General features: G+C 37.2%; 5 protein-coding genes and 4 long non-coding RNA genes across 11 annotated transcripts; 4 read left to right on the top strand and 5 right to left on the bottom strand.

The window, feature by feature from the left end:
• Nucleotides 1-3,683: 3,683 nt before the first annotated feature.
• LOC109070922 (inhibin beta B chain-like) lies at nt 3,684-17,654 on the bottom strand. The gene is made up of 2 exons (XM_042734659.1): nt 16,440-17,654; nt 3,684-7,687 (listed from the first exon to the last, which is right to left on the bottom strand). The coding sequence occupies exons 1-2, from the start codon at nt 16,822-16,824 to the stop codon at nt 6,912-6,914; spliced, it is 1,161 nt and encodes a 386-aa protein (XP_042590593.1). The 5' UTR covers nt 16,825-17,654; the 3' UTR covers nt 3,684-6,911.
• An 881-nt stretch (nt 17,655-18,535) lies between these two features.
• On the top strand, nt 18,536-24,170 carry LOC109070924 (ras-related protein Ral-B-like). 3 transcript variants are annotated; one of them, XM_042734656.1, is made up of 5 exons: nt 18,536-18,692; nt 19,345-19,493; nt 20,989-21,197; nt 23,034-23,211; nt 23,321-24,170. In XM_042734656.1, the coding sequence occupies exons 2-5, from the start codon at nt 19,380-19,382 to the stop codon at nt 23,438-23,440; spliced, it is 621 nt and encodes a 206-aa protein (XP_042590590.1). In that variant the 5' UTR covers nt 18,536-18,692; nt 19,345-19,379; the 3' UTR covers nt 23,441-24,170. The 3 variants fall into 3 exon arrangements, with proteins under 3 accessions (XP_042590590.1, XP_042590591.1, XP_042590592.1); XM_042734657.1 differs by having other exon boundaries at nt 18,547-18,687; XM_042734658.1 differs by having other exon boundaries at nt 18,555-18,692; nt 19,378-19,493.
• A 15,109-nt stretch (nt 24,171-39,279) lies between these two features.
• Nucleotides 39,280-42,676, top strand: LOC109063070 (transmembrane and immunoglobulin domain-containing protein 1-like). The gene is made up of 6 exons (XM_042734654.1): nt 39,280-39,495; nt 39,666-39,995; nt 40,089-40,334; nt 40,408-40,498; nt 41,011-41,065; nt 41,143-42,676. The coding sequence occupies exons 1-6, from the start codon at nt 39,447-39,449 to the stop codon at nt 41,323-41,325; spliced, it is 954 nt and encodes a 317-aa protein (XP_042590588.1). The 5' UTR covers nt 39,280-39,446; the 3' UTR covers nt 41,326-42,676.
• A 1,882-nt stretch (nt 42,677-44,558) lies between these two features.
• LOC122138957 (synapse differentiation-inducing gene protein 1-like) lies at nt 44,559-48,109 on the bottom strand. Its single transcript, XM_042734653.1, has 2 exons — nt 47,738-48,109; nt 44,559-44,832 (listed from the first exon to the last, which is right to left on the bottom strand). The coding sequence occupies exons 1-2, from the start codon at nt 48,062-48,064 to the stop codon at nt 44,680-44,682; spliced, it is 480 nt and encodes a 159-aa protein (XP_042590587.1). The 5' UTR covers nt 48,065-48,109; the 3' UTR covers nt 44,559-44,679.
• Nucleotides 48,110-51,065: 2,956 nt separating this feature from the next.
• LOC122138956 (synapse differentiation-inducing gene protein 1-like) lies at nt 51,066-52,499 on the bottom strand. Its single transcript, XM_042734652.1, has 2 exons — nt 52,041-52,499; nt 51,066-51,441 (listed from the first exon to the last, which is right to left on the bottom strand). Exons 1-2 carry the CDS (start codon nt 52,446-52,448, stop codon nt 51,304-51,306), a joined length of 546 nt encoding a protein of 181 aa, XP_042590586.1. The 5' UTR covers nt 52,449-52,499; the 3' UTR covers nt 51,066-51,303.
• A 14,125-nt stretch (nt 52,500-66,624) lies between these two features.
• Nucleotides 66,625-93,519, bottom strand: LOC122138954. Its single transcript, XR_006155934.1, has 3 exons — nt 92,771-93,519; nt 72,638-73,080; nt 66,625-67,042 (listed from the first exon to the last, which is right to left on the bottom strand). It is a non-coding gene; the product is annotated as an uncharacterized LOC122138954 (long non-coding RNA).
• Nucleotides 91,867-94,187, top strand: LOC122138955. The gene is made up of 3 exons (XR_006155935.1): nt 91,867-91,999; nt 92,121-92,397; nt 94,002-94,187. It is a non-coding gene; the product is annotated as an uncharacterized LOC122138955 (long non-coding RNA).
• Nucleotides 94,188-113,786: 19,599 nt separating this feature from the next.
• Nucleotides 113,787-123,156, bottom strand: LOC109057251. The gene is made up of 4 exons (XR_006155932.1): nt 122,842-123,156; nt 118,015-118,132; nt 116,805-117,343; nt 113,787-114,392 (listed from the first exon to the last, which is right to left on the bottom strand). It is a non-coding gene; the product is annotated as an uncharacterized LOC109057251 (long non-coding RNA).
• On the top strand, nt 121,057-124,203 carry LOC122138953. The gene is made up of 3 exons (XR_006155933.1): nt 121,057-122,070; nt 122,192-122,468; nt 124,069-124,203. It is a non-coding gene; the product is annotated as an uncharacterized LOC122138953 (long non-coding RNA).
• The last annotated feature ends 19,976 nt before the right edge of the window (nt 124,204-144,179 follow it).

Below are 144,179 nucleotides of genomic sequence, written 5' to 3'. Positions count from 1 at the left end.
TATGGGGCCCCGCCAGCGGTTATGACAATGAGGGGCCCTGCTTTGGCCTCTATAGGAAATCCACCTGTTCAATTTGATAGTATCCCTATACTAAAGTGACAAGACTTGAATAGAGCCAGAGTCCCTCTTCTATGGGATTAAGCGGAATGATATGCCAAGTCCATCTTTTGTGCCCCTTTATAAAACCACTGTCATTTCCAAAGAAATCTGTCTCTATTTTTTCCCCCGGGATAAAGCGACAGGCTTAGGGCCCGCCGAAGTGCACCTGATATTGAAAAGAGACACACAAAGAGTTTGTCTTTGTTCTGCAATATCTGTTAATCGTGGGTCGAGATGCTGGTCTCATCTTGATCCAGAAAGGCAGTATGTTGTTTTCGTGCGAATGTGACCACAGGCTTAAAAAAAAAAAATCTGTTTTCCCATCTGTAATTGTTCTGCCCGTTCTTCTTTTTGTGTAGCTTCCCCCCTTTGACATCATGAAAAAGGATGGTACTGATTTTTGTTCTGTGGGAAAACATGTGTTTATGGGGCGGCGTGTCAGAATCGCTTCAAGCATCTACATGTCAAGTGATAAATGATGGCGCGGGGTCTCGGGGGCCCACGAGTGACTGCTGTGTTTGTTGTAAGAGGAGCGTCAGAATGACAGGCCTGAGATGGATTTACTCTGAGATGATCTGGAGTTTATACTGGACTCACTTTGAGATCTGTGTTTGAACAAACGGCTCTTTGGATTGGCGTATCGAAGCCTTTCTGTTCAGCCAGAATGAAAATGTCACACTCAGTTTAAACCATTTTCAGTGCAATTGCAGTAGAAGGAGATTTTTCTTTTTGGTCTAAAAAGGAAAAAAAAAGTACTTTTAAAGTAGTGCAGACAACTATATTTCAAGTCATATCTGGAACTATGATGTTATTGTTAACTAAAACTAGCAAAAATCAGTTTCGGCAATTGAAATAAAGCTGAAATAAAATATAAATAATTAAAATGTAAACTTAAACTTGTCAAAAATTATAATTGTTGTATTGGAAACTAATTTAAACAATTTTAAATACTAAAATGACTAAAACTAATACTGATATTAAAATAAATGCAATATATCCAAATGCAAAATGACAAAAACACATTATAAAATTACGAAAACTTTAATTAAAATGAATAGAAAAACTAAAAATATACAAATAAAATCTAATTCATATAAGATGGATACATTTATACTGAATTAATTAAAATTGAATTTAAATAAAAATGACAAAATTACATGATAAAATTGCAAAAACTTTAACAAGTAATAATATAACTATTAAATGGAAAAACTTGCTGAAATAATTTTAAATACTAAAATGACTAAAGGTAAAACTAATATGAAAATAAATTTAAAAATATTTTTAAAAATATGACAAAAAACCTTCATAAAATTCAAATGAAACTGAAAACATAAAAATAACAGCTAATTCATAATATAAATATTAGATGAGAACTTAATCTTAAAAAAATCGCCAAAAATTTTAATAAAAAAATGAAAATAAAATATTTAAATACTAAAATGACAAATTGAAATTAAAATAAGTTCAAAATATAAAAAAAACTGACAAAAGCATATCATAAAATTACTAAAACTTTAACAAATTAAAATGAAAACTGAAAAAATATATAAATAAAAGCTAATTCATATAAATATTTAATGTAAGAACTTAAGCTTTAACGTAAAAAAAAACTGATATTAGAATTGTTGCATTGGCAACTAACTGAAGTAAGTTGATAAGCTAAAATTAAAAATTAATTAATTAATTTAAAATGAAATATTTTAAGTAATAAAAATGACAAAAGAGAGTCTTAAAATTACCAAAAGTTTAACCAAAATTCAAATGAAATCTGAAAATATTACAATAAAAACTTTTTCAAAATATTAATAAATTTTATGAAAGTTTATAAATATACTAAAATTAATTCTGGTGGGGAATTGATTAAAGTCATAATGATCTCAATGTCATTTGTGCTTATGTTCAGTTAAAAAAATGAAAGAATTAGATGTGGTGTGATGTGATTCTTATGCATCATTTTTAATGTACTGCGAATGAGATCTGAGAGCTTAAGATTGTTGGTAAAAAACTAATTTAACTCTTTTTCGAGTGCAAACTTTTCATGTGACCTGGCCTTTAGCTTATGAATAGTTATGATGCCTTTATGATTTTTGTTTTTTAGAGTATGACAGACTCTGATCATTGTATATTTTTTAATACATATAAAAAGCAACTTTCTGCCTAACATCTCATTTTGTGTTTTGCAATATAAAGTCAGTCAGACGGGTTTGTGACGAGTTGAGTAAAAGATGACAGAATCTTGATTTACAAGTGTTAACTAGTCCTTTAAAGCACTGAGACCTGCTTGAGCCGGAATCAGGCCTTTTTCAGTATTAGTGTCTCCTGGATGCCGCGGGTAAAAATATCTGCGATCAACATATTTTGATTACTGAAGTGGAACATTCCAGAAATTCTCTTCCGCAAACTCACAAGGATGAAAAATTCTGGAGGGTTTTACAGTCGCCTGATGACAAACAAGCTATATGCGGCTACAGATACACAAGACATTTATTAGCAGCAGGAGTTTATTGCAATATCAAACAGTTGTGCATCTATTGAGGTGAAGTGAATTCATTTTTTTACAGTCGTTACTCATTACTCTGACGGGTTTAAGGTGCCCGGGCTTGAGGAACTTCTATCCAGATCACTCACCATATTTGGTATGGTCTATGAGTTTGGTTTTGCTCTCACATGATCTGTTCAACACTGTTTCTCTTTTTGTGTTTGAGCTGAGAGACGATTCTGTCTGCTGGAAATAAACTCTACAAGCCTGTAAAATAAAGTTCAGCTCAGCCTTCGCATTAGCTGTGCTGTATTGCGCGGGTGCTGGAACAGGATTGTCAAACTCTGTCCACATCATTCAGTGTTATCGCGCTGGTGTTACTCTTTCAGAGCTCAGGAGACGAAATGTACTGCTTTCAGATTGTTTAAGCAGTTTAGCTGGACTTTCATCACTTCATTACTGATCAAAAGATTTCTTTATTGTTTTGGAAAGAAGACTCTTCTGCTTACCAAGGCTGCATTTATTTGATCAAAAAAATACAATAAAAATAGGGAAATATTATTTTGATTTAAAAAAAAAGAAGTTTTTTTTATTGTAATGTATGTTAAAATGTTTTTATTCCTGTGAATCAAAGCTGAATTTTCAGCACCATTACTCCAGACTTCAGTGTCACATGATCCTTCAGAAAACCTTCTAATATGTTGGCTTGGTGCTCAAGAAACATTTTGCAAAAAAAATGATAATAATAAAAAAACATAATTGCTACTTTTTAATCTCACAATATGGATAGATCAAAGATAGATAGATAGATAGATAGATAGATAGATAGATAGATAGATAGATAGATAGATAGATAGATAGATTTTTTAAATTGTTAATTATATTTTATAATAATATCAGCTATTTTAAATTGTAATAATATGTCACTTTTTACTGTATTTTTGATCAAATAAATGCAGTCTTGGTGAGCAAAACTTCTTCACAAATAAAACTCAGTATTGTGTGATGGAGAGGTTGTGTGTTTCTTTCCAAAACATGTAATTTGGCTTCTGTTGACAAACACACACAACAGACACACTAATGTGCACGTATGCCATAATTGCAGTGATGACGGATCTGGGATGTTCAGAGCTTTAAAGTGACGTGGTCAGTGTTGTTCAGTTTGGACTCGAGTAGAAAATCTGTCATGACTTGGTTGTTTGTCATGTGTTTTAATGCATTGCATTTTCTAAAGGTGTAACTTTGATTAAAATTGTGGTAAGTGTAAAGTAAGTGGATGCAAACATAGCTACCGTAGCTTGCCTTAGCAAATACAGTATCTATTTAGAAATATTAACACAACAGTTCTTGGGAATCGAACCCATGATCTTGGCACTAGTAATACTTTTGGGTTCGACACCCAGAATATATGCAAAAAAATGGACTATTACATAAAACATTTGTGAATAAGGCACTGTTTCCATCCCATGTGTTCAAGAGAACAAAATCTAATACAACAGCCCATGCATTTCCTGGGAATCAAACCCACAAACTTGGCATGAGTAACGCCATGGGTTTGATTCCCAGGGAATGCACGAACTGATAAAGTGCATACCTTGAATGCAATGGATAAAAGCGTCTGCTAAATGCATAAACATGAATGTAAAAGTAACACAAGTCAATTTTGATGCAGTATAAGAAATTTATTTTATAACAGTTACAAAGAACAAAATATTTAAAAGCATTTTTATCTTACATAAGCTGTACAGAGATGGCATGTATTTGACTTTAAACGATTCCGGAATAGACGCTACAGAAGTATTAAATAGAAAACTGAAAAAAAAAAAAAAAAAAAAAATTAAGTTGATGGAAAAATATGAAATATTCCATTTATCTACTGTACAAAACAACAACTTGAAAATGGAATCCATCTGTTGTACCCTGATACATTGTTTAGGCCTCTTGCGCATTTAAAAAGTATTTTACAAAAGAATCCGATGGCCTTGCCATCTCACAATAGCTAAAATCTTGGCCTCTTTGGTTCCATAATTCGGTATAATACATTTGAGCAGAATTCAGTTTCAGCTTCTATAAAAATAACTTTTCTTTTTTTTTCTTCAATGGCAGATTTTTTCTTTACTAATAATGCAACTTCAGTGCAAACATTGTAACAACCATCCGCTCAGAGTAGGAAGCGAAAGTTTACATTTCAAGTATTGAAAACGTTTTATAACAAGTGGGTCATCCGGTGTAGGTCACTACTATACATTGCATAGCTTGTGCGGCACTTATTTCAGAGGAATCGTGAATGAGGCGTGCCACTTGGTACCTTCGAAGGCATTTTTAAGTCTGCAAGTGCTTTATATTGTGCATTTTCAATATTTTTTTGCAAGTGCTATGCTGCACCATGATGTAACTGAAGAGTTTGGCGATTTATGAGATCACTGGATTCGCTTGTGTTTCAGAAGCGTGTCTTCGGCTTGTTGCATGAATAATCACAACCGAGACATAACAAAACACGCCTCATGATTCATGAATGGATCTCATGTCTGTCAAGAAACCCAAAGATTGTTGTAGCTCTTTGCAGACAATCGTTGAAGATGGATGCTCTTAAATGGACTGGTTGTCACTCAATAGACTCAATGTGGGAAGTGCTGGCGTTGCTTTGAGAAGATGGTCAGTGCTTTTCGGGAAGGTACACAGATATAAAAGTCTTTTGAGAAGATCACCCCTCCTCTTTCCATTTTTAAAGAGAAGAACCAAACTACACTCTTAAAAATAAAGGTTTCAAAAGGGGGCTTTCTTAGAGATGCCATAAAAGAACCATTTTTGGTTCCCCAAAAAATCTTTCAGCCAAGTTCTTAAAGGGACAGTTCACCCAAAATTGAAAATGTGCTGTTAATTTACTCCCCCTCAGGCCATCCTAGATGTAGGTGACTTTCGTTCATCAGTGGAACAGTAAAGAAGATCTTTAGCTGAAATGGTGGTCCTTGGTAATTCAGGCAATGCAGAGAATTAAAAAAAGCATATCAAGGAATGCAAAATTAATACCCGTGGCTCCTGATGATATATTGAGGTCTTGTGAAGCAAAACAATCAACTTGTGAACATTATTTACAACATTATTACTTGTAATCCAGAGCCTCAGGCAAACGGTCCAGAGAGATGTCCAGTTCACAAATGAATGATTTTTTTGAACCGGTTCATTTTAGTGAGTTAGCTAAATCAATTCACCAGTTTGAACTGAACGGTCTGAAACAGTTTGTGGCTCAAGCAGCACAAATCTACATTTACTGAATCAAAACTCTCTCTCGGATGCCTGACAGTCACTCCGACTCAAAATGAGCCAAAATAGCATTGTATCTGATCCTATGATGAATGAATCATTCAGTGCTTCAGTTCCTCCAACAGTCACTGAACTGAGGAAAGAGTTCAATTTGGACCAAAGACCGATGGGCCGCTGATATGTGCATGCATGAACCAAACACTTGAATGAAGGTGTGAAATGAATGTTTATTTCTCATTGTTTATGTAAAATGTTGAGCTGATTAAGACTAGTTTGTTCACTTTATATGCTTTAGACATGCAAAACATCCAGGTTTCACATCATTATTGGATGCTTTAATAATATAATTTCGTATACGTGACGTCATTGCATCATTATGTAAATGAACTACTGAATTGAATCAGGTCATCGAAATGAACCTATTTATGGAAAAGACTCAGATTTCCCAGTTTGCCTGAAGCTCTGGATTACATGAAATAATGTTGTAAAAAATCTTTAAAAAAAAATTCTTGCACAGACTGATTGTTTCACTTCATAAGAACTCAATATATCTTCAGATGCCACCGGTATTCATTTAATTTTGCCTGTATATGCTTTTTTAATTCTCAAATTGCTTACCGCTGACTTGAATTTTATGGATCACCAAGGACCATGGTTTCAGCTAAAAATCTTTTTCACTGCTCTACTGAAGAAAAAAGTCACCTACATCTTGGATGGCCTGAGGGTGAGTAAATTAACAGCAAATTTTCATTTTTGGCTGAACTATCTCTTTAAAAGAACCAGTGTGAAGAACATTTTAGTAATCTAAAGAACCTCTTGTCTAATGGATGACCATCGATGCCAATAAAGAAACTTTGTTTTTAAAAGTGTAAACAGAGATAAAAACAATCCCATCCCGTTGATGTGACATAATCGTACAAACCTGTAGACTGGAACTAAATTGCTCAATGATTAAAGAACATAAATATATGTACAAAGATGCATGGAAGAGTTGGGGTGTGCATGTGGATTTGTGAGCACGGATGAGTCATAAATATTAGTTTCTTACTATGATATTTTGGAAGTCTCAAGCACAGCCACACTCCTCGACGATCATGTTGGGCACATCCCGTTTCACGATGTTGTATTCGTCGTCGAAGTACAGCATGGACATAGTGCTCAGTTTGGTCGGGATGCAGCAGGAGTTCATGGATCCCGGACTCATTCCTCGCATGCGGTATTGGTTCACGACGGCCGTGTGGAAAGACGAAGCCGATCCGGGAACTCCGGCCATGTACGCCGGACAATTCCCTTCGCAATAATTCCCAAAGTACCCTGATGGGGCGATGATCCAATCGTTCCAGCCGATGAGGCGGAAATCGATGTAAAACTGTTGGCGGCAACACAAGCTGCTGCTGCCGTCGCATTCAAGGCCTCGTTTGCGGATGCGGTGTTTGTTGTCGGCCGCTCGTGCTTGGACCACAAGGAATGGACGATGGGATTCGTCGGCCGTGTTCACCAGAATAGGCATGACGCCCATCTTATCGCACACTTCACACCGCACATCCAGGTTCTGCCGGCGATTGCCTTTGGCAAAAACCATTTGCACGGCCTCCGTCAGTGGAAAAGTGTGCCATCCGCTGCGTTTGAGATCCAGGCGCTTCTCCACCAAGTTCCACTTGCTCCCGAGTCCCGGTTCCTGCGAATAAACCTTCACCGTGACCTTCCTCCTCGAGCCTTTCTCCAGAACATTAGGAAGAAGCTTGAAGTACAACCACAGGCTGGCCTGGGATACATACAGGTTCTGGTTGCCCTCGTTGGAGATCACAAAAAACAGGCTGGTTTTGGAGGTCAGCAATTCGTCTGTGGGATCAAGAAAAGAGAGAAAAGATCAGCTCAGTGCATTTCATCAGCTGTTGCTCAGCTGACTTGGGCGACATGCTCCCTGTGAACCCGATGAACCTGGTGAACTCAGCGCCTATAGGATAAAGACTTGAGACATTGACATTCAGACAGGGAAGCGAATTTCTAAAGGCTGTCATGAATGGCCCCCTTAACTGGGACCACTTCAACCTGAAGACATTAAATCGTGTTCAGTCTCATGAGATTCTCAATACTGTAAAACAGTTATTTTACTTACAGTTTTTTTTTTAAATTCTACATACTTTACAATTTAAATAATGTACCTTTTTGACAATACAGTTATTGTAATAGGGGAGAAATGTGCTTAACTGTAATAAAAATAATAAAAAATATAATAAAAAATACAATAAAAACTATGTATATATATATATCATTATTATTGTTTTTTTTATTTTGTGCAAAATATAATTTCTTATCTCTGATTTCAGGGTAAAATATGATTTTTTAAATTTTTTTTATATTTTACATTCAATTAAACTTGACTTCAGCATAAAGGCAGACCAAAAATACAAATACTGTATATATATATATATTTTTTTTTCCAAGTTAAAACTCAATGCTGTTTCTTGGAAGATTTAATGGGATTTACCCATATTATTTAAATAAACCTTAAATTAAACTTACATTTGATTTGATTTCATATGTTCACATTTTTGTTGTCTTGTAATAGGCTTATTTTTTTTGGCAGAAAATACCTATTTTTATACATCTAATTTCATTTTATAGTATTGAGATTCGCCTATTTTATTTTATTTTATTTAACCAAAATTTAATTTCTTATTTCTAATTTGACCCAGACATGTTTTTAGAAGGTTTCGTGAGATTTACAGATTTTACTGTACTGAACCTTGATTTAAACTTAAACTCTAATAAATTAAAGGCAGAATAAAAATTTTTAATAAATAAATAAATAAATACTTTGCAATTTAAATCATGAAAATAAATCACAATGCAAAGATAAAAACAAAAATTGTCCAATAAATAAGCTTCATTTTGTGTAGAATATAATAAATCCTTGTGCAAAAAATAATTTTGTATTTCTATCTTCTGATGTCAGGGTGTAATATTTGCTGATGATTATTGTATGGTTAAATGTGTGTTCTCAGGGTCTCGTGACAGCAGCGTTATTCTGGGGTCCGGTCCAGAGCTGCTGGGGGTCTGGATGGAGATGACAGGAGTCAGAGAGCTTGTGAGAGAACAACACAAACCAGCAAAGACTTCCTGTGAGCCGCAGAGACACACAATGAGCCGCGTGACGTCACAGGAACCGTGGACATACAGCCGTACAGTGAGAGTGCGATCAAGCACATCCCTTTGACATTCACAAAAGGACATATTTACATAATACTGACCACTTCTGGAGCCACCGACCACTCCAGATTCACCAAAACCCATCTCTTCTGCTTACAAGACATACATACAGACTTCTCAGGATGTTACACCTGCTTTATCATGCATCTGATCACATGACCGACTTAGCAAACAAACAAATGAGACATGTTTCGGGTTTCGCTCTCTCGGTTTGGTCGTGTGACCAAAGAGACTTCCACATAAAACTAGAAATATGATATTCATGTCTCTCTGTAATGGAATAATAAATCCGAGCCCTCAGGAGTTTGGCTGAAAAGTATCCACAAAACACACATAAAACTGAAATGTTTAAAAATAAATCAAAACATATTCTGGATATGTGTGTAATTGTGTAACATGCTGAGTGCAGCTGTGCTGAGAGAGAGAGTCACATGGGCGGCTCTAAGGCCTCTGATTGGATAATCACATTTGGTTTCAGCACAGCACTGTAACTCATTTAAATGTAAACTCTGTCCTGCTGAATTAGAGTTAATATGTTATGAAAACTTTCATTAGTTACAATAACAAATAATATGGCACTACATGATGTTTCACAGATGCTTCCCAAATAGACTTTTTTCTTCCTGGGCACAAAAAAAAAAAGTGCATTAAAGGAAAAGTTCACTGAAAAAAATATTTTGTTTTTTACATTTTATTATACGTTATATATAATGATACATTTGTGTTATGTATGTTTTAGTAGTATTTTGCTACATTGATGCTAAATTTAAGTTTAATTTAGTGCTGTCAAAAAAATTAATAGCGATTAATTGCATCCAAAATAAAAGTTTTTGTTTACATAGTATATGTGTGTATACTTTATTTTAGTCTATTTATATTTATTAGATATTAAATATATTTATATATAATATAAATTATATGGATATAAATATATACATGTAAATATTTTCAAGAGAGATACTGTATGTGTGTTTATTTATATACTGTATACATAATAAATATACACAGGACACACAGATATATTATGGAAATAAAAACATTTATTTTGGATGCGATTAATCGCGATTAATCGTTTGACAGCACTACTTTAATTTAAAGTTAAATAAAACAAAATGCTTTAAATTTAAATGTGCACACGGAAATAAATACTCTTACCTTCAATGCAAATTGATTCATTTGATTCTATTAAACATGAATTTAAATAGTAATTTAGAACAAATGTAGCATACTAATACTACTTAAACACTAAAAATACTACTGAAATATCTGTTTAATGCATATTAATATAATGGATATTCATCTATTTTATTTTATTAAATCTTAAATTCAACTTAAATTTAGCAAAAATACTACTTGTATATATATATAATATATATAATATAACAATCCCTTTAATGTGCATTAAATTTTCATTTCATGATAGGGGTGAACAATCCCTTTAATTTGCATTAAATTTTCATTTCATGAGTTAAGTGAGTTAAAGAGTTAATCTGTTAATTTTTAACAATTAATTAATGAGTTATCCGTTATCTTATGTTAAACCTTAAAAAAAAAAAACTTAAATTTAGTATAAATATAGAAAAATACTACTTGTACATAATACAAAGTACAGCATAATAATATATAATAATAGTGATATTTAATACAAAACAATACTAACAATATTACACTAAATGATGCTTCACAAATCATGTCATCACAAAAGTGACTTCTTTTTATTATTAATTTTTTATTATTATTCATTTTTGGTTAAATATCCCTTCAATGCACAATCAAATACAGGTAGTTAGAAATATCATGTAATGTTCATTATAGTTATATCTGAATGCACATGAACTAATGATCCTGTTATAAGTTGCTTTTAATGACATGTTAATGAAGGTTATTATATGTATATGTGGCACATCCAGTAAATCAATGCTGATCCATTTACCAAGAGAAATCCTTGCAAACATGTGTAATTAGAATATAATCGAGAAGAAACTCTTCAATTAGTGTCAGGGGAACAGCAGAGACTCTCCTAACTCTCGTGATGCCGGTGTGTTGCTGGAGGCTAACAGGCTGTTGCTGGGCTTTTGCTAAAGTTGGAATTTTTTTGGCATGTTGCTATGAGGTTGCTAGGGTGCACTGGTTGCTTGTTTGCTATCTTCAGTGTCTTTTATATACTGGTTCCTTTCTGTGGATTGTTTAGCATCTTGACAAGTGAAAACTGAAAAGAGTCTGATCATTTAGAAGAGCATTAACACCAGTGTTATTTTAGTAATATTTATATAATATTATAGTATATATTAATATTTTGCATTACTTACATATTTTTATTTTTGTATAGATTTCTATTTAGTTGTTATTAACTGTTACTTTGGTTTTACTAATATTTAGTACTTAAACAAAAATAACTGAAATAAATCATTTTGAATTTAAGTTTTTCATCAGATATTTTATTATATATCATATATTTTATTGTATTTTCTTTTAGACCAACTTTATTTCAAATGCCAAAACAGGTAGTTTTAATTTACTTTTAATTTCAGCTTTAATTTTAGTCACTTTAGTACTTCAATACAAACTTATTTCAGTTAGGTGCCAAAAAAAAAAAAAAAAAATAAAATAAAAAAAAAAATATATATATATATATATATATATATATAGATATATATATATATATATATATATATATATATATATATATATATATATATATATATTTCATCCAAATTTTTCCTTCTAATAGGCTATTATATATATATTAGATTTTATTTTATATCAGAATAGAAAATAGAAAAATAAAAATAATAGAAAAATAACTGCTTTTACCTTTATTTCTGTAGTACTTTCAATTTAAACCTATTTCAGAACAATATATTTTTATTTCAAGTTTTATTTATATATATATATATATATATATATTAGCTTTATTTCAGTTACCAAACAACAGTTTACTAAAATTTACTAAAATCAATTTAGTAGTTCAGTTTAAACTTATTTATTTTAGTTAGTTGCCAAGAAAACATTTCTCCATTTCAATTTTTTTATCTAATATTTTTATTATATATTATATATTATACTGTACATTTTATTATATTATGTTTTATATAATCTATATTTCACTTATCAAAAACAATTTGTTTTAATTTACTTGATTTCAGTTTTAGTTTTAGTTATTTTTAGATTTTTTTTTTTAATAATTAATACTTCAATTCAAACTTATTTTCAGTTAGTTACCAAAGTTTGTTTTTAATCTAGTATTTTATTTTAGACTATTTATTGTTATATTTTATTTTAGTATATTTTAAATGTGTATCAGCATGATTTCAGTTGCCAAAAACAATTTTCAATAGTTTTAGTTAATAATTCCAACACCGATTAGCACACATCTGCTTTACTAACCCAGTGATTTTCTTTGAGGTTTGTTTGATAATCAGCGCTAGTTACTCTGTGTTAAGTGTTTGTTCAGATCACTAGCCTGCAGTATATGAGCACTAGTGATGCCTGAACACAGGAGGGATGGAGTTTACTGTCAGCGCCACTTCCAGCTGGCCAAATCAAAGCGTAAAAGCGCAGCTAAAAACAAGCGGTGACGCATGATTACAGGCTGGACGGCTTCCCGCTTCGATTCAGGCCTTTTGCAAAGCGCGGAGCACATTCATCACTGGCTCTAATAGAGAGCGCGAGCGAATTGTCCCTCTTGGCAGCCGTCCTCACCTGAGTCTCCACACACCATTAAGATGTCACAGAAACCTAGAGGGACTCAACTGGCCTCTGCCAGCGCAGGGCAGTGCCATTCTTAAGAAAACGAGATCCTCACGAAGATCCTGGACGTCTTCCAGAGCTCCTTGTCCTGAGGTCACCCCGCATCCTAATGAGACGGCTTCATCAGATCACTGCGACTGCAAGGCTTTACCATGAAACTGCTTTCTGACTTGCTACTGTGCATAAATCCAATATCACAAATGTATGCATTTTTGAAAAAGAAGATTCTGGATTAAAAAATGAGATTTACTTTTTAAAGTTTTTGAATTTTGAATATGATATTTAAGTCTCTAAAGATTTTATTTATTTAATTTGCATTTTATTAATTTTACTACTTCTATTTATATATATTAACAGAATTATTTTATTAATATTATTTCCTTGTTTTACCTTTATTTTTTATTTTTTATTTTTTTATTTTTTATTATTTACTTTTATGTATGGATGAAGCATTAAGCTAGTGTTATAAATTGCAACCTCGCTGTTTTATCTTGCTTTTTCCTTTATCCATTTATTTTTATTTATAATATATTTTTAGAATAAAATTATATTCTGAGCTGTGAAACACTTTGAGCTGGATTTTACAATATATATGTAAAATTTGCATACTTATTATAATTTCTAATAATTCTTATAATTTCCTTGTTTTATCTTCCTTTTTCATTTACTTATGTTTTTTTTATTTTATTTTATAATAATTCAGTTTTTATATTCTGACCCATAGAGAACTTTGAGCTGCATTTTGTTGTTGTTATTATTATTATTAGTATTAGTATTAGTATTATAACTTGCTTGTTGTTTCATTTTTTCATTTATTTAATTTTCATTTTTGTTTATTTGTAATGTTTTAAAATGTTATATTGTTTAAAGATTAAGCTTTAAGTAAGCATTATGCATTATAAAATTTTTTAAATGAAAATGATAGTTATTATTATTATTATTATTATTATTATTATTATTATTATTATTATTATTATTATTATTAATACTCCTGGTCTTATTGTGAATGATTCATCAGTGCATGTTATTCTAAAGAATAGTCTTTATAATCTTTACTTTTCAGTTGTATTCATTAATCTTGTCAGTGAATGAAATCATGTTTTATAGCATTCTTTATTTTATGTTTATGTCGGTTTCATTTTTAAATATGTCACATTATGGAAGTAAAACATGTTGAAAACTCAGATTCTCTCAAGCAAAGCCCTCAAAATAGTGACTATAAAACCACCAAACTTCATTTTAGCAGCAAATCTGTGAAACAAAAATATGTTGCATCCAGTAACCTGCCACACTGTGTCTATTGTGAAAGCACTGGACAATAGCAGGCCGTATATGGACCGGTTAACCAGGAATGGCATTCGCATGGTATGTGATCCGCTGCTCATGATCAACATCTCCATCATCTCAGTAAATAGCTCCTGGATCTCATCTTGGCAGCCGCAGAGCAGCACAACACAAAGGGTCAAAGGTCCAGATCTGCGCCGGGTTTGGATAATTGCGGCCTTGTCTTAAATGGTGCTTGAAATCTTGTGGACTTCACTGAGCAGCGTTCACGACCGGACCTGCGGTGTGTTGGTAAGCTTCAATCCTGCGTGCTGTGACGTTGTTTTTGAGTGCAAGCCTGAGCTCTTTGCTTCCGAAGTTATTTTAACCTTGAACTCTTGCTGCATGCTGCTCAATTTGTTTAGCAAATACAATACATTGAAAAGCTAATGCTGAAAAAACTCAATTCTGCTCGTGAAGTCAACATGAAACGCTCTTTGCATCCCATTTTACTTGCATAATGTGACAGATTTTTGAATGTAACAGGATATTCAAGAGGGAAAAATGCAGCACGGGACGTGATTGTTTCCAGTAAGAATTGATGGTGGCAGATCTGAATGTGAGTTTGCTGTGGATCTATGTATTTAGGATTTTTGATGCTTAAGGTCGAGTTTACTCTCTAAAGCAGCTTTATGTATCCCAATCCTAAAAATATCATTATTTGATTTTATTGATGCTATCTTTATTGCATTCACTGTTATTAGATTACTGCGTAGCTATTTGACGTCAACTGGAGTGAAAAGACTTTTCAGACGTTATTGCATTTTGTTGAGACATTATGAAGACAGACGTCTTTTGTCTTTGTAAAAGATGTGCACCCTCGTGAATACACACGAAATATGATCATAAGGCACTATATGGAAGATTGTTTGTTCAGTTGTCATCCATTAACTTTAAAGGCACAGTTCGCCCAAAAATGATAGTTTGCTTGAAATGTACTTTCAAATGTAGGAGTTTGTTTCTTCATCAGATTTAGAGAAATGTAGCATTGCATCATTTGCTCTACAGTGAATGGGTGCCGTCAGAATGACAGCTGATAAAAACAGCACAATAATCCACAGTCCATCAGTTAACATCTGCAGAAGACAAAAGCTGAAACAAATCCATCATTAGATGTTTTTAACTTCAAACCGTTGCTTCTGGTCAAAATACGAGTCCATATAACACTTCCTCCAGTGAAACAGTGCATCTCTGTTGTCTCTCACATCAAAATCCAGCCACATATTTGTTTAGAGCTGTTTTGGCTTGTAAAAAGTGCAGATTTCTCACCTGATTCAGACCAGAGCAATTTTTCACTGGAGGAAGTGTTATTATGAATGATGGACTTTATGATGGAAAACGTTGATGCTGGATTTGTTTCATCTTTTGTCTTCACAAGACATTAACTTATGGACTGGAGTGCTGTGGATTACTTGTGGATTATTGTGATGTTTTTATCAGCTGTTTGGACTCTCATTCTGACGGCACCCATTCACTGCAGAGCATCCATTGGTGAGACACTGATGCAATGCTACATTTCTCCAAATCTGATGAGGTTGGCCTGAGGGTGAGGACATTTTCAGCAAATGTTTTTATTTTTTGATCAATTATTCCTTTACCAGCATTTATCTCACTTTTAGTGTTTCTCAGTCCTGCTCCTCACCAGATTCACTCATCAGGGCCTGGACTGAGAGACACTAAAAGTGAAAGGAAACCTTGTAATCTTCCATTTGGGCAATAATAGCAACTGAAAGTTGAGCTGTATCATTTTTCATGATTCACTTCTGTCAGATAATAGATCACTTGATGCATTTTGATCAGCTGAGAGCAGATTCTAGCATTTGTTGATTTGTATAAGCACCAAGTGGCTTTAGTTTGATTCTTTAACAGGTTTGTGGATGCATGAGTTTTCTGCGCGATTCCTGAACCCTGATGACTTTAAATGCTCTTTTTGATTCTTTAATAAAAGGGTTATGGGAGGCAATTATACAGAGATATTTTGATGACAGACTTTGCTCAGGCATTTCAAAATGACCATAACAATATTTCAGATGCTGTGGAACAAGATCGGTCCGCTGTTTAGGCAGGTTTTGCCGTTCATAGCGCAATGCGTTTCCATTTCCCATTATTCGCATTAACCCTTTTTTTTTTTTTTTTTTTTTTTTTTGCGATTTAAGGGTTTTTTTATTTGAAATTTGGCGTTTCCATCAATCGTTTCTGATGCGATACTTTAAAATGCGCATAGAAACAGGATAATGGAAACACAGTAGGCTACCTGTGCGTAACCGCGCAGCGCGCTCGGCCAAACGCACACCCATCTTATACACACCTGTCTCGGCGAAGCTGATGATCTCCGAAGTCTCCTCCTCCACCTCGTTCGCGGACGCGGCGTGTCCGTCCAGGTTTGGGATCTCCACTCTCCCGTCCTCGCGCACCTTCCCGGCGTGGAGCTTCTTGAGCGCGGTCACCATCGCCGCCTTCGGGATGGGGTGGGTGATGTTGGGTCTGTCCCGCATCTGTAACCGGCTCAGAATGTGTCTCTTCACCGCCTCCAACAAATCCACATCCACCAGAGTGCCTCCATCCGCCTGGCTGAGCCCGCAGGACGCGCAGCTCGGGCTGATGTTTGCGGATTCGGTGTCCGGTGCCGGTGTGCAGCGGATGGAGATGAGGATGGACACAAAACAAAGCACTTCAAATATCAAGCTTTTCATCTTCCGTGATAATCAACAGAACAGGGTGATGGAGATGATTGCGGCCAAGTTCGTATCCGCCTTCTTTTCTCCCAAAAAAGTGTGACTTTAAAGTGTTAAATCCACTCTTAAAGGAGATCCGGTTCGAGTCGAGTTAAACGCAAACGCGATAAATCCTGTAAACGTCTGTATTGTGTTCCTGCGGTTGATTCTTTGGTCACTCCGCCAATGATTTCAACACAATTCGTGATCGATATCACGGCTCGTCACACCATCAGAATTTCTCAAAGTTGATAAATGTGAGAGGTGTAAATAATAAAGCAACCAGAGCTCTTGATATCTGTCCACATACAGCCGCGAATGGCACTTTTACGCACGCGTCTGATGCGTCATGGCATGACTGGAAATCTCAGTATTACGCGTGTGAAACCCCACAGACTAAACAAAGGAGCTGTTATGATTTCTTCACTCTATTGAGTTAAAGTCATCCATGGTGAAGGGAAGCGAGTGTAAACCAGTCAAAGAAGGAGACCACAGTATTTCCAAATAATCATTCGCCTTTTAGTTCTTCAGATGAAGATCGTGTCCTCCTTTGTTGGGCATTTTGACTTCCAGTGTTCGTTCCCAATACACTTCTTCATCATAGCTCTCGGTGTGAGTGTGTGAGTGTGTGTGTGTTCGGCTCGTTTCTCGTGCGAACAGACATTGTGCCGATTTTGAGCCTCTGGAAAGTTTTTATACGGGACTGGAGAACCACGTGGGACGAACCACCAACTCCGGGATTATAAAGGCTGAGGAACCTCGGGGTCTTCAGGGGAAATGTGTCAGGATTAACGCAACATTTCAATGCATTTTCATTAAACTGTTCAGCAGGGGAGAAAAGGTGCATTTCAATATTTTACAATAGACTATTCACTGGTGATCGTTCAGATGAAATGTTATTTCTGTGAGTTAAAATTAGCCTATAAGTAAAATTACATGCAAAATAAATAAAGCCTATGAAGTGTAGGCCTATGTTAATTTTGCAGTGTGCAATGATGTATTTATTTAGACCAGATTCTTATTAAACGAGAAAAGACGCTGTTTAAATTGGCTACTAATTACAAAAGACACAGTTTTATGCATTATTTGGGTTATATCAAGGTCAAATATTCCTGTTTACAAAAACAAAGGACGAAATGTGGGTCTGGAAAAGATGAAGCATCCCCTTTGAATATAACCATTTATAGCCAGTAGGTTTTAGTCATGGAAAGCAAATGAGCAAAACTTTGAACTTGTTTGAGTGAGTGAACGTGTGAACTCGTAAACTGGTTAAGCAGGCGCCAGAGAAGCTCATCTGGCTCTCAAAAAAAATAAAAAAATAAGGCTTTATATGACTTTCTTGACATTTAAAACCACCATAGCAGTTATTTTTAAATAGAAAAAAAATATTAAAAAGGGTTTATATATTTATATATACATATTTCTTTTAGTTTTATGTCAATAAATATTCTTGTGGTTTAGAACTGATATCGACTTACTGAAGTTGAAAGTTGTGAAACAGCGCCCCCACTTGCCGAAATAATAATTCACACAAAATAGAGTGTTTACGTTTATAAAATATAAATGCAGCAAAAATAATAATAAAATAAAATTCAGAAAAATGCACAATTTACATAAAAAACATAGACACAAATAATGTAACTATTTTGCATCTAATAACTTTGATACAATTAATAAAAGTAAACACGACCCATGGCGCGATGGCGTCATATCCTTGTGATTTGAATATCCGGTGGGCGGGACTTCGCTGTACTGGAGTAGTGGATTTGATCCCGGTTGACAGAACTATGTTTTAACCGTTTGTACGTGCGAATACAGTCCAAGACTGCTCACAGATCAAACGTAAGGTGAGTTATGTATAAGAGTTCATGTTGTTTTGATCAGTTTGAAAAAGTTTAATCGGTTAGCGTAGACAACAACTTTGCAGTTTTGAGGTATTTCCTCGGGTGAAGCGCCCTTATGTCTTTGTGGAAAAACTATGTGATTGACTGTTAGGACATCCAATGAGAGCGCGAGTAGTGGAGGCCCCGCCTCATAATTTATCTGCTCAACCAATCAAGAGCAAGGAGAGGCGGGCTCTCGTGTAAAACAATGAGGAAGGGCTGGTGTCTCCGCGGGATGAAACAGTGAAAATAATCAATTTTGTCATTTATAAAGTGTTTTTTTTGTGATCTATTGTTGTTTTCTGTTTCTTACTGATCATCAATATTCGCTGACGCCGTTTCCATTACGAAGTAAAATTCAGCGACTGTAAAGTGGTGCCATTGTACTTTTACTATGTACCATAATAGTCAATGATTACAATATTTATTTACAGTAGCATGCTAATAACGTCCTATTTCAGCACTGAAAAGCATAACCGTGTATTTTAATGTATAAATTCACTTTACATTTGGATAACAGTGTCTGCTAAATGACTAAATGTAATTTTGAGGTGCATGTCACTATATGTGTGTATGTTTGTTTGAAAGCGGTTATCTTTCTTTTGCATGTTTGCAGTCTCGTTCTGCTTCTTCTTCTGGAACACTAAAGTCATGGCAGCAAATAAGAGCAAAAGCCAGAGTTCGCTGGTTCTGCACAAGGTGATCATGGTGGGCAGCGGCGGCGTGGGGAAATCTGCTCTGACGCTGCAGTTCATGTATGACGAGGTGAGCTCGAGTTCTTTTATAACACCTTCATTCACACACCTGTCGCATCCTTTTGTATTTCATGTAGAGGGTGAAAAAATCCCATCCCGTCACAATCCAACGAAAAAAACTGGGGGAAAATCCCACTCCGGTGTTGTGTTTTGTTTTGTCTGGAATCTGTCAGTTACAATTAAAAAAAAAAATACAGTACAGATCACAGCATGCCCACTTTAGTTGAATAAAATAGTACAAAATGTAGTTTTTTGTTATTTTATTGAACTTAAACAATGTAGATTGTGCATTGCACACACTTTAAATTTCATGTTTTTTTATTACACGTTATTATTATTATTTTTTTTTCCATTGGAAAGCAGACATTTCACTATAGATTTATTTTTCATACACAGAGTTTCGAAGTTTCTCGCTCGTGTTCACATGGCCGAGACGGCAGAAAGCGCATCTTGTTTGCTTTATTTATTTTACAGAAGCGCAGTGTTTCGTTGTTATTCTGAGTGCACACAAATAAACGTAGAGTCTTCACGGATTCAAAAGATTTATTACTTTTATCTGTATTTGCAAAAATTACAGAGTGACCCGAAAAAATGTCAGCCTCTACTTTCATGTAGTGTTCTTTTTATGTATTATTATCGTTTTAATTAATTTTTTGTTCAGCTTTTTAAGTCATATTTTTATTTAATTTTTAAGTTTTTGTCATTTTGTTTGTGCTCTTGACTCTTTATATCACAGTTTTATTTGTCAACTTAATTCATTTCAATTAGTTGCCATGGCAACATTTCAAATATTGTTATGTGCTATTGTTATTTTTATTTTTTTATATTGCTATTTATTTTTCATTTATTTTTATTTCAGCTTTAGTTTTAGTAACTTTAGTACTTAAACTTTTTTATATTTTTATATATAAATTTCTATTTAACTTGGGCATATTTTTATTTCAGTTTTAGTCATTTTAGTAATTCAAATAATTTTAGTTCAGTTAGATGTTTTTAAAATTCTATTTAGCTATTTATTTTTTATTTTAGTTTTTGTGATTTTGGTACTTTTAAATTTTATTTTATTTATTTTTTTATTTTAATATTTCTTTTCCGACGTCATTTATTTTTATTTTAGTTTTAGTTATTTTGAGTACTTTTAAATTTTATTTTATTTAGTTTTATATTTTAGTTTTTATTTTAATATTTCTGTTCACCCTTCATTTATTTTCATTTTTGTTTTAGTTATTTTGAGTACTTTTATTTCAGTAAACTTTATTGAAAATTCATGTTGAAGTACTAAAATGACCAAAACTTAAACTGAAATAAAATAAATCTAAATCTATCTACATTTGCAGTTAATTTTTTTAAGTTAATTTTTTTTGTGTGTAATGTTTACATTTTATTTCATTTAACCTTTATTGTTAATAAATAATATGATTTTTACTAGTATTAGTTTTAGTTAATAGCAGCACTGATCCTGTAGGAAGAATTCTCTGTTGTAACTAATGCTCTGCTGGCCTCAGTTTGTGGAGGACTACGAGCCCACGAAGGCAGACAGTTACCGGAAGAAGGTGGTGCTGGACGGAGAGGAGGTGCAGATTGATATTTTGGATACGGCGGGGCAGGAAGACTACGCCGCCATCAGGGACAACTACTTCCGCAGCGGAGAGGGTTTCCTTCTGGTGTTCTCCATCACAGAGCCCGAGTCCTTCAGCGCCTCGTCAGACTTCAGGTCAGATCTTCACCAGGAATCACAGTCACTGCACTGTGTGTTCTCAGAAAGATCTTATCATTACAGCGGCATCCTGCCCAAAACTAAACTCTGACGCTGTCAGATATGCAATGCAGAGCGGGGCTTCTCACTTTTACTTTAGCTTGAGACAAAACAAGCTTTAAAATGAGTAAAAAAGCTACAAATCAAGACTTAAACTGAGATTATATTTCTTTCTTTAATTCTTTCCATAACAGATGATATGTTATTTATGAATCAGAACGGGAAAAACCTCAAAATATGAGAGGATTTCAAAAGTGTTATTTCTAGATCTGGAAAAGTCTTAGAAATTAATCAAATTGGAAACATTTCAATTATTAATAAATAAATACTGACTGGAAAACCTCAATAAATTAGAGAATTTTAAAAGTGTGCTTTCTATGTCTGGAGAAGTCATAGAAATGAATCAAATCGTAAAAATTAAAATAAAAAAGTAATATATAAATAATGATTGGAAAACCTGAAAAAAGAATTTCAAAAGTGTGATTTCTGAACCTGGAAAAGTCATGGAAATTCATAAAATCTTAAATAACAACAAAAAAATATTGGTGATTTTTATAATGAATGATTTTCTAGTTGTGTTAAGAACTAAAGTATTAAAATATTAAGTATTAAAAACAACTCTGTAATGACATATGACTACAAAAGTAATTAATTATTTTAATATTTAAAAGTCATTTAATATTTCATATGTATTGCCACTCACTCAGTTTCTGAAAATGAAAACGTTGAAAATTAACAGCTTTGCCATTACAGAAGAATTACCAGAATTTTTTTTTTGGATATATATAAGGGAATTTTAAATGTCTGGTTTCTAGACCTGAAAAAAAAAAATGGAATTTTTTTTTAATGAAGAATTTACAGTTAACATTTTGTTTCTAGTTATGTCAAGCTCAAACATATTTTGTTGGCTAGAAATAGCTATTTGTGTGTAAAAAAAAAAAAAAAAAAAAAAAAAAAAAAAAAACTGTAATCACAAACATCTAGAAAAGTCATGTAAATTCACTGGTAATAAAAAGTATAACTATAACAATATTCTAATATACTGCCACTCGTAGTTAAAAAATAAATAAATAAATAAAGAAGTTGAAAATGAACAGCTTGGGTATATGAGGGACTTTTAAAAGTCTGATTTGTAGACCTGGAGAAGTCACGGAAATTAATAAAACCTTTAAAATTCATGGAAGCTTTTTATTGAATATACATTTTTCAAGCTCTAAAATATTTTTTTGGGGTATTTAAGTGAAAAGACTTTTCTTTTTTTTTTTTTGGAGCTTAATTATTACTAATTTTATTATTGATGCTGGTTAATATATAAATATATATGTGTGTCTGTGTGTGTGTGTGTGTGTGTGTGTGTGTGTGTGTGTATATATATTTATTTATTTATTTATTTTAAAGATTTGTTTTATTGTATAGAAATAGAAATCTTTATAAATATATTTATTGCCACTTTTGAACAATTGAATGCATTTTTTTTAAATAGTACTCACCTCAAACATTAGAATCTAAGTGTATCACAGTTTCCACAAAAATGTTTTTCAACATTGATAATAATCAGAAATGTTTCTTGAGCAGCAAATCATCATATTAGAATGATTTCTGAAGATCATGTGACACTGAAGACTGGAGTAATGATGCTGAAAATACAGCTGCGCATCACAGAAATACATTACATTTTAACAGATATTCACATAGAAAACACTTATTTTAAATTGCAATAATTAAACACAATTTTACTGTATTTTTGAGCCTTACATGTTGTAATTATTGTGTTTGTGCTGCCGGTCCACACAGGGAGCAGATCCTGAGAGTGAAAGCAGAGGATGATAAAATCCCTCTGTTATTGGTGGGGAATAAGTCTGATTTGGAGGACAGGAGGCAGGTGTCTGCGGACGAAGCCCGAACCAAAGCGGACGAGTGGTCCGTCCAGTATGTGGAAACATCAGCCAAAACCAGAGCCAACGTCGATAAGGTTTGTGCATTAAATACCCTGATCCTCTCAGAAGGCATGATCTTGCACATGAACCTCAGATGCCATGTTTACTCTGTCGGATCGGTTGAGCGTGTTTTGTTCTTCGCAGGTCTTCTTTGATCTGATGAGGGAGGTGCGGACGAAGAAGATGTCTGAGAACAAGGAGAAGAACGGGAAGAAGAGCGGCAAGAATAAGAAGAGTTTGAAAGAGAGATGCATGCTGCTTTGAGCCACACAAAACGCTTGATTCTCACGTCAAGCCTTCCTGTCCTGGACTGAGCCGTTCTTCTGATGATGAGGAGACCAGATCTTCCTCCTGCACACTTTTTCTTGCCAAATACAATCAAACCAGAACCTTAAGCCACTGTGCCGACCACAACTACAAGGCTTTTTAAAGGTTTTCCAAGTTGCCATAATATCAAATCAGTGGCGAAACTCTAATCTGTGAAGTGTGTATGCTTTATAACTTTCCAAAGTTTTTTTTTTTTTTTTACTTTCAAACACAATGAATATTCATTATGCTGCATCTCTGGGCCTCATTCGTGAAACAGGAATAGAATACATTTTTAAGTAAATTGTTGCATTGATTTAAATCTGACAATTTGCGACAAATTATTTAGAAATGAATCCTGCGTATGTTTCATGAGTTTCTTTTTCCACTATGTCACTCATATATATAAATCTTTTTATGCTCAATACTCTCTTATCCGCCTTTCCTTAAGGAATAGGCAACAGACATATGCAATATTTTGTTTGTTTTGAATGCATTATCACACAGCTGAGGAAGGTGAATGTATGCTGTGAGATTGACTGATTTCACTACGCAAGCTCACCAAATGTGTCGCTTTTATTATAAAATAGACACACAATTGAAATTATGATATTTTTGTAATCCAACCACTTTATTGATTTCTCCGCCTGGGGATTATAGACCAAATAAACCTTCTCTGAATTTGTTATGAAGTCTCCGTGATTGCATTCCTGTTGTGTTGTGTGTTTCAGTGCTAAAAAGTGTCAGCGAGAAAACGCTGGTATTCTGCATTACGCTCTTGTTTCTGTGTTTGATGACCTCCGGCGTTTTGACAAAGGATGGCAGGAGGGCCGTAAGAGTTTATGAGAGCAGTAAAATGTGTCCGGAGGTAATCAGTCACCTTGACTTTGAATGTGAGAAACCGTCTATTCAGCATTTAACACCCAGTTGTAAAGACACTTGTTATGGGCGTCACTTACGCACAAGTCTGAGGATGCTGCGACATTCAAGATGCAAGCAAGCTGGAGGATAGGCTCCAGATAAATAAATAAATCTAAATAATGATAATAATCGAGGAATTCCAGAGTGAGTCATTCTATGCAAAACTTTTGTGTTTTGAAAAATAAAAAATTTTTAAAAATAAGGGAAAATTCATGCAACTTGGTATTCTGCTTATGCAATTCCATGCATCAAGAGCTCACAGAAGCAGAAACGCTCCAACGGAAAAAGCGTTTGAAAGACGTCGATCAATTTCCTAATTTTCCAAAATCTTAAGTGGGACGTTTACCGTTACTCTGTTTATTTGCTGTCTCCCGCTGAGGTAAATCTTGCATTGAAGATTGCATATACAGTACATATCACATAAGTGCAGTCTTATGAATACTATGGGGTTTATTCAAATTGTTTGATAAATAACCGTGAATTCACACTTTAACTTGTAACTTGAAATTCATAAAAAGTCAACTACAGAATTTCATTTCTACTTTTTCATCAATGTAAATTGGTACTTGACATGTGGAGTGTTATGCTAATGTGCTATCTATCTATCTATCTATCTAGACTTACATCTAAAAATAAAGAGAACTATGAAAAAAATGTGAAAATGTTAAATGAAATTATGTTCAGAATTGAATATTTTTTTTCTTAAGATAAATTGAAGCCTATGCCTCACAAGGCAAATGTATTTCAGTTAAAATGTTACACAAAGTGCATGTAATTCAAACATTGTCTATATAAATAACATTTATTGATGAGTGAGGATCAATGTAATGTTTACATGTTTTTATACATAGTGTAAAATTATACATACATATATATATATATATATACATATATATATATATATATATATATATATATATATATATATAACAGGAGCCGTGATTCCCGGGATGATGAGGAGGAATCAGGGAAGACGTGTGAGCTGGTGTTTAGAGGCGGAGGAACCACAAGAGGATCTTCATGAAGATGATGTTTGCTTTAGATGTAATTCCCTTCCTTTTACATGAACCAGCTGCTGCTGCACTACAGGTACAAAACAACAGTGACTCAATATGTGACCCTGCAGCACAGAAGCAGTCATAAGCAGCACAGGTATATTTGTAGCAATAGACAACAATACATTGTATGAGTCAAAATTATACATTTCTCTTTTATGGCAAAAATCATTAGAAAATTATCATTAAGAAAAGATCATGTTTCATGAAGATATTTTGTCAATTTCTTACCATAAATATATCAAAACTTAATTTTTGATTAGTAATATGCATTTTCTCAATACTTTGATCTGATTGTATAACATCCATATCTATATATCTATCATCCAAACTGTAATTCCATCAATATCTATCTATCTATCTATCTATCTATCTATCATTTGTTTTTTGTTCGTTTGATCTATTAATCTATGGTTCTATCTTTAATTTAATATTTCGATCATTCTATATATTATTGTATCTATCTATGATTCTATCATTAGGTTTATCATTCTATCATTTTATATAACATCCCCTATAATATTTTATCTATCTCTCTATCAGTCTATATATTAGTCATATCTATAAGTCCATCTATGAATTGCTGTCTATATCTTTCCTGTTGTCCTGCAGTCTCAACCCTATCCCTCTTCCTTCTCTCTTGCTGTTGCTTTGGGCCTTTTCTCTTTATGACTCTCATCTCTCTGCTCTCTGTTGTAGATTATACATCAAAACAAAAAAAATAATAACACTTCAGTAAATATTCAATGCTTAAAAAAATAGTTTTTCAGAGCAAATGTCCCCTGACGCTGTCTTTCAGAATAATTTGTTGTTTGTGATTGTTCCTTAAGTGTCCAGCAGAGGGCAGGTGTGTGATGGACTGACCCACACCTGTACACAGGACAGTGCAAACTCTTCTGGAGCTTCCAGTCGATTCTCCAGCTTCTGCATTGAGGATGTGATGTCAAAGCGCATGACCAGAAGCACCAGCACCTTGTATAGAGATTCAACTCATCTCAAGTTATAGACTAGCTTATGTTTAGTTACTCTGCAGGGTACAAACTAATCAACAAGCTGTTGTATCTCAGAAGCCACAGTGCCGGCACACTCACTGCAGAGGCATTCAAACGAAGATGTCTGGAGAAAACAAACAACACAGACATCGGCCAATCAGAATCTGCATCCGCCTGCTGAAATGATGTAGTCAGTGATGTCACTCGCAGACTGTCAATGAGGCATCCTTGAGGACTGATGACCAGCGAGAGGTAATTTGAATCCTCTCTGAAGCACCTCTGGAAGCCACAGCTGAAACGACAGGAGAACATCAGCGACACGTGATAAATGAGTCTGGAACGAGCGCAGGTGTGGACATGTGTTGCTACCTGTCGCAGGTGCGCCGGCCGTTGAGCTGGAACTCCATGTTAGCTGCAGGGCAGGTGTATTTAGGCCTGAAGCTTCTTCAGATGGGCCAGGCAAACCATCAGGAACTCATGGACGACCCGAGAGGAGAAAGAGCGAAGGATAAGGTCAAATGCAAATCTGAAAAGAATCAATTTGAAAATGTATATCTAGGTCTCCCAAGAAATCTGGATGCTGAGTTTCAATGCATCTCTTTACCGTAGACAAGAGCTTCTCCTTCAGATTCGTGTTGTTGCCTGTCAGCCTCGTCATGTGCAGATTGGTGTATGCCCTGGAAAGAAATAAACTTTATATCTGTTGCTTTGTTGGTGCCTGAGCATTGTACTGTACTTCCGTCATTCCACTGTTCCCGCTGGGAAAGTAAATCGTCCCGGAATGGGGAAACGGTGAGGAGGCACTGTGACAGAAGGTCTACAGTTAGGAATCGGCTGTGAAAGGCACTTTATATGTGAATATGTACAGTCTTACTAAAAAATATGATTTTTGATATTTTTTTTACTAGAGGGTGCAGGACACTATAGTTCATTTATGTAGGTTAGGATAGCAAAATAATGTAAACTGTGACATATTATACACAAAAATTCTTCATACGGTGTTACATATTCATGTATTTGTGATTCGTTTGTTTTAAGTTTTGATCTTTGTCCTCTAGAGGGCGAGTATGTTCTGTCTTTGTTTTATTAGGGACTGATTGCCGGCACCTGTGGATCCTGTATGTTTGGCATAAGAAGTCCAAGCAGCCAAATCTGTGCGGCGGGTGAGGTGTTCGGCAGCGGCTCTGTGTGCCTTATTGTTGTGTCTTACCCCCCCCCGATTCTCCTATCGTTATGGCTATCATTTTGTTAATAAATTCCCTATTGTACGAGCTGTGTTGTCTATGTCCTCTCGTGTGTTATGGCTGCGGTCGTAACATAATTGGGGGCTCATCCTAAAGTACGTTTTTGTTTTGTTTTTCGTGTGTGGGGGAAAATTGGTGATGTATCTTGCCCGTCCTGGAAAGTGTTTGGTGTAACTGCGGTGGTCCCACGTGAGTATTTGCCCTATATTTTGTAGTCGTCGGGTAGGTTGGAACTGCCACTTTGTTATTTTGTCTTTTTTATTTTTGGTGGTTATTCGGAGTGGGGGTACGTTTCAGTTCACGTGTGACTGATCTTGTTAATGGGATCAGGGCACAGGTGGGCATGAGTTTAGCGTTTAAAGTCGCCCCGAGCCCCTAACACCACTGAAGACTAGATAAAATTGTTATAGGGTAAATGCATTACTTATTTTGGTGGGATTGCTGTTAGTTACAATTAGTTTGTTAGCCGCGCGTGTTTAGTTGCGTATGAAGGAGAGGATGAAGTGGATGCCGTCGCCCTGATCATATCCTTCCTTCTCTATATTAGTTATTTCATTAATATAGTGTGTGATTATTAATTAAGTTATTGATCAGTATTTAACCACTTGGTTTGATGCAAGAGTGGAAAGCGTAACAGTAAGCCTTTACAGGGCTGAGTCTATTTCCTTCCCAGGTCACAGGGCCATGTCAAAGAGGTCAGGACGACCTCCCATCTACATGAGACACGAGAGATTGGACAACAGACTGTGATATTAATGTACCTGCTTGATATTGAAATCCTGTTTAAGCCTATATTTCTACTCTCTAAGATGAGACTTGCATAGTGTGTTTAACAAACCATACTGATAAAATTCTAGCTAGGGCTAGGCAGCCTTGAAGTTCTGATAAGTTCTCTGCGTATGTGTGTTAGTATCTGTCTGTACAGGGAAAAGCTCAGATAGTCCCCAGGACAAACGTTCAACTGCCTATGTCCAGCGTATCAGATATACGTCTTTGGAGCGACTTGTCACCAGAATAGTCGTCAGAAGATATGCTTCAAGCTTGTGTCCATATGTGGAAACTGTCTAAGTTTATCTAGGTTTTGGAACCAATCAGAATGTTGCTGACCTATGCATTGACGCAATTAGTTCTCTGTCAAGAGTATAATTGTTGGTGATTTTGAGTTGTACGCAGACCGGCCTACGAACTCCATCGAGAGTACTGAAGCTGACTTCTGCTGATGAAACTGCAAACCATGTTCTTCAGTAAATTTTTCTTTAATTGAATGCATCTCTGACTCCTGGTCTTCATTGCGACACATCTGGTCCTTGGGTTTTAACTGTAAATTCCCCTACACGTAAGTGATCAGTTATTAGGGAGAGCTAGTAAATTGTATACGTGCATGTACGGTTTACAGTTGTTTGTTATTCGAGTGCGGATAAAAGTTCGTTGAAATGGCTTCAGTGGTGGATGTTTTTCAGGAATCTCCTTCTGAGGAACTGCTTTCATTGTATACAAAAGAGCAGTTGTTGCAGATAGCAGAGTTTTATAAAATAGAAATAACCTCTAAGGATAGGAATTTAAAGGAAACTTTGCGGAGCATACTGAAAAGTAATCTTGTTAAGTTGGGTGTTTTAGAAAGGCCCTTGGTAGAGGAAATGGCTGGTCCTTCTGTGGGAGATCATGCTTTACGTTTGAGAGAATTGGCTTTGAGAGAAAAAGAGTTGGAGTTCGAAAAAGCAAAATTAGAGTTACGAAATCGTGAATTGGATCATGAGTTTGCATTAAAACGAATTGAATTAGAAATGGCCAATAAGATGGGTGCCGCTGTCTCTGAATTTGATGTGGGACGAAATCGGAGGATGGTTCCTCCTTTTTGTGAAAGGGATGTTGAGAAATACTTTAGTCATTTTGAGAGAGTTGCTACTACTTTAAAGTGGCCTGCAGATTTTTGGTGTTTATTACTGCAATGTGTGATCACTGGTAAGGCGCAAGAAGCTTATTCTGCCTTGACTATAGACGAAGCAGCAGATTATGAAACCGTGAAATCTGCAATTTTAAAAGCCTATGAACTAGTTCCGGAGGCGTATAGACAGCGTTTCAGACATTATGTAAAACTTCCTGGTCAGACTTATGTGGAGTTTGCACATGAGAAAGAGATCTTGTTTGATCGATGGTGCGTGTCTAAAAAAGCAGAAAGCAGAGAACAGTTGCGACAGCTAATGTTGGTGGAAGATTTTAAAAATGGCTTGCCTGCTGTTCTGTCTACGTATTTAAATGAACAGAAAGCTGAGACGCTTCATAACGCTGCTATGTTAGCTGATGACTTGGTGTTGACGCATAAGGTAGCATTTAAGGAGAAGTCATGGGACCGATATCCTGTTTCTTCATCAGTCTTAAGTTCAAAAAAATCATCTGGCAATAAAACAGTTGTTCCTTCTGATGACAGGGCTTGCTTTTATTGTAAAGCTTCTGGACATTTAATTGTAAACTGTCCCGTTCTTAAAAAGAAGTCTAGCCCAAAGTCTGTGGGTTTGATTGCAGGTGATTTTCCTTTGAAATCTGTTCTTTCACCTGACTCCATGATTCAGCCCGAGAAGGCTGGATATGGGCCGTTCCTGAATAGTGGAACTGTGTCCGTGTCTAGTTCTAGTGAGTGTGTGCCCGTTAGCATCCTCCGAGATACTGGGGCTGCTTTGTCGTTCATTTTGGAGGGAGTATTACCATTGTCTGAGAAGACTGCTACCGGTACTTTTGCTCTCGTTCGAGGTTTTGAAATGGGAGTTCTAGAAGTTCCATTACACCGTGTTCACTTGAAATCTGACTTGGTGTCTGGGAACGTGGTAGTAGGTGTTCGTTCGTCTTTGCCCATTCCTGACGTAACTTTCATCCTGGGAAATGATTTAGCTGGAGGCAGTATGTGGAGTTGTATAAATGTGCCACCTGAAGTTGTAAAGTCACCTCTCGTTGCTACTACTGATGAGTGTGCTGTAAAGCACCCTGATGTGTTTTCAGCCTGTGCGGTTACACGCTCTATGGTTAAACCTGATATTCACATCTCAGACGAGGTTGAGTTAAGTGGTACATGGTTTGAAAATCCTGAGTTAACCAAGTTGTCTTCTGTTGCTCCACAGGGGGAATTAAATCTGCATCCTCGGAGTGCTGAAAAGGTTTTTGAACATCTTGGTGATTCATCTCTGTCTTCTGATAAATTAATTGCCACTCAAAGGTCAGATCCTACGCTTGCGTCATTATTTGAAGTGGTTCATACAGAGCAGACGTTTGGGAATGCACCCCAGGGTTACTTTCTCAGAGATAGGATATTGATGAGAAAGTGGGTGCCTTCTAACTCGTCTGATATCTGGAATGTTGTTGATCAAATTGTGATTCCAGTTGGTTATCGAGACATGATCTTAAGTGTGGCTCATGATGGTACGGCTGGTCATTTGGGTGTAAGAAAAACATACCATCGAGTTTTGCGTAACTTTTACTGGCCCGGTTTGAAGAAAGATGTGTCCCGCTATTGTCAAACTTGCCATACTTGTCAAATGGTTGGAAAGCCTAATCAAACTATTCCTCCTGCTCCGTTGTTTCCAGTTCCTGTGGTGGCTGAACCTTTTGAACACATAATCATTGATTGTGTTGGGCCTCTTCCTCGTTCAAAGTCTGGTTGTAAATACTTGCTGACCATAATGTGCGTGACTACACGTTTTCCTGAGGCAGTACCTTTACGTACTATAACGGCGAGAACGATATCTAAAGCTCTCGTTAAGTTCTTTACAATGTTCGGTTTACCGAAAGTAGTTCAGAGCGATCAAGGTACTAATTTTACATCTCGTATGTTTTCGCGAGTGCTCAAACGTCTCCACATTAAACATGTTTTTTCATCTGCTTATCATCCTGAGAGTCAGGGCGCATTAGAAAGGTTTCACCAGACGTTGAAATCTATGCTTCGTGCTTACTGTTTTGAGCTAGAACGTGATTGGGAGGAGGGAATTCCATTGCTACTTTTTGCTTCATGTGAGGTAGTGCAGGAATCACTCGGCTTTAGTCCCGCTGATTTAGTCTTTGGCCATACTCCGCGGGGACCATTGACAGTCCTGAAAGAAAGTTGGCTATCCGATCAAAAATGTAAATCTCTTCCGGAGTATGTTACTGATTTTCGTACCCGTCTTCATAGGGTCTGTGAATTGGCTAAACAAAATCTTGAGAAAGCACAAGGTAAAATGAAGGTATGGTATGATAAGAAAGCTAGAGAACGAAGCTTTAGACCGGGTGACAAAGTGCTGGTTTTGTTACCTGTGCGGGGAGGGTCGCTGCAAGCCCGGTATAGTGGTCCTTATGTAGTGGAAAAGAAACTGTCCGACCGTGATTGTTATTCATCTCCCAGATTGCCGTAAAACTTCTAAAGTTTTTCATGTTAATATGATTAAGAGCTATCATGAGAGGGAGTCGAGTAGTGAGAAGTCTCTGAAATGTGTTCCTCCCAGCATCAAACCAGCTGACGTGACTGCATCTGTAGGCTTGGCCGTACATGAACCGTTGTATGAAGAGGTGGGACCTTCTAGATGTGTAGTTGAGGGCCGGTTGAGAAACTCTGAAGTGTTACTAACCTTGTCCAGTCAATTATCCCATTTATCTGCGGTGCAACAAACTGACATCTTGGACTTAGTGAAGAACTTCTCTGGATTGTTTAGTGACATTCCTACTCAAACGTCTGTTATAGAGCACGATATAGATGTGGGATTTAACACTCGACCCATAAAGCAACATCCATATCGTGTTAATCCAAATAAAAGATCTCTTTTGAATAAAGAAGTTCAGTATATGCTAGAGAATCAAATTGCAGAGCCTAGTATTAGTCCCTGGAGTTCACCGTGTTTGCTGGTGGGGAAGTCTGATGGTAGTTATCGATTCTGCACTGACTACCGGCGAGTAAATGCTGTAACCAAGGCTGATTGTTATCCATTGCCGAGAGTAGATGACTGTGTAGATCGTGTAGGTTCCACTACGTACGTTTCAAAACTTGATATGTTAAAGGGATACTGGCAGGTACCTTTAACGGATCGTGCTAAGGAGATTTCAGCGTTCGTAACTCCTGATGCGTTCCTTAATTACAGGGTAATGGCTTTCGGAATGCGAAATGCTCCTAGCACATTCCAGAGACTCGTGAATACTGTTCTAGCCGGCGTATCTGGTTGTGAAGCCTATTTGGACGATTTAGTATTATACAGTTCTTCCTGGGATCAGCATTTGAACTTGCTTGGGGAGGTCTTTTCTCGTTTGGCAGATGCAAAGCTGACTGTAAATTTAAGTAAATGTGAATTCGGTAAAGCTAACCTAATTTATTTAGGTAAAGTGATCGGAGGGGGGCAGGTTCGTCCAGTTGCGGCAAAGGTTTCCGCAATTTGTGAATTTCCACCACCTGTTGATCGAAAACAACTGTGCCGTTTTTTAGGGATGGTCGGGTATTATCGAGCGTTCTGTAAAAAATTTGTAACTGTGGTTTCTCCCCTTACCGATTTGCTAAGTCCTAAGGCGTTGTTTCACTGGTCAGACTCGTGTCAGAGTGCTTTTGAGAATGTTAAATTCTTGTTGATTTCAGCACCTGTGTTGGTGGCACCGGACCACTTAAGGCCTTTCAGTCTTGCAGTGGATGCGAGTGACGTGGGTGCGGGAGCGGTTCTTCAGCAGAGGCGTCCTGATGAAGTAGAACACCCTGTCTGTTACTTTTCAAAAAAGTTTGTTGCTGTCCAAAGGAATTATTCTACTATTGAGAAGGAGGCTTTGGCTTTAGTCCTCGCCATCTGTCATTTCGAGGTCTATTTGACTTGCTCTCATCCTATTGTTGTGTATTGTGATCACAATCCGCTTCTTTTTTTGAATTCAATGCGCAACACGAATCAGCGTCTTATGCGTTGGAGTTTGACGTTACAACCATATGACCTCGATATCAAACACGTTCGAGGTAAGGATAATGTGGTGGCTGATGCCCTGTCCCGAGTGAATTAGGGGCATAAACTAGAGAGGTAATGAAAAGGTGAAGGTTCACTTTTGCGGGGGGTGAAGGTGTTACATATTCATGTATTTGTGATTCGTTTGTTTTAAGTTTTGATCTTTGTCCTCTTGAGGGCGAGTATGTTCTGTCTTTGTTTTATTAGGGACTGATTGCCGGCACCTGTGGATCCTGTATGTTTGGCATAAGAAGTCCAAGCAGCCAAATCTGTGGGGCGGGCGAGGTGTTCGGCAGCGGCTCTGTGTGCCTTATTGTTGTGTCTTACCCCCCCCGATTCTCCTATCGTTATGGCTATCATTTTGTTAATAAATTCCCTATTGTACGAGCTGTGTTGTCTATGTCCTCTCGTGTGTTATGGCTGCGGTCGTAACATACGGCAAAATTGATATAAAAAAATTGGGACCAAAAATTATTCAGACACTTTGACCAGACCATGTTTTTTCTTTAATTTCTATGCGATCTTTTAACACCACAGGCTGGACAAAATTAAGCATTGCTTGGTAATTGATTGACCTAAATTGGTATAATCATCTAATTGTGTACTTAAATTTAACAGCTGACAGCTATTCAACTGACCATTCTGTCACTGATGGAGTTTTGGTTCCTTGCCGCCAGGGCCGGACCGAGGCATAAGCGAACTAAGCGGCTGCTTGGGGCCCCTTGGCCACCAGGGGGCCCCCCAATCGTTTTTTTTTTTTTTTTTTTTTTTACAATTAAATAACTTAAGTCATATAAATGAATGAATGAATGAATGAATATGAATGGATAAATGAATAATTCAAGACAAAAAAATTCTGATTTGCTGACAACTGCTGCTGTGTCTGCTAGCGTTTGAGTCATGCGCAATTGCGCATAGACACCTCGCGTGTATTGACAATTCGCGCTGGCGCGCAAGTGCGCGTCACTGTAATAAATGATAAGCCATGTCACAAAAAAGGATGTATCCCTCTGGTGCAGAAAAGAGAAAGAAGAAAAAGACAAGAGGAGGAGAAAAAAGAGCAAGATAAAGGTATGTTTGCGTGATTATTTACAGTATGTTTTGTGCAGCAGCAGCACAAATTGTGCTCACGTCACTCGAGGTAGCAGCTAGTCATGACTCGTGATCTACTGTGGTCAAGCCAGCTGCGGTTTGAAAGTACTTTTTTTTTTTTTTTTTTTTTTGGTTTGTGCGTCTAATCGTGCGGTATGGGTGCTGGGAGCGGTCAGAATTGATGTAAAGAAGCTGTCATAACGGCGTTTCCTTTATACTTTTGCTGATATTTTCAATAGTTCACGGGTGACCCCCCCAAAAAAAAAAATCTGCATAAACTGTAATTTAACCCTAAAAAGAACTTAAAGGTACATCAGAATATTTATTTATTGCTATTTTATATCCTGACATAAATAATACAATTTCATTTTTTTTTTTCAAATGACTTGAACATTGAATTAATGTTTGTGAATACATAGTTTTTTTTGTACATTAACATTTGTATTGTACATTTATTAATATACATAATTTATCAATGTTTATATATATATATATATATATATATATATATATATATATATATATATATATATATATATATATATATATTAACATTGATAAAACATATATTGCGTTTGTGTGTTGTTTGTGTGTGTATACCTTTCGACTAATAGTGACCCTGACTATTGCTGTATTCATTTTCAAGTTCAATCTATTATACAACTTCTGTACAATTTAAAGGCAAATCACTCCAAAACTCAATGTGCATTCTCACTCTTTTCTCATAAAAAGCACTTACTTGTAAAAAAGCTTTCCTTAAAAGGTTTGCTCATTTTTCCAATTGATTACTTTTAACAGTGACCCTGAATATTACTGAATTACCATTTACTGTATAATTTTGGAGAAAATTAATGGCAAAACCACTCCAAAAAAAGTGCATTCTAGCAGTTGCACCATTACCCATTTTCAAACACTCATAAAAATCTTTGCTTTATAGGTTTGCTCAATTCTTTCAGTTGATTCCTGTTCTTGTGATCCTGATTATTACTGTATTAAGTTTCAAAATTTTTACTGTGTAAAAATTAATGGCAAATTCACTCCAAAAAACAAAGTGCATTCTAGCAGTTGGACCATTTTCACATTTGAAAATTATTTATTTCATGTTTTGTGACAGTTTGTATTCAGAAGTTTAAGAGTAAAGTATTTTAAGTATAATTTTTTTATTATTTATTTTGTATCAATACATAACCTCACTGTATTCATTTATAATGTAACATTATAGCGTGACATTTGTGTCAATAATCTTCAAGCACAGGTGACTCCGTGTGGTGGGATGGGGGGCCCCCAAATCAAATTCTGCTTAGGGCCCCCAAGAGGCTCGGGCCGGCACTGCTTGCCGCTGTCGCCTCTGGCTTGCTTAGTTGGGGACACTTCATTTAAAGCGATATCATTGACTTGATTGCAAATTATTGCACAGATACTATTTAAACTGAGCTGCATGATGACATCACTGAATTCAATGATGAACTGCCTTTAACTGTCATTTTGCATTATTGACACACTGTTTTCCTAATTAATGTTGTTCAGTTGCTCTGACGCAATCTTTTTTGTTTAAAGCGCTATATAAATAAAGATGACTTGACTTGATTACATACCTTTCTATCGAAGTTACAGTATGACATTATCAAGATGAATTTGTTCTGACACTGTGAGTTCTTCTCATATTTTATTACCATTTTCTAAACTATAGCGAATTAACTGTGATAACGTGAGAAATGTTAAAGGTGTCTACGAAGGTACAATCAACTTTTTGGGGAATTTTTAAAATTCATATTATGCAACAAAAGAACAACAAATACAAAGACAGAATAAGAACAAAAAACAATGAGAGTTACATAGCCTACATTAATCCAAAGCATGTCTTAATTTTAATTTAAATTTTATATCACACTATGAAAGTCTCGCATGCAATAGAGTTATAAGAGTTTCTTAAAGAGTTTACATGCACATCAAAATCTTTCTTGAAAACAAAAAAGGAAGGAGTTTTCTGAAAATGTGTATTTTATGAATCCAAGAAATGGGAAGAAATTAATATTAAATTTAAAGAGAGAAGGGTCTAGATTCAAGGAGTAACCAAAAACACATTTTGGGGGGATATACAGAAGTTTGGATATAAATATTTTTTAAATAAAAGTGGAAAAGTCAACCCAGAACATTTTACAGTAAGCAAAATAAATGATTGATTGTTTCTTCAGACTAAAGACAAAAGGAGCAATTTGGGGAAATGCTATTATTAAATTTAGCAAGTTTATAATTTACCGGGATAATTTTAATAGAGACTTCAGCAAGTTTAGATAAGATTTTTTGTCGAAGAAGAGGCTTGCGATGCTTTTGGGAAATGCAGCCCTGGACGATGACATCACTGAATCAAGGATGAACCGCCTTTAACTAAAATATTAACACTCTTAACTATTGTCCTCTTTTTTAGAGCTGCTTTACAGCAGAATTGATTTTTGTTTGCATTATTAATACACTATTTTCCTGTTTAAAACTGTAAAGCTGCTTAAGCGAAAAAAGGTGACTTGTTTTGTCAGGTTTCTCACTTTTAGTACATTTATTCATTTGTTCATATACTCTATTTAAAATATAATTTTACCCTGTTCTTGCCATTAAAACAGACCTTTCATTATTTTTTTTATTTCACTAGTAATAATATACAGGTCCTTCTCAAAAAATTAGCATATTGTGATAAAAGTTCATTATTTTCCATAATGTAATGATAAAAATTAAACTTTCATATATTTTAGATTCATTGCACACCAACTGAAATATTTCAGGTCTTTTATTGTTTTAATATCTCAAAAAATTAGCATATCATGAAAAGGTTCTCTAAACGAGCTATTAACCTAATCATCTGAATCAACTAATTAACTCTAAACACCTGCAAAAGATTCCTGAGGCTTTTAAAAACTCCCAGCCTGGTTCATTACTCAAAACCGCAATCATGGGTAAGACTGCCGACCTGACTGCTGTCCAGAAGGCCATCATTGACACCCTCAAGCGAGAGGGTAAGACACAGAAAGAAATTTCTGAACGAATAGGCTGTTCCCAGAGTGCTGTATCAAGGCACCTCAGTGGGAAGTCTGTGGGAAGGAAAAAGTGTGGCAAAAAATGCTGCACAACGAGAAGAGGTGACCGGACCCTGAGGAAGATTGTGGAGAAGGACCGATTCCAGACCTTGGGGGACCTGCGGAAGCAGTGGACTGAGTCTGGAGTAGAAACATCCAGAGCCACCGTGCACAGGCGTGTGCTTTTGAACCAGAAACAGCGGCAGAAGCGCCTGACCTGGGCTACAGAGAAGCAGCACTGGACTGTTGCTCAGTGGTCCAAAGTACTTTTTTTCGGATGAAAGCAAATTTTGCATGTCATTCGGAAATCAAGGTGCCAGAGTCTGGAGGAAGACTGGGGAGAAGGAAGTGCCAAAATGCCTGAAGTCCAGTGTCAAGTACCCACAGTCAGTGATGGTCTGGGGTGCCATGTCAGCTGCTGGTGTTGGTCCACTGTGTTTTATCAAGGGCAGGGTCAATGCAGCTAGCTATCAGGAGATTTTGGAGCACTTCATGCTTCCATCTGCTGAAAAGCTTTATGGAGATGAAGATTTCGTTTTTTTTCAGCACGACCTGGCACCTGCTCACAGTGCCAAAACCACTGGTAAATGGTTTACTGACCATGGTATTACTGTGCTCAATTGGCCTGCCAACTCTCCTGACCTGAACCCCATAGAGAATCTGTGGGATATTGTGAAGAGAAAGTTGAGAGACGCAAGACCCAACACTCTGGATGAGCTTAAGGCCGCTATCGAAGCATCCTGGGCCTCCATAACACCTCAGCAGTGCCACAGGCTGATTGCCTCCATGCCACGCCGCATTGAAGCAGTCATTTCTGCAAAAGGATTCCCGACCAAGTATTGAGTGCATAACTGAACATAATTATTTGAAGGTTGACTTTTTTTGTATTAAAAACACTTTTCTTTTATTGGTCGGATGAAATATGCTAATTTTTTTGAGATAGGAATTTTGGGTTTTCATGAGCTGTATGCCAAAATCATCAGTATTAAAACAATAAAAGACCTGAAATATTTCAGTTGGTGTGCAATGAATCTAAAATATATGAAAGTTTAATTTTTATCATTACATTATGGAAAATAATGAACGTTTATCACAATATGCTAATTTTTTGAGAAGGACCTGTATGTTATTTTCCGATATGTAAGTGAATCTGATTTCTGATCTGTTGTGTCTGAAGAAAAATTATTTCATGGTGTTTTGATGTATCAGTTATTCAATCGATACCTTTACGTTTGTGTTGAAAAATTGGAAGTGACCAAATCATCTCAGAATAAAATAATCAGTTTATTGCTTGAAAAAACCCATAAATTCACAGACTCTTTTGACCGATTGATGCTACTTCACTTGTCATTTGTTTCTCACTCATGTCATGCTACAAATAAAGTTTATTACTCATTTTTTTTTCATAAGAATGCGGAAATTGTTATTTTGAAATTTTATGGTTGTTGTGAAGTGTGTGGAGGAAAAGACTCATCATAACAGGAACTACAAACATCCTCATTTGTGTTCATGTGGGTTTTCCTGTCAGTTCCTCATATTAATTAGAACCAGTCTTCAGTCTTCTTGAGAGAACGTTCGCTTCCATATCAAGGAATCATTCCAGACATTTTAAAAGCAAACACCAAACCGTATTAATTCATAATACTGAGTGAATCTGCCATGAACCCCAAATATTCTCTCATTGTGTTATTTCTGCTGTTTCTGAAAGGTAAGACTCATTCAGTCAATCATTTGCTAGTCTTTATTGTGTTCTTGTAAAAATCTTCAGTGCTACAACACTGTGACCTAAACTTCATTTGGCAGAAAATTATTATCTGGAAGTTGTACATTTTCACACATTCATACACTTTTTGACTCGTGTTCTGATTTGTGTTTCAGGTTTATTTGCTCAGAATGACACTGTGGTTTTTAACCCTGGATCAGTTTGTGCTCCTGCAGGATCAACTGTGGCTCTGGGGTCCACATGTTTATTATATCCTGGATGGACATTTAAGTCATGGAAACTCAGAATAAATAATACTGAAACTCTAGCAGATCCCAGTAAGGACTCCCGGTACAGATATATAAATTTATTTGACAGGTGTTACCTACTAATTCATGGTCTAAAAGAGACAGACGCTGGCACATATTACACGAGCTTCATTAACAGAATTGGAGACACCACATTTACCTCAAACAGTCCATCAGAATTCACTGTACATGTCACAGGTAAATATTACTCTACCCCTTGATTCATTTTCACTTGGTATGAATCTTCCATTTACATCTGATATTTAGAGACAGATGTGTGTGTTTTATTAGATCTTCAGGTGTCTGTGGACTCTGATCGTGTGACTGAAGGTCAGAACGTCACACTGACCTGTAAGACCAGCTGTCCTCCAAAACAAACCTTCATCTGGTTCAAGAACGGGCTTCGTTTGGATCTCCGTTATTCCGGAGATCAGCTGCATGTTTCTGCGGTGAGCCGCGAGGATTCAGGACGATACTCGTGTGCACTGGAACGCTTTGAAACGTTCCCGTCGGCCGAGACGCTCCTCGATGTCACCTGTGAGTAAATCATGAGAAAAACACTTGATCTATGTGTCACTGTGCATATCTGATCGATTATTTCTTTCTCCAGATGTGGCGTACGATAGCGTTGGAACCATAACTCTGTTGTATCTCCTGATTCCTGTCGTTCTGCTGCTGGTTTGTCTAGCTCTGTGGATGATGTGAGTGTGTGATCTGGTTCTACTTTACATCTCACGTTTACAGGTGAAATCTGGTCACTTCGATATGTAATCCGCACTATTTGGGAACTTAGCCACGTAGATTTCACTCGGTTTAGTTGGTCACACAAATTTGCTGATGACTAACAGAAAACTGGTTTAAAAATGAATTTTGTGTCGGCGCCGATAGCATTGTGGACAGTGTGTCGACATACAGCGCTGTTGCGCTACACGTGTCCCAAGTTCGAATCCCAACTCGAGGACCTTTTCTGATCCCGCCTCCTATTTCTCCCTCACTTTGCTTCCTGTCAGTTCTGATTTGTCCTATCGAAATAAAGGCGAAAATACCAAAAATATACCTTAAAAAAAAAAAATATTGTGTGAACTGCCTGCTTTAAACATATAGCTGAACTATTGACAATAGACAATTGACTTTTTGGCCTGCGAGAGTTCACTACCTTCATAACCGCGCTTATGTCACTTTTTGTTTTCTTTTTTTTTTTTTGTTTAAACAGAATGAAAAAACAACAAAACCTGAGAAGACCTAAAAGAAAAGAAAAAAACAGAGAGGTAAACACAACCAGTTTTTAATAGAATAATGTAAAACTAGATTCAAATACAAACTTTTGATATGTCTTTTTCTTCAGAATGACACTGTGTACGAAAACGAGCAGACACTGTTGGATTGGCACGATGCATCTGAGCACACTTGTGTTTATTTCAGGCTTCACAGTAAACTGCACCGTAAAACTTTTGCAGAGGATACTGTATGTCACATGACATTGCTGCCCCCTAGTGAACATCGCAACAACAAGAGTATTCTTGTATAGTACACAAACAGAATTTGTTTCTATAGGCTACATGCTGTATATATTTAATGTTTTTTGAAAGCGTTATTCTTTCAAGTATCTGCTCTGATTCTTTTTGATCATCGGTTTTCTTTTTGACAAACTTTTTGACAAAATGTAAAATAGTTAGGCGACTCAAAGTGCCAATGCATGCAAATAAAAGCCTTATGAGTGCAGTGAAGTGTTCATCTGCAGACACACCTCTGACATCCTGTTTGCATCAGAAACACACTATAAGGTTAAAGGTCGAAAAGTCTCCTTGGTTATAAACTTTATTTCATTCCACACTCAAAAAAAAAAAAAAAAAAAAAAAAATGTTGCATTGGTTTGGTTTTCTAGGAGTGCAGTAAAATAAGATTAGATAGATGGTCATGATAACATTCATAAATGTGCTGCACATTAATTTGCATTTCTTTCCAACCATAAAATGCTCAGCTGTTTCTTTTCCTGAAATAAGCTCTGCAACTTATGGTAAAAAAAGATATGCTGTGATTTTATTCAAATGCCTTATTTTGATGTCTAATTTAAAATATTGGTATAAAGAAACATGTACTTTAATTTCACATCTGCTACTGTAGATGTAAAATGCACAGATAATCATACAGTTCAGAGATTAATCTAACCACATTAAATACAGCAAGGAATAAATAATATAATCATACATTTTTTTTTTTTTAGAGTGCCTTGAAAATAGGCTACTTGTCATTTCTTCCACAAAGTCATTGATGAGTTACAATAAGAGTAGATTTATCTGAAGCAGAATACAACATCTGTTCATTATCTTGCACTATACAAATAAATTAAGAGGATAGTGCTGGCCGTGATGAGCGATACTGTTCAGGATCAATGCCGATCTGGAGCTACTCATCGCTAACTCTCGGTGTCCATCAACGTTAGCATCTCGAGTCTGTGAAAACATGAATGTCAAGCAAATTAAAGTGACTTTGAAAAAAAAACCCTGAAGTAAACCTCGTATCCAGAAGCCTGTTTGTAGACCATAACAGGCCTGATTGTTGAAGAAATCAAAGTTGTCAGTTTTAGTATTTAGCAAATGCCGTCTTTTTCTTTCATACTAAGAATTCTGCATTTTTCATACTATGGATCATTGCAAAGTTATCCAAAATTAAAACCTTAATTATGCTGTAATTACTAATGTAAATGAGATAAGTCATGCACTTTAAAAAAACAAATCCATAAAATAACAGAAAAAGCACTGGCAGCTAATTACACATTATCCATTTCAATTTTATGGACATTTCATTTAACTCTAAAATACTTTAAAATTCTAAATACTGGTAAAACACCTGTAAAAAATAAACAATCCTTCAAATTATACAGTACATTGTGCCTTATTTTTTGCGTGTGCATTTTTTTAAGAGTGTCTACATTTAGATATAAATGGTACAAAAGCCGTCACTGGGGTGGTATACCTTTTCAAAAGCTACACATTTGTAACCTAAAGGGTTGAATATTGGTACCTTAAAAGTTGGCTAGATATGAGTAAATTTGTACATATTAAAATGGTACTGTCAAGGAGACAACTTTTGTACTTTTTTTTCTGGGAGTGTCTGATGAAATATCTGTGACATCATTTACAGGAACTGTAAGTTTCATTTGCATCTATGGGTCATTTTATGAAACATTCAGTGAAGGAAAATGTTATTTCTATACCATTTTGAACTTCACTTCTTCAAACTTTCGAGACACAGAGCCCACGACTGATCTAAAATATCCAGATAGAAATGTGTTACCCATTCTCAATGGGAAAGTGCCCAAGCAACATTGCTCAAAAAAAGTTTGCATTGTGCATTATCAGCCTAATTCCAAACTGATGTTGCATTTCAAAAAATATTGTAATTCTTTAGCACTAATCTCTAATACTCTTTAATCAAAACATAATGAGCCATTTATTATATTATTTGTTTACATTTATTGGGATAGTATGGTGGGGGCACAGACTGACCCATAGGCTTGTTCGATTGATCCTGTTCATCCTGAGGGTCAGTGAATGCAGGGTTTATTCTTCCGACTGTTGGTCCTTGATTGTACATCTCTTCTCTTGTTCTCTTGTAAGTGTACTAAATGGTCTTGAAGGTTTTTCTCTTTCGTTTCATGCTCAGCTGAGATGCTCCTCGCTGGATGCTGGTTTATCTGCAGTCTTTGTTGAACCTTGTCCTCTGATGGTCATGTTGATTCATAGCAGTTCAATGGGAGGTGGTGTGTAGCTTGTAGGAGAGGTTGTGTAGATAAGGCTTAGCTTATCTGTAATATTACTGTTTCACAACAAGTCCATAAAGCAAATATCCACCTTTAAAAAAAAAGAAGAAAACATTTCCATATCTTTTGTTGTTGATGTCAAAGATGATGTGTCCAGAATTTTGTCCCACATTTATCTGTCATTTAGTAGAAACTCATTAAATTCGACAGATGTCAGGTTGTGTGACACCCTCATCCTTAAAAACCAAGAACAAAACCAAAATCCCGCCAAAATATTCATCCACTTGAAAACCGATAACTGAATCAGTCCTAAATCGTTAACTTGTAAATCTGTTCAGCATTATTCAACATATTTTTCAGAGTTTATAGAATATTTTAAGTCGCAAAGTGAGATGGATATATTGAAATTGAACACATGGCAGGGTAGCTAAACGCTGTAGTCAGAGTTTCCTGCATGCATGCAACAGCACCACAGGTTTCCAAATAAATCTGTGGTGAAATATAGAAATGCATCAAGTTCTAATTGAGAATGAGAGCCAAAAACTTCCCTATCCAACTTGACAAATGAGGGAAAGTGTTTAGGGAAGGTTGCAAATACTGTAAATCGGCATTAAATAGTGTAAATCCTTTTTTTTACGTGCTCTTGTGAATAGCCTGTAAATCAAAACATCTACATTCCAGAAAGGGGAAATAATTGCTAAAGAACAATCAATAGAATATGATAATAATAAAAATAAATAAAAATAGCCTGTAAATAGTTTTCACATCTTTAAAAAAAACACACCCACATATATATATATAACAGTATATATATATAATAAAAACAAAACACTTTCCATTCATTCACATTAAAACCACATTATATGAATGTGTACTTTAAAAGAATGAAAGAAACAAACATTTTAAATCAGCACTTAAAATGTAGTTTCATTTCTGCCCAATGTAAAATGCACAGATTATACACAGTCTGAAAGCATTAAAAACAACATGAAATAAAAAAAGCTTAATTGTACTTTATTTCCTTAGAAGGTCTTGAAAATACTTGTCATTTCTTCCACAAAGTCATTGACGAGTTACAGTATGAGAATAGGTTCATTTGAAGTAGGATACAACATCTGTTCAATCAAATACTTCGTACACATAAAGTATTACAATAGTGGCTGCAGTGATGATTAGAATGCCGAAACAGAGAGCCACGTTGTTCAGGATCAACGCCGCTCTGGAGCTGCTCATCGCTAACTCTCGCTGTCCAGACAAGTTAGCATCTCGAGTCTGTGAAAACACAAAAGCCAAGCATATTAAAGTGAGTTTATTATGCACAAGAAAATTAAAGGTCTTTGCACACTGAGTCTGAAATTTTTGCAAGTTAAAAAATAAATAAAACCTCACGTTGTGTCAGTCACGTTTACACACTGCCTTCGAAACTGTCATCTGTCGTTACATTTTTTTTGGGATCAGGTTCGGTTTTCCGCGTTTTCGCGTCCATAGAAAGCATTTTGATATGGGAAAGGATGATGAATACGAAAAAAAGAAGAAAAAATGCATACAAAAATTTCAGACTCAGTGTGCAAGGACCTTAAAGGGGTCATATGATGTGATTTCAAGTTTTCCTTTCTCTTTGGAGTGTTACAAGCTCTTGGTGCATAAAGAAAATCTGTTAAGTTGCAAAGACTAAAGTCTCAAATCCAAAGAGATATTCTTTATAAAAGTTAAGACTTCACGCAAAGAAAGAAGGCGTAACATTTGATTCTCGCTGTGAAAGTGAAAATACTTTGTTTGTTCTTCCAAAAGAGGACACACCTAGAAATCAGTGGTTAAGTTGTATTTCAACACTGTTCCAGAACAGTCCAACCCAAATATTCAGATGTGTGCTGCGCATTTTATGGAGGACAAAGACTGTTTCCTGATCCTGGAAGAGAAGACTACAATGCCGGCTGTTCTGACTCACAGTCTGTAAGTACGTTTACACATGTAAAGGATTTGCCACTGATGATTCAAACGCCAGTTTTGAGCAGTGTAGAGCAGCGGTTCTCAATTCCAGTCCTCACATCCTCCTGCTCTGCATGTTTTGTATGTCTCTCTTATGGCTTCAGACGTTTGTTCTATTCGAACATAAGTGCCCTGCGAAGTGGACATCACCGGATATTCCACCATGAATCCAGTTCGAAGTGAACGTATATGTTCCATTCAAAGTGCATTGAAGTGTGCGAGACGTGAATTTAAATTGTATTTGTTTACAAAGGCATATGATGTCACACTTGTCTGTGTGTAAAGACGTTGCACAGCGCAAATCCATGAATTAATGTTCCGAAGTGAGGTAACGTCAACAGATTTCCCTGCTCAGGGAGTAGGGAGCAATGAACACTGTGTAGGGACCATGTCAATGAGAACACAGTTCATGCACGGAGCTCACTTCTAACGAGCTGATTTTCTGAATCAGGTGTGTTAACAAAGAGAGACTTGCAAAATATGCAGAGCTGGGGGGCGTGAGGACTGGAATTGAGAACCGCTGGTGTAGAGTAGAGCTTGTTGTTTGTCGTTTCTCAGATCACAAATGCAGACATGGTTTTATGTTTACGCAGCCCAATATGCAACACAATGCATAAAAACACAGTATAAATCATTATAATCAGTAATTATGTCCCCACTGGATGCACCAAATGGCTCGTTTGTAATGGGTTTTATTGGTTTTTGTCTAGTCTCACTGGTGTTCTGACCGGGACACGCATCACAGTATAGTGAAAGGTGTAACATTTCCGTCACACGCTTGAGGTATTCGGCCAATCACAATGCACTGAATAGCTGGCCAATCAGAGCACACATTGCTTTTCTGAACAAAGAGCTTTGTAAAAATTGTCAAGTTTCAGAAAGCGGGGCACAGAGGAGCAACAATAATGTACATTATGTGGAAAATAATGTGTTTTTTTTTTACCTTAAACCGCATAAACACATTTCATTACACCAAATACACAACATAATGTTCTTTTTAGCAATAATATTCTGTAATATCATATTATCCGATTTGTTGTATACTGTCTGTGAATGCCTGTGTGTGACTTCCGATTCGATCTATGACTGTGATGGAGTTCATGAGTTCAAACTCGCTCAAATACGATCTTTCCAACATGACTTGAATGCACCATAATTACAACAATAACAAATATTCACCAAAACACCACCATAATATAAACAGCATAAGGAGCTGTTCTGTACAGCTTAAAATAACTGTACCCAAAGCAGGCCTCACACATTAAACTTACAAATGTCCGCTCTTTGGTTAAAAATTAAGTTGGTAGATCATTGCTTTTGATGACTCCAAATGTAGGCTAAGGTACAAAGTTCTAACCTTAATTATGATTTAATTTCTGGTGTAAATCTGATAATCGAGCTGCCTGATGACATATCTATGGCATCATTAATTTACAGGAACTGTAAAGTTTGGGTTTTTAATATGACCCTCCAGCATGGCATTCAGTATAGGGCACATAGTCACCAGATTTGATTTGATGCAAATATCACAACATATTTACATGCTCATTAAAATCTTTTATGATCAATGTTAATATCTGGTCATTTTATGAAACTTCCAAGAAAAGGTTTATGATACATTTCTGTACAATTTATATATTGCAATTTACAATTATATATATATTATCTTTAAAGTCAAGTCAAGTCATCTTTATTTATATAGCGCTTGAAAAAAAAAGATTGCATCAAAGCAACTGAACAACATTAATTAGGAAAACAGTGTGTCAATAATGAAAAATAACAGTTAAAGGCAGTTCATCATTGAATTCAGTGATGTCATCATGCAGCTCAGTTTAAATAGTATCTGTGCAATAATTTGCAATCAAGTCAATGATATCGCTGTAAATGAAGCATATTAAACATAAGCTAATTTAAAGCTTAAATTTAAATTTATAGTATTTAAAGTAAAAGTATTTAAATGTAAATACTTTAAACAGTTTAACACTTTAATACTTTCTTTGTCTTTTATAATGTTTAAAATAGTATGGAAATCTATTAATGACATTTTCCTTCATTTTTGAAAAATTAAATTTTCCTTTGCATACTATTTTCTTCATAGAAGCTATGTATTTTATTATTTGCATTATTAATTCATATGATGCAAATAAATATTCTCAAAATGAAGAAAATGTCTAGAATGAATACTTACATTGCAGGAGCAGATGGTAGCGGCGATGCCCAGAGGTAGACAGCAGCACAGCAAGGTAAAGATAGAGTAGCACATGTAATCTGGCATTGGAGTGGCTTGCGGTGTGGGGGTCATGAACACAGTGGGCTGAACTGTGACCCCAGTTTGACCAACATATGCTGCTTGGGGATACATAGCCATCCCTGGATATGACTGCTGGGCATACGGGCCCTGAGGGACTCCTGGAGCTCTGTACGGTTGGTTTGGATATCCAGAAGAGATGGGATTGACTCTTGGAATCTCGTATTCTGCGCTGGGATAGTATGGTGGTGGCACAGACTGACCCATCCTTGACTTCTCCTGATGCTCCTCGCTGGACGCTGGTTTATCTGCAGTCTTGATTGAACCTTGTCCTCTGATGGTGATGTGTAGATTAATAGCAGTTCAGTGGGAGGTGGTTCGATGCTTGTAGGAGAGATTCAGTGTATGATAATACTTCAGCTTATCTGTAATATTATTCTAACACGGTGTTTTTGTTTTCCGAAGTTTGCGAATACTGTAAATGGACATAAAATTAGTTTGTGAATAGCAGTGGTGGACGAAGTACACAAATCAAGTACTTGAGTAAAAGTACAGATACGTATAATAAAATATTATTCAGTAAAAGTAAAAGTATTCCTTTTTCAATTTTACTCAAGTGAACGTACAAAAGTACTCAATTTTTTTTTATGTACTTAAGTAAAAAAGTACCGAAAGATAGATTTTGCAATTTTATATAGGCTACTTAAGTCAATTTTATATTAGCACATATTTTTTTTATAATCCTACTGCTCAAAATACCTGGGATTTTCCCAAGATGACCACTATATGGAGTCAAGATACAGTGGTGTGAAAAAGTGTTGCCCCCTTCCTGATTTCTTATTTTTTTGCATGTTTGTCACACTTTAATGTTTCAGATCATCAAACAAATTTAAATATTAGTCAAAGATAACACAAGTAAACACAACATGCAGTTTTTAAATGAAGGTTTTTTTTATTAAGGGAAAATAAAATCCAAAACTACATGTCCCTGTGTGAAGAAGTGTTTGTTAAAACTGTGGTTTATTACACCTGAGTTCAGTTTCTCTAGCCACACCCAGGCCTGATTACTGCCACACCTGTTCACAATCAAGAAATCTCTTAAACAGGACCTGCCTGACAAAGTGAAGTAGACCAAAAGATCCTCAAAAGCTAGACATCATGCCGAGATCCAAAGAAATTCAGAAACACATGAGAAAGAAAGTAATTGAGCTCTATCAGTCTGGAAAAGGTTATAAAGCCATTTCTAAAGCTTTGGGACTCCAGCGAACCACAGTCAGAGCCATTATTCACAAATGACAAAAACATTGAACAGTGGAGAACCTTCCCAGGAGTGGCCGGCTGACCAAAATTACCCCAAGAGCACAGCGACCACTCATCCAAGAGGTCACAAAAGACCACACAACAACATCCAAAGACCTGCAGGCCTCTCTTGCCTCAGTTTAGGTCAGTGTTCATGACTCCAGCATAAGAAAGAGACTGGGCAAAAATGGTCTGCATGGCAGAGTTCCAAAACGAAAACCGCTGCTGAGCAAAAAGAACATGAAGGCTTGTCTCAGTTTTGCCAGAAAACATCTTGATGATCCCCAACACTTTTGGGGAAATACTCTGTGGACTGACGAGACAAAAGTTGAACTTTTTGGAAGGTGTGTGTCCCATTACGTCTGGCGTAAAAGTAACACCGCATTTCAGAAAAAGAACATCACATGAACAGTAAAATATGGTGGTGGTAGTGTGATGGTCTGGGGCTGTTTTGCTGCTTCCGGACCTGGAAGACTTGCTGTGATAAATGGAACCATGAATTCTGCTGTTTACCAAAAACTCCTGAAGGACAATGTCCGGCCATCTGTTCGTGACCTCAAGCTGAAGCGAACTTGGGTTCTGCAGCAGGACAATAATCCAAAACACACCAGCAAGTCCACCTCTGAATGGCTGAAGAAAAACAAAATCAAGACTTTGTAGTGGCCTAGTCAAAGTCCTGACCTGAATCATACTGAGATGCTGTGGCATCACCTTAAAAAGGCAGTTCATGCTCGAAAACCCTCCAATGTGGCTGAATTACACCAATTCTGCATAGATAAGTGGACCAAAATTCCTCCACAGCGCTGGAACGGACTCATTGCAAGTTATCGCAAACGCTTGATTGCAGTTGTTGCTGCTAAGGGTGGCCCAACCAGTTATTAGGTTTAGGGGGCAAACACTTCTTCACACAGGGCCATGTAGTTTTGGATTTTCTTCCCCTTAATAATAAAAACCTTCATTTAAAAACTGCATGTTGTGTTCACTTGCGTTATCTTTTACTAATATTTAAATTTGTTTGATATAGAGACACTGTTTGATGTGTCTGCATCGTCTGCATTCAAGCATTTCAGTGGGCTTAAATGGATCACTCTTTACAGCAGATTTAGTTCTCAAACATCTGACAGTTTTGACCTAAATATGATTTTCAGTTACAATTATTAATTCTAAATTTCGACATTAATAACTTACTTTTAGCAGCATCAGTCGCGCGCACGCTCACAAGATCTCCCGGTTCTTACTTGTGAATTCAGTTCACTAGAGACTCGCACTAAACAGTTCATTTGAATCAGTGAGTTGTCGACTCTAGAACAGCTGCAATCGGATCGTTCTAATTCGTAAACGAATCATTTGGTGCAATTTGCGAACCGATTTAAAAGGTTCATTGAAAAGACTGCTTCTGCGTGTCGGAGCATGTGATGTATTATAAGGAGTAACAAGTAAATGTTTTATGAAATGTAGTGAAGTAAAAAGTATGATCTTATGCTTTGGAATGTAGTGAAGTAAAAGTAAAAGTTACTCAAAATAAAACTACTCCAGTAAAGTACAGATACTTGAAAAATGTACTTAAGTACAGTAACGAAGTAAAGCTACTCTGTTACTGACCACCACTGGTGAATAGCCTGTAAATCAAAACATCTACATTCCAGAAAGGGGAAATAATTGCAAAAGAACAACTAGTAAAAGATAATGATAATAAAAACGAACCAAAAATTATTTTAAAAAGCCTGTAAATAGTTTGTTCATTAAATAACCCAGTTCCACATGTGATTAATTAACTTTTTTCCCACAACTTGTAATACTCTAAATCAATATTCAAACACAAATATCTAAATTAGTATGTGTTTTTTAAAATAATAATGTGTGTAGTGTATGTAGATCTCTCTCTCTCTCTCTCTCTCTCTCTCTCTCTCTCTCTCTCTCTCTATATATATATTAGAACCAGAACACTCTTTTCCTTTTAATTTTAAATGCTTTATTTGAAAGAAACATTTTAAATCAGCCTATTAACTAAAAGTTTTGATTTCTGCCCAGATAATCATACAGCTTACAGATCAATCTGACAGCATTAAACACAACATGACATAAAACATATCCATATTAGATCATTCCCTCAGAGGGTCTGGAAAATATTTGTCATTTCTTCCATAAAATCAATGTCTTGAGTTACAGTATCAGTAGATGCATCTGAAGCAGAATACAACGTCTGTTCAAACTGTAAATATGAGGATAAGTGACACTGCAGTGATTGTGAGGCCGATACCGAGAGCCATGTTGTTCAGGATAAACGCTTTTCTGGAGTTGCTCATCGCTAACTCTCGCTCTCCAGACAAGTTAGCATCTCGAGTCTATGAAAACACAAAAGCCCAGCATGAGTGATTTTGAAAAACCTTGGAAAAAACGTATACCCAGGGGGTTCAGAAGCAGTTTACAGATTACCATCCATTAATTATAGCCCATGATAAGATACGGTGTTGATAAAATCAAACAGCATCTCAGCAGTCAGTTTTTATATTTAGCTCCCAAGGTTTTCTTTACATACTAAAAGTCCTGCACTTTCCATATAATGTCATATTATAGATTGTACTTGATGCCTTCAAATGTAAATCCAAAGTTCAGAGTTATCCAGTATTATAACCCTAATTATGCTGTAATCTCTAGATAGGATAATTGAGTTGTATAATGAGTTATGATGTTTTACAAGAACTGTGTGTCTGTGTGTGTGTGTGTGTATTAGTCAGAAAAGAAACTTACTAAATATATATAATTGCATCTAGGTTTTTAGACCAAAGGCATGCAACAGCAGACAGTGCGCAGAACTGTTTATTATTGTTCATTAAGCAGATTAATTAAAACATGATGAGCCATTTGAATTGCTTGATTTATGAGATTGTTTGAATGAGATATACACACGAAGCAGAAAAATCCTACAAGAATAAATACTTACATAGCACGAGTAGACAATAGCAGCAATGCCCAGAGGTAAACAGCAGCACAGCATGGTAAAGATGGAGTAGCCCAAGTAATCCGGAGCAGCCATTAGCACTGGAGCCATGAACACAGCCGGCTGAACTGTGACACCAGTTTGACCATCATACGCTGCTTGGGGATACACAGCCCTTCCTGGATATGACTGCTGGACATACGGGCCCTGAGGGCCTACTGGAGCTCCGTACGGTTGGTTTGGATATCCAGAAGAGATGGGATTGACTCTTGGGATCTGGTATCCTGCGCTGGGATAGTATGGTGGTTGCACAGACTGACCCATCCTTGACTTCTCCAGATGATCCTGTTCATCCTGAGGGTCAGTGAATGCAGGGTTTATTCTTCCGACTGTTGGTCCTTGATTGTACATTTTCTTGTTCTCCTGAAAGTGTACTAAATGATCTTAATGGTTCTTCTCTTTCGTTTCGTCCTGGACGCTGGTTTATCTGCAGTCAGTCTTGTGCTTTTATGAACTTCATCCTTTTATGGTGATCATGTGTAGATTTATATGAATCTGACGGGAAGTGGTTTTGAAGCATGCAATTTTGTTTATGGTTTATGAAGGTGAGGGTGTCATGCAACCTAGATTTACTTAATACACACACACACACACACACACACATATATATATATATATATATATATATACTGTAAAAAAAGTTGTGATTTTAACAGTAAAAGACTGTACAAATGCTACAGTGAAAACCTGTCAATTAGTTAACAGTAAGTTTCCATACTATATACGCTATATATGATATACAGTGTTTGTGTGAATGAGACTGTGCACCTTAAATATTGCCCTCCTCAGCTCGTAGAAAAGCTGCTTGTGATGAGCTTTAGTTCATCATGTGACTTTCTCATCACCACCTATTTTTGGTGGTTATCAGTGCATTAAAATGATTCAAAACAGATAGTAATACTTCAATATGTTGGTTAATTAATATTACATCAGTTAATGAAATACAGTATTTCATTGTGAAAGTCTGTAAAACCTAAAATGTTGCTACCATATTTTTTATGGTGAAGTTCAGGCAACCACAGCTGCCGATATTTTACTGTAAATGTCCCAGATTTTTTTTTTTTTTTTTTTTTTTTTAACTGTAGTAAAACATGCAGAGGAACAGAAAACATTTCACATTTTTATTTTTGATGTCAGAGTCAGAGTCAAGTCAATCACTACAGTATTTTACCTGTCATTTAAAGGTGACCAACTATATCCCTTTTCAGAAGATGTAAAATATGTATCTGATGTCCCCAGAGTGTATTTGTGAAGTTCTAGCTCAAAATACCCCACAGTTAATTTTTCATATCTTGTTAAAATTGCCACTTTTAGGGTATGAGCCAAAACACGCTGTTTTTATGTGTGTCCCTTTAAATGCAAATGAGCTGGTGCTCCCAGCCCCCTTTCAGAAGAGTGCAGAGCTTCAAGAGCTCATGCTCAATCAATTCACTGCTGGCCTTTGCAAATAAACATTCCAAGTACAAGCCTGTTACCTTTACAAAAAATTTACTCGGTTTCAAAGTCAGTCATCTGATTGTAATGTGTATAATAAATGTGCAGATATGAATTACACAGATGGAAAGCATGGCGCAAAAAAATAATCACATAGCTGGTCTTATGGTGCCATTGTATGCTATCATAAATTTTATATGTCTCACTTGTGATTATGAGCTCGACAAATTCAAGCGGTCGACTTCACATTGCATTCATATGCAATTAACTTCCACATTCCTATTTACGATCATTCTGGTAGCACGTGAAGGCAGCATCAGTGAAAACAGGCTTAGATTTAGCAACATTAGCCTTACAGAGTGCCAAGAAGACAACAACGTGGGATACTTACTTTGTCTTGAGCTGATGTTCGCACACGAAGCTTTGGTATTGATTGCTAGGGTACTTTACCGATTTTTTTCTGGGATATTTCCTTTGAAAATGAAATTTAATCACAGTGTCCTCAGCAGCTCAGATGGAGGGAGTCTATGAAGACTCCTATGTTTGTTGGTGCATCCCAAAACACAACACTTGTAATACCTTTTTGGTGCTGACATTGTATATCTCCAGCAGCTAACGTTACAGCATTTATAAACATATAAACTTCCCTTGCCCACTTGTTAAAATGGAACACACAAGTTGAAGTGCTTAGGGAAGTTAGCTAGTGTGTGTCTAATAGCAAAGTGGAATGTAGTAATGCAGTTCGGCTGTCCACACCAGACGCGATGCGACAACGCAACACAACAGAATCAATCAAATGTCAGAGCCAATCAGAAACGTGTGTGGGCGGGCTCTCACAACGAAATGGATAAGTTTGTAATCTAATTCATAAATATTAAATCTTTTTTACATTATTAAATGTACATACTGAGTGACTGATACCATCTTCACATTGAGTTCACAGTTTTACCGCACATCTTTGCTTTAATTTATTTTCAAGATCTGAGGTAAACTATCTATTGTTGCTTTCAGTATTGCTGTAAGGTCACGCAAAATGATATTCAAACTCACATTAGACACGTTTAACTGAGATTATCACTGTCTGTCATATAGTATGTTGTTGTTCCAGCCGCAGAAATAGAAACCATTTCTAAAAAATTTTGCGCGCCGCTGTCACAGCTAGTTAGGACAAAAACTCCAGTTAAGATGGAAAAGATACCTTTTATTGCTTGTCGTGGCGTGGTGTTGCGTGCGTCCCAATGTGACTACTTATACTACTCCCTTAAAGTATGTACTCTTTTGGTAAGGAAAACTACACACTTTTGAGTGTGTAGTAGAAGAGTAGGCAAGCTTCAGGACATACTTTGACATCACACATTTGATGCATTTAAAAGTTAATGGCCAAATGGATGTTTATAAAAGTTAATTGTTGATTATTAGTAGTAGGCCTACCTCAAACGCCTTTATCTAAACCTCTCTAATATTGTGTTCAAGTCACGTCCGATAGATCATATTTATGAGTTGAATGCTCATGAACGCCACCACAAAGTCGTTATTACAAGAGAGAAACTTAAAATTTTCTTTATGCCCAGTTGGGGGTGTCAGTAAAAAATGTGTGGGATGCAATATGGATGCAACCAATGACTATAGATATGCAGTGTCTGTATAAACAGTAGCCTAAATTTGTTTAAATGAATAAAATTATTATTTTTTGCAATGTACAATGAAACTAAATAAGTTACAAATACAAAATGTTATATTATTGTATAATTACCAAAAAATTATATATAGTGATTCAGTTTACACACCTTCACAGATTTAATAAAAACAGAAAAACATTATGATGCACATTCTTTATTCATCATTTTGTAGATGTAGAGTTAAACAAATTATTGCATTTTATGTAGAAATGTGAAATCGCCATCTTGTTCCAACCAAAGTGACTTGAACACACCTGACGTTGTAATTACAACTAACAAACCCGAAACAACTAACCTACAACTAGGAAACCATGTTTTAACACTTTTATTCGTGGTTGTAGTTGTGACCCTAATCTTTCACCAAAACGCAATGGATTGTGGGCAGTATTAACCATTATAGTGTGCACGGAGTGAGCTACCTAAAATAATAGACCACCTGGGGAGTTTTGGCAAACTCTTTTCAACATACTGTGCTTTGGGACACACTTATTCCACAACCACCTTATTTAGAAGGCAGGACTTATTCCGCCATGCCCTGCCCTTTCTCCCATTCATATTCAAGTACACTCTTAAAAATAAAGGGGCTTAAATAGTTCTTCATCTCCCAGGTGGGCCTGTCCCGGCATGTTGTTGTCACGACAGATGCCTCCAACACGGGCTGGGGCGTGACGTGTAATGGGCAGGCAGCTTCAGGGTTCTGGACAGGACCTTGACTGCTTTGGCACATCAACTGTCTGGAGTTGCTGGCAGTGCATCTAGCTTTACGGCTGTTTTGGACGCTGTTGCTAGACAAGCACGTGTTGGTCCGCACGGACAACACTGCGGCTGTTTCGTAGGGCGGTCTACGATTACTTCGCATGTCTCAACTGACTTTCCCGTAAGGCGAAGTCAGTCGCCGTGCGCAGCTCCTGCATCAACCTCGGGTCGGTACCACCCTCGTGCATTGCTTTTAGCGCCTTGGCTTGATGTACCTGCAGGATAGCCATGGCATGCAGGGCAGAGGCAGCTTGGCCCGCAGCACTGTAAGCCTTGGCAGCAGCTTACAGGCCTTGGACAGGAGACACGGATGATTCCTCCAAGTGGCGACGTTTTGCGGGCACAGGTGCACCACAATAGATGCATGAGTCATCCACGAGCGCTGCCTCAGCGTGTTGGGTGCCCAGACACTGCAGACAGTGCTCGTGACCATCAACCGAGGACAGGAAACGACCATATCCAGAAGGACACGGATGAAATGGCATCTTGAAAAAGACGCGAATCGTCCGTGATTTGCTCTTTTAGAAACTGCTCTTTTAGCCGAAGCGCCCAGGGGACTCACCGCTGCCGGGATACCGCTGTACTGTGCTGTCACGCCGACCAGGAACAACTCTCCAGAAACACAAAGATGAATGGCTTTGTAGTGACTATATCTCATCAACTACTCGGCTCGAAAGCAAAAATCTGAATGAGTGGATGCACCTGTCGCCTATTTATACCCGTAGGCATGGGGAGTGGCTCAGATATGTAAAATCCACCAGCCAATTTTCAATTGCATTTTCTCTTAAACTCAGAGATGATTGGCCTCCCAAGTGATAGCCTATGTGTGGTTCAACATAACTCTTAGTGACCGACAGATAGGGAACTGTACTTTTACTTAAGTTATTGATTTGTGTACTTCGTCCACCACTGGCATGTAGTATGCAATACACGATGTGTATCTTTTGCAAATGTAAATATATGAAAATGTAGTCAAATGTAGACTAATTTAGTAAGTGACAGTGTATGCTTTGTTCTGTTAAAGGGAGAAGAAAAAAATGAATAAAAATACCCAAGTACTTGACACATTCATGTCAGATTCTTGTCAGATATACAGTTGTGCTCATAAATTTACATGCCCCTTGCAGAATATGCAAAATGTTAATAATAAGAGGGATCATGAAAAATGCATGTTATTAGATAGGTATAAGATATTTCACATAACAGATGTTTATATATTCTCCACAAGACAAAATAATAACTGAATTTATAAAAATGACACCATTTAAAAGTTTACATACCACTGAATCTTAATACTGTGTGTCGTTTCATGTATGATCCACAACTGTTTTGTGATGGTTTTGTTTCTGTTCATGAGTCCCTTGTTGGTCCTGAGGAAAAAAACTCCAGCTCCAGCAGGCTGTGTTATTAGTATAGTGTTTTTTTGTTTGTTTTTTTTCATCAAGGCAACAAGTTAGCACAATTTTAATTACATAAACTAAACAAATGACTTTTTACAGTGTATTAAGACCTTTGCATTGATATGTGCATATTACATTTAACAAGATCATAATGAGCAGCTCAAACCATTATCTACTTGCAATCACAACCAGAAAACATACCTTGTAGATAACCAGAAAAGTGCATGCATTTAAAGCAACAGAACTTTTGATTTTAGGTTATATGTGTTTATACATATAAAACTTTATAACCAGAACAATTCTTTTTTTCTTTTAATTTTAACAGTTTATTTAAATTTATTTAAAGAAATATAAAATAGCAATTCAGTATCAAAGCTATTTTATTAATTATAGTCATGGGGCAGTGTTGACAACAAGTTTCTGCGCTGCTGAATGTTTCTGTGTGTGCACAACACAAGTTGGTCGCCCCCAACATTCAAGACATGGTTAATGCCTTATCACCACTGTAAATATGATGATAATGATCACTGCAGTGATCGTGAGGCCAATACCGAGAGCCACATTGTTCAGGATAAACACCACTCTGGACCTGCTCATCGCTAACTCTCGCTGTCCAGCCAAGTTAGCATCTCGAGTCTGTGAAAACACAAATGTCAAGCTTATTAAAGTGAGTTTTAAAAGCCCAAGGAGAAAAACTCATATCCAGAAGCTACAAGAAGTTTAATAGATTTCAGTCCATGTAATCATAGGAAATTTTAATATTTAGTAAATTAATTTTAATAAATGTAAATAAATGTAATAAAATCTTTTATCATTAAATTTAACTTCTATACAGTAGATCATTTTATGAAACATGTTATTTTCAATACATTTGATGTGATTTTAAAATGTTACATTGTGTTAGATTGTCTCATTTATTTATATATAGAAGAAAAAAAACTTACTAAATATATAAAATTGCATCAGGGTTTCAGACCAAATGTATGTATCTCAATAAATATTGTAATTCTCACATTCACAGGGGACAGTGTGCAGGGCAGTTTATTCTTCATTAAAACATGATTTAGGAAATTGTGGGAGATATGAAATATACATATGAAGCAGATAAAGTCCTACTAGAATGAATACTTACGTAGCACGAGAAGATGACAGCAGCGATGCCCAGAGGTAAACAGCAGCACAGCATGGTAAAGATGGAGTAGCCAAAGTAATCCGGAGCAGCCATTACAATCGGAGTCACAACCACAGTGGGCTGAACTGTGACCCCAGTTTGACCAACATATGCTACTTGGGGATACACAGGTATTCCTGGATGGACATACTGGCCCTGAGGGCCTCCTGGAGCTCCGTACGGTTGGTTTGGATATCCAGAAGAGATGGGATTGACTCTTGGGATCTGGTATCCTGCGCTGGGATAGTATGGTGGTGGCACAGACTGATCCATCCTTGACTTCTCCAGATGATCCTGTTCATCCTGATGGTCAGTGAATGCAGGGTTTATTCTTCCAACTGTTGGTCCTTGATTGTTCATTTCTTCTCTTGTTCTCCTGTAAGTGTACTAAACGATATTGATGGTTTTTCTCTTTCGTTTCGTGCCCAACTGAGATGCTCCTTACTGGACACTGGTTTATCTGCAGTCAGTCTTGTGCTTTTATGAACTTTGTCTTTTGTTGGTGATACATAGGAATCTGACAGGAAGTTGTTTTGTAATTGTATCTGTGGCTTTTGAAGATAAGGGTGTCACACAAACTGCCTGTGCTGACATTTGCATGAGCTTCTACCAAATGACAGATACGGACAGGTTCCATGTAAATCACTTAATATAGCAAAACATGCAAGGGAGGAGAAAACATTTCCTGTATCTTTCGTTGGTGATGTCAGAGATCATGTCCAATCAATCGCTATACAGTATTTTACCTCTCATTTAATAGAAGCTCATGCAGATATGAGCTTGAAAACGTTGTGTGACACCCTCATTTTAAAAACCATAAACAAAAATACAGAAGGTCACAGGAAATATGCCACAGATGTCATTCACCTGGTTCAGCATTTTAACTGGATTAATTCACCGTGAGGCCAGTTGCATAAACTTAGCCACCATCTTAAGACTGTGTCTATACTTTTACCGTTAATAAGACCAATCTACCATTTCATAACTGAATAAAAAAAAATTATGACCATTCTTGAAGAAAAAAATTAGATGACTATTAGATGATTAACTTTTTAAGACTAGTCTAAACAGTTTATGCAGCTGGCCACAGGAGTCAGGTGAGACTTTTATTCTGGTCAGCAACAGCAACACACCAACTCTTATGCGCAGTTCATTCATTGTTTATCTGTTAATTATTAAAATATTAAATTATGTAAAATAAAAACTAAATAATAAATGTTAGCCTATAAAATGTTAAATATTATAAAATATAACAAAAATATAAATAAAAGCATTGAATGTGTTTGTGCGTAAAAAAAAAAAAAGTTTATATTCAGTTTTACTGTACTGTATTAATGATGGCGTGTTGCCTTTTACCTCTTAGCAATGAAATAAGGAATGCAAAAAAGTTAGTAATTTTTCTTGAACAATCCTATATTAGCAGCCTCCAATTCCTCTCTTTACTAGCAGATGTGTGAGATAATAATTCTCAGTTAAAGTGAGAATAGATTAAGATCTAATGATGAAAGGAGATCAAATTAGTCTCTCACCTCTCACCTCTTTAAGTATACTTCTTTGTATACTTCAGTTTCTGTGTGAATGTTATTTAGGCATACCTTTTTTCTGTGGAAAACACGAGGGCTGCCAAGCTTCAGTCCATTTCCTGTCCCTAACCTTTACAGAAATATTACACTTGAAAAACACTTTAGGGTTACAATTTCTTTATATTTTATTTGGCCATTTGTCATTTGAACAATTACACCTTCTTGAGCCATCACTTGATAACTCACAAATATCAGCTTATTAAAATAACCAGGTTTCCCTGTTTACATGCACATCAGTAACCTGACAACGCAAGTAAGCTATGTTTATATGACTTTATTAATAAATCAGGTTAATTCCCTTTAGTGACGTCAAAATATAATCATTTGCGTATCTGACTGCGAGTATTCCTTGTTTGTCAGTTGTGATGTTAAATAAAGCTTGCAACATGTCAGCGTTTAACTTACAGCTCATATTATCCTCTCATGCAGTTATAAATGCAGCGTTTTGACTGAACCACTTCTACTTCTGCTGTACGAGATGAGAACACTTTTATCATTTTCTGAGTCATGAAAGAGTCTGCTTTTGTGATATATTTCCTTCTTTCTTTACCTCAAAACATTTGCTCTGTGTAGATGTGCTTAAATCTGCACTAATGATACGTTTCCTGTCACGTATCACACATGCGCTCTTCAATAAGCTGACAGAAAGCGGGTTATTGCATTCCCTTTCGAACATTCACTTCATATTGTGTATGTGGTAAACTCATGTTTACTCTGTTACTAATGCCTGATGTGTTCACGTTTGTGCAGCTTTATTTAGCTTCACAAACCAATGGCGCTTTAGCCTGCCAGAAAGGGCGGAGCGGACGTGTATATAAGTTGGCTCGCAGCGCCATTTCATCAGAATCTTCTGCTTTAGCGACGAGGATCATCTCTTCGCTGACTCTGCAAGAAGCCGAAGAAAGAAGACGAAAAGAAGCTAAATCCCTCGCCACGGTCGAAGAGCCCTTGCAGAGGAAGAGTCTCCCCTGCGGCCATCAGGCGTTTTCTAAAAGAGCAAATTAGAGCAAATTTCCAGTGTGCATTATTGCAAATGAGTGCGGCACAGCGAGTGTTAGTGGCTTGGTTTCCTTTGCCGCTTCTGAGGAAGAGATGCTGTTGATGACTCGATGTCCTTGACGACTCCAGATGCTGAAGGATGGTGCACTTCTGGAGCCCGAAGCCCTCCCTTTGCCTGCGGTTCAAGAATAACTGACCAAGATGTGGTGCACCCCCTGTTCAGCCTGAGTTAGCTCCTCCTCCTCAGCAGCTCTCACCACTGTTGATGGCGCTGGAGAAAAAGGCTATAGCAACCACCCCCATCACCCCCAACCCCCGGAGGAGGCAGTCAATGCTCACTTTGTGTCCCCCGTCCTCCCTGAGATTAAAGGCCCATGCAGCGCATCCCTCGAAGCCCTGCAGGACCACTTTGGTTATGGCCAACAGGGCGTACCCTTACCAAAAAGTAGTATACTTCAATTTTATTTTATTAAGTATACTTAAGTAAAGTTCAAGTATATTTTTAAGTATACTTTTCTTTAAGTGAACTTTACATCATACTTTAAGTATACTACTATGTCCCTATTTAGGTTTTAATTTGTATATATTTTGTTGGATATGGATATCTGAACATACAAAACATACAAAGAAAGCACATGGTATCTGCTTTTAAAAACATTTTATTCTAGCTTCATGCATTCTTTTTTAAACATACAAAAATATTATTTTTTCATACAAAAATAAAGAAATAACATTTTGAACAAAAAGCTGAAAAAAGACTATAAATTGGATTCAGAATGATAATCAAAACGTAGATGGAGTCGATCAACACCCCAAAGCTTGACTGTAATTATTACCTCTTCATCGGTTGACATTTTATTCCATAACGTCACAGTTTTGATGCCGTTTCATGTCAGATGATTGTGTTAGATTACATGTGTTAGTATCTGGTTGTTTCTTTTTCTTCTTCACTTGTGTTTTCTTGGAAATTCTGTACAGAAGATGTGTACTAGCGCCCTCTACCGTATAACAATGAAAAACGGATTCTAGGAGCACAAGTATAGTTCAAATATATTTAGACTTTTTGTAAGTATAAGCCAAGTACACTTAAATGTCATTTTAAGTATATTTCTGAGGAGTACATAAATCCTATTTCTGAGAAGTACATTAAAAGTAAACTAAAAGCATACTTTCCTATTTTTTAGTTTAAAAGAAGTGTACTAATAGCACACTTGAATAAACTTATTTTTCGTAAGGGTATGCAGCAGCTGGTCAGGCTGGATCGGCGCTGCATATTATGGCAGTCCTACAAGTGTTTCAGGCCAAAGTTCTCCATTATATGGACAAGTCTGGCCAACATCAGGATGCTTTCAAAGAGCTGATTTGGCTCTGCGCGCTACGAAAGCCACAACTCAGGCTATCGGCAAGACCATGGCCAGCCTGGTGGTGTTGTAGTGTGACAGACTGGAAATATAAAAGTACTGAGTAATAATGGGCACCTCAAAATAATTTTTTCCCCTCTTTTTCTCCAGATTTATTCTTTAAGAGACTCTTTAAAGTGTCTTCTGTAAAATGCCTGTAGATGGCGCATTACACTAGAGTGATGATGATTTTACGTTCTGACCAAAGGGCAAAGCCATTTAAAAAAGCGCCAGATTGCTGCAGACTCTAATCTGTGTCTATCTCATCATTTCCTACAGGTATGTAAAATGGGTTTTATAGACCAATATCTATCAATATTTAAATTTAAGAGGTTCATAAATGTTCAGCAATGATGTTTGTACGGTAAAAGTCATTGTTGAGTTTATAGATTAGTTTATTTGTGATTCAGTCAAAGCAGTTTCTAGTTGAGTAAACTGCGTTTACAATTCCTGATACTGTTAAAAATGTGAAGTGCAAGTAAGAAATGTGAAACAATCTTACTATATTCCTTGTGTAACCTTGATAGATTTCCCAGATGGAGCTGGACAATGTGCAATATTGAGTGTAGTCACTCCATTTCGGTTATGTGGAAAAGTTGAAACATAAAATGGTGGTTTTCTCTAAAATGTACTCTCGGAAGGGTTAAAAACATCATGTCTACCTGCATCACCTGCAATGAGACTGCTGATTCTCACTAATTGTTTATTCCATCAAAGTGATTGTGTTGTTGCATTGTAGTGATTCTTATTTCTCTTTGTATAGAATTTCACTATATCTAAAATAGAAAAAGTGGAACATTAAAGACAAATTAAAGTGAGTGAACACATAAAGTGATGGTAAGACACAAGACACGTGTTTAGTTGTATACATATGCCAACTTAATCTAAAAAAATTCAAATACATTTAAAAAAATTGTCCAGAAAGCATGACCTGTAAAGGAATATTGTTATAAAGGAATATTGTTAATAAGGAACATTGATAAATGTTATGATTTCAAAAGTGTTATGCTTGCCTCTTATTTGAAAGAAGAGAAAATATATCAGTTCCCCACCCCCTTTTGGTGAACTTTCATTCTCAAAATTAGATCCACTTGCATCCTGATTCAAGGCCTGGACAGCACGTGTCAAGCTAGGTGCTAAAAACAGTTCAACGAGGCTACTCACTTCAGTTTGCTCGCAGGGGTATTATTCACACTTTGGTTCAGGACAACAAACACGAAGTGCAAACACTGCTTGCAAATGGTGCTATAGAAGCAAACAGCGAGTCAGGCTTTTACAGCCGCTACTTCCTCGATTCCAAAAAAGATGGCAGGCTGAGACCAATTCTGCATCTCAGACATCTGAATCGCTCGCTTAATCGCCAACCATTCAAGATGTTAACTATCAAACAGATCCTTGTGCACATTTTCCCTGGACCACTGGTTTTTAACAGTGGACCTGAAAGATGTTTACTTTCACGGCCCCTCAAGGTTTTTTAGAGACTGCTCGGCCTCATGGCAGCCGCCTCCTCTGCGATTCTCTTGGGTCTGCTTCACGGGTCTTCAAGTCAGAGTCCCATCCCACGCTTGGCGCCTGGGCCACTTGATTTTATATGAAGCTTTTAGTTGAAGTCACTGGTATGATCTACTTGGTTGTTAGGTAATTGTAAAAAAAATATAAAAAAAAAAAAAAAAAAAATTATAAATATATATATATATATATATATATATATATATATATATATATTATATATATATATATATATATATATATATAATAGAATACAAATGGATTAAACTACTTAACATCTGGTTTAATACCTTGCAGCAGCCATTTTGTAAAATGCATTTTTCATGAAAATTGTCACTGGTGTTACTGTCACTGGTGTCACCTTCCTTATGGGTAACAATGACATGTGGTCTTTAAATAACTGCACAAAAAAGATTTATTTATTTTTTTTAATTAACGGGTTTTTTTTACGCAATTCGGTGATGACGTCACATTGGGGAGAAGTGGAGGAAGGGTAGCCTCAGCCTAGTATGATGCGTGTTCCAGGCAACCCGTAACCCGTGTTTTTCCAACCTTAAACCCATGAAAGTGCACTGGAACGGCAGTCAAACCCGTGACTTCCCACCCGTGAACTCGTACTAGATCGATGTACTCCGAGTTCCGACGTCACACAGGACGCGAAACCTCAATGACAGCCCCTACAGATAATACTCCCTACGGACGCAGTGTTTATGCAAGTGGTACACGTTGAAAAAACGATTTTAGGACAATGTAACGTTGCAAGAGGTGGCAAGAGCCAACATGTATGATGGCCCGCAGCCCTATAATTTTGAACCAGCCAGACGTGAGAGAGCAAATGAGGAATTGCCAAGAACTGATGGCCGTCAAAGCCAATTAAATGCATGGTCCGAGGAGAATGAGTGGAGAGTTGGTGAAGTGTCCTAGTGAGTTGCTATCATTTAGCAATGCAGCAATGAGCACTGGAGATAGTCTACGAGCAGCAGTGCACAATAACGACACACACATATATATATATATATATATACCTATATATATATATATACATATATATATATATATATTACTGTCATTGGATAGCACCGAGTGAAAAATAAACGTTTTCTTTATATCTAGTGGCCGTGATCATGAAGTTAGTTCAGATAAGTACCAGTAACCTTTGTCATAGTGTCGTACTGGTAAACTTTGTCTTTGTCATCTAGAAATAGGAGGCATCATGCTAGCTATATGGGCGTTTCTAAGCGTTTATCTCTTCCTCCGGTGAAAATGTTGTTGCGAAACGTAGCCGCGTGTCTGTCGCTATGTTTGGCTGGTGCTTGTGTGGAAACTCCGTTGGAAAGCTGGTGCTGTAGGGAAGTGAGTGCGTTTGGTCGCTGTTGGTCGATCTATCTATCGATCTATCTGTCTGTCTATCTATCTATCTATATATTTATCTATTTATCTATATTCTGCGCTATCTGAATACTCTCGTCTACTACTCATCACTCTCAATGCTCTCAAGGCGCGCTTTGGTAAATTCTCTCCCCAATGTGACGTAATGCAATGCATTGTGGGGGAAAGGAGAATCGTTGCAAACCGCTGTAAGATAGTACCTACTTTTTCGTATTTTATTCCATTTTGTGATACCCAACTACATAAAATACAATGGATAACAGTTTAAATGTTCATTACCAACAAGCAAATTGCACAAATTCGTTGAAAAATTAACCATGCAACACGGCCTTTAAGCTGTCATTTATATGTACTGTATTCATAAAGTCAAAAAGTAATCTAATAAAAGTCAAAGTTTAAATGTTAGAAAAATAACTACATTTTAAGACATCTTGCCATACCAAAAGTGGACATTTCTGTAGATTGACCTTTCTATGACAGTCAACAAAATGAACCGACGTGAAAGAAAAATGTTACTATCAGCTGTAAAACACAATACAAGTAAAAGTTGCTATGCAAATGCGTTATTATATTTACACTTTAAAATGATTTCTTTAGGATGATATTACATGGATAGTCTAGATATATAACTCTGTGCATCATTTCTTTCGTTTATGTTCACATCACTTTTGTATGAAGACATCTACATTGGCAAAATTCAGTTACACCAATTTTAAAACATAAATATTGCAAAATAACTGTTTAACTACATACTGGTAGCCAGCCATTTTTCTCTGGTTCTGCATAAGGTGCAGCGGTCAAGCCGCAGCTCTCAGAAAATGTGTTACCAGTCGTATTAAATAATGGCAATATATATAGACTTTTAAGGTAACCAGTTAAACTAGCAAGCTGTTTTTATTGTTAACATTTTATTAAATTTGTATATTTAAATGTTAGTGAAAAGAATACAAATAAACAACTTTTAGATGTCAATTCTTATATGTGATGGACGTTGGTTACGATCATTTTTTTTATCTACTTTTGAAGGAATCTTGAGTAAAACAACTTCATATTTAATGAAGCATATGCAAAATACTTGAACCAGAAGCGGTGAGACCTATTTAACAGAATGCAGAAGTCCGTTGCACATAACCCCTATTTAATTCCCCCAAACGGAGATCCTAGAACAATAAGTTCCTAGTTCCTGCAGTTCTAACACGCCAAAAAGTGAGATTATATATATATATTTATTAATTAACATTTTAAATCAGCTTTAAGTTAAAAGCAGTAAAGCATTTAATTTCTGCTAATCAAACAGATCAGTCTGCCAGCATTAAAAAAAAAAGAAATAAAACATAAGCATACATTAGATCATTCCCTTCAGAGGGTCTGGAAAATACATGTTATTTCTTCCAAAAATCATTGATTTGAGTTGACAGTATCATTGACAGTATGAGTAGATGCATTTGAAGCAGAATAAAACATCTGTTCAACGATGTTGTTCAATGACCTAATTTAATGGAAAGGATAATGACCACTGTTATGATTGCGAGGCCGATACCGAGAGCCACATTGTTCAGGATAAATGCCACTCTGGAGTGGCCCATCGCTAACTCTCGCTGTCCAGTCAAGTTAGCATCTCGAGTCTGTGAAAACAAATGTCAAGCTTATCAAAGTGATTTTGAAAAAAACCCTGAAAAAAAAAATAAAAAATGCTCCTATCCAGAAGCTGGTTTAATAGATTTCATTCCATGCAATTGTAGCCCATTATAAAATGAAATGTTAAAGAAATCAAACAGCTGCCAATTTTAATATCATATTATATTGAGTTAAATGTAATAAAAGTAAATTAAATTTAACAAAATCTTTTATCATCCAATTTGGCTTATATACGGTAGGTCATTTTTATGAAACATCCAGTTAAGAAAATATTATTTTCAATACATTTTGTATGATGTAAGTGCTAAATTGTGCTAAAGTGTCTTAAGTCTCTTAATGCATGTTTTTTTTCCTTCTGGAGCATAAGTAAACGTTTGAACCTTCTGTAATAGTTGCATATGAGTCCCTTAGCTGTCCTCAGTGTGAAAAGATGGATATCAAAGTCATTCAGTCATTGTTGGAAAGGGTTCAATTACACAAAAATGCTGTAAAACCACAGAATTTGTGACCTGATGGATTTTTCTGAAGAACAGCAGGCAGTTTAACTGTTCAGGACCAACAAGGGACTCATGAACAACTATCACTAAACAAACAAAAAAGAGAGAAAAAAAAAAAAAAAAAAAAAAAAAAAAAACTGTCGATCATTCAGGTAACAACAAAGTATTAAGAATCAAGTGTATGTACACTTTTGAACGGGGTCATTTTTATAAATTCAACTATTATTTTCTGTAGTGGAATATATGTAAACATCTTTTATGTAAAATGTCTCATTTTTCTCAGTAAATATATTTCTAAAGGTGCTGTCGACATGAAATTTTCACCAGATGTCAGTAACAACCCCAGTAATCCAAACAAAGAAAACGAATTAAATATAAGTTAAATAGAAATTAAGTAATGTGTAATAAAATGGAATGACACAAGGAATAAATATTGAACTACTGAAATTTAATACGTCATACAAAAACCTTTGTTGGAAATGACAGATTCAAGACGCCTCCTGTATGGAGAAACTAGTCACATGCATTGGTCAGGTGTGATTTTGGCCCATTCTTCCACAGTCTTCAAATCTCGAAGGTTCTGTGGGCCTCTTCTATGAACGCTGATACTTAGTTCTTATTAGGGGCCAAGCACCGAAGGTGCTTAGGCACCTATTGTATCCGTTAGCGTGATTTTTTCTTCCGCCGCAAGTCTATGGCAGCCCATAGAACCGCTTGCGGGAAAGTTGTGAAATTTGGCATCATGATAGAGCACAGTGTCAACATTAACAATAGCAAATTTGGAGTCTCTAACTCAAACTCATTAGCGCCACCACTTGTCCAAAATTTCACTAATGTTTATGCTAATAACTTTTGAACCGTAAGGCACAGAAGGACAATTATTCTTTCCCCTGAATCCTTGGCTCATGCCGAACCTAAAAAACCAAAAAATTCTAAAATCGCAATTTTTAATTTTTCCAAAAACCTAAATTTTCCAAAAAACATACTATACCGAACTCGTACTAGACAGTCCGATTTTCACGAAATTTGCCTCAGGTCATTTTCAGATGATGCTGGCAAAAAGTTATGGAATTCAAGTTGATTCATCCAATCGTTCTCGAATACCACGCGAACAAATTCTACGAAAAGCACGCAAAAATGCTTGTGAGGCTATAACTCTGCAAAGGTTTGGCGTATTGAGACCAAACTTGGTGTGTGTTATAACAGGCATGTCCTGAGACTACCTGCAGTGTTTCGACACAGCACCACCTAGTGGTCAGGAGATATGAAAAATGCATATTTTTGCTTATAACTTCTGAATGGTTTGGCGAAAAAATCACAAAACTGGTCTCTTTAGATTCGGTGGGTCACGTCGAGTCAAATGATATCCAATTTTCCCATGTCAGCCATTTTAGGCGGCGGCCATTTTGAATTATGTTCTAAAATGCTGTATTTTTTGAACGCATTATCAAAAAACCAAAAAAATAATTACAAAAATGTTCGACTCCATGCCCTGATGTGACTCAAAAAGTTTGGGGGCAGCGCCACCTTGTGGTCAAAAGTTATGATGAAATTTAGAAAAATGCTAATAACTTTTGCTTACATTAGCCTATTGTAATCGGACTGATGTTGTTAGATTCCTTGGATCATGTCGAGAACACCGATACCAATTTTACCAATATTGGCTAAACATCCTGTCCGCCATTTTGATTCATGTTGTCAACCTACTTTTTCAAACTCCTCCTAGACCGTTGGTCCGATTTTTACCAAATTTGCCTCGGATCATCTTCAGACAAAGCTGGCAAAAAGTTATGGATTTCGTGTTGCTACACACAACGATTTTCGTTTAGCACATGAACGAATTTGCTGGAAAGATGCCATACTGTGTCTGAGAGCTGTATCTCTGTAAAGGTTTGACATATTTACACCAAACTTTGTATGTTCCATTGTCACCTAACACTGACCACGGCACATCAATTTGGTAACAGCGCCACCTTTTGGCAAAGAGTAATAAATCATTCATTAACCTTTAATTATAAAATTTCCAAAAATGCTAATAACTTTTGATTGCATTAGGCTATTGTAATGAAACTGGTATCAAAATCTTCCTTGGGTCGTGCCGACAACAGAAATATCAATTTTTTATAGGAAATCTGAACTCCCTGTCCGCCATTTTGATTTATGTTAAAATCCTACTTTTTCTAACTCCTCCTCAACTGTTGGTCCGATATTCACCAAAATCGAGTCAGATAATCTTCAGACTGTGCTGACAAAAAGTTATTCATTTCGTGTCGATTGACAAAACCGTTTTCATACAGCACCGTTACAGATTTTAGGCACAGTGTTGGTTAAATTTTCACCAAAATCGAGCCAGATTATCTTCAGACTGTGCTGACTAAAAGTGATGGATTTTGTATTGATAGACAAATCCGTTTTCGCATACCACAGCAACGAATTTGAGGCATGATGCCAAAATGGCACTTGTAGCTGTATCTCTGCAGTGCTTTGGCATATTGACACTAAACTTTGTGTGTGTCATTGTCAACTCAAACAGAACACACCACATCGATTTGATAACAGCATCACCTATTGGTCACACTTGATAAGCCAATAAATCACTCTACTAGAGGTTGTATTTATGATTTTTCCACCATTACAATTACAATCATCCTAAAATTGCTTTTATTGCTCATTATTGCATTTGGTCTGATGCTCCATGCCATGCTTAGCTCCTCAACTTGCTTCTGGAGTGCTTGGCCCCGTAATTGCTGCTTGCAGCTATATTTTTCTATTGGATTCAAGTCAGGTGATTGGCTGGCCATTCTAGCATTTTTCTTTTTTTTTCTGAAGCCAATTGAGAGTTTTCTTGGCTGTGTTTGGGACAGGATTGCTTTCTAATTAGGTGCCTAAGCACCTATTGTATCCGTTAGCGTGATTTTTTTCTTCCGCTGCAAGTCTATGGCAGCCCATAGAACCGCTTGAGGGAAAGTTGTGACATTTGGCACACTGATAGAGGACAGTGTCAACATTAACCATAGCAAATTTGGAGTCTCTAACTCCAACTCTCTAGCGCCATCACTTGTCCAAAATTTCAATATCTTTATGCTAATAACTTTTGAACCGTAAAGCACAGAAGGAAAATTCTTTTTTCCTCTGAATCCTTGGCTCATGCCGAGTCGAATGAACCCCAAAAATCGCAAGGTTTAGTTTTTTCGCTATTTTCAATTGTTCGAAAAACCTACTTTTTCGAACTCGTCCTAAACGTTTACTCCGATTTTCACGAAAATTGGCTCAGATCATCTTCAGATGATGCCGGCAAAAAGTTATGGATTTCATGTTGCTACATGCAACGGTTTTCGTTTAGCACATGAACGAATTTGCTGGAAAGATCCCAAACTGCATCTGAGAGCTGTATCTCTGTAAAGGTTTGACATATTTACACCAAACTTTGTATGTGCCATTGTCACCTCACACTGACCATGGCACATCAATTTGGTAACAGCACCACCTATTGGTCAAGAGTAATAAACAATTCATTAACCTTTAATTATAAAATTTCCAAAAATGCTAATAACTTTTGATTGCATTAGGCTATTGTAATGAAACTGGTCTCAAAATATTCCTTGGGTCGTGCCGACAACAGACATATCAATTGTTTAGTAGGAAATCTGAACTCCCTGTCCGTCATTTTGATTTATGTTAAAATCCTACTTTTTCTAACTCCTCCTCAACTGTTGGTCCGATTTTCACCAAAATCGAATCAGATCATCTTAAGACTGTGCTGATAAAAAGTTATGCATTTCGTGTCAATTGACAAAACCGTTTTCATACAGCACCGTTACAAATTTTAGGCACGGTGCCAAAATGGTTCTGAGGCTATATCTCTGCAAAGCTTTGACATATTTGCACCAAACTTTGTATGTGTCATTGTCACCTCACACTGACCATGCCACATCAATTTGGTAACAGCGCCACCTATTGGTCAAGAGTAATAAACCATTCATTAACCATTAATAATTACATTTATAAAAATGATAATAACTTGTGATTGCATTAGCCTATTGCAATGAAGCTGGTCTCAAAATATTCCGTGGCTTGTGCCGACAACATAGATACCAAATATGCCAGAGTAAGCTGAACTTCCTTTCCGCCATTTTGATTTATGTTGAAAACCTACTTTTTCGAACTCCTCATCAACGGTTAGTTCAATTTTCACCAAAATCAAGCCAGATGATCTTCAGACTGTGCTGACAAAATGTTATGGATTTTGTATCGATAGACAAAACCGTTTTCGCATACCACAGCAACGAATGTGAGGCATGATGCCAAAATGGCACTTGTAGCTCTATCTCTGCAATGCTTTGGTATATTGACACCAAACTTTGTGTGTGTCATTGTCAACTCCCACAGAACACACCACATCGATTTGATAACAACGCCACCTATTGGTCACACTTGATAAGCCAATAAATCACGCTACTAGAGGTTGTATTTATTTTTTTTCCACCATTACAATTACAATTATCCTAAAATTGCTTTTATTGCTCACTGTTGCATTTGGTCTGATGCTCCATGCCATGCTTAGCTCCTCAACTTGCCGCTGGAGTGCTTGGCCCCGTAATTGCTGCTTGCAGCTATATTTAGTGATAGATTTCTGCTTGTGTCTTGGCTTTCCATGCCTTTTTCCACCTCCCTTTCTTCATGTGTTCAGTACTTTTTCCCTAGGGCCATTCCATTTTTATTACACACGACAATTTCAGAAATTATTTGTTTTGTTTTCTTTGCATATACTGATATTTGGTGAAAATTTAGTCAACAGCAACTTTAGAAATATATTTACTGAAAAAAATGGTGATGTGCTTAATACTTATTTTATCCACTTTATATATGTATATATATATATATATATATATATATATATATATATATATATATATATATATATATAGTCAGAAAAGAAACGTAATAAACATATAAAATTGCATCAGGGTTTTAGATCAAATGCATGTTGCCAATTCAATAAATTGAATTGCTTGATTTATGGGATTGTTTGAATGAGATACACAGATATGAAGCAGAAAAAGTCCTACTAGAATGAAGACTTACGTTGCATGAGTAGATGATAGCAACGATGCCCAGAGGTAAACAGCAGCACAGCATGGTAAAGATGGAGTAGCCCAAGTAATCTGGCACCGCAGCAACTGGCCTTTGACTCATGACCACAACAGGCTGAACCAATGGTGCAGCGGGCTGAACAACTGTTACAGTGGGCTGAATCAATGGTACAGCGGGCTGAACATACGTTACAGCGGGCTGAACCACCGATACAGCAGGCTGAACGGAGACCCCAGTCACTGCTACTGCTGGTGTTGGTATTTGTATGTTCATTTCTTCTTGTTCTACTGTAAGTGCTTTAAATGATCTTGATGGTTTTTCTTTTTCGTTTTGTGCTCAGCTGAGATGCTCCTCGTTGGACACTGGTTCCTCTGCAGTGAGTCTTGTGCTTGTATGAATTTTGTCTTCTGATGGTGATGTATAGATGCAGGAATCTATTGGGAAGTGGTTTTGTCATTTTGTTTATGTTTTTTAAGGATAAGGATGTCAGAGACATTTAACATTGTTTTGACATTTGCATGAGCTTCTACTAGGGTTGCAAAGGAGTGGAAAATTTCTTTCCATGGGAACTTCATCTAGGGAATTTTTTATTTTGAAAATGAATTTTATTAAAGGGGTCATATGATGCTGCTAAAAAGAACATTATTTTATGTGTTTGGTGTAATAACGTGTTTATGCTCAAAAAACACATTATTTTCCACATACTGTACATTATTGTTTCTCCTCTATGCCCCGCCTTCTGAAACACGCCAATTTTTACAAACCTCATCCCTCTGAAAAGCGAGGTGTGCTGTGATTGGCCAGTTATCCAGCGCATTGTTATTGGCGAGCCTGTCCTCCAACAAAAAACGACCATATAGGTCGTTTGTGCAAGCACCTTATTACGACCTATATTTACGTTTTAAAGTTAAGCAGCCTCTAGCGGGCGTAAAAATAATGACAGTATTGCGTTGCGTCTGTCATCATGAAATGACGTATAACGTCATTACCAATCAAAACACATGTTTATTTAAATGCAATGTGTGGACTTTTTACACCGATCTCACAGTAATTCGTACATATTTTACTAGGTGGCTTATTCGTTCGAATGACCACACCTAACCCCACCCCCTAAACCTAACCCTCACAGAAATCATGCTAAATTATGATTTATTGAGCATATACATTTTACGTGCACGTCCGTTCTCTGGGATCGAACCCATGATAGCATGATTGCATATCAAGGTATAACACAATAATCTACCAACTGAGCTACACGAAACGTAAACCACAGTGCAAATAAAAGAGTACAAAACATTAATATGAAAACGTCCTTTTGCCGATAGGGGCGCAATTGTAGTATACGCTCTGATGGGTCATATTTCAGGGATTTGGACAAACGACCTATACGAGCGTATTAGTTGGAGGACAGGTTGTTATTGGCCAAATGCCTCAAGCGTGAGATGGAAATGTTATGCCTCTTACCATATTGTGATGCCCTGTCCAGCCGGAGTGACGAGACAAAAACATAAAACCCATTATAAACATGATTCTAGTCATGTCCTCTTTTGGAAGGCAAAAACAAAGTAGTTTCACTTTCACAATGAAACAGTGTCACATACCAAGGCCATGAATAAGCAGAGGCTGGAGGCCTAGAGCGAGCCGCGGCCAGTTTGAGTGAGCAGAGGCCGGCCTGAGTGAGCAGAGGTGGGCGGCTTGAGGCAGATTCTACGAAGGAGCGTACCTTGGTCATGCAGCAACCACATGTGAAGACCCGGTGCTGGACGCCGCTTCGTCCACGGTGAAAGCCGATTTGGCGATCCACAGTGCAAAGTTGATGTATTTCCTCAGCGACCAGCATGAATCAGCTTCAGGCATGACAAAGCAGATATTGTCCTCTTTTGGAAGGCCAAACAATGTAGTTTCGCTTTCACATGGCGACGGCGGCAACAACAATACTACAACGAGAATAAAAGGTACGCCTTCTTTCTTTGTGTAAACATCTGGGTGGCATTATGCAAATCTTCCCACATACCGACGTAGACATGTGGGGGCATGTTAGAGCGAGCCGTTTCAGGGGGCGTGGACGAGTCTTAACTTTTAAAAAGAATCTCTTTGGATTTGAGACTTTAGTCTTTGCAACTTCACAGATCTTCTTTATTCACCAAGAGCTTGTAACACTCCAAAGAGAAAGGAAGATTTGAAATCGCATCATATGACCCCTTTAAAGGGAAAACCCCTTGAGATGTTTTGTATTGTAAAACAATACAAAACACAACACATAAGTAATATACACAAAAAAAAAATTAAATAAAAAATCACTTAGACAAACAACAGACAGCTCACTCCCCTAATCATCCACCCACAGTCTACAACTATATTAAACAAACAAAAGCATATACATACAAGAAAACATAAATTTTCATACAAGCATGAAAATCCAAATATGCAAGCACCCTAAAAAATAAATACATTGATAAATAAATAATAAATATAAGTAATTTATCAAAATATAATAGAAAAATAATAGAAATAATAATAAAGTTGATATAACCTAAAGGGGATTCTAAACCTAAAGCAAGTTATTTTCAAGTGAGATAATTAATTTATCTTGAAGAGACAAAATGATGATCTAAGAAAAGAAGGGAGATTGTTCCAATCAAAAGGATCTTTATATTGAAATGACCTACGGCCAACTTCAGTGAGGATTCTACACTGTAAACCCGAACAGTAGTACTAACTTATAAAGATTAACAACACTGCAATTAAAGCGATAGTTCATCCAAAAATGAAAATTGCACAGTATTTATATCGTGTTTTTTTTTTTTTTTTTTTTTTTTTACCTCTGATTCATGCAATGTCCGAACTGTTTGAACTCTTGTGAACGTGCTACACAGCAGCCAGAATCATCTTCTTCTTGTGGCTTAATGGAAGATTGCAGACTTATTAGTGCATTACCGCCACCTATCCTTCAAGTGAACCATTGACACTCCTAAATGAGATTGTAGATAGAGTGTTAATGATCCATTTGAGAGATAGGTGACGGTAATGCACTTATAAGTCTGCGATCCAGCATAAAGCAAGAAGAAGAAGGTGATGTCCCATGCGTTTGCTGTTGTGAAGCGCGTTCACAAGTGTTCTAACAGTTCGGACAAAAAAAAAAAAAACAACTGTATAAATACTGTTCAGTTTCTTGCACAGACCGATCGTTTTGTGCCTTTACACATCAATGTATCGTCACAAGCCGCAGGGTTTAATTTGGATTTGTCTGTGCATGTTTTTTTTCTCTCATAGATTCTGTAACTATTTGCCATGCATTATAGACTGAGAGACTGCAACGACTGGAGCTGAAATTCATAATTTGTGTTCTACTGAAGAAACAAAGTCACCTACATCTTGGATGCCCTGGGGGTAAGCAGATAAACATCGGGGGCAGTCGTGGCCTAACGGTTAGAATGTTGGACTTGCAATCCAAGGGTTGCAAGTTTGAGTCTCGGGCTGGCAGGAATTGTAGGTGGGGGGAGTGAATGTACAGTGCTATCTCCACCGTCAATACCACGAGTGAGATGCCCTTGAGCAAGGCACCGAACCACCAACTGCTCCCCGGGCACCGCAGCATAAATGGCTGCCCGCTACTCCGGGTGTGTGTGTGCGCACTTTCGATGGGTTAAATGCAGAGCATAAATTCTGAGTATGGGTCACCATACTTGGCTGTATGTCACATCACTTACACACTTTTAAAATTTTCATTTTTGGGTGAACTATCCCTTTAAAGTATGTTAAATCGTTGATGCAACTTATAAAAATTACATTTTCTGAACGAGGAATTTGGTTTTATTTTTGTGTGGCTCAAAAGTTTTGAGTAAACTCTTCTATTTAAATTATTATTTTTAAGTTTACTGAGTGACGTAACGTCACGTCGTTGCTCTAACGGACGTTCAGAAGAATTCATTCAACATGGCGGATAATCACAAGCAACCGGAGCAAACTTAATGGAACAACTTGTAAGTGCATTAAAACAACTGTGAAAACGTCTTATTTGCTTTTTGAGTGTTGTAAGAATATCATGATAAAGGAATGTTTTCATTTTTGGGAAACCCTGTTTTTACACAGCGCTGCATTGTGCTAGACGGCAGTAAAGTTAGTTTGACGTTTGACATACATGAGACATTTTTTTTTTTTTTTTTGCCAATTAAAACTCTTTGCGGCTGTTATGTTTTGAGCCCAAACTAACACAGGTAGACATAAATATATGCCCTTTGCATTGCACAAGGCTTAAGCCCAATTTATACTTCTGCGTCGAACCTCTGCCGTAGCTACACTGTAGGTTGTGCGTAGCACGCGTAGCCTACGCCGTAGGCTGACGTGCACCTCTCCAAAAATCTAACAGCGCGTCAATTCTACGTGGACAACAAGCGCAGTGATTGGTCTGCTACAATCCCTCCCTCCGTATGTGCTTGAGTTTTGTGTGTTTATGTGCACGTTAATATATTTTAATGTTACACCTTCTTATATAAAATAAAACAAAGCAAAGAACAAGTGTCTTTTAATTTATTATACTACAGAGCATTATACATCAATAGTTGTCCGCAACAAAAAATTTGATCTGCCGTGGTACAAGTCCTTGTGGAGATGGAAAAAATGCCATATCTTCTCCTGTTCCATTGTTGTCTCCTTTTGTAGTTTTAAATAATGATTTAATAATTTGATATTTATTTTCTGCCGTCACAGCTATAATGATTCTCCGACGAGCTGCTTCTTCGGCTTTTGTCGTGGTACTGCAGGTTACACCAGCAACATGCCCGTGGACACTGCAGACTAGCGGTTTGCACATGTACTGCACGTCGACGTGGACAACAACGCAGAAGTATAGATAAAAACTGACGCATAGCCTACGGCGTAGGTCCGACGCAGAAGTATAAATCAGCCTAAATTTCTAGGGGTAAAAAGTAAAAAATTAACCATTTAAATTAATTAAACAATTTAATTACGTTACATTATAATATAAAACCAATATTAAAATGTTCGGAAAAACATTCCTGTTATTTCACAAAGCTCCGTTTTTGGAATTACCATTTTATGTGTTTTATAATAATTTTACAACTTTTAATATATGCAGAAAAATAAATGGATTAAACAACAACACCATTTAATATAAAGGCATCAAACCAACTGTAAAATATTCAGAATATTGTTCCCTATGATGGTTTGGTTTTCCAGATTATGCCTTTATTGTTTTTACATACAGTACTGAAACCATATTTTTCATGTTTTATATACTGTACCCACTTAAATTAATTAAACTGTGACGCCGTTTGAGAAAAATGTATCAAACCAACTGTACAAATCTCTAAATTTTATTCCCTATAATGCACAAGGCTTAGTTTTTCTGATTATGCCTTTACTGTTTTTTTATATATAGTACTGAATCCATATTTTTAATGTTTTATATACTGTACCCACTTAAATTATTTGAACTCTGATGCTCTTTAAGATAAAGGTATCAAACCAACTGTAAAAATCTCTAAATATTATTCCCTATAACGCTCAAAGCTTGGTTTTTAGATTATTAATCTTTTTTTTTTTTTTGACAGTACTGAACCCATTTATATCCATGAAACATGAACACCATTTAAGCTAAAGATAACACACCAACTGTATATTTTTCAGCTCATTAATCTGATGTTTCTTATATAGAGTACTGAACTTTTAATTTTTTTTAGACAGTCGTGAAACCCACTTCAATACATTAAACTGGAACACCATACATACATGCATATACATACATACACACACACACACACACACACAAACAACACACACACATATATATATATATATATATATATATATGAACAGTTTATTTGCAAAAATCATGTTTTTTATTATGTTATCGTTTTTATTGTGTTAGATAACTGGTTTTTAGTTATTTTTTAGCTTAATCAAAATAACCCAACTGCAATTTGATTGCAATCTTTATATATATATATATATATATATATATATATATATATATATATATATATATACATATATATAGTGTTACTATATAGTGTTACACATGCATGAAAATGTATTTCGTTTCTCAAGTAATGGCGTGTACTAATTACGGCTGCCCCCTAGTGGCCAAAAGTTTTGTTATGTTTCTTTGTTTATTAGGTGCCGATTTCATTCACCTCTGCTCCTTATGAGCTGAGCGGTATAAATGCTGTTGTGACGCTGGAAGCAGTTGCGGGACTTTTGCAGGCAACTAGAGGAAAACTGGACCAGGGTGTAATGTTAAAATTGCTCCGAAGCATAGAACATTAAAAGAAAATTCCTCTCTCTCCCGCGCTCTCTCCTGACCCCGGCGCTTCTTCAGAGTGAGACGAGGACACAGGTTCTCTTGCCTCCGGCGATATGCAGACAGAGAGCGCCGCCTCTGAACGCTCCTTGCGCGATGACAAAGCGTTTGGGGAGTTACTCGAGGTCGTGACTAATGCGGTGGCCAGGCTTAAGTTAGACTGGCGACAAGAGGAAGAGAACCCTAAGCACTCTAAATTAGAATTTCCCTTTTTTCCCAGATCTCCATAATGAGTTATCCCATTCATGGAATAAGCCTTACTCTTTGCGTATTTTTGTCCCCATGACATCAATTTATTCGACTATCGTGGGTGCTAAGGCGCAGGGATATGTGGCGATGCCTCAGGTAGAAGAGACGCTCGCGGGCTATCTCTCCCCTGGGAGTTCATCATCACTTAAAAAGCTAACTCTCCCCACCAAGCTGTGCAAAGTAACATCGTCGCTGGTGGGGAAGGCATTTCAAGCATTGGACCAGGCTGGTGCTGCCCTCCACACCATGGCGGTTCTGCAGCCCTACCAGGCTGACCTGCTGAAGAACCTGAGCACGGGCAGGAGTGTTAGTGAGGAGGCATTTTCAGAACTGCGCCGAGCCACAGATCTGTCTCTTCGTGCGACCAAGCAGACGGCCCGTGCCATTGGCCGTTCTATGGCTGCAATGGTTCCCACGGAGAGACATCTGTGGCTCAACCTCACAGGCATCAAGGATAGGGACAAAGTGTTCCTCCTTGATGCCCCCATGTTGCCCTCTGGCCTATTGGTGATTCCATGAATACCGTTGTCACTAGGTTCAGGGAGGCCAAGAGACACGCAGAAGCTTTTGATAAATTTCTTCCCCGCCGTGCTCAGAAGTCAGGGCTGTCGGCCACCCAGCCCCAACCCATTCCGGTCTCTCTGCGGCGAGAGTTGCAGAAGCAGAGTGTGGCGAGCCGTATGAGCTCAACAGCCCAGCAAGAGGCCGGATCTGAGGACGAATATTTTGTCAAAAGAAATCCTGAGGGTCAAGCGCCCTGGGCCGTGGGGGTGTGCCCCCCCGGGGAGGGGCGCGAGAAGTTCCAACAGAAAGTAGATGCTCCTTCCTGGCACCCTCAGGCCTCCAGCGAAATGTTAAATTCTCTGTTGCCTCCTGGTGCACTTAATCAATGACGTATTCACAGAGGTTATTTAAGCCAATTCTTGGCGTGTTTGACACACATGCTTCACAACCGGTCGAACAAAGAATGTTCTCATTAGCGCTAATGAGCGCAGCATATCGTTCCCGCTTTTTCAGGGAACAGGGTTACAGTCAAGTTACCTGAGACGTTTTTATTGTAAAACAACAGGACATTTGATTGCAAACTGTCCGGTCCTCAAAAAAAAGTCAAATACAAAACCTGTCGGTTTAGCATCGGTTGACTTGAGGACGAAGCACGCTGACGTCTCCTTAGAAAGCTGCGTATGCAACTGATTATGAACCTTTCCTGCATGATGGAACCGTGATTGTTCCCGGTATGTGTAAGCCTGTACCTGTTTGTATTCTCAGAGATACAGGTGCAGCTCAGTCATTTATCCTGGAAGGAGTACTGCCCTTGTCCAGGGAAACTGCCACTGGTAGCGCAGTAATTGTCTGAGGTTTTGAAATGGTGGTTATGGAGGTGCTATTACACACAAATCCACCTGGAGTCAGACTTGGTGTCAGGAGACGTGGTTGTTGGTGTTCGACCATCTCTTCCAGTTCCTGGCATAACCTTCATATTAGGTAATGATTTAGCTGGTGGTAATGTGTGGTGTTGCCGTGTGCGAAATGTCTTGCCTGAAGTGATTCCCATTCCTCTTGTGTCGGCCACGGGGGAGTGCAAAAAGGATTATCCTGATATTTTCTCTGCATGTGTAGTTACACGCTTTATGTGGAAGTCGGATAGTCTCACCTCAAAAGAACTAGATTTGACTGATACTTTCCTTGCGACTGAAAGCAAAATGTTTACAGTGTCCTCAAAGGAAAAATCAGATTTGTCTCTTTTGTCTGGAAAGAAAGAATATTTTAAAAGTTTGGACGTTCCGTTAACGCGCAATGAATTAATTGAAGCACAAAAGTCGGATTCTTCTATCGCCCCATTGTTCGAAACAATTCAACCAGAGAAAGAAATTCAGAATCCATCTCAGGGTTACTTTCTCAAAAATCTAGTTTTGATGAGAAAATGGTCACCTCGTAATATTTGTGAAGAAGAAAATTCCATCACTCAAATTGTAGTGCCAGAAATGTACCGCGACATGATTTTAAGTCTGGCACACAAAGCTTCCACTGGTCATTTAGGCATGACAAAAAATTATAACCGAATTTTGCTAAATTTTTAATGGCCCGGTCTTAAGAAAGACGTATAACGGTATTGTCAATCTTGTCACGTGTGTCAAGTGGTTGGTAAGCACAACCAAACTATCCAACTTGCTCCACTATATCCCATCTCTTCGGTGGGTGAACCTTTTGAGCACATTTTACTGGACCGTGTAGGGCTGCTTCCGCGATCAAAGGCTGGTCACCGCTATATTTTGACGATAATGTGCACGGCTACGCATTTTCCAGAAGCGGTTCATTTGCGTTCTATTAAGGAAAGAGCGATTGTCAAGTCACTCGTTAAATTCTTCACTCTTTTTGGGTTGCTGAAAATAATTCAAAGTGACCAGGGAACAAATTTCACTTCTTGTACCTTTTCTCGGCTGCTTAAAAAGCTTAACATCCAGCATAACATTTCCAGTGCCTATCATCCTGAGAGTCAGGGTGTGCTGGAGAGGTACCACCAAACATTGAAATCGATGACACATGCTTATTGCTTTGAACTTGACCGAGAATGGGAAGAGGGAATGCCATGGTTACTTTTCCCTTCACGTGAAGTAGTGCAGCAATAACTGCGATTTAGCCCTGCAGAGTTGGTTTTTGGCCATAGACCACGGGGACCATTAACCATTTTGAAAGAGAAGGGGCTTGGTGATGCTAAACAGACATCTTTTCCCGAGTATGTGACCAAATTTTGAGGTACGAGGTACGTGAAATGGCGAGAAAAAACCTTGAAAAGGCACAAAGTAAAATGAAGTCTTGGTTTGACAAGAAAGCTAAAAAAAAGTTCTGTTGCGGGTGACAAAGTTTTAGTCCTGTTGCCGGTGTCTGGGGGATTGCTCCAATTTCGATATAGTGCTCCTTATGAAATTAAGACAAAGTTATCGGATCGTGATTGTTATTTATACTCCTGAACGGCGTCAACACACCAGGATCACGAGAGAGAACCGATTGCTAAAAGCTTGCCGAATGTTTCCGTTATGGAATTTAATGTAGCATCTTCAATTGAGTTGGCTGCCTTAGAAGATGTGTGTGAAGAGGGTGAAGTAGGTCCCTCTAGGTGCCAATTTCTGAGGTTTTTAACTTTACATCGGTTACCGAAGAAGAGATCAGAGATATAATTATCAGTTTAAAAGACTGATAACCAGGACATGATATGATTGACAGTAAATTATTAAAAGTTATTTACCCTGATATCATTATGCCATTACTCCATATTTTTAATTTTTCCTAGACCAAGGAATAGTGCCTGTAGAGTTGAAAATGGCAAAAATTACACCAGTTTATAAAGAAGATGATCGTGCTATTTTAAACAATTATAGACCAATTTCTGTGTTATCAGTCCTGTCCAAAATTCTTGAAAAACTTGTTTATACAAGACTAATCCAACATTTGGACAAAAATAATATTTTATATGTACACCAATATGGTTTTAGGAAACACCATTCCACTTATATGGCACTTGTCCATTTTTGACTGAGCTATAAAAAGCAAAAGATAGAAAAGAAAATACTATAGGTATTTTTTTTGGATCTCTCAAAAGCATTTGATACCGTTTACCATTTAATTCTGTTAAAAAAACTTTCGTATTACGGTATACGGAATAAATCACTACTCTGGTTCACTAGTTATTTTTTAGATCGGTATCAAACTGTCAACTATAATGGGACAGAATCCCCTCCCCTTCCTCTACAGTGTAGTTTACCAGAGGGATCCATCTTGGGTCCCTTGTTATTTTTATAATATAATAACCACCCAAAAAACTCAAAAAAAAAACCAAAAAAAATATTATCAGAAGACAAAAACAAATTTAACTCACCACCATAAAACCCCTGAAATTTAATAAAAGTAGTTAATGGACTTGGTTCAAGTCCAACAAACTGTCACTAAACATAAAAAAAACAAGTTATATATTGTTCGGTACCAAGTCTGATTCACTTAATTCCTCAATGAAAATTCAAATTGATGATATCTCCATTAACAATGTTAGATCTGCTCGTTTCCTCTGTGTTATACTAGATGACTCTTTATCTTGGAAACCGCACATTAGTGCCACAAGTACAAAAATAGCCAAAGTAGTCGGTATATTAGGTAAAATACGGCACCTGATTAACAAAAAAGTTTCAGTCATGTTGTATTACTCAATGTTGTACCCATATATAAATTACTGCAATGTTGCTTGGGCTAGTACCCACCCAACTAAACTGGAATCTATTTTTCGACTTTAGAAGCGAGCTTCAAGAATAATATTTTGTGTAAATCGTAGACACCCTTCCCAATCACTGTTTACTCAGGCAAGTATTCTTACTGTTTATCAAGTAAATCAACTTCAAATTGCTTTATTCGTTTATAGTTCTATAAAAAAAGTTATTTCCCCAGCATCTTTGTAATATTTTTATTTTTAATAATGAATTTCATCAGTATCCAACTCGTAGTGGTTGTCTTATCAGGCCTCCCTACTCTCGTATGACTCAAACACAGTTTAGTGTATTATATAGAGGGTCAAAAGTATGGAACAGTCTTCCCACATCACTTATTGAGGTTTCTAAAGAACAGTTTAAACAGAGAGTAAAATTGTTGTTATTAAGTTGTTTGAATTTTCCTTATGGGTTTGTGTTTTAATCCCAATTTTACACTGTTTGATAAAATGTTTTAGAATATGTTTTTAATTTATTACATAGAATTTTCTATGGATATTGCCACCAATTAAGCCCCTTGAGGGTTTTTGGCAATTCTCCATCACATTTTTTTTGTGAAAGGTATAATATTGTGTTTTATGCTTTGGTAGTGAAAATAAAATAAATCAAATCAAATCATAGGTGCACAATTGAGGGTAGGCTGGAAAATTTTGAAATGTTTTCTTTGCTATTCGATCATCTTTCCACACTTGTCTCCCACGGAGAAGGTTGACATTCTAGATCTAGTACACAGCTTCCCAGCATTGTTTAACGATGTACCTGGCCAGACGGCCAGACCGTTATTGAACATGAAATTGATGTAGGTTCTGCTCAACCTATCAAACAACATCCATACCATGTTAACTCACTTAAAAGATCTCTTCTGCAAAAAGAGATATAGTACATGTTGGAGAATGACATCACCGAACCCAGCTCCAGTCCATGGAGTTCTCCATGTTTGCTCATTTGTAAGCCTGACAGTACTTATCGTTTTTGCACAGGCTATTGCCGAGTAAATGCCATCACAAAAACTGACTGTTAAATTTTCTCTGAGAAGTTTTTCAGCATTTGCTAGCAGCAAATCTTAACATCAATTTAGCAAAGTGCGAATTTGGTAAGGCTATGTTAGTTTATCTGGGGAAAGTCGTGGGTAGGGGACAAGTTAGACCAGCCATTTATGCCATCTATGATTTCCCGTCTCCAAGTGATCAAAAACAATTGCGACGATTTCTGGGAATGGTGGGTTACTACCGCTCGTTTTGTAAGAACTTTGCGACTGTAGTGTCTCCCCTTACAGATCTCTTAAGTCCCAAGAGAGCATTTGAATGGTCAAATGCGTGTCAAGATGCATTTGAAAATGTCAAGTCCTTACTCATTTCAGCACCAGTGTTGGCAGCGCCACAGTTCTCTAAGCATTTTAGCTTGGCTGTCGATGCCAGTGATGCAGGCGTGGGAGCTGTTCTTCAGCAAAGGGGTACTGATGATATAGAACATCCAGTGTGTTACTTCTCAAAGAAGTTTACGCCCGCGCAGCATAAATATTCAACGATTGAAAAAATAAATATATATATATATATAAATTCACAATTTACATTTATATATTCAAACTTTACAACTATATTTTCGGATTTATCTCTATTTATTCAGACTTTTAACTATATATTCAGATTTCCTTCTATACTTTTACAATTTGAATTACTATATTCAGTTATAACTATATATTCACAATTTGCATTTATATATTCAGTTTTATAACTATATATTTAGATTTACATTTATATATTCAGAATTATAACCATATATTCAGATTTACTGCTATATATTTATAGTTTATATTTATATATTCAGTTATAACTATATATTCACAATTTACATTTATATATTCAGATTTATAACTATATATTCAGATTTACTTCTATATATTCAGACTTATAACTATATATTCAGATTTACATTTATATATTCAGAATTATACGTATATATTCAAATTTGCATTTATATATTCAGACTTATAACTATATATTAAGATTTTAATTTATATATTCAGAATTCTTATTATATATTCAGATTTGCATTTATATATTCAGACACAACAATATATTAAGAATTATTATATAACTATAAATTCATAATATTCAATTATAAAATCAGGCTTATAACTATATATTCACAATTTACAATTATATATTCAGATTTACATCTACATATTCAGATTTGTATAAAATTATTTCCTATATGACACCTCATAATATATATGCACACACACACACATATACATATACAGGTGCATCTCGATAAATTAGAATGTTGTGGAAAAGTTAATTTATTTTAGTAATTCAACTTAAATTGTGAAACTCATGTATTAAATAAATTCAATGCACACAGACTGAAGTAGTCATTGGTTCTTTTAATTCTCAACAAATCTAAACAAATTAGAATATGGTGACATGCCAATCAGCTAATCAACTCAAAACACCTGCAAAGGTTGCCTGAGCCTTCAAAATGGTCTCTCAGTTTGGTTCACTAGGCTACACAACCGTGGGGAAGACTGATGATCTGAAAGTTGTCCAGAAGACAATTATTGACATCCTTCACAAGGAGGGTAAGACACAAACATTCATTGCCAAAGAAGCTTGCTGTTCACAGAGTGCTGTATCCAAGCATGTTAACAGAAAGTTGAGTGGAAGGAAAAAGTGTTGAAGAAAAAGATGCACAACCAACGAGAGAACCGCAGCTTTATGAGGATTGTCAAGCAAAATCGATTCAAGAATTTGAGTGAATTTCATAAGGAAAGGACTGAGGCTGGGGTCAAGGCATCAAGAGACACTACACACAGATGTGTCAAGGAATTTTGCTACAGTTGTCGTATTCCTCTTGTTAAGCCACTCCTGAACCACAAACAACATCAGAGGCGTCTTACCTGGGCTAAGGAGAAGAAGAACTGGACTGTTGCCCAGTGGTCCAAAGTCCTCTTTTCAGATGAGAGCAAGTTTTGTATTTCATTTGGAAACCAAGGTCCTAGAGTCTGGAGGAAGAGTGAAGAAGCTCATAGCCCAAGTTACTTGAAGTCCAGTGTTAAGTTTCCACAGTCTGTGATTATTTGGGGTGCAATGCCATCTGCTGGTGTTGGTCAATTGTGTTTTTTGAAAACCAAAGTCACTGTACCTGTTTACTAAGAAATTTTGGAGCACTTCATGCTTCCTTCTGCTGACCAGCTTTTTGAAGATGCTGATTTCATTTTCCAGCAGGATTTGGCACCTACACTGCCAAAAGCACCAAAAGTTGGTTAAATGATCATGGTGATGGTGTGCTTGACTGGCCAGCAAACTCACCAGACCTGAACCTCAGAGAGAATCTATGGGGTATTGTCAAGAGGAAAATGAGAAACAAGAGACCAAAAAATGCAGATGAGCTGAAGGCCACTGTCAAAGAAACCTGGACTTCCATACCACCTCAGCAGTGACACAAACTGATCGCCTCCATGCCACGCCAAATTGAGGCAGTAAATAAAGCAAAAGGAGCCCCTACCAAGTATTGAGTACATGTACAGTAAATGAACATACTTTCCAAAAGGTCAACAACTATATATAACTATATATATATATTTTTCTTTTTAATTGGTCTTATGAAGTATTCTAATTTGTTGAGATGGTCAACAAATGAATGAATTGAGTGAATTGGTGGGTTTTTGTTAAATGTGAGCAAAAATCATCACAATTAAAAGAACCAAAGTCTTAAACTACTTCAGTCTGTGTGGATTGCATTTATTTAATACAAGAGTTTCACAATTTGAGTTGAATTACTGAAATAAATGAACTTTTCCACGACATTGTAATTTATTGAGATGCACCTGTACTGTATTTTTGTATGTATGTGTGTGTGTATATATATATATATATATATATATTAGTGGTGGGCCGTTATCGGCGTTAACGTGCTGCGTTAACGTGAGACTCTTATCGGGCGATAAAAAAAAATATCGCCGTTAATCTATTCTCAAAGTTGGGTTGGGTTGGGAGTCTATACTACACAAGCTATGATTACTTTCACCGTGATAGTTTAGCGCGGATGTATACCTAGACGAATTGCACTGTAGGGGGCGAGAACGAGTCCTTCGAACCTGTGTGTATGCCTACTGTGAAATTACCAAGCTTCCCAAAAAAAACCTCGACAAGACTCACGCCTGTTTCACACATACTCCGTCTGCAGTGCGTATGCAGTCCGTGTGCATTACGTATGTGGTGCAGAAGCAGCACGGACTCATTGTGCTTTCACTCAGGATGCGTTTGCAGTCTGCTACTGATCCGCGGCTGTTTAGTCCACAAACACAACATTTGTTCATCATACTATATTTCAAACCGTTAAAAAAAAAATTGTGACTATTAAGACAGAACAGTAACAGTATTTCATAATCATAGACATTAGTTTAAACTTAATAAATATAAACAACATATTATTCATGCATTTGACTTCTAGGTTTGTATAATAAGCTGCTCAAGCAACCGGCAAAACATTTAAACACAACAATTAGCCTACTTTTCTTGTTGGGATATCGCAAATATTTAAAATGAAAGCACCACTGACAGAAACAGTCGACTCTCGTGCCTTTTGCATTTAAATCTTTATTACAAGCAATTGCACGGTTCATGAACTTTGTTTTTCTGCTTCCATAAAAGTGCATAGGCCTATATCATGTTGCCTCGTTTATCTAAAGGTGCTCTTTTCTTGTTTTAAACCTAGCCAAAACCCATGTGTTGCGTGTGAAACACACCAGACTTTAATTAGTATACATTTATTGTGAAATTACTGCATTTCCGTGTCAATCCATGTTAATTTTTACCACGAACAATGCGCTGTCATTTTAATTCAGCGCATGCAGCACAGCAAAAATAGACTCGGTACGTGAACGATCGCTGCACTGCTGCAGACGCACCGCTTCTGGAACGCACTGACGGACCACAACCACGTGAACGCTGGAATCCGTTAATATGGGTGTGTAAAAAAAAAATAAAAATGCAACGCATATGCACTGCAGACGGAGTATGTGTGAAACAGGCGTAAGGTTGTTTGCAACTTGTGCAATGCGGAATTAGTTTACTGTAGGAGTTCCTCCAGTCTCAAGTACCACCTAAATGCAAAGCATCCCTTAGCTAATGCGGAAGATGCCGGGCCAAACAATGTAGCGCAGGGGAAGAGTCGTCGTCAAACTACTATGTTTGAGTGCAGCACAGCTCTATCAGTACTAACAAGTACATCTTATTGAATATAATTTGAATGCCTTCGGCAGAATTCAAATGAGCCATTTTAATCTAGATTAATTCCAAGATTACAGTGAGATTAATCTAGATTAAAAAAATTAATCTATGCCCACCACTTTTATATATATATATATATATATATATATATATATATATATATATATATATATATATATATATATATATATATATATTTATATATATATAAATATATATATATATATTCACTACCGACTGAGCCTGGTTTCTCCCAATGTTTTTTCTCCATTCTGTCACTGATGGAGTTTTAGTTCCTTGCCGCTGTTGCCTCTGGTTTGCTTAGTTGGGGACACTTAATTTCCAGTGATATTGTCGACTTGATCTCGACACAGATATTTAAACTGAACTGAGCTTGATGATGACATCACTGAATTCAATGAACTGCCTTTAACTGAAAATTGAATGTTACTATTGCCATTTTGCATTATTGACACACAATTTTCCTAATTAATGCTGTACAGTTGCTTTGACACAATCAGTTTCATTAAAAGCGCTATATAAGTAAAGGTGACTTGACTACCGGTCAAAAGTTTGGGATAAGAACAATTTTATCATGTTTCTTAAGCGAAGAAAGAAGAGTTTCTTAAGCTTATCAAGGCTGCATTTATTTGATCAAAAATACAGGGAAAAATATGTAATATTGTGGAATATTATTATGATGTAAAATAAAGTTTTTCTATTTTAATATAATTTAAAATCTAATTAATTTCTCTGATGCAAAGCTGAATTTTCAGCATCATTACTTCAGTCTTCAATGTCACATGATCTTCAGAAATCATTCTAACATGCTGATTTTATTATCAGTGCTGGAAACTGTTTTGCTGCTTAATATTTTTTTGGAACCTGTCATACTTTTTTCAGGATTCTTTGATGAATAAAAGGTTTAAAAGAAGAGCATTTATTTAAGGTGGAAATATTTTCGAACAATGTACACTATATTTCAAAAGTTTGGGGTGAGTAAATTTTTATTCTTTCTTTTTTTAAAGAAATTAAAACTTTTATTCAGCAAGGATGTGTTAAATTGTTAAGAAGTGATAGCAAAGATTTATATTGTAAGAAAAGATTAATATTTTGAATAAATGCTGTTCTTTAATAAACTTTATTCATCAAAGAATCCTGGAAAAGTATCGCAGTTTCCAAAAAAAATATTTGGCAGCACAACTGTTGGCAACTTTGATAATTCTAATAATAAATCAGCATATAAGAATGATTTCTGAAGGATCATGTGACACTTTATATTGGAGTAATGGCTGATGGAAATTCAGCTTTGTGTCAAAGAAATACATTATGTTTTAAAGTATATTAAAATAGAAGCCATTAATTTATATTGTAATAATGTTTTGCAAAATTACTGTTTTTTTTTCTGTATTTTTGATTAAATAAATGCAGTCTTGTTGAGCAGAGGAGAATTCTTTAAAAAAACATTACATGTCTTACTGATTCCAAGTGTGTGTGTGTGTGTGTGTGTGTGTGTGCGTGTGTGTGTGTGTGAGTGTGTGTGTATGCATGTATGTATGGTGTTCCAGTTTAATGTATTGAAATGGGTTCCAGGACTGTATAAAAAATGCAAAGTTCAGTACTCTGTATAATATATATATATATATATATATATATATATATATATATATATATATATATATATATATATATATATATATATATATATATATATATATTAATGAGCTGAAAAATATACAGTTGGTGTGTTATCTTTAGCTTAAATTGTGTTTAAGTTTCATGGACATAAATGGGTTCAGTACTGTCATACAAAAAAAAAAAATGTAAAAAATAATAATAATAATAATAATAATAATCTGAAAATAGAACCTTGTGCATTATAGGGAATAATATTTAAGGATTTTTACAGTTGGTTTGATCTCAAACTTTAAAACTTTAAAAATTAATTTAAGTGGGTACATTATATAAAACATATGAAAAATATGGATTCAGTATTGTATATAAAAACAATAAAGGCATAATGTGAAAAACCAAGCCTGGTGCATCATTGGAAATAATATTTTGGATATTGTACAGTTGGTTTGATACCTTTATCTCAAATTGTGTCAGAGTTTAATTTAAGTAGGTACAGTATATAAAACCTAAGAAAAATATGGATTCAGTACCATATATAAAAACAATAAAGGCATAATCTGAAAAACTAAGCTATGTGCATTAAAGGGAATAATATTTAGAGATTTTTACAGTAGGTTTGATACATTTATTTCAAACGGCATCAGAGTTTAATTAATTTAAGTGGGCAAAGTATATAAAACGAAAAATATGGATTCTGTACTTTATATAAAAACAGGCATAATCTGAAAATCTAAGCCTTGTGCATTATAGTGAATAATATTCTGAATATTTTACAGTTGGTTTGATGCCTTTATATGAAATGGTGTTGTGGTTTAATGCATTTTTTTTTTGCAGACATTAAAAGTTGTACATTTATTATAAAACACATAAAATTGTAATTCCAAAAACGGAGCTTTGTGCAATAACATGAATGTTTTTCCGAACATTTTAGTATTGGTTTTATATCATTATGTCACATAATTAAATTGTTTAATTAATTTAAATTGTTAATTTTTTACTCCCCCCCCCCCCCCCCCCCCCCCTAGAAATTAAGCCTTGTGCAACGTAAAAGGCATATATTTATGTTTATCTGTGTTAGTTTGGGCTCAAAACATAACAGCCGCAAAGAGTTTATTTGGCTAAAAAAATGAATGTCTAATGAATGTCAAATGTCAAACTAACTTTACCGCCATTTTTCACAGTGCTTTTGAATGCACATTTTGAATGGTATTTTAGCATCACTGCTTATAGTATAATGTTAACATCAAAAATGGGCACTAACGTTAACGTCAGCCAGCATTTTTTTCAGTAAACCCAGTCCTACCAAATGATTTGAATGTCGCTGCTGTTAACTGCGATGTTTAGGGCTGCGGTTCTCAAAAGCATCTTGAGCTAACGTTAAGTCGATTGCAGATAACATTATTAATCAAAAATTAATACTAAAACCAAAACAACAAAATGAATTTTTGGGAAATGCCCAGGTAAATGTGATTTTTGTTTGGTCTGTATTTAAACAACTAGCTGCTAAGAGTATTAACGTTAATCCAAAATTAGGTTAAAGCTAATACACAGACGTGAATTTTGCAATATATTAAATATACAAAAGCAATCTACAAACTTTCTTTAATTGCAGGCTGAGCTGGATGCTGAATCGAAAGAGTGAGCCGTAACACTTAAGGTAACTTCTATTCAGTTGAAGAGCAAGTTGTGTGATGTGTCATCACATAACAGAATACAGACTCGGCTTTTACTTTTCTATATCCATTGTTAGTTATACATTTATTGAGCATGTTTTCTAGGTTTGTGCTGAGTTTCATCATATCAGAGAAAGTGGCACACACCAGCAAGATTTCACAGATGTTGCATGACATTCTAAATGTTTGATCTTCAGGTGAGTGCAAATTCATGAACACTAACTACCTCCATCACTGTCTTCACTGTATATAAAATAAAGTTGGCCTGCTTGTTTAACATGTTTATTTTTATTTTTTGTTTACATGATGTCAACCTGAAACGAGCCCTTCATGCTCTCCCAGTGTACATGTGTGAGGAGAACTGTTCTTCGGGAGATGAAATGTAAGTATTAAGTTAATAGATTAATAGATCTGAAATAGAGTGAGGGAACTATGACGTCAGAACTAGGAAGTGTAATTCGCCACGGGTTCCTTTGAGGTTTTCCTATCGGGTTTTTCAATTTATGAATAAAATAAAGCCTGTGGTAAACATAACTTTACGATATTTCTAAGTATTTTTCTACAATGTAAACGGCACACACTCACAGCCTAAACCTTCTTATTAAAAACATATGTTTTCAAAAAATTAACATAACTGCTTCAAAATTTGTATTTTGGGTATGGATGATGTTATGTTTTTATCCCGAGGGAAATCCATTTAACATCTAATGCACATTCCACATTCTCATCAACAGCTGCAAGTCATTTGTCCTTACCTCTGAGATCGCACCCAAATCTGCTCAGCTGAGTTCAGACTTCTTGAGGCTCGAAAGGAATATTCAGTTCCAGAATAATATGTTGCTCGTAAATAAATTACTCAGAGACTTACTTTGCTTTATTAGTAGACAATAACTCATAAGTAATAAAAAATGAAAATAACAGCGAGTAAGTCTTCACCATCGGAGTGCGGCCCCGCACAAAGCGCTCCTTGGCTTTTTATAGCCTTGCATAAAGTTTGCATCTCTCCTTATTTGGTAGTCTCCTATATTTATACACAGACAGAGTGCATGACGTTTATCACACTTAATACAGAGTGTCAAAAGTACAAATAGAAGAATTCTTAGGATCTATTAGTAAAGCATGCACCTGCTGATAAAAATATCCATAACACCTCTAAAGCATAGTTATAATTATACATTGTCTCAACCACAAAATTCACACTTGTATACACAAGTTTATTGTGAGATGCATGGCCTTCCTCTCCATCATCTAAAAAAAAAAAAAAAAAAAAAACACATTGCAACTTAAACCTCAAAGATTAATACTTATAGAAATGGGAAACAGAAGGTGTGATCAAAACATACATCGTAAACTTCTATAATTTTAGAGCTGGAGCTTTAAGTTTTAATGACTCTAAGTCACTTGTTAATGCTTGCAGCTCAAGATTAATCCTATTATATTCAGCCATCTCTCTTATCAGTTTCATTATTCTCTTATTCAAAGTTTTTCGCATCAGCTTTATTACATTTCTTAACTTGAAATTCATTTTCTGGTATTCCAGGTTTCTTCTTTGTCCGGTGACACCTCTTCCACTTTCACTTGCTTTTTGACTTTTCGGCTTTCTTCCACTTGCAGTCCGTTAATGATGAGATCACCAAAGTCAATATGTATTTTATTTGCGTCACAGTCTCTGTTCCCTATAGAAATTGGTCCAGTAGGGAATTGATCAGAAAATTGCTCTTCCATATTATTAACCGGATTTCCTACAATGTGTATAATTTATGTTGTGCAACAAAACGTAAAAGTATCGTCAAGTTATATTTACCACAGGCTTTATTTTAATTGAAAAACTCCATTATAAAACCCTACAGGAAAATCTAGAAGGAACCCGCGGCGAATTACTCTTCCGAGTTCTCATGTTATTGTTCCCCCACTCTGTTGGCAGTAAATAGAAATGTCTACTTTTAGTCTCTGAAGTTAAAGTTTTACCCTCTGTGCTTATTCCAGGAGGAATTGGGCGAGCCAGACATCACTGACACAAACACCTCTCCTGCTGATTTTGTTATCATGGACAACGAAACCACTACAAGTCCTGCAAGCACTGCAGTTGTGATGAGATGTTCTTCCAGTGTTTGAAATTCATAAATAGTTCATGCGGTTTAAAAAAAGCTGAATAAAAAATCCTCAGTTGTATAGCCACAGTTGTGTGTGTGTGTGTGTGTGTGTGTGTGTGTGTGTGTGTTTTATACTTAAGTGTATTTTTTGAGTTAGTATTTGTATTTAATAAAGCACCACTGCATCAAAATAATTGGTAAATGAAAAAAAAAAACATTACGTATGATAAACAATAATTTTAAGTAGACTGCACTTAAATATTAAGCAAAAACAGATTTAAGCTTTTTAGTTTGACTTAACTGTTATTTATAAGTAATGTTAACTTTAAAAATTTGAAAATATGGATACTGCATATGCCAAAGGGGGAAAGAAGATATAGATGGAACCAAATAAGAGGGACAATTAAAATACATTTGAAAAGAAACTGAAGCCATTGATATTGCCTTCAGGATTTAGGTTGGAGCCAGTCAAGAGCTTCATACAACATACAATGATGACTTCTATAAGGACATCTCAAAACAAACCTACATAAAGAATTGTGAGCAATGTTTAGAGGTTTTAAGTTGGTATCAGAAGTATTTTGATAAATAATATCTGCATAGTTAATAATAGAGATTAGAGATAAAAAAAAGATTAATCTTTTCTTTACTTGAAATGAAAAGCAATTAATTAAATGATAAAGAGAACTCAGACACCCATATGATTTTTTATTAACAGGGTTCCCACGGGTCCTTGAAAGTTTGTGAATCTGAACAAAAATGTTCAAGGCCCTGGAAAGTTTTTGAAAATACACATACATTGACACAGGTCCTTGAAAGTGCTTGAATTTATTTTGTGCAAGAAGTTTTAAATGGAAAAAAATCCATATTTTTCCCTCTGGTCCGCTAATGTGTTATTTCACCAACACTTTGTGGCCTGTGCATAGCTTGCTTGATTTACATTAGTTACATGAATTTACGCGTTTCATTAAGTGTTTTCCACGTGAGGTACTTTGTGTTATACATTTCCATGATGTTGGAGTGACCATATTTCCTCTTTTTCCCAGACATGTCCTCTTTTTGGATCTAAAAAATGCCTCCGGCCAGGATTTCTGAACCGCCCAAAAATGTTGGGGATTCGGCTTTTGCTTTCTACAGTCATCAATGATTGTGTGAGTTTTTGTTTTAGAGCGCCGCAAAGGACAGTTTTCTTAATCCCGCTCCCACTGAATTTCTGACCATTTCTAACCACTCCCATGATTTTTGTGTCCAGTCCCGCCTGCTTGCGCAAACATTCTAATATTGCATAATTTTTGTGCATCTGGGGAGCATCTATCAATACGCAAAATATTTAAATCTTTTAAATAAGCGCTCACTGTTCACTTTCACTTCTGTTTACACGATCATGCATGCTCTGTGTAAAGTAAGATCAGATATTTGTCAATAAGCTCAGGATCTGTTGAGCAGCAAATCTTCCAGCCTTGTCTATCAGCCATCTCTCTCTCCTTAACCCGTGATCAGTCAAATCTGACTCCTGCAGCTCGTGTTGAATGCAGGGTTGCCAAGTCTCCATTTTTTTCCTATGGCTACTTTTAAACTGATAATGGGTTGATTTTCCCCCATGGGTTAAAGGTTTGAAATTTTTGCTTAAATTACATTTGACTGAAATACTTGTATTGAAACATTTTGCATTCTGCCTACGATAAAACTGTGCTAGATGTAGACATGTGCCGATATTCGGTAATGCTATATTGCGGTAATGAATATGCACGATATTGTTATCGTGGGCACTTCTAAATACCGAGAATAATTATATATTACAAATTATTCAGAATTTGGAATGCATTTTAAGAATACCTTTCCCATCAACTGGTCAAAATGCACAACACCGCTGTATGCTGCTTTAAAGACGCGTGTGCGCTCTGATGTAAACAAACACGCGTGAGAAGCACATGGCAGAACACGTGAGAGACGCGCTGAATGAAAGCACATTCACTCTCTGACAGCAGATGGCGCTAAACTGCAGAAAATGCAGCCCTTACCCTGGAAACCCCATAAATAAAATCACCTGCTACTTTCTAAACACTTAAATAATATAAAATAATATTTATATGTTTCCATAAAATTTTTCCATTTTAATCTGGACTACAACACACACTTGAAAGTGTTTTGATTCTTTATTGTTCGTTAACACTTTACATTAGGGCTTCATTAGTTAACAAACTGCCAATGAAAAATTCTTCTGAACATTCATTAATCTTAGGTATTCCAATATTTAATGACACATTCTTAAAATCGAAAGTTGCAACTTTGTTATTTAATGAGCTAACATGAGCTAAGACTTTAATTTTTTAACAAAGATTAATAACTTCTGTAGCAAATGTAGCTATTGCTCGTTGTGAATGTTAATGCATTAACTAAGGTTAACTAATGAGGTCTTATTGTAAAGTCATACCTATGGGTGTTTAAAGTTCTTTTGCACTTTAATCGGTATAAAACTTTTAACTTTAAATATATTATTTGTATTGCTTTATTGTATTTAAATGTTCAGTTATTTTTGTTATAAGAAAAAAAGTTATTTAACCTGTTTTACTGTATTATGACCACTTTTTTGAAACGTAATTTCAATACCGTGATACTACCGCATACCGTGACAAAACATTATCAATTAATCGCAACAGGAAAATTTGATACCGGCATATCCCTAGCTAGATGTTAAGTTTTGTGAAGGAGGGCCACTGGTGGTAAGCTTTTTAGCTGCGTTTATGATCAATATGCATAACAGTAACTGTAAAAAAAATATATATTTTAGGTATGGAAATGACATATTTTCACACTACTTTAACTACCAACCAACCACACCCTAACTTTTTAAACTTTTTACAATAAAATCCATGCAAAAGTTAATATCAGATACCTTTAGAATACAGTATAGGATGTACTGAATATTCTTCAGTTTTATGCAAATCAGAAAAACAACAAATAGAATATCAGATCTCTGTCATGGCTCAAAATAAATGCAAAAAAAAAAAAAAAACTTTTTGCATAGTTGTATTTGAGATATGAAAACTGTAACAATGTATCTTACAAGATAACACAATGTAACCTCGCTCTCACTTGAAATGTGTTCCCACATCAAGTCCTAGAATTTGAGGGTATTGGACGTGGAATGTCCTTGAAAGGTCCTTGAATTTGAAGTTAATCAAGATGTGGGAACCCCTGTATTAATAGAATCAATGTGATGCTTAAAGGACAATTCAGGATCGAGCCAAAGACCAAGATATTTAAATAGGTCAACTTTAGATAGGAGCGACCTAGTCTCAGCCTCAGATGTCATGACCACGGACCATTGGCTAAACATCTATGCATATGGGACACAAAAGTGGAAACACTTCAGTAGTGTTGAAGTCATCATCAGATTGGTTGAATTCTACAGGATTTTCTCGAGATGTGTGTGTCGCGTTCTTTAACGTTCCGCCATGAAACAATGATGTTGTGACGCCAAACCCCCTCACCTAAAGAAGAGAGCCATCATTTTTACAACTGTGACAACGAGCACTTATCGGGATCAACTAAACGCTGGGTTTGCAAAGGTATGTGAAATATTTAAAGTTCACGGCATAGAATCTTTAAAATATGTCTGAGAGTTTTACACACCGGTCTGTTATTGTGGAGACAATTCCATGCCTCGAAAATTGACGATGATCGAAACGAACTGTGATTGGTTGTTTGACATGTTGGTCAAACGGCTTCATGGGAGGGCCTTGGCCAATGAAAGCTGCCAAGAATTCCTACGCGAGACTAGGAGCGACCCATCTTCAAAACTAATATCTAAAATAAAAAGAGTGCGGATGATGGTGTCTTTTAAAGAACACCATACTACAGGACTTCTTTTTGTTAAGTACAAGTTTGTTTTTGTAAAACCAATCCTGTAGTGAGTTGAACAAAGAGGAATGAATATATGAAATATCAGAATGACAAGAGAAAATAACAGTGTCATCTGCATAAAGCTGAATAAAGGAATGCAAACTAATTTTAGGAAGGTCATTAATAACTAAATAGAAAAGCAAAGGACCAAGTGTTGATCTTTGGGGAACACCCTTATTAACAACCAGATAATCTGAATTCGAGCCTTGAAATTAAACATATTGTTGTCTGTTATGAAGATAAGAATTAAACAAAAAATAAAGTTTTGATTAAAGCCTAAAGAGTGTAACTTATCAAGAAGAAGGTAATGGTCCACCATATCAAATGCTTTGGAGAGATCAATAAAGATTGGACCAGTAGGTTGACATTTATCAAAAGAAATAAACCACCACCTTCAAAAAAAAGAAAAATCTTATGACATTTCCATATGGAAGGTATTGAACAAGTATAAATAGATCAGTCAGAGGATACATTAAAATGTGAGAGGCAAGTTTAACAAATTTAGCTTCCAAGTCATCTGGACCAGGCAAACTATGTTCTTTTGACCAGATATCAGAAGAAGAAATTTTACTAAAAGAAAATATCTGATTCGAACAGCCGCTAGGAAAGTTTAATAGTAGAGTGAGTACCTATGGATGTGAAAAACGTATTAAATGAATAAGATATCTGTAAAGGATCAGAGAGGTATTCGTTATTGATAATTAACTCTTCTGTGGAGGTTTTATTTTGCTCATTTAAAACGTTGTTTAGATGGTTCCAGAAATGTCTGGGGTTCTGAAAATCTTGAGAAAAACAATCATTATAGTAATTTGATTTTGCATTCCTTGTCTTAGTTTTACAGATATTCCTAAAACGTCTATAAAGTTTCCAGTCATTTGGTAGTTTGGTCTTACTATGTACAGTCCAAGCCCTGTCCCTTTGTTTATATACATTAATCAGGTCTGAGTTTATCCAGGGAAGATGACTACATTTGACTCATATTGTTTTCAGAGGAGCATGTTTAGTTATTACTGTGATGAGTGGGGCGGGGCTGAGAGCCGTGGGAACAGAGCGAGGCTGGTGGAGTAATTGAAGATTAGCGACACCTGCACCACTTACCATCTCGAGTCCCGTGGAAGAGCTCTGGAAGGATAAAGGAAGGAGTAACGACAGTGAAAGACGAGAGAGGACCATGCTTGGGTTTTATTTTGTTTGTGTGCGACAGTCGTCCGCGAGGGGCTGTCATGCTGTTTTGGGTTTATTTTATTATTAAAGTTTTATTTGAATGTTTGCCGGTTCTCGCCTCCTTCTTCCCGACTTACAAACAATGTTACAATTACATTAACAAATAAATAGAAAAGCAAAGGGCCAAGTGTTGATACTTGGGGAACACCCTTATTAACAACCAGATAAACCAAATTCGAACCTTGAAATGAAACATACTGTCGTCTGTTATGAAGATAAGAATTAAACCAAAAAGAGAGTTTTGATCGAAGCCTATAGAGTGTAACTTATCAAGAAGAAGGTAATAGTCCACCATAACAAATGCTTTAGAGAGATCAATAAAGATCGCACCAGTAGGTTGACATTTATCAAAAGAAATAAACAAATCATTAGTGAATTTCATTAAGGCCGTGGTGGTGGTGGAGAAACTGGGTCTAAAACCAGACTGAAGTAAAGACAAAATATTAAACTGATTAATATAATTTGATATTTGATTGAAAAAAACCCACTCTGGTGGGTTCATTAATTAACTGAGTGAGATTAATACTACTAAGTAAATGTTTATGTTTATGTAAATGTAAAATTCAGGATCCAACACACAGTCATGCAATCACAAAGACAGAGTGAAGGGTAAATGGTCACGTAGTAAAAATAAATAAATAAATAATCAGGATCCTACTCACAATCCCGCAGTCGCGGAGTAGAGGGTAAATAGTCACGGAAAAAATGATTCGCATCCTCGGGGCACCGAAACAGTTTGGGCTTTCCACCCAGACAGCATTTGACTCCGCGCCGGATCCGTTTTCCAACCGGCAAATCTGAGTTACAGTCACATCCGTTTCAGTTTTGTAACATGGACCAGCCCGTGCATGGTTCCAGTGGGCGGGAACTACAGTCGCAGAGCGTTTCCGGGCCATTTCAAATCGTCCTACATCACTGTTTACCGTTGTTTTTTTCTTTTTTTTCTTGTAAAGGGCTTTTGAACTTATTTGCATGTTCACTTTGTAAACACTTGGTCGGCACTTTTGCTGCGATGTAGGACGATTTTGAAGTTGATTGAGAAAATGAGATGAGAGTTTTTCGACCTACCCTAACTGTTTCGAATGGAACTGTACAGAGTACGCATACACAAGACGAGCGTTTGAGATTAAAAAGTATATTATTTTTTAGAAAATGGCCGATCCATTCACTAGATAAGACCCTTCTTCCTCAGGTGGGATCGTGTAAAACGCTTTGAAGCTGCAATTTGGACCTTCCACCCAGTGAACCCCACTGAAGTCCACTATATAGAGAAAAACCCTGGAATGTTTTCCTCAAAAACCTTAATTACTTTTAGAATGAAGAAAGAAAGACAATAAATAAACGTGAGTAAATTATGAGGAAATAAATGTAAAAGTAGACTAATCCTAGTTCTAAGGCTGCATGCATTTATTTGATCAAATATAAAGTTAAAAGTCATATTGTGAAATGTTATTACAACGTTAAATAACTATTTTCTGTTTGAATATATTTTAAGATGTAGTTAATATATATATATATATATATATATATATATATATATATATATATATATATATATATATATATATGAATATATTTTAAGATGTTGCTCCAGAAGGAAACACAATGCATTAAGGGGGTGAAAACTTTTTAACAGAATAAAGATGTGTACATTTATCTTATTTTGACTAAATATATATTTTTATTTAGTAATTGCCTGTGCTGACATTTGCATGAGCTTCTGCCAAATGACAGATAAGGACAGGTTCCATGTAAATCATTTAATAGCAAAACATGCAAGGGAGGAGAAAACATTTCCTGTATCTTTTGTTGGTGATTGGTCAGAGATCATGTCCAATCATTCGCTATACAGTATTTTATCTCTCATTTAATAAAAGCTCATGCAGATATGAGCTTGGAAAAGTTCTCAACATCTCAACAAATAATCTTAATCAGCATTAACAACACTATACAAGATAAATAAACACTTACTTTTGGTCATTAACGCACACAACTTTGACAGGAATCAGGAGAAAACAACACACGAACCATCTCTTTCTGACCAAGCAAAACGAAGCTTAAAGGTTCTACTTTAATAGTCATCCGACAACACTGTGATTTGATTGGCTGTACTGTTGCGTGATCAGTGCATGATAACTACGGTGGCCTGGATGCTTGTTAACTTGCATGCCTAAGAGTGTCCAGCAGATGGTGCAGTTGACGTTCCTCTTCTACAGCCGCCCCCTACATTTGCTTTGCAAATGTACTTTCTATCCTCCTTATTTAGTCTGTTGCAGGGTCATTATTTTGGATGGCGGGCAGTGTGATGAGACGAGACACTGGTCGATGGTAGTGCTTGTTCTTTACCTCAATTTCTGCAGAACGGACATTGCCATCTGATCCAGGGTATATGGTTACTACTTTGCCGACAGGCCAAAGAGCTCGGGGAAGCTGGTAGTCAATTATCATCACAACAGTCCCAGGTGTGAGGTTGTTGGAGTCTCTCATCCATTTTTGCCGTGGCTGCAGGGTGGGCAAGTAATTCTTTATAAAACTTGTCCAAAACTGATCTGCCAGTACTTGTGATTGCCGCCATCTTTTCTGACTAAGAATTTCAGATTCTGGGTAAATCACTTGTGGTAGTGATGCATCTGGCCGCCCCATCAACAGGTAATTTGGGGTCACTGGATCTGGATCAGCTACATCAGAAGAAACATAACCCAATGGCTTTGCATTGAGTATAGTCTCCACTTCTATAAGGAGTGTTCTGAGGACTTCCTCTGTGAGAGTCTGGGACCCGATGATGGTACGCATGGCAGTTTTAACAGAGCAGATTTCACTCTCCCATATACCTCCAAAATGTGGGGAATTTGGGGGATTGTAATGAAACTGGATCTTCTGTTTTGCTAACTGGGTTTGGAGGTGTGGGCTCATGGAAGCGAAAGCTATCTGTAGCTCCTTATCACCTCCTCGAAAGTTGGTGCCCTGATCTGCCAGGATTTCAGAAGGCGTTCCACGTCGAGCAACCATACACCTAAGGGCCATCAGAAAGGAGTCTGTATCCATGTTATTCAGTAAATCCAAGTGGACACAGCGGGTCGTCATGCACTTAAAAATTATTCCACACTTCTTTTCATTACTCCTTCCTCGCTTTACTAGGAATGGGCCAAAGCAATCTATCCCTGTGGAATAGAAAGCTGGTTTCATCAGGCGGAGTCTGGCTGGGGGAAGTTCTGCCATTTTTGGAATTTTAGGTTTAGCTCTCCACTTTTGGCATTCGACACAGAAATGTTGATGGCGCCGTATTGCTTCTCTCCCTTTGAGTATCCAGTAATATCTTCGCATTTCTGCAAATACCCTTTCTGGACCAGGATGGCAGAGTTTGGTATCATACTGCTTTATAAGGAGGCGGGTAATAGGGTGTTTTGGGTCCAAGACTATGGGGTGCAGAGTACTGTAACTCAGGTTGGTAGCTCGGCGCAGTCGTCCTCCTACACGGATGAGTGCAGTCGTTTTATCCAACTCTGGTGACAATGTGAGCAGACGACTGGACAAAGGGATCGGCTTGCCAGTTGTTAAAGCTTGATATTCTGTGGGGAAACTGTCTAATTGGGCTTGCCTCAAAAGACTTGATTCAGACTGCTGGTACTCCGGTGCTCCCGGGTCACCCGTTTCCCCCACCAACCCCTGACTGGATCTGCAAGTAGCTTCCAGGAGTTCCTCAAAGGTTGAGAACTGGGTAGCATCTGCCAGTGATAATCCAGTATAAGTCAAAGTGAGGCCACAAAACTTTGTGTTACGAAGCTCGGTGGGGTCATCATTCAGCCCAATGGCAGGAGTTTCTGGCCATGATGCGGGTGATAGGTAGAGGAAGTCTGGCCCTTTACACCATCGATTGGGTTGGGATAATTCAAGCAAGGTTTTGCCACGTGTGATGTCATCTGCAACATTGTTAACTGAATCTACGTAGCGCCAGTAATGACCTTCTGTAAGTTCTTGTATCTCGGTTACTCTGGTTCCTACAAAAACTTTGAATCTGCAGGACTCCAATTTCAGCCAGGTGAGTACTGTTGTTGAGTCACTCCACAAGAATGTGTTCCTAATTTCCAATGAGAGCTCATTATGAAGTATCTTGGCTAACTGTGCTCCAGTGAGGGCAGCACAGAGTTCAAGCCGAGGCATTGACTGTTGCCTTTTTGGAGATACTCTTGATCTGGCGTGGATGAATGCCACTTCCACTTGGGCCTTGGTGTTCAGTACGGAGGTATGCTACTGATCCATAGGCTGTCTCAGAGGCGTCGCAGAAGATGTGAAGTTCTCGTTCTGCCTCTGGGACATCTAGCATGGCTGACACATAACACCGAGGTATGGTGATCAGTGGTAGATGTTCCAGTTCTGCTTCCCATTTTTGCCAGGCCCGTAACAGTTCTGAAGGAAGAAGGGGGTCATCCCATTCTCTTTCCTTCACCCACAGTTGTCGCACTAATGTTTTAGCCCTGGTTGTGAAAGGTATCATGTAACCCAAGGGGTCATACTGGCTGGCGAGAACACGGTAAATGTTTCTCATTGTTACCTCATGGTAGGATAGAGGACGATGGCGGTTATGGAGGGTGTCTAGTACGCAGCGCCAGTTTAATCCCAGGGTCATCTCTTGAGGATCTGATTGGCTGAGGGAAATCCACAACTCAGTGTTCTCTGATCTAGCCTCTTTGGGGAGATGGCTAACCACTGAGGCTTTGTTGCTCGCCCACTGATGGATTTCAAACCCGCCTGAAGCCAATAGGGACCTTAACCCATTGATCAGCTCCTTGGCTTCAGTTGAGGATGCAGTGCTCTGTAAACAGTTGTCGACATAAAAGCAGCGTTCAACTGACTGTCGTAACTTATCACCCGGCTGGCAATGAGTAAAAACGTTTCGCTGTACTGCGAATGTCGCACAACAGGGGCTACAGGTTGTGCCGAATGTAAGAACCTGCCACTTGTACACATCAGGTGGGTTTTCAGACTTAAGGTCTCAACAAAAAGCGTAGGAGGGGTTTGTCTCTGGGTAGCAGTCGGACCTGGTGGAACATTCCCTTTATGTCTCCACTGATGGCTACTTGATGTTCTCTGAAGCGGATCAACACTCCAAGGAGAGAGGGGCCCAGCGTCGGTCCAGGTAACAGAAGCTTGTTTAGATTTTGACCATTGTAGGTGTATGAGCAGTTAACCCTCTGGAGTCTAAGGGTATTTTTGGGGCCTGGAGAAGTTTTGTCATGCCCTGACATTTGTGCTTTTTTCAGTTTCTTATAAATATCTAAATGGCTAAAGTCTAATCTCACTGTAATCAGCACAAACTAGGCTATAATAATATGTGAGCAGCATGTATGTACATGATTGTGTTTTTGAGAAAAAAAAAATGTTATGCGTGGTTTAGTGAAAAACTAAAAATGTTAAATCACTTGAAAAAGGCAATAAAACACATACAGAAAATTGGTTCCCAGGAATTTTGAGAACTGGAGCTTGTAGCCTAGAATTTTTTTTTTCTAAATGGTTCTGTAGCTGTAACCAGTCTGCAAACTCGAGGAGGGAGAACTTAGTCTTATCTGGGTTTCTTTTGAGGTGATGCCTCCTGAATTGGGTTTGTTGTGAACGAGGAAGACGGTTCAGAAGGCGTTTCACATTTGACCCACTGTGCAGTTCTTCAATCCCCTCCTCTTTCAGGGCTTTGAGCATACCGACTATGGCTTGGACTCTAAGGGAAAAGTCATCAAATGCCCGCTCATCACCAACACGAATAGGTGGCAGATTCTCCAAAGTCTCTATTTCTCTTAACACAAACTGGTAGGGCCGGCCATACCTTCTGTCAAGGGCTTGCAGAGCATTAGTGTAAGGCGTAACTGACTCTGCATGTGCCAGCACCAGTCTGTGAGCATTAGGTACCTTCACATGTTTAAGCAGGATGGAGTACTTGTAATGCTCTGGTAGTTGGGGGTGAAGCAGGTTGTCCAGGGCGATCCTAAGTTCCACATACTGGGCTCTGTCCTCTTTAATGAAATCTGGGAAGGTGGCGCCGTCTACTGTTGGAGGCCAGTATGATGAGGGATGGGGAATGTAGGGCACTGGATCAGCCCTAAGCTGAGATGTTGTAATTGGGTACGAAATTCTTGACATTGGCTCAGTCTCTGGAGCAAACTGACTGTGTACTGGATAAGTTTCAGAGGGCGGTGGTACTTGATAATATGGGAGCTGGGTGGTTTGGCTCGGTCTCTGGTCAGGGAGAGGAGGTAATGGTTTCATCCAGGGCTCTGCACTGGTACGCACACATGTTCTAGTCGGATCTGATGAGGGGCTGCAGCAAGGTGAGGCATAATGGTGTGTTGACAGACTAGTCTCTCTGCTCACAGGGGGTGGTGACTGGAAATTAGTGTCTCTGATTTGGGTTTTCCTCAGCATTTGTGACAGCTCCTCAACAAAAGGGGGTTGGGTTGTCCCAGGCTGTGGCCAAGGATGACGATCTGGGGTAACAGCATCAGGACTGGCATCGGATTTCAGCTGTCCCTTTTCCACTGATTTCAGGATCTGGGTTCTAGGTGTCTGATGCCGAGATAATGCTTGTGAGGAGTGAGCAGATGTTTGAGGAGTACCGTGTAGCAGGACTTTCTCCAAGAGTTCTGTTTGGCATCTAGCAGTCTCGCTCTGTTGCCTTGTAATTTCCATTATCTGCAGCATGAAGTCCCCTGATGCACCAGCTGTTCCAAATAGGTGGTGAGAGGAGATGGGGTCGAAGTCATTATTACCTTCTGTTTAGGTTTAACAGTCTGTCCTGATGGGTTCCCAGTATAGTTGACAACGTAGTCGTCTAGGTAGGCAGGCCTCTGGATTGCTCTGCGTGGACGTTGGGATGAGGCAGGAGCAGATTTAGATATTTCAGACTCTGGAGTTGCCATGGTAACGACCCGGATCCGGCTCGAAGGACCAATTTGAAGGGAAGGTGTGCTGATTCTTAGGCATACTTGGTCATCGCCATGGAGTGTCGGTAAGGACACGGAGACAGGAACTCCAGTTAATTTATTTTAATATCCATCAAGTTTACTCGTTACATTGGTACGTTGCCATTGGTCAATACAAACTTGTGCATGGTCATGTGGATATATGCGTGTGTGTGGTCTAAACAAAGGAAAGGAGAAATAAAATTACATAAATTAAGTGATTTAGAACAAACAGGATAACATTATCAAATGTAAATTATCAGATTAGCATTTAAACTTATAGCATATAAACTTTAGAAACTAAACAGCATATGTAAACATGGGTAGATATACATTAAGTGTAAATCTGACACATTAACCACACCTCTGAACTAATTAGCATTTGCATTAGGCGGAAATATCTCACAATCACAATAAATGAGTTAAATATGATGATTTTACGTATACATATTTGGTTTACAGCGCTTATGTTTACATAAACTATCGATCTTGCGGGGCCGCGGATCTTCCGCGCATTTGTCTAATTTTATATATAAACATCTCAACAAATAATCTTAATCAGCATTAACAACACTATACAAGATAAATAAACACTTACTTTTGGTCATTAATGCACACAACTTTGACAGGAATCAGGAGAAAACAACACACGAACCATCTCTTTCTGACCAAGCAAAACGAAGCTTAAAGGTTCTACTTTAATAGTCATCCGACAACACAGTGATTTGATTGGCTGTCCTGTTGCGTGATCAGTGCACGATAACTACGGTGGCCTGGATGCTTGTTAACTTGCATGCCTAAGAGTGTCCAGCAGATGGTGCAGTTGACGTTCCTCTTCTACACTGTGTCTATACTTTTACCGTTAATAAGACCAATCTACCATTTCATAACTGAATAAAAAAAAAAATATGACCATTCTTGAAGAAAAAAATTAGATGACTAACTTTTTAAGACTAGTCTAAACAGTTTATGCAGCTGGCCCCAGGAGTCATGTGAGACTTTTATTCTGGTCAGCAACAGCAACACACCAACTTTTATGCGCAGTTCATTCATTGTGTATCTTTTAATTATTAAAATATTAAATTATGTAAAATAAAAACTAAATCATAAATATTAGCCTATAAAATGTTAAATATTATAAAATATATCAAAAATATAAATAAAAGCATTGTGTGTGTTTGTATGTAAAAAAAAGTTTATATTCAGTTATACTGTACTGTATTAATGATGGTGTGTTTGTAATTTGAATCTGTTTCCTTTTTACCTCTAAGCAATGAAATAAGGAATGCAAAAAAGTGAATATTTTTTCTTGAACAATCCTATATTAGCAGCCTCCAATTCCTCTCTTTACTAGCAGATGTGTGAGATAATAATTCTCAGTTAAAGTGAGAATAGATTAAGATCAAATGATGAAAGAAGATCAAATGATTCTCTCACCTCTCACCTCTTTAAGTATACTTCTTTGTATACTTCAATTTCTGTGTGAATGTTAATGTCATTTTAGACATACCTTTTTTCTGTGGAAAACACGAGGGCTGCCAAGCTTCAGTCCATTTCCTGTCCCTAGCCTTTACAGAAATATTACACTTGAAAAACACTTTAGGGTTACAATTTCTTTATATTTTATTTGGCCATTTGTTATTTGAACAATTACACCTTCTTGAGCCATCACTTGATAACTCACAAATATCAGCTTATTAAAATAACCAGGTTTCCCTGTTTACATGCACATCAGTAACCTGACAACGCAAGTAAGCTATGTTTATATGACTTTATTAATAAATCAGGTTAATCAAAATAAATTACTTATTGCTAAAATCATTTGCGTATCTGACTGCGAGTATTCCTTGTTTGTCAGTTGTGATGTTAAATAAAGCTTGTACACCACTTCTACTTCTGCTGTACGAGATGAGAACACTTTTATCATTTTCTGAGTCATGAAAAAGTCTGCTTTTGTGATATATTTCCTTCTTTCTTTACCTCAAAACATTTGCTCTGTGTAGATGTGCTTAAATCTGCACTAACGATGCGTTTCCTGTCACATACCACACATCTGCTTTTCAATAAGCTGACAAAAAGAGTGTTATTGCATTCCCTTTCGAACATTCACTTCATATTGTGTATGTGGTAAACTCATGTTTACTCTGTTACTAAAGCCTGATTTGTTCACGTTTGTGCAGCTTTATTTAGCTTCACAAACCAATGGCGCTTTAGCCTGCCAGAAAGGGCGGAGCTGACGTGTATATAAGTGTGCTCACAGCGCCATTTCATCAGAATCTTCTGCTTTAGCGATGAGGATCATCTCTTTGCTGACTCTGCAAGAAGCCAAAGAAAGAAGACGAAAAGAAGCTTAATCCACTCGCCACGGTCGAAGAGCCCTGGCAGAGGAAGAGTCTCCCCTGCGGCCATCAGGCATTTTCTAAAAGAGCAAGTTGTTGCAAATGTCGCCCCGCGAGTGCGGCACAGCGAGTGTGAGTGGCTTGGTTTCCTTTGGCGCTTCCGAGGAAGAGATTGCTGTTGACGACTCGATGTCCTTGACGAAGTCAGACGCTGAAGGATGGTGCACTTCTGGCGACGAGCCCGAAGCCCTCCCTTTGCCTGCGGTTCACGAATAACTGACCAAGATGTGGTGTACCCCCTGTTCAGCCTGAGTTAGCTCCTCCCCCTCAGCAGCTCTCACCACTGTTGATGGCGCTGGAGAAAAGGGCTATAGCAACCCCCCTCCTCCCCCGCGCACTTGTGTCACCCTTCCGCCCTGAGATTAAAGGCCCATGCAGCGCATCCCTCGAAGCCCTGCAGGACCACTTTGGCTATGGCCAAGAGGGCGTATGCAGCAGCTGGTCAGGCTGGATCGGCGCTGCATATGATGGCAGTCCTACAAGTGTTTTAAGCCAAAGTTCTCTGTTATATGGACAAGTCTGGCCAACATCAGGATGCTTTCAAAGAGCTGAATTGGCTCTGCGTGCTATGAAAGCCAGAACTGATCGGCAAGACCATGGCCTGGTGGTGTTGTAGTGTGACAGACTGGAAATATAAAAGTACTGAGTAATAATGGGCACCTCAAAATCATTTTTCCCCTCTTTTTCTCCAGATTTATTCTTTAAGAGACTCTTTAAAAATGTGTTCTAATATAACATGAGTTTAAGTGTCTTCTGTAAGATGCCTGTAGGTGGCGCATTACACTAGAGTGATGATGATTTTACGTTCTGGCCAAAGGGCAAAGCCATTAAAAAAAGCGCCAGATTGCTGCAGACTCTAATCTGTGTCTATCTCATCATTTCCTACAGTTATGTAAAATGGGTTTTATAGACCAATATCTATCAATATTTAAATTTAAGAGGTTCATAAATGTTCAGCAATGATGTTTGTACGGTAAAAGTCATTGTTGAGTTTATAAATTAGTTTATTTGTGATTCAGTCAATGCAGTTTCTAGTTGAGTAAACTGTGTTTACAATTCCTGATACTGTTAAAAATGTGAAGTGCAAGTAAGAAATGTGAAACAATCTTACTATATTCCTTGTGTAATCTTGATAGATTTCCCAGATGGAGCTGGACAATGTGCAATATTGAGTGTAGTCACTCCATTTCGGTTATGTGGAAAAGTTGAAACATAAAATGGTGGTTTTCTCTAAAATGTACTCTCGGAAGGGTTAAAAAACATCATGTCTACCTGCATCACCTGCAATGAGACTGCTGATTCTCACTAATTGTTTATTCCATCAAAGTGATTGTGTTGTTGCATTGTAGTGATTCTTATTTCTCTTTGTATAGAATTTCAGTGAGTTTCAAATTAAAGTGAGTGAACACATAAAGTGATGGTAAGACACAAGACACGTGTTTAGTTGTATCCAGATGTTTATTGTTGCTTAAAAAATTCATTTACATTTGCAAATTTAAGGAACACAAATTTAAATGCTGTGAATTTAATTATCCGGAAAGCATGACCTATAAGGAACATTGATAAATGTTATGATTTCAAAAGTGTTATGCTTGCCTCTTATTTGAAAGAAGAGAAAAATATATCAGTTCCCCACCCCCTTTTGTTGAACTTTCATTCGCAAAATTAGATCCACCTGCATCCTGATTCAAGGCCTGGACAGCGCGTGTCAAGCTAGGTTCTAAAAACAATTCAGCGAGGCTACTCACTTCAGTTTGCTCGCAGGCCACCTCGTTTCAGAGGTAATATTCACACTTTGGTTAAGGACAACAAACACGAAGTGCAAACACTGCTTGCCATTCTGCATCTCAGACATCTGAATCGCTCGCTTATGCGCCGGCCATTCAAGATGTTAACTATCAAACAGATCCTTGTGCACATTTTCCCCGCAGCACTGGTTTTTAACAGTGGACCTGAAAGATGTTTACTTTCACATCCACATAGCCCCCCCATCACAGGTCGTTCTTGAGATTTGTGTTCTAGGGAGTGGCATACCAATATACAGTCCTACCATTTGGACTGACTCTGGCACCTCGCATTTTTATGAAGTGCGTAGACCCAGCTCTTTCCCCTCTGAGGCAGATGGGAATCCACATACTCAACTACCTTGATGACTGGCTGATCCTGGCCAAATCAGAATGGGAATTAGAAGGCAAGGTAAGGCAAGGCAAGTTTATTTATATAGCAAAAAAAATAAACAAAAACAATTCAAATAAAAGAAAGTAAAATAATCATGAAGAAAAATGAAGAAAAATAATTAAAAAATAAATAAAATAAAACAAGCAATTTTAAAACTTTGAAAATGATTTAAAAATTGACTTATTTAAAAGGAATTTAAAAATAGTTAAAAATAGAAAATGATTTTACATAAAATACAGTGAATACGTAAAATACAGTGCAATCAATTCGGACATCGCACAGTGCTCATTCAATAAATGCACAGTTAAACAGATGAGTTTTGAGTCTAGATTTAAATGTGACTAATGTTTTAGCACATCTGATCTCTTCTGGTAACTGATTCCACCTGCGGGCGGCATAGTAACTAAAGGCGGACTCCCCTTGTTTTGTGTGAACCCTTGGTATTTCTAACTGACTCAATCCTAATGATCTGAGTGGTCTGTTAGGTTTATATTCAGTGAACATAACTGCAATATATTTTGGTCCTAGATCATTGAGTGATTTATAAACGAGTAAAGGTACTTTAAAATCAATCCTAAATGTAACTGGAAGCCATTGTAAGGACCTGAGGACTGGTGTGATATGCTCAGATTTTCTGGTTCTAGTCAGAATCCTGGCAGCAGCGTTCTGGATGAGCTGCAGCTGTCTAATGGTCTTCTTGGGAAGGCCGGTGAGGAGACCATTACAATAGTCCACCCTGCTGGTGATAAAGGCATGAACAAGTTTCTCCAAGTCATGAATGGAAACAAAACATCTAATTCTTGCAATGTTTTTTAGATAATAGTATGCTGATTTAGTTACTGCTTTGACATGACTACTGAAACCAAGGTCTGCCTCCAGAATCACACCAAGATTCCTGACTTGATTTTTAGTTGTTTGACCCCTAGAGTCAAGGTATGCATTCACCTTGAAAACTTCATCTTTGTTTCCAAATGCAATGACTTCACCTTGTTTTTTTCCTTGTTTAACTGAAGAAAGTTCTGGCACATCCAACTATTAATTTCATCAATACATTTGCAGAGGGAGTCAATGGGGCTGTAGTCATTTGGTGATAAGGCTAGGTAAATTTGTTTATCATCAGCATAGCTGTGATAGGCAATTTGATTCTTTCTCATTATTTGACTTAGTGGGAGCATATACAGGCTAAACAAGAGCGGTGCAAGAATTGAGCCTTGTATGACTCCACATGCCATGGATGTCCACTTAGACTTATGCTCTCCTAGGCTCACATAATAGCCTTTCCCTTCTAAGTATGACCTGAACCATTTGAGTACCATCCCAGAAAGCCCCACCCAGTTTTCCAGTCTCTCTAGTAGTATGTTATGATCGACAGTGTCAAACGCAGCACTGAGATCTAGCAATACCAGCACTGATACTGAGTCAGAATTTAAGCGAATATCATTTATTATCTTAATGAGTGCTGTCTCTGTGCTGTGATGCGGTCGGAAACCAGATTAAAAATTGTCCAGGTATCCATTTGAGTTTAAGTATAACCTTTTCTATAATTTTGCCTATAAAAGGAAGATTAGATATTGGTCTATAATTGCTCAAAATGGTGTTATCAAGATTGCTCTTTGTCAGGAGGGGCTTAACAACTGCAGTTTTCAGGGAGTTCGGAAATGTCCCAGAAAGAAGTGAGGTGTTCACCACTTCTAAGAGATCTGCTTCTTAACAGTTAAGCACACTTTTTAAAAAAGATGTGGGAAGTGTGTCAAGATAGCAGGTTGACGATTTTAGGTCCTACACTATTTCTTCCAAAATTTTGCTATCAATTGCTTCAAAAATAGACATAGTATCTTTTTGATATTGCGGCCAAATCTGTCTGACCTCTCCATTACTTGAGGATGTGCTAATCTCCTTCCCGATATTGATGATCTTCTCAGAAAAGAAGGAAGCAAACTCATTGCATTTACTGTCTGAGAGCATTTCACTGGGAATCTGACTTGGGGGGTTTGTCAGTCTCTCAACAGTGGCAAAAAGAGTACGAGTGTTGTTTAAGTTACTGTTTATAAGGTTTGAAAAGAAATTCTGTCTAGCTGTAGCTAGTTTCACATTAAAGGCATGAAGGCTGTCTTTATAGATGCTATAGTGAATTTCAAGTTTCGTCTTCCGCCACATCCGCTCGGTTTTTCTGCATTGTCTTTTCATAGTCTGAACTGCTTTTGATCTTCTCCAAACTGATTTCTGTCTGTTTGTTTTCTTACTGACTATTATTGGAGCAATATCATCAATAACATTCTTAACTTTTGAGTTAAAGGAATCAAGGAGAATATCAACAGATTTTATTATTATTTTATAAGTCCATTTTATATTAACCTTTTAGTTGAAGTCACTGGTATGATTTACTTGGTTTTTAGGGAATTGTAAAAAAATAAAATAAAAATTAATTAAAATGGAATACAAATGGATTAAACTACTTAATTTAGTGAGTACACCATGAATAACAACATGTGGTTTCATACCTTGCAGCAGCCATTTAGTAAAATGCATTTTTCATGAAAATTGTCACTGGTGTTACTGTCACTGGTGTCACCTTCCTTATGGGTAACAATGACATGTGGTCTTTAAATAACTGCATAAAATTTTTTTTATTTGTATCTACTTTTGAAGGAATCTTGAGTAAAACAACTTCATATTTAATGAAGCATATGCAAAATACTTGAACCAGAAGTGGTGAGACCTATTTAACAGAATGCAGAAGTCCGTTGCACATAACCCCTATTTAATTCCCCCAAACGGAGATCCTAGAACAATAAGTTCCTAGTTCCTGCAGTTCTAACACGCCAAAAAGTGAGAATTTTTCCGCCAATAGTTCTAGTTCTAGGAACTATGAAAATGTTCCTCCAGTGAGAAATCCTCTACAGATGACCAGAACGATTAATGTATTTAGTGCAATGCTGTATTTTAATGTGTAATTTACCAAAAAAAAAAAAAAATAACATTTTAAATCGGCTTTAAGTGAAAACATTTACATACATTTAATCATTTAGCAGATGCTTTTATCCAAAGCGACTTATAATTGAGAACAATAGAACCAATAAGACCAACGAGAGAACAACAACAGTATACAAGTGCCATGACAAGTCTCAGTTAGTCTAGCACAGAACTCATAGCAAGGTTTTTTTTTTTTTTTTTTTCAAAGAATAGGATAGACAAGAAAAGAAAAGGTAAGTGCTAGTATTAGTTGGTGCTGGCGAAAAAGATGAGTCTTTAGATGTTAGCAGTAAAGAAAAGCAGTAAAGCATTTAATTTCTGCTAATCAAACATATCAGTCTGCCAGCATTACATACAAAAAGAAATAAAACATAAGCGTACATTAGATCATTCCCTTCAGAGGGTCTGGAAAATATTTTTAATTTCTTCCAAAAAATCATTGATTTGAGTTGACAGTGTCATTTACAGTATGAATAGATGCATTTGCAGAATAAAACATCTGTTCAACGATGTTGTTCAAGGAACTAATTTAATGATAATGACCACTGTTATGACTGTGAGGCCGATACCGAGAGCCAAATTGTTCAGGATAAATGCCACTCTGGAGCTGCTCATCGCTAACTCTCGCTGTCCAGACAAGTTAGCATCTCGAGTCTGTGAAAACACAAATGTCAAGCATATTAAAGTGATTTTGAAAAAACCCTGGAGAAAAATCCTCCTATCCAGAAGCTGGTTTAATAGATTTCATTCCATGTAATTATAGCCCAATGCAAAAATGAAATGTTAAAGAAATCAAACAGCTCTCAATTGTAATATTTAGCAAGTTAAATGTAATAAAAGTAAATGAAATTTAACAAAATCTTTTATCATCCAATTTGACTTATATTTGGTAGGTCATTTTATGAAACATCCAGTTAAGAAAATATAATTTTCAATACATTTTACATGATTTAAGTGTGAAATTGTGTTAAAGTGTCTTAAGTCTCTTAATGCATGTTTTTTCCTTCTGGAGCATCAGTGAATGTTTGAACCTTCTTTTATAGTTGCATATGAGTCCCTTAGCTGTCCTCAGATCTCAAAAATACTGTAAAACCACAGAATTTGTGGGAGCTGAAGGATTTTTCTGAAGAACAGCAAGCAGTTTAACTGTTCAGGACCAACAAGGGACTCATGAACAACTATCACCAAAAAAAAAAAAAAAAAAAGCTGTGGATCATTCAGGTAACAACAGAGTATTAAGAATCAAGTATATGTACACTTTTGAATGGGGCCATTTTTATAAATTCAACTATTATTTTCTGTAGTGGAATGTATGTAAACATCTTTTATGTGAAATGTCTTATTCAGGTCAGTACTAAATAAACAATAACATGCATTTTGTATGATCCCTCTTATGTTGGTAAAATAATTAACATTTTGTAGATTCTGCAAGGTTTATGTAAATATGTGTGTGTGTGTATATATATATATGGCGGGTAAAATAAGTAAATATATTTCTAAACGTGCTGTTGGCATGAAATTTTCACCAGATGTCGATAAAAACCCAAGTGGTCCCACTTTATATTGTGTCCCTAATACCTGTGTACTTACATAGTAACTAAATGTGTACATAATATGTAACCACAGTGTAAGTACAGATTGGTACATAGTATCTACAGCTCTAATGTTTGTGTAACTACACATATGTAACAACCCACTGAATGGTATGTGTAAGTACAAATGTGCAACAGGACATTGGTAACAACACTTTTTGGTAATGAAAGTACAAATGTGTAACGAAAGTGTTACACTTTATATTAGATTTATCATGTAATTACTCTGATGTTACACAGCAGCGGACAGTAAGTTAGGCTTTACATAGAAATTGTGGTTGGTGTCCAGAATGTTACACTTTATATTGTGGACAGTTCATGAGGAGTTACCATGTAAGTACACTGGTATTACAGTGGTGCACCAACTCCTACTCAAAATCCAACTCCTCCCACTTTACATATCCCTAAACCTACCCATCTCCACCCCCTGGATCCTATTTCACCCCTATACCTACCCATCGCTGTAGATACTATGTACTAATGTGTACCTACACTGTGGTTACACACTACATACACATTTAGTTACTATGTAAGTACACAGGAATTAGGGACACAATATAAAGTGGGACCGAAATGAAAAAAAAATAAATAAATAAATAAATAAATAAATAAAATAAGTAATGTGTAATAAAATGGAATGACACAAGGAAAAAGTATTAAACTACTGAAATGTAATATGTCATACAAAAGCCTTTGTTGGTAATGACAGCTTCAAGACGCCTCCTGTATGGAGAAACTAGTCACATGCATTGCTCAGGTGTGATTTTGGCCCATTCTTCCACAGTCTTCAAATCTTGAAGGTTCTGTGGGCCTCTTCTATGAACTCTGATCTGTAGTTCTTCTTTTCTATTGGATTCAAGTCAGGTGATTGGCTGGCCATTCTAGCAGCTTAATTTTCTTTTTCTGAAACCAATTGAGAGTTTTCTTGGCTGTTTTTGGGATCATTGTCTTGCTGAAATGTCCACCCGTGTATCATCTTCTTCATCCTGGTACTGTACAGTAGGTGTTGGGACTAAACCAGCTAATATTAATTTCCATTGACAAGGGATTGACAGTATTGTTTTCTAATTACTGATAGATTTGGCTTTCCATGCCTTTTTGCACCTCCCTTTCTTCATGTGTTCAATACTTTTTCTCTAGGGTCATCCCATTTTATTACACACGACAATTTCAGAAATTATTTGTTCTTTGCATATACTTACATCTGGTGAAAATTTCAAGTCAACAGCAACTTTGGAAATATATTTACTGAGAAAAATGGTGATGTGCTCAATACTTATTTTAACCACTGTATATATATAGTCGGAAAAGAAACTTAATAAACATATAAAATTGTATCAGGCTTTTAGACCAAATGCATGTTGCCAATTCAATAAATCTTGTAATTCTTTCATGCAACAGTGGACAGCTGAATTGCTTGATTTATGGGATTGTTTGAATGAGATACACAGATATGAAGCAGAAAAAGTCCTACCAGAATGAAGACTTATGTAGCACTGACATTGGACTCATGACCACAGTGGGCTGAACCAACGGTACAGTGGGCTGAACAACCGTTACAGCGGGCCGAACCAATGATACAGTGGGCTGAACAACCGTTACAGCGGGCCGAACCAATGATACAGTGGGCTGAACAACCCTTACAGCGGGCTGAACCAATGATACAGTTGGCTGAACAACCCTTACAGCGGGCTGAACCAATGATACAGTGGGCTGAACAACCCTTACAGTGGGCTGAACCAATGATACAGTGGGCTGAACAACCCTTACAGCGGGCTGAACAAATGATACAGCAGGCTGAACGGAGACCCCAGTCACTGCTACTGCTGGTGTTGGTATTTGTATGTTCATTTCTTCTTGTTCTACTGTAAGTGTACTAAATGATCTTGATGGTTTTTCTTTTTCGTTTTTGTGCTCAACTGAGATGCTCCTCGCTGGACACTGGTTCCTCTGCAGTCAGTCTTGTGCTTTTATGAATTTTGTCTTCTGATGGTGATGTATAGATGCAGGAATCTAATGGAAAGTGGTTTTGTAATTTTGTTTATGTTTTTTAAGGATAAGGATGTCAGAGACATTTAACATTGTGTTGACATTTGCATGAGCTTCTACTAGGGCTGCAAAGGGGCGAAAAATTTATTTCCATGGGAACTTCATCTGGGGAATTTTGAATTTGAATTTGAATTTTATTAAAGGGAACAGCTCACTCCCCTAATCATAGTCTACAACTATATTAAACAAAAAAAAAACATATACATACAAGAAAACATACATTTCATACAAGCATGAAAATCCAAATATGCAAGCACCCTAAAATATAAATAAATAAATTGATAAATAAATAATAAATATAAGTAATTTCTCAAAATATAATAGAAAATAATAGAAATAATAATAAAGTTGTAATAGTGATAAAGATTCTAAACCTAAATTTAAAAACAAAAGCAAGTTATTTTCAAGTGAGATAATAAATTTACCTTGAAGAGACGAAATTATGTAATTTATCTAAGAAAAGAAGGGAGATTGTTCAATCAAAAGGATCTTTATATTGAAATGACCTACGGCCAACTTCAGTGAAGATTCTACACTGTAAACCCGAACAGTACTACTAACTTTTAAAGATTAAAAACACTTCAATTAAAGCGATAGTTCACCCAAAAATTAAAATTTGATGTTTATCTGCTTACCCCCAGCGCATCAAAGCTGTAGGTGACTTTGTTCCTTCAGTAGAACACAAATTATGATTTTTAGCTTCAGGCGTTGCAGTCTCTCAGTCGTGTAATGTCTGGCAAATGGTTACAGAATCTATGAGAGAGAAAAAAAAAAAACATGCACAGAAAACTCCAAATTAAACCCTGCGGCTCGTGACAAACATTGAAGTGTAAAGACACAAAATCATCGGTCTGTGCAAGAAACTGAACAGTATTTATATTGTTGTTTTTTTTTACCTCTAATTCACGCAATTTCCAAACTGTTAGAACTCTTGTGAACGCACTTCTCAGCATCAAGCACGTGAGACATCACCTTCTTTTTGTTGCTTAATGGCGGGTTGCAGACTTATAAGTGCATTACTGCCACCTATCTCTCAAATGGACAATTGACACTCCTAATTGAGATTTTAGATAGTGTCAATAGTCCATTTGAGAGATAGGTGGCGGTAATGGACTTATAAGTCTGCGATCCGCCATAAAGCAAGCAAGAAGGTGATGTCTCACGCGCTTGCTGCTGAGATATTGACTCAGTTTTTTTAATCATGTTTTTATTATGTTAACATGTTTTTATTGTGTTAGATAACTGTTATTTTTAGCTTAATCAAAATAACCCAACTGCAATGTAATTGAGATTCACTGCAATGCACAATGAAAAAGCATGATTCCTTAGTTATCGGTTTCTGCAAATAAACTCTTCATATATATATATATATATATATATATATATATATAGAGAGAGAGAGAGAGAGAGAGAGAGAGAGAGAGAGAGAGAGAGAGCCAGGACATATATGGCCAGGAATCCATTGGAAGAAGAGATTTCTTTTAATCTCAATGGGACTGTCATGATCCAGTCACTGAACTTCTGTTAATTCACCACCAGAGGTCATCATCCACAACACAGACTCTCACTCTACACAGTACACCCTGGACTACATTTCCCATGCTCCATTGCACCAATCACATTCACCTGTTAACTATCACTATGTTTAGCGTTTAGCACTCTCCTAGTGTTAGCTACTTACCAAGCCGTCCGTGTTTGTTTTCTGTCTGGTCTCAGTATTGTTCTGCACATATCCCTCTCCTAGCGATAGCTGCAATACAGTCGTGGCCAAAAGTTTTGAGAATTACATAAATATTGGAAATTGGAAAAGTTGCTGCTTAAGTTTTTATAATAGCAATTTGCATATACTCCAGAATGTTATGAAGAGTGATCAGATGAATTGCATAGTCCTTCTTTGCCATGAAAATTAATTACTTAATCCCAAAAAAACCTTTCCACTGCATTTCATTGCTGTCATTAAAGGACCTGCTGAGATCATTTCAGTAATCATCTTGTTAACTCAGGTGAGAATGTTGACGAGCACAAGGCTGGAGATCATTATGTCAGGCTGATTGGGTTAGAATGGCAGACTTGACATGTTTAAAGGAGGGTGATGCTTGAAATCATTGTTCTTCCATTGTTAACCATGGTGACCTGCAAAGAAACGCGTGTAGCCATCATTGCGTTGCATAAAATGTCTTCACAGGCAAGGATATTGTGGCTACTAAGATTGCACCTAAATCAACAATTTATAGGTTCATCAAGAACTTCAAGGAAAGAGGTTCAATTCTTGTAAAGAAGGCTTCAGGGCGTCCAAGAAAGTCCAGCAAGCGCCAGGATCGTCTCCTAAAGAGGATTCAGCTGCGGGATCGGAGTGCCACCAGTGCAGAGCTTGCTCAGGAATGGCAGCAGGCAGGTGTGAGCGCATCTGCACACACAGTGAGGCGAAGACTTTTGGAAGATGGCCTGCTGTCAAGAAGGGCAGCAAAGAAGGCCACTTCTCTCCAAAAAAAACATCAGGGACAGATTGATCTTCTGCAGAAAGTATAGTGAATGGACTGCTAAGGACTGGGACAAAGTCATATTCTCCGATGAAGCCCCTTTCCGATTGTTTGGGGCATCTAGAAAAAGGCTTGTCCGGAGAAGAAAAGGTGAGCGCTACCATCAGTCCTGTGTCATGCCAACAGTAAAGCATCCTGACATCATTCATGTGTGGGGTTGCTTCTCATCCAAGGGAGTGGGCTCACTCACAATTCTGCCCAAAAACACAGCCATGAATAAAGAATCGTACCAAAACACCCCCTCCAACAGCAACTTCTTCCAACAACCCAACAACAGTTTGGTGAAGAACAATGCATTTTCCAGCACAATGGAGCACCGTGCCATAAGGCAAAAGTGATAACTAAGTGGCTCGGGGACCAGAATGTTGAAATTTTGCGTCCATGGCCTGGAAACTCCCCAGATCTTAATCCCATTGAGAACTTGTGGTCAATCCTCAAGAGGCGGGTGGACAAACAAAAACCCACTAATTCTGACAAACTCCAAGAAGTTATTATGAAAGAATGGGTTGCTATCAGTCAGGATTTGACCCAGAAGTTGATTGAGAGCATGCCCAGTCAAATTGCAGAGGTCCTGAAATAGAAGGGCCAACACTGCAAATACTGACTCTTTGCATAAATGTCATGTAATTGTCGATAAAAGCCTTTGAAACGTATGAAGTGCTTGTAATTATATTTCAGTACATCACAGAAACAACTGAAACAAAGATCTAAAAGCAGTTTAGCAGCAAACTTTTTGAAAACTAATATTTATGTAATTCTCAAAACTTTTGGCCACGACTGTACATGTTAGTTTCTAGTTTTCTTAGTCTTGTTTCAGTTCCTTGTTTTCATAGTCTTGTCTCAGTTTCTAGTTTTCGTGGTTTGATCTTTTTCTTGCCTTGCCCCGTAACTCGTGTTATGACCCTTTGCTCTGGATATTGGACTACCTCTCTTGTCTACCCCTCTGGATATTGTTAGCTCATCGAAGACCCACGCTTGCCCTAGGATTGTTCTTGTGTCTTTCCCTCTATATACCTGTTTGCCAGTGTTTGACCCATGCCTGTTATGACCACGTCTCTGTCTAATAAAAGCTTGCACATGGATCCGCACGTCTCATAACTCGTCAGCCCCGTTACAGAATACTCGGCCACACAAGGATCCCGCTGCTTTTCTAAGGGACCCTGGCCATGTATGGACCCATTCGAGCAGCTGCTTGACCTGCAATAAGGGAGTTTGTCCATTGAGGAATATGTCACTCAGTTTTGCGGTCTGTCTTTTAAGGTACCTTTTAATGAGATCGTACTAAAAGACATTTTTCGTTTCGGACTAAATGAGCCCATAAAATCAAGGTTACCTGAGGGGAAGTTTAATTGTCGTCTAAGGGACTTTACTGACTATGCTTTGCTGTCTGCTGGCTCTTTGTTCACTGTGGGTTTTGCGGAAGAGGAACACAACACCGTGTCTGTGCCTGTAATGGTGGACGCACCAGTTTACATGCACAAAATGGTGGCAGCAGCAGATCCTGTTCACAAAATGGCAGCCACGGCAATGCTCAGTCATGTCACTGCTGCCATTCATGAGTCAGGCCATGTCATCACTGATCTTCACAAGTCAAATCAGGTCACCACTGATCTACACGAGTAAAGTCAAGTCACCGCTGACCTTCACGAGTCAAGTCAAGTCACCGCTGATCTTCACGAGTCAAGTCAATTTACCATTAATCTTCCTGAGTCCAGTCAAGTCACCGCTGAGCTTCCTGAGTCCAGTCAAGTGACGGCTGAACTTCCTGAGTCCAGTCACGTCTCAGCTGAACTTCCAGAGTCTCGTCACGTCTCAGCTGAACTTCCAGCGTCTCGCCACGTCTCAGCTGAACTTCCAGCGTCTCATTACGTCTTGTCTGTTGCACCCAGAGCCTGGAGGTCAGATCTTCAGTATCCCAGTATCCCAGACTGGCATCAGTAAGAGCAGCTGGTATCCCTAAACCAGTGCGCTCAACTCCTCCTGTGCAGAAACTGATTCCCCAGTCTGAAGTGCTTCCCATGATGGGGATTGTTTTATGTTGCGTTTGGGCTGCGTACACCACCACTGAATTTGTAGTAGACCTTTACAAACTTTCTTTAATTGCAGGCTGAGCTGGATGCTGAATCGAAAGAGTGAGCCGTAACACTTAAGGTAACTTCTATTCAGTTGATGAGCAAGTTGTGTGATGTGTCATCACATAACAGAATACAGTATCGGCTTTTACTTTTCTACATCCATTGTTGGTTATACACTTATTGTGCATGTTTTCTAGGTTTGTGCTGAGTTTCATCATATCAGAGAAAGTGGCACACACCAGCAAGATTTCACAGATGTTGCATGACATTCTAAATGTTTGATCTTCAGGTGAGTGCAAATTCATGAACACTAACTACCTCCATCACGGTCTTCACTGTATATAAAATAAAGTTGGCCTGCTTGTTTAACATGTTTATTTTTATTTTTTGTTTACATGATGTCAACCTGAAACGAGCCCTTCATGCTCTCCAAGTGTACATGTGTGAGGAGAACTGTTCTTCGGGACATGAAATGTAAGTATTAAGTTAATAGATTAATAGATCTGAAATAGAGTGAGGAAACTATGACGTCAGAACTAGGAAGTGTAATTCGCCACGGGTTCCTTTGAGGTTTTCCTATGGGGTTTTTCAATTTATGAATAAAATAAAGCCTGTGGTAAACATAACTTGACGATACTTCTAAGAATTTTTTTACAATTTAAACGGCACACACTCACAGCCTAAACCTTCTTATTAAAAACATACGTTTTAAAAAAATTAACATAACTGCTTCAAAATTTGTATTATGGGTATGGATGATGTTATGTTTTTATCCCGAGGGAAATCCATTTAACATCTAATGCACATTCCACATTCTCATCAACAGCTGCAAGTCATTTGCCCTTACCTCTGAGATCGCACTCAAATCTGCTCAGCTGAGTTCAGACTTCTTGAGGCTCGAAAGGAATATTCAGTTCCAGAATAATATGTTACTCGTAAATAAATTACTCAGAGACTTACTTTGCTTTATTAGTAGACAATAACTCATAAGTAATAAAAAATGAAAATAACAGCGAGTAAGTCTTCACCATCGGAGTGCGGCCCCGCACAAAGCGCTCCTTGGCCTTTTATAGCCTTGCATAAAATTTGCATCTCTCCTTATTTGGTAGTCTCCTATATTCATATACAGACAGAGTGCATGACGTTTATCACACTTAATACAGAGTGTCAAAAGTACAAATAGAAGAATTCTAAGGGTGTATTAGTAAAGCATGCAACTTCTCATAAAAATATCCATAACACCTCTAAAGCGTAGTTATAATTATACATCGTCTCAACCACAAAATTCACACTTGTATACACAAGTTTATTGTGAGATGCATGGCCTTCCTCTCCAACATCTAAAAAAACAAAGCACATTGCAACTTAAACCTCAAAAAATTAATACTTATAGAAATGGAAAACAGAAGGTTTGATCAAAACATACATCTTAAACTTCTATCATTTTAGAGCTGGAGCTTGAAGTTTTAATGACTCGAAGTCACTTGTTAATGCTTGCAGCTCAAGATTAATCCTATTATATTCAGCCATTTCTCTTATCAGTTTCATTATTCTCTTATTCAAAGTTTTCTGTTTTTGCATCAGCTTTATTACATTTCTTAACTTGAAATTCATATTCTGGTATTCCAGGTTTCTTCTTTGTCCGGTGACGCCTCTTCCACTTTCGCTTGCTTTTTGACTTTTCGGCTTTCTTCCACTTGCAGTCCGTTAATGATGAGATCACCAAGTCAATATGTATTTTATTTGCGTCACAGTCTCTGTTCCCTATAGAAATTGGTCCAGTAGGGAATTGATCAGAAAATTGCTCTTCCATATTATTAACCGGATTTCCTACAATGTGTATAATTTATGTTGTGCAACAAAACGTAAAAGTATCGTCAAGTTATATTTACCACAGGCTTTATTTTAATTGAAAAACCCCATTATAAAACCCTACAGGAAAATCTAGAAGGAACCCACGGCGAATTACTCTTCTGAGTTCTCATGTTATTGTTCCCCCACTCTATTAGCAGTAAATAGAAATGTCTACTTTTAGTCTCTGAAGTTAAAGTTTTACCCTCTGTGCTTATTCCAGGAGGAATTGGGCGAGCCAGACATCACTGACACAAACACCTCTCCTGCTGATTTTGTTATCATGGACAACGAAACCACTACAAGTCCTGCAAGCAATGCAGTTGTGATGAGATGACCTTCCAGTGTTTGAAATTCAGAAATACATAGTTCATGCGGTCTAGAATAAAAAATCCTCAATTTTATAGCCACAGTGTGTGTGTGTGTGTGTGTGTGTGTGTTTTTTATACTTAAGTGTATTTTTTGAGTTAATATTTGTATTTAATAAAGCACCACTGCATCAAAATAATTGGCAAATGAAAAAACATTACGAATGATAAACAATAATTTTAAGTACACTGCACTTAAATATTAAGCAAAAACAAATTTAAGCTTTTTAGTTTGATTTAACTGTTATTTATAAGTAATGTTAACTTTAAAAATTTGAGTTGCTTAATTTAATTATTTGAGGTAATCAGTGTCCACAAAAATTTTGAGTATTCTGAACTTACCGGGTTTTACAGTGTAGGAACAAGAAAATATGGATACTGCATATGCCGAAGGGGGAAAGAAGATATAGATGGAAACAAATAAGAGGGACAATTAAAATACATTTGAAAAGAAACTGAAGCCATTGATATTGCCTTCAGGATTTAGGTTGGAGCCAGTCAAGAGCTTCATACAACATACAATGATGACTTCTATAAGGACATCTCAAAACAAACCTACATAAAGAATTGTGAGCAATGTTTAGAAGGTTTTAAGTTGGTATCAGAATTGTTTTGCTTAATATCTGCATAGTTAATAATAGAGATTAGAGATTTAAAAAAAGATATTAATATTTTCTTTACTTGAATTGAAAAGCAATTAATTGAACCATAAAGAGAACTCAGACACCCATATGATTTTTTATTAACAGGGTTCCCACGGGTCCTTGAAAGTTGTGAATCTGAACAAAAATGTTCAAGGCCCTGGAAAGTTTTTGAAAATAAGCATACATTGACACAGGTCCTTGAAAGTGCTTGAATTTATTTTGTGCAAGAAGTTTTATATGAAAAAAAAAACATATTATTCTATCTGGTCCGCTAATGTGTTATTTCCCCAACACTTAGGCCTGTGCATACTAGCTTGCTTGATTTACATTAGTTACACGAATTTACGCATTTCATTAAGTTTCCCACGTGGGGTACTTGTGTTTTGTTAGTTTCCATGATGTTAGAGTGACCATATTTCCTCTTTTTCCCGGACATGTCCTCTTTTTGGATTGGATCTAAAAAATTTATGTCAATGATGTGTGAGTTTTTGTTTTAGAGCGCCTTTTAAAGCTTTTTAGCTGTGTTTATGATCAATATGCATAACAATAAAATATGCGTAACTGTAAAAAAAATTATTTTAGGTATGGAAATGACATATTTTCACACTACTTTAACCACCAACCAACCACACCCCAGCCCAGCCCACACCCACTGTCCTCTTTTTGGAAAACTAAAATGTGGTCACCTTATATGACGTTCATGCATGCACAAAACTACTACAGTGGTACCTCAACGTTTCACCGACACACCGTGAAATTAATGTTGAATTACTTTGCTTGTTAATATAATATAAACCCATGAGGCAAGAAAAACTTAAGAGCATATTCATATATCTTAAAACTTCTGGTTACATGAGCCTAAACTCTTTACAATAAAATCCATGCAAAAGTTAATATCAGATACTTTTAGAATACAGTATAGGATGTACTGAATATTCTTCAGTTTTATGCAAATCAGAAAAACAACAAATAGAATATCAGATCTCTGTCATGGCCAAAAATAAATGCAAATAAATAAATAAATAAATAAATAAATAAATAAAAGAAAACTTTTTTGCATAGTTGTATTTGAGACATGAAAACTGTAACAATGTATCTTACAAGATAACACAATGTAACCTCGCTCTCACTTGAAATGTGTTCCCACATCAAGTCCTAGAATTTGAGGGTATTTGACCTGGAATGTCCTTGAAAGGTCCTTGAATTTGAAGTTAATCAAGGTGTGGGAACCCTGTATTAATAGAATCAATGTGATGCTTAAAGGACAATTCAGGATCGAGTCAAAGACCAAGATATTTAAAAAGGTCAACTTTAGATAGGAGCGACCTAGTCTCAGCCTCAGATGTCATGACCACGGACCGTTGGCTAAACATCTGATGCATATGGGACACAAAAGTGGAAACACTTCAGGAGTGTCGAAGTCGTCATCGGATTGGTTGAATTCTACAGGATTTCCGCAAATGTGTGTGTCGCGTTCTTTAATGTTCCGCCTGGAAACAATGATGCTGTGATGCCAAACCCCCTCACCTAAAGAAGAAAGCCATCATGTTTACATTATGTCTATCATGTAACTGTGACAACGAGCGATAATCAGGATCAACTAAACGCTGGGTTTTCAAAAGTATGTGAAATATTTAAAGTTCGCAGCATAGAATCTTTAAAATATGTCTGAGAGTTTTACATACCGGTCTGTTATTGTGGCGACATTTCCATGCTTCGAAAATTGGTTGTATGGAAGCAGATTAGTCTCAAATATAATTTGAGCTTACCATTCAACCAAGCTTACCATTCAACCAATCATATCATAAGCCACTGAGAGTGGAGCACGATTCTGCGCACCTTTTGCGCAATATGGATTAAGTAGAACGGAAATTAAGCCTTTACATCAGTAATCCCATAGACAGTAAAAGAAATGGACACAGCGACCCAATTGGAACTCAGTTGAGACAAGTGAAGCCCATTTTTAGCGATTTTTAGCACTTCCGTGTTCTGACGCGCAGACTCAAACAAAGGAAGCTTCTGCCATTATTGTGACTTCATCTGAACATGTGCAAAACTACTCTCCTTGAATGCACTCTCAGTGGCTTATGATATGATTGGTTGAATGGTAAGCTCGCATCTGATTGGCTAAAGAGTACGACAGACCCACGTGGGAAGAGAGCTCTGCCAGGAAAGTCTCAAAAACACACACACACACAAATCCGAGTGGATTCGTAGTAAATGACGATTTGTACATTCAGACACTCGTACATTTTAAACATTCTAAAGCAGGTTTTTGTGCACAGTTGTATATCTACGTATTGTGTTTTGCATTTGTGAAATGTATTTTATGAATATATAATTTTATTTTGCGCATGTGAATTGTTTTTTGTGAATATATTTTTTTTTTTTCACGCACGTAATTTTTTTTTTGTGTATACGTGAATTAGGTTTCATGCATGTGAAATTGTCTACGCATGTGTGAATCGTGTTTTTTGCGTGAATTATATTTGAGACTAATCTGCTTAAATAGGTTGTTTGAGGGGCTGTCGCGCTGTTTTGTGTTTATTTTATTATTAAAGTTTTATTTGAATGTTCCCCGGTTCCCGCCTCTTTCTTCCCGACTTACAAACAATGTTACAATTACATTAATAAATAAATAGAAAAGCAAAGGGCCAAGTGTTGATCCTTGGGGAACACCCTTATTAACAACCAGATAAACCAAATTCGAACCTTGAAATGAAACATATTGTCGTCTGTTATGAAGATAAGAATTAAACCAAAAAGAGAGTTTTGATCGAAGCCTATAGAGTGTAACTTATGAAGAAGAAGGTAATAGTCCACCATAACAAATGCATTAGAGAGATCAATAAAGATTGCACCAGTAGGTTGACATTTATCAAAAGAAATAAACATATCATTAGTGAATTTCATTAAAGCCGTGGTGGTGGAGAAATTGGGTCTAAAACCAGACTGAAATAAAGATGAAATATTAAACTGATTAATATAATTTGATATTTGATTGAAAATTGTTTTCTCAAAAACCTTTGCTACAGTACAAATAATAGAATTTGGATGGTAGTTATTCAAATCAGATGTGTCACCACTTTTAAAAAGTGGAATAATCTGAGCACATTTCCATATGGAAGGTACTGAACAAGTAAACAAAGACAAATAAAATAGATCAGTCAGAGGATAAACTGAAAAATATGAACATGGCATTTTTGAATTTACAAAAATGAAACATGTATGTACAACACAATTTATGTTTCGGTTGTGAAAATGCTTTAATCAAGTAGATTTCACTTGTTCATACTGAGAGTTGTATGTACAGTACACATTTCTCTCAAAGTGACATGACATACAGCCAAGTATGGTGACCCATACTCAGAACACACACCCAGAGCAGTGGGCAGCCATTTATGCTGCAGCCCAACCGATACTCAAACCCACAAAAGGGCACCTCAGTCATGGTATTGCCGGCCCGAGACTCAAACCCACAACCTTAGGGTTAGGAGTCAAACTCTCTAACCATTTAGGCCACGACTTCCCCGACAAGTCAATTGAAAGTGATTGAATCTAAAACTGAAATCAATCTAATTGAGTTTTGACACAACCGGGGCAGTCCGGAGCAGATGGTGGCGGTATTGCATCATGGAGAGGGATGACAAACTGCGTAAAAGGAGAAATTGAATCGAGCGCCAAAAACTTTGAAGATTCAGCAGCTTAGCCAGCAGTCGCCTCATCTCAGATGACAACGATTTAATGCAAAGTCCATCAAATTGTTTTATATTTGTTTTCAAATAGGCGATATTTCCTCTAGATACGTTTTCGTAGTGTATAACAATTACAATGGTCAATTACCAACACTTTAACACTCTGCTAGTTTATCATTAAGCGTCAACAACCGGTGGACAGTCTGTAACATTAGGCCTTTTTAAAACAAAGTAAAGTATTTTTCAAAAAAGTAAATGTTGTGTTGATATTCTACAGTTTGTCTGTACATTGAAACTTTGCCGACAGTGTGAATTGCCCTTCCACATGGGACGTGCCAGTCACGAGTATCTAACGTTAGCTCATTTTAGCTTTAGCTAATTTCTAATGAGATATACAGGTGCATCTCAATAAATTAGAATGTCGTGGAAAAGTTCATTTATTTCAGTAATTCAACTCAAATTGTGAAACTCGTGTATTAAATAAATTCAGTGCACACAGACTGAAGTAGTTTAAGTCTTTAGATCTTTTAATTGTGATGATTTTGGCTAACATTTAACAAAAATCCACCAATTCACGATCTCAGAAAATTAGAATATGGTGACATGCCAATCAGCTAATAAACTCAAAACACCTGCAAAGGTTTCCTGAGCCTTCAAAATGGTTTCTCAGTTTGGTTCACTAGGCTTCACAATCATGGGAAAGACTGCTGATCTGACAGTTGTCCAGAAGACAATTATTGACACCCTTCACAAGGAGGGTAAGCCACAAACATTCATTCATTGCCAGAGAAGCTGGCTGTTCACAGAGTGCTGTATCCAAGCATGTTAACAGAAAGTGTAGTGCAAGGAAAAAGTGTGGAATAAAAAGATGCACAACCAACCGAGAGAACCGCAGCCTTATGAGGATTGTCAAGCAAAATCGATTCAAGAATTTGAGTGAACTTCACAAGGAATGGACTGAGGCTGGGGTCAACCCATACAGACGTGTCAAGGAATTTAGCTACATTTGTCGTATTCCTCTTGTTAAGCCACTCCTGAACCACAGAAAACATCAGAGGCATCTTACCAGGGCTAAGGAGAAGAAGAACTGGACTGTTGCCCAGTGGTCCAAAGTCCTCTTTTCAGATGAGAGCAAGTTTTGTATTTCATTTGGAAACCAAGGTCCTAGAGTCTGGAGGAAGGGTGGAGAAGCTCATAGCCCAAATTTCTTGAAGTCCAGAGTTAAGTTTCCACAGTCTGGGATGATTTGGGGTGCAATGTAATCTGCTGGTGTTGATCCATTGCGTTTTTTGAAAACCAAAGTCACTGCACCCGTTTACAAAGAAATTTTGGAGCACTTCATGCTTCCTTCTGCTAACCAGTTTTTTGAAGATGCCAATTTCATTTTACAGCAGGATTTGCACCTGCCCACACTGCCAAAAGCACCAAAAGCTGGTTAAATGAGCATGGTGTTGGTGTGCTTGACTGGCCAGCAAACTCACCAGACCTGAACCCCATTGAATCTATGGAGTATTGTCAAGAGGAAAATGAGAAACAAGAGACCAAACAATGCAGATGAGCTGAAGGCCACTGTCAAAGAAACCTGGGCTTCCATACCACCTCAGCAGTGCCACAAACTGATCACCTCCATGCCACGCCGAATTAAGGCAGTAAATAAAGCAAAAGGTGCCCCTACCAAGTATTGAGTACATGTGCAGTAAATAAACATACTTTCCAGAAGGCCAACAATTCACTAAAAAATTTTTTTTTTTTTTCTTATTGGTCTTATGAAGTATTCTAATTTGTTGAGATAGTGAATTGGTCGGTTTTTGTTAAATGTGAGCCAAAATCATCATAGAGACCGGTGTGCCCGTCTTTCACAATCTCTTCACGGATGAAATATTTATAATATATTGAAAATAAATATAATATTAAATACTTAATTTACAATATACTCTTTCTGTTAGTGGCAGTCACGTCGGTTTCAACTTTTTATTGAACCGATTATTAACAACCAGTCAGACTCGAATGCTCAAAACGCTGCTGCTACGAGAGAAAGCTGCAGCCGCAAGCCGCTTCCACCGTCTGTAACTTCCAGGGTGGGTAATTAATGACAGAATTTTAATTTCCCTTTAAGATGCATGGTTAACCATCACAGTGAACTGTTACAAGGTATTGCTCTATTTTACTTTTCCACTTTGTGCCATGTTTTGATTACTTAAAAGTGTGTTTTCTTTTTCTTCAGAATGCACTGTTTGTTCTAACAGTTTACTTTTTTGTATATGCGCTTTTAAGTCTACTGTAATAGTTCATATTTTTTTTACAAATGTCTTGTTGTTCTTCATCCAATTTGACAATACATTATGTATTTTTGTTTGAAAATGCTATTGATGCATTAAACAGTTTTTTTTCTGTTCTCAATCCTCCATTTGTAATTTTGTAAAGTTAACATTTCAATACAAAAAATAAAAATAAATAAGTACCAACTCTTGCTTTTTGCTTTTATTGTCAATGCCAGATGTAGGACAATCTACCGTTTCATAACTGCATTAAAAAAAGTTATGACCAGTCTTGAAGAACAAAATAGAGATGACTAACTTTTTTAAGACTAGTCTAAACAGTTTATGCAGCCGGCCACAGGAGTCATGTATGACTTTCATTCTGGTCCTCCATTTTTCACAGCAACACACCAACTCTTACGCGCAGTTTATTCATTGTTTATCTGTTAATTATTACAATTTTTAATTATGTAAAATAAAAATACAATTATAAATGTAGCCTATAAAATGTTAAATATTATAAAATGTATTAAACTATACATAAAATCATTTTTTTTATTTTTATATTCAGTTTTGCTGTATTGTATTAATGATGGCGTGTTTGTAATTTAAATCTGTTTCCTTTTACCTCTAAGCAATGAAATAAGGAATGTAAAAAAGTAAATATTTTTTCTTGAACAATCCTATATAAGAGGCCTGCAATTCCTCTCTTTACTAGCAGATGTCAGTGTGAGATAACTCTCAGTTAAAGTGAGATTAAGATCAAATGATGAAAGAAGATCAAATTAGTCTCTCACACCTCTCAACTCTTTAAGTATACTTCTTTGTATACTTCAATTTCTGTGTGAATGTTATTGTCATTTTAGACATACCTTTTTTCTGTGGAAAACATTTCCTGTCCCTAGCCTTTACAGAAATATTAGACTTGAAAAACACTTTAGGATTACAATATCTTTATATTTTCAAATGAAACATGTTATTTGAACAATTACACCTTCTTGAGCCATCACTTGATAACTCACAAATATCAGCTTATTAAAATAACCAGGTTTCCCTGTTTTCATGCACAACAGTAACCTGACAATGCAAGTAAGCTGCGTTTACATGACTTTGTTAATAAATCAGATTAATTCCCTTTAGTGACGTCAAAATGTAATCATTTGCTTATCTGACTGTGAGTATTCCTTGTTTGTCAGTTGTGATGAGCTTAAATGCACTTAAATCTGCACAAGTGTGTGTTCCTGTCACATATAACACATGCGCTCTTTAATAAGCCGACAGAAAGAGGGTTATTGCATTCCCTTTCAAACTTTCACCTCAGGTTGTGTATGGGGTAAACTCCTGTTTACTCTGTTACTGAAGCCTGATTTGTTCACGTTTGAGTAGCTGCACAAGCCAGTGGCGCTTTAGCCCACCAGAAAAGGGTTTTATAGGTCAGCTGTTATGTGTACCTGTGTGACATTTATCTTATGAGTCTGTAGGTGGCGTTGTGGAGGAATTCTTACTACACGAGAATCATGTGACGTCATCGGGGATTCCAGATAAAAGGCTCCAAGACGGCAATGGCTTTCTCTCTCTCTGATGCTCCACCTTCCATTGTTCTCGCATGCGTCCCTCTCATCGCCTCTTTGAGGCTGTTTTGTTTGTTTTAATGTTATGCTTTGGTTTAATGTGTAAATTTGTGTTTTGATATGTGTTATATTTCTTACTTATCAGTAATGGGTAGTGTATAAGTTCACGTTTTGTTTATTAAGTAAGAACTGAGCGAGGGAAGCAGGTGTCCAGAAGACTCACCTGTTTTAATTTTTATTTCGGGAGTCAGGTAAGAACTTTATTCCGAGAACAGGTGTAGTTAGGAGTCTGTTTTCTTAGCTTCCCTACCAGTGAGCTGATTATTATTTTCTTTATCATCCATTAGATTGTGTTCATAAATATTATTTGTGAATTGTTGCCCATTATTTTCTGAATGTTTGAATTCTGTAAATTAAATAAAGGCGTTTTGAAATTCACATCAGGGGTTGTGATTCTTTTAATATGTTCGGCCTGTGTCCTTTTATTTAATTGTTTGAATTAAGAAGCCCTTATAATGGTTATGGGCCGTAACACGGCTCACAGCACCATTTCATCAGAATCTTCTCGTTCAGCGATGAGGATCATCTCTTCGCTGACTCTGCAAGAAGCTGAAGTAAAAAGATTGAAAGAAGCTCAACCCCCTACGAAACCCGCCGCCTTCGAAGAACCCCAGCAGAGAACAAGTTTCCCCTGCAGCCATCCGGTGCTTTCTAAAAGAGCAAATTAGAATAAAATTTCCAGTGCGCGTTTGTTGCAAATGTTATGCCACGAGTGCGGCACAACAAGTGTGTCGCCTACCTGGGCAGCACCCACGCAGAGGCTGCCCTCGCTGAAGGCTCATGTTCTCATCGCAAGAAGTCAGTACTTCCGGCTCCGCCCTCCAATTGTCTTTCTCTCCTAAGAGAAAAAAACAGCGGAGCAGTGGCTCTCTCTCAATGGGTGTTAGCGGTGTCACTGCGGCCCAGCGCCCACATGCCCCACTTTCTCCACTCCGCCATATCGTGCCTCACATGACATGGTTAACACCCCTCCTCTGCAACGATTGGCTTAGTTTCCTTTGGCGCTTCCGAGGAAGAGATTGCCATTGACGACCTGATGTCCTTGACGACGTCAGGTGCTGAAGGATGGTGGGCTTCCTTGATTCTCCAGTCTCGCTGAAGGGCCTCTTTTGCCCCGCAGAAGCCATCCTGACCCATCAGAAAGGAAGAGAAAAGGGTCAGTTCAGGCCTCGGTTAGAACTCCCTCAAAAACAGCTCACTTTCACCCTCCATCCCTCCAAACACCACTGAGCGATGGAGTTTTGTTTCCCACGGGTCATGCCCTGCCGCTGCAGTAGGTACCCGAATATTTTATCACTGTGATAGTGGACCCAAATACACAAAGAGCGAATTTCCTATTCCCACATTTACACACGTGGATATCAGTTCCCTGCCCACTCGAGGCGAACTTTCATTCGCAAAATTAGATCCATTTTCATCCCAGTTCAAGGCTTGGGCAGCCATACTTATGCGCCAGCCAAGATGTTAACTATCAAACACATCCTTGTGCACATTTACTCCGAGGACTGGTTCTTATCAGTGGACCTGAAAGATGCTTACTTTCACATCCACATAGCCCCCCATCACAGGACATTCTTGAGATTCGTGTTCGAGGGAGTAGCCTACCAATAAACAGTCCCACCATTTAGACTGTCTATGGCCCCTCGCACTTTTACGAAGTTCATAGATGTGGGTCTTTCCCCTCTGAGGCTACTCAACTACCTCAACGACTGGCTGATCCTGGCCAAATCAGAATGGGAATTAGTCGCTCACAGAGTGCTGTTACTCAGCCACTTTGTGCGCCTCTGGTTGAACATCAACTTTCTGAAGAGTCATTTGTCACCCAGGGAGACAGCGAGTGGTCTTTTCTGGGGATGATTTTGGACTCTGCCTAGATGCGGGTTTGGGGCACGCTGGAATGGTCATTGACTATTCAGCGACTGGCAGCATCCCTAAAACTAGGAACGTCTGTTCCCCTTAAGGTTTTTCAGAGGCTGCTCAGCCTCAGGATGGCCGCCTCCTCTGCGATTCCCTTGGACCTGCTGTGCCCCCTGGACAACTTCACGCCTGTTTCAATCAGACGTACGGTTGGGACTGACCTCCAAGAGGAAGGTGGTTTACGACAGAAGCTTCCAACTCAGGTTGAGGAGCTATGTTAGAGGGCAAGCCGGTGTCCGGTTCCTAGTCAGCCCCGGATTGGTGCTTGCATATAAACTGTCTAGAGCTCCTAGCAGTTTTTCTGGCCATGAAAACCTTCCTGCCAGCCTTACACAGGCACCATGTCCTGGTCCATTTGGACAACATGACATTGGTAGACTACATCAATCACCAAGGGGGTTTGAGGTCTCACTACCTTTACAGGTTGGCTCGATGCCTCCTTTTCTGGGCACAGAACAACTTCCTTTCTCTAAAAGCGGTTCACATGCCAGGCAGTCTGAACCATGGTGCAGACATGCTGTCCAGAGGCAATGTGGCTCCAGGAGAATGGACCCTACATCCTCATATGGTTCAAGAAACCTGGTCTGTCTTTGGGAAGGCAGAGGTAGACCTCTTCACCTCAAATGACAGCTCTCATTGCCCAAATTATTTCTCAATACAGCAAGTTTTCAGTTCTCTTGGTGACCCCACTCTGGAGGAACCAGACTCTGTTCAGAGCCCAGCTAATTACCCTTCTGGCGCTCCCTGCTGCAGATGGTGAGCAGGGTCCTAATGTTCTCTGTCCCATCAGGGCCCAGAATATATCTTGAAGGCTCCAGCCTGTTCAGACAGTCGGAGCAGCTTTTCGTTTGCTTTGGAGGCCGCTCTAAGGGGCTTCTGGTTACAAAGCAAAGACTATCCCTTCAGGATAATTGATGCTATAGCCTTGGCTTATGCCTCAGAGGGTTTGCAATGCCCCATAGGTGTGAGGGCCCACTCCACTAAAGGAATGGCCCCCCCGGGCTTGGTCCAGTGAAATCTCTATTGGTGAGATATGTGCAGCTGCCGGCTGGTCATCGCCATCCACATTTGCCAGATTTTACAGTCTAGATGTCCCTGCTCTCCAGGCATGGATTTTGTTGGCTTAAACTGCAACTATATATCTCAGAACTATATATCAGAATCTCTTGGACTGCAATTTGCAACTAGACGGATGTACTTTTACTTTCCTCTACAGTCAAAAATCTATATATTATTAATATATTAATCTATTATATTAGACACAGCAGCTTGTAGTTTGAAAATCATATTTCCCATGTTACAAAAAACAACATTCTTCCATTTTAGAAACATTGCCAAGCTACGAAATGTTATCTGTTTCTGATGCAAAAAACTAGTTTATGCATTCAAGACCTCTAGACTGGACTATTGTAATGCACTCAGTCTTAAACCGAGAGACACTTTCTCTGTTTAAATCTAGATTAAAGACACATCTCTTTGGCAAGCATTCAAATAATGCATCTCACAATCTTGTACTGCAGTTATATCTGATCAAATACACATTGTTATCATTTTTGCTCTCTATTTTGTCTTGAATTGAAATGGTTGGAACAGCAGCTACGCTAATTATGTCTCTATTTCATAACTAGGATTTGTGGATCCAGAACACATGAGAAGAGATGATTCCAACCCCTCAGAGGACCTCAGATGATGAAACAACATACAGAACATACAGAACTAAAAAAAAATACAAAACTACCAAATTTTGCTATAAGTTCAATTGCAACATATAATAATTGCTGTTATTAGTGTTCATTGTCTGTTTGATAACGTCTTTAATTGATTTTTCCATGCATTTCTGCCATGTACATTAACTGACAGTCACCACTGATAAGCTACTACTAAATATATTGTAGAAACTTAATTTTCTGTAAAGTTTCTTTGGAGCGATTTGTATCATGAAAAGCACTATACAAATAAAACCTTGAATTGAATTGAATTATTTCTCCCTATGGTGGAAATAGCTATCTCCAAAGTCCTTAGCTACGCTCAGTACTCAGTTGGCTTATGTTCTCTAGGGGCCCTTAACATAAGTACTCCAGAACTCGGCTCGCAGAGCGGCTTAGTCTGCTTCTGCTCATAGCATGGCATGATTGAATTCTTTTCCTTATAAATATAAACAATAAACACAATAAATAAATAAAATTTATGAATGTTGCAGTGCTAATTGAAATATCATTTATTACTATAAAGTATATTTTTTTACCTTATTCTGTGCAGAAAATTTAAATAATTGTTTATAGTATATAAAACAATCATAAAAATGCCACTGGGGAAAAAAAAAAACATATAGATCAAAAAATAATTGATTAATGTCCAGCAGTGATAAGAAAAAGTAAGAGATAAGAAAAATAATAAATTAAAAATAATAATAAAATACATACATAAAATTATTGTATTTGACATTTCTGTCGCTTCTGAAATGATGGCTACACCCCTGGTGTGACTAAATGTTAGCCTATACACAATACTTTTAAAGCTCTCATTTAAAATCTTGGCTTACATAAATTTCTACATACTGTACATGTATGCCATGTCATGCCATAGCATCATTAAAATGGCATCTAACAATGGACAAAAGTGTTTGTTTGTTTTTTTTTCCGCCCCCCGTAACCTATGGTTCTCTAACCATAAAGGCTGTTGTGTAATTTGCCCCCAACTAAGCATTTAAATAATGCTGTGAATGCACTTAAAGAATGCTGAATCGAATCGTTAATCGAATCGAATCGAATCGAATTATTGATATAATTGAATAATTGTTGAATCTTTCTGAATTTGCAAATATCTTTCTTGAATCGATTCGAAAACATATGAATCGTGAATCGAATCAATTCGCTGTCTACCCAAAGATTCACAGACCTAGTTATTATTACACTTTAAATAATTTCTTTATGTTGTTATTACACGGATAGCCTAGATATCTAACTCCGTGCTGCGTGTTTATGTTCACATCACTTTTGTATAAAGACATCTACATTGGCAAAAGTCAATTACACAAATTTTAAATCATATATATTACGAAATAACTGCTTAACTACATACTGGTAGTGCAACCATTTTTTCTCTGGTTCTGCATGAGGTGCAGCGGTCAAGCCGTAGCTCTCAGAAAATGTGTTAACACCCATATTAAATAATGGCGATATCTACAGATTTCAGTTAAACTAGCAAGCTATTTTTATTGTTAACATTTTATTAAATTTGTATATTTAAATGTTAGTGAAAAGAATAAAAATAAACAACTTTTAGATATCAATCCTTATACAGTATGTGATGGACATTGGTTATGATCATTTATTTGCTTGTACTTTGAATGAATCTTGAGTAAAACAACTTCAATATATTTAATGTGCATATGCAAAACGCTTGAACCTGAAGCGGTGAGACCTGTTTAAAAGAATACAGAAGTCATTGCAATTATCCCCTATTTAATTCCCCCAAACGGAGATCCTAGAACAATAAGTTTGACGCCAAAAAGTGAGAGTTTTTCCGCCAATAGTTCTAGGAACTATGAAAAGGTTCCTCCAGTGTGAAAGCCCCTATAGATGACCAGAACAATTAATGTTTTTTAGTGCAGTGCTGTATTTTAATGTGTAATTTACCAAAAAAAAAAAAAAAAAAGGATTAAGTGAAAAGCAGTAAATCAAACCGACTGCTAATCAAACAGATCAGTCCTGCCAGCATTAAATACAAAAAATAAAACATAAGCGTACATTAGATCATTTCCCTTCAGAGGGTCTGGAAAATATTTTTCATTTCTTCCACAAAATCATTGATTTGAGTTGACGGTATCATTGACAGTATAAGTAGATGCATTTGAAGCAGAATAAAACATCTGTTCAACGATGTTGTTCAAAGAACTGTAAAACGAATGATAATGACCACTGTTATGACTGTGAGGCCGATACCGAGAGCCACATTGTTCAGGATAAATGCAATTCTGGAGTGGCTCATCGCTAACTCTCGCTGTCCAGACAAGTTAGCATCTCGAGTCTGTGAAAACACAAATGTCAAGCATTTTAAAGTGATTTTGAAAAGACCCTGGAGAAAAACAAAACCTCCTATCCAGAAGCTGGTTTAATAGATTTCATTCCATGCAATTGTAGCCCAATAGCTTAATAGTTGCATATGAGTTGAGATGGATCTTCAAAATCATTCAGTCATTGTTGGAAAGGGTTCAAACACTAAAAAAAATGCTGTAAAACCACAGAATTTGTGGGACATGAAGGATTTTGTCTGAAGAACAAACAGGCAAGGGACACAAAAAAACCTTCACAAAACACAAAAAAAAAAACACAGCTGTGGGTCATTCATGTAACAACAGAGTATTAAGAATCAAGTGTATGTACACTTTTGAAAGGGGTCATTTTTATAAATTCAACTATTTTCTCTTGTGGACTATATGTACACATAAATCTTTTATGTGAAATATCTTATTCAGGTCAGTAGTAAATAAAAAATAACATGCATTTTGTATGATCCCTCTTATGTTGGTAAAATAATTAATATTTTGCAGATTCTGCAAGGTGTATGTGTGTGTGTGTGTGTGTGTGTGTGTGTGTATATATATATATATATAATATATATATATATATATATATATACACACACAGTACAGACCAAAAGTTTGGAAACATTACAATTTTTAATGTTTTTGAAAGAAGTCTCTTCTGCTCATCAAGCCTGCATTTATTTGATCAAAAATACAGAAAAAACAGTAATATTGTGAAATATTATTACAACTTAAAATAATAGTTTTCTATTTGAATATACTTTAAAAACAAAAATAATTTATTCCTGTGATGCAAAGCTGAATTTTCAGCATCATTACTCCAGCCTTCAGTGTCACATGTAACATCCAGTCTATCACATGATCATTTAGAAATCATTCTAATAGTCTGATTTTATTATGAGTGTTGGAAACAGTTCTGCTGTCTAATATATTTGATGAATAAAAGGTTAAAAAAAAACGTCTCAGGTTACGAATGTAACCAATGGTTCCCCTGAGTAGGGAACGAGACACTGCGCTCCTCTAGGGGTCGCTATGGGGGAACACCTCGTCGTGACCCCGTGTCTGAAGCATACAAATGAAAAACACCAACGAGTTGGCCGGCGACAGCCTCTGATGTCCACTACCGGTGCGACTATAAACAGGCACCGGGAACACGTCATTCACTTCTTCGTCTGAAGCTTGCGTCCGAAGCATGGCAGGGAGCTAGAGGACGCAGTGTCTCGTTCCCTACTCAGGGAACCATGGTTACATTCGTAACCTGAGACGTTCCTTTTCAAGGGAACTTCGAACTGCGTCCTCTAGGGGTCGCTATGGGGAACAGTATATAACCCACGCCGCCATGCTGAGGGGAGTGCAGGCCAGAATCATGGCGAACACTAAGTACCAACTCTACCATTTCAATGGGAGTTGCCCCCGGGACGTTTAGACGGCTGTCTGTGACAATACCCCCTTACGGCCAAAGGCCTAAGCTACATACCCCACTTAATTGTTAGGGCCTCGGCCCGGTGGTAGAGCTAAAGGCTTGGAATCAGGAAAGATTCCTTTAAAAGGGATACAGCTAGGAACCTAGCATTTTATACTAAGTCTAGCCTGTCACACAGGGGCTACAGCTTGCTTTCCACAAAAGCTTGCTGAAAGGAGCTGTCTCAACAGATTCTCCAGTAGCAACACCCTGTTTAGATAGGTATCCGAGGATACAAAGGGTTGGAGTGGCGCCCAAGATGAACGGGGCTTTTACCAGCTCAAGAAAGGGCACGAAGCAACAACCGCGCGAAGCCCTCACCATATAGGATTTTATAAAGAACGCAGAAGCACTAGCCTGCGAACTTACCACAGTGTGGATTTCAGAAAGTGTGCAAAGACTTCACGTGCACACTTACCATATCATGGATTTTCAAATACTGTTCTAAGGAAGGGCTCTCGTGGCACTCTGATAGAGCAGCTCATAGATGGAATTGTGCATCTCAAAAAAAGGTATGTTTGAGAGTCATCAACTTTTCGATCTGTGGAAATAATGCTGGAGTGCTCTTGGGAAAAACAGTGAACTCAGTCTCATATGAGAGGAGAGACTCCTGAATCCAGAGTAGCACCGCTCATAGGCGACCCTTCTTGGAAAAGGGGAGCGCTGCTAAACTACCACGAGAATTGCTTAGCGTGTGTACCTAAAGGTTCCTAAGCATCGCAGAGGCGCTGAACCGCACGGGAGAGGCAAGCTCGAAATTTTATAAACCTCTAGCGAGGGGAGCATCACCTGAGGCAGCATATACAAGAAGACTTCTGTAACTGCCCCCTTCACTTCCCGCTGGATGCGACAGCACCTAAGCGGCCAGGAGACCCCTCAGTGGTGACCTGGCCGGACATCCATGAAATTCCCCTGCAGTGCTGTGCCAGGCCTGATGATCAAGGGAGGCTCCCGCAGAAACCTGTGATCTCAGCCGCCTAATACCGAAACATGAAGCCGGATGGCTGGGTGCTGACGAGTGTTTTTAGTAAACTCACTGTAACTGAGCACTGCAAAGGAAACTCACAGAGTTTATTAGTAGACACATAACCACCAGCAATTTAAACATAAGAATATACAGAAAGGGTTATTTTTATACTCCCACCCTCCTGCACTGGAGCCCCGCTCAAGGGGCGCCTCCTTTTAGTTCCGGACCATCAGGTAAGGTGGTTGCTATGACATAGAACCAGCCAAAAACATTATAGGTCCAGCATAGGAGACTGTTATGCGTTAGAGGTTTCCACCTAACCTCGATCAGGTGGAGAGCTGGTGTTTACAGGGGAATTAGGAAGGGGAGGATAAAAGCCGAAGTTAAAAATCCCTAAAGGGAACGAGTACCTCAGTATCACTCTGACTCAGACGAGACGCTGCCTCGTCTGGATCACATCCCTTAGGTTCTGCTTACCTCCTTGTGACCCACAATTCCTCTTACCCCTGCCCGCAGGTGGGAGAGGAGCAGGAGTCGCGACACTAGCCTTGTGTGCTCGTCTTTGATCCTCAGATCGAGACAGGCCAGGATCCCTATGTTGTTTGGGCTCAGACCTGGACCTTCGTGGAACGAAGGATCTGAAAGCAGCGGAGTGCGCCTTCGTCTCCCCCCAACTTCTCGATCACCGTCTCAACGGAAATACCGAAAAGTTCAGAAGGCGAAACCTGAGCATCGAGAAGAAAGCCTTTTCTTTCTTCCCGATGTCTGCCAGGTTCATCCACAGATGTCTCTCCGCCACCACCATGGCCGCCATAGTCCTGCGCTTGGCAGAGGAGATCAGTCTGATATGCTTGAAGCATTTATTTTGTAATAAAGCCACAAGCTCGGCTACCTGATCAGGAAAAAGGCCTTCGCCTCTATCCAGGTCTCTCAGCAGATCAGTCTGATATGCTTGAAGCATTTATTTTGTAATAAAGCCACAGCCTGACCTGCTGCTGCATATGCCTTGCCATTTAAGCAAGATGCATTGCTTGAAAGGGGCTTAGATGGCAAGGAGAGAGATTAAGAGAGGATGTCTCCCCCACAGAAATGAAAGCTCTTTCTGCAGGGGGCATCCTCTCATAGGCCGTTTTCGCGCATCGCCTCGATGTCGGCAAATTTTATTTTTTTTACTCTTACTGCTGAAAAACGATGGATGCGAGAAGAAAACGGCCTCTTTCATTTCCTTTCGATCTCCTGTATGGGGAGATCAGGCAGCAGAAATGGAAGGCTCACCTGAGCTGGAGGGCTATGGTCGGAAAGATAACGCTCATCAAGGCGCGATCCATAAAACTCCAACAGCTTTACATACGCAGGGCAGGAGAATGAGAAGGCTCAGCCTCAGCTTCTTCACCATCCTCAAATATCTCCTGCTTTTCCTGGGTAAAAACCCAGCAGAGCACTAACCTCAGTATCAGAAACTGTTAAAGATATAACATCATCTTCCGAGGCTCTCTTCGTTCGCCGCCATTTTTCGAGCGCGAAAAGGGAAAGTCCCTCTTTAAACCATTCAGACAGATCCACCTGAAATTTCTCACGAGCTCATTCTCCTCCGTGCCTCAGCAGCGGCGGGTCCTGAACCGCGGGAAGCAGATGGCTGCCTTTTTTTTTTTTTTTTCGGAAAGCAGAGACGAAATGAGAGCGGAGCTTTTTCCTTGAAAAAAATGCTCGCAATGCACGCAGATTGCCTCCTCAAAGACATCGCGTGCGTGCTCTTTACCAAACAAATCACGTAAAGATCGTCTGTGTGTGTCATCAGGTGTCAAATAACGCCGACACGGATGCATACATTGTCTAAAAGCTTGCTAGTAGTCGCCATGATAGACAGAGAAAGAGCGCTCTTTCAGATGCACGCTTCAAACAAACAGTCAGTGAAGACGAAGAAGATAATGAGGTGTTTCCCCGGTGCCTGTTTTATAGTCGCGCACCGGTAGTGACGTCAGAGGCTGTCGCCGGCCAACTCGTTGGTGTTTTTTCATTTGTATGCTTCAGACACGGTCACGACGAGGTGTTCCCCCATGAGCGAACCCCTAGAGGAACGCAGTTTCGAAGTTTCCCTTGAAAGGGAACTGCATTTATTCAAATAAAAAAATTCGAATAATAATATATTCTAATAATATATTTTTCTTTACTATCACTTTTTATCATTTAACACCATCCTTGCTGAATTAAATTATTGATTTATTTATTTAAAAAAAAAAAAAGAAAGAAAAAAAATTACTGCCCCAAATTAATGACCAGTAGTGTATATTGTTTATTACACAATATTTATATTTAAAAAACTTGCTTCTTTTTTTTTTTTTTTTTTTACTTTTTATTCAATCAAAGTAATCCGAAAAAAGTATTAACATGTTGCTGAAAAAATATTAAGCAGCAGAACCTGTTTCCAACTTTGATAATGAATCATCATATTAGAATGATTCTACCGGATCATGTGATAAACGTGATCCTAAAAATTCAGCTTTGCATCACAGAATAAGATAATTTATAATTATAATAAATTTAAAAACAATTATTTTAAATTGTAATAATATATCACAATATTACATTTTTTCTTGTATTTTTGATCAAATAATGCAGGCTTGATGAGCAGCCGAAACTTCTTTCAAAAACATAAAAATAGTAATGTTCCAACTTTTGACCTGTTACTGTTATATATATATATATATATAATATATATATATATATTATAGCGGTGAAATAAGGCATTGAACACGTCACCATTTTTCTCAGTAAATAAATTTCTAAAGGTGCCTGTGTATGTGAAATTTTACCAAGTATGTCAATAACACCCCAGTAATACATACATAGAAAGAAAACAAAAACAAATAGAAATTAAGAAGTTAAGTAATGTGTAAACAAAATGGATGTTACACAAGGCAAAAGTATTGAACTACTGAAATTTAATACAACTACAAAAGCCTTTGTTGGTATGACAGCTTCAAGACGCCTCCTGTATGGAGAAACTAGTCCCATGCATTGCTCAGGTTTGATTTTGGCCCATTCATCCACAGTCTTCAAATCTTGAAGGTTCTGTGGCCCTCTTCTCTATGAACTCTGATCTGTAGTTCTTATTTTCTATGGATTCAAGTCAGGTGACTGGCTGGCCATTTAGTAGCAGCTTTATTTTCTTTTCTGAATCCAATTGAAGAGTTTTTCTTGGGCTGTGGTTTGGATCATTGTCTTGCTCTGAAATGTCCACACACCGTTTATCATCTTCTTCATCCTGGTACTGTAAGCAGTAGGTTGTTTGGGACTAACCCAGCTTAATATTAATTTCCACTGACCAGGGGCAAAAGAAAAAT

This window comes from Cyprinus carpio, chromosome B11, assembly GCF_018340385.1.
Source record: "Cyprinus carpio isolate SPL01 chromosome B11, ASM1834038v1, whole genome shotgun sequence".
Taxonomy (NCBI): domain Eukaryota; kingdom Metazoa; phylum Chordata; class Actinopteri; order Cypriniformes; family Cyprinidae; genus Cyprinus; species Cyprinus carpio.
Note: the sequence above shows the minus strand (reverse complement) of the source record. Positions and strands in the feature narration are given on the sequence as shown.

Bases quoted from the DNA above. Each gene is read 5' to 3' on its own strand.
- LOC109070922 (XM_042734659.1), bottom strand. From the start codon at position 16,824: ATGAAAAGCTTGATATTTGAAGTGCTTTGTTTTGTGTCCATCCTCATC. The intron at 7,688-16,439 runs GTGTGTATAAGA...TTGATCCCACAG, and splicing joins CATCAGCTTCGCCGAGACAG to ACGAATTGCTGACCTCCAAA.
- LOC109070924 (XM_042734656.1), top strand. From the start codon at position 19,380: ATGGCAGCAAATAAGAGCAAAAGCCAGAGTTCGCTGGTTCTGCACAAG. The intron at 21,198-23,033 runs GTCAGATCTTCA...CGGTCCACACAG, and splicing joins AGCGCCTCGTCAGACTTCAG to GGAGCAGATCCTGAGAGTGA. The intron at 23,212-23,320 runs GTTTGTGCATTA...TGTTCTTCGCAG, and splicing joins CCAGAGCCAACGTCGATAAG to GTCTTCTTTGATCTGATGAG.
- LOC109063070 (XM_042734654.1), top strand. From the start codon at position 39,447: ATGAACCCCAAATATTCTCTCATTGTGTTATTTCTGCTGTTTCTGAAA. The intron at 40,335-40,407 runs GTGAGTAAATCA...TTCTTTCTCCAG, and splicing joins GACGCTCCTCGATGTCACCT to ATGTGGCGTACGATAGCGTT. The intron at 40,499-41,010 runs GTGAGTGTGTGA...TTGTTTAAACAG, and splicing joins TGTCTAGCTCTGTGGATGAT to AATGAAAAAACAACAAAACC.
- LOC122138957 (XM_042734653.1), bottom strand. From the start codon at position 48,064: ATGGGTCAGTCTGTGCCACCACCATACTATCCCAGCGCAGAATACGAG. The intron at 44,833-47,737 runs GTAAGTATTCAT...GTGTTTTCACAG, and splicing joins CTACCATCTGCTCCTGCAAT to ACTCGAGATGCTAACTTGTC.
- LOC122138956 (XM_042734652.1), bottom strand. From the start codon at position 52,448: ATGTACAATCAAGGACCAACAGTCGGAAGAATAAACCCTGCATTCACT. The intron at 51,442-52,040 runs GTAAGTATTTAT...GTGTTTTCATAG, and splicing joins CTATTGTCTACTCGTGCTAT to ACTCGAGATGCTAACTTGTC.